The sequence below is a fragment of the Strix uralensis genome, chromosome 8 (assembly GCF_047716275.1).
Source record: "Strix uralensis isolate ZFMK-TIS-50842 chromosome 8, bStrUra1, whole genome shotgun sequence".
In the NCBI taxonomy this organism is placed as follows: Eukaryota; Metazoa; Chordata; class Aves; order Strigiformes; family Strigidae; genus Strix; species Strix uralensis.
The window spans coordinates 4770978-4915156 of record NC_133979.1 but is presented as its reverse complement, the minus strand read 5'-3'; the positions used below and the strand labels follow the sequence as shown (position 1 = coordinate 4915156).

The 144179-nt window shown below is 40.5% G+C and overlaps 5 protein-coding genes and 1 long non-coding RNA gene across 12 annotated transcripts; 1 reads left to right on the top strand and 5 right to left on the bottom strand.

Moving 5' to 3' along the window:
* Window positions 1-25219: 25219 nt before the first annotated feature.
* OMA1 (OMA1 zinc metallopeptidase) lies at window positions 25220-44558 on the bottom strand. 3 transcript variants are annotated; one of them, XM_074875910.1, is made up of 9 exons: window positions 44470-44558; window positions 43024-43549; window positions 42380-42608; window positions 41128-41301; window positions 40925-41032; window positions 39184-39312; window positions 34798-34872; window positions 32769-32918; window positions 25220-25536 (listed from the first exon to the last, which is right to left on the bottom strand). In XM_074875910.1, the coding sequence occupies exons 2-9, from the start codon at window positions 43527-43529 to the stop codon at window positions 25318-25320; spliced, it is 1590 nt and encodes a 529-aa protein (XP_074732011.1). In that variant the 5' UTR covers window positions 43530-43549; window positions 44470-44558; the 3' UTR covers window positions 25220-25317. The 3 variants fall into 3 exon arrangements, with proteins under 3 accessions (XP_074732011.1, XP_074732010.1, XP_074732012.1); XM_074875909.1 differs by lacking the exon at window positions 44470-44558 and adding an exon at window positions 44224-44410; XM_074875911.1 differs by lacking the exons at window positions 32769-32918; window positions 44470-44558 and adding an exon at window positions 44224-44410.
* LOC141946326 (uncharacterized) lies at window positions 44198-60992 on the top strand. Its single transcript, XR_012629813.1, has 3 exons — window positions 44198-44335; window positions 51165-51298; window positions 60677-60992. It is a non-coding gene; the product is annotated as an uncharacterized LOC141946326 (long non-coding RNA).
* On the bottom strand, window positions 51305-57508 carry TACSTD2 (tumor associated calcium signal transducer 2). The gene is given in 2 exon segments (XM_074875912.1): window positions 51305-53578; window positions 53581-57508. Coding segments are annotated over 2 exon segments (915 nt in total). The 5' UTR covers window positions 54065-57508; the 3' UTR covers window positions 51305-53147.
* Window positions 58397-78985, bottom strand: MYSM1 (Myb like, SWIRM and MPN domains 1). 5 transcript variants are annotated; one of them, XM_074875905.1, is made up of 22 exons: window positions 78897-78985; window positions 75998-76073; window positions 75728-75798; window positions 74639-74716; window positions 74481-74507; window positions 73885-73963; window positions 73095-73193; window positions 71737-72500; window positions 70403-70533; window positions 69119-69222; window positions 68089-68166; window positions 66895-66983; window positions 66522-66576; window positions 66386-66436; window positions 65619-65693; window positions 65146-65334; window positions 64762-64894; window positions 62718-62823; window positions 62538-62595; window positions 61622-61654; window positions 60623-60769; window positions 58397-59987 (listed from the first exon to the last, which is right to left on the bottom strand). In XM_074875905.1, exons 1-22 carry the CDS (start codon window positions 78971-78973, stop codon window positions 59961-59963), a joined length of 2547 nt encoding a protein of 848 aa, XP_074732006.1. In that variant the 5' UTR covers window positions 78974-78985; the 3' UTR covers window positions 58397-59960. The 5 variants fall into 5 exon arrangements, with proteins under 5 accessions (XP_074732006.1, XP_074732004.1, XP_074732005.1 ...); XM_074875903.1 differs by having other exon boundaries at window positions 58397-60769; XM_074875904.1 differs by having other exon boundaries at window positions 58397-60769; window positions 62538-62592.
* Window positions 78986-81005: 2020 nt separating this feature from the next.
* Window positions 81006-83267, bottom strand: LOC141946794 (CARD- and ANK-domain containing inflammasome adapter protein-like). Its single transcript, XM_074877161.1, has one exon. It carries the CDS (start codon window positions 83265-83267, stop codon window positions 81006-81008), a length of 2262 nt encoding a protein of 753 aa, XP_074733262.1.
* Window positions 83268-104079: 20812 nt separating this feature from the next.
* JUN (Jun proto-oncogene, AP-1 transcription factor subunit) lies at window positions 104080-106104 on the bottom strand. The gene has a single exon (XM_074875923.1). It carries the CDS (start codon window positions 105689-105691, stop codon window positions 104747-104749), a length of 945 nt encoding a protein of 314 aa, XP_074732024.1. The 5' UTR covers window positions 105692-106104; the 3' UTR covers window positions 104080-104746.
* Between the last annotated feature and the right edge of the window lie 38075 nt (window positions 106105-144179).

The window sequence follows — 144179 nt, the reverse complement described above, 5'->3', positions numbered from 1 at the left end:
ATGACTATAGATCACAGCTGAGGAGAAGAGGTAGACAAGTTGGATAGATTCGCCAGGAGGAGAGATCCAAAAGCGCTTTATAAAATAGTCAAAGTAATACAAATGCTTTTCCTAAATACCTCAGGAAGACAAAATACCTCAAGAAAGAAGCATGAAGCAAAAGGGCACTAGCAGCAAGCATGAAATGAAAGGGCATTATCAGCCCCAAAACTATTGGTATAAATCAGCCACCAGGAAAATTAGGAAGCTAGTTAGTTGGTTTCTAATCATGAGAAGACCAAGATTCTGGAACACTTCCAGTGGAGGCAAGACAACCTGACTATTTGTGAAAGGGATTATAGCACATGTTTGCTAAAGCCAGCAACAGGCAGGACTCGGGGATTCAGGAAATCTTTCCTAGCCCCGTTTTCCCAAGGAACACAGCACTCCATTAAAACCAGTCATCATAGTACTATTACAGAAGTGTAAGATATAAAAGCGTAAGATGTAAGTGATGTAAAAGCCTAAAATTCCTGCTCCTAGAAATTAAGAGAGGATATCTCAGGGTTACACAATGTTCTGTGTGACAGTACCTGCATCCTGGATGGAAGGCCCTGACCACAAAAAATGAAAACCACTGCATGTCTGTCATTATATGAACCTCTCATATAACAGTCTGCCTCCGTTTGCTTAAATCCTTGTTGTAAATGTTCTGTGTTGCAGAAGGTCAAAACAGCCAGCCAGCAACATTTGGATTCTTACTACTACTTACATTTTCACAATAGCCAGACAGAATCAGGTGGACCCTCTAAACAGGAATAAAATGTACAAGGTTTTTGATTTTCATCTACTAAGGTAATCTTTCCATTTCCAAATAAGTACAGACACACTGAAACTCTTAATAATGACTGCAGAGTGGGAAAGAGCAGTCAAGTATTCAGGTTTTTGTATTAATAATTATAATAATTAAAACTGTCACTGGTAAGCGCTGAAAACAGGATGGCCAAAATGTTCAGCCATGGATGTCTTAATCCAGACATCTAAATTCAAATCCAGCCAGATAAGCAGGGGACTCTTTTTATAGCTGAGCATCACTGGCTTGTAAGGGGCTGATCTACTCAAGAACTTTTATAATCACTGCATTTACAAACAACTGCAAAATCACTTGTCTTTTCAAGAAAACACTTCAGCACATGTTTAAGTGCTGATGTAAACTGGAGCATTATTTGGGAAATTAAGCAGATTTAGGTGCCTAGTTTAAGTGTACAAGTTAAAACACTTTGACATAAGTTATGCATTTCTGTAAAGATACTCTCTCACATAAACAACAAATCAGACATTTTTCTTACACTGTAAAACCTCTAGCCAAAGTGTGAAGATTAGAATATTTTCCTCAATTTTTAGAGAATATCTGAGGCACATTAACTGCCAGACTAGAAAGAATGCTCTGCCAAGAAAAAGCAAAAGATCTTCCAAATTTTATTCCTGGGGAAAAAGTTTGTCATTCTACCTGAAGCCATGAAAAGAAAACAGTAAATATAATGAAGCATTAACACCCATCAGGCAGCATGTTTATAGGCAACTGTCTGCTTCAAACACCTTGAATTGTATAATGAGTTTTACTACCTATGAAGTAATCATCCTCAAATGAGCTGCCTGGAAAGTATTATTGTTTTTATGAAATTGAATTTATATATAAAAACACATTGGAGTATTAAGTAGGTCCTTATTGACATGACTGGAAACAATGGAAGCCAACCAGAAATTGCATCTGATTTATCACAAAAGAGAGTAGGATCTAGGAAACCGTCTTCTACAGACCCTGAAACAAAATTTTTTTCACTTTTCTACAGAACCTGAAACAAATTTTTTTTAACTTGAACCTTCCTTGATTCATCACTCTTAGGGCACCATGAAGTTTCCACTAGTAGCTAATAGCAAATTTGTCCCTACCTCAAAATTAGCAAATTGCTCTTTGGTCTTAGCTCAAACTGAATTCTTAGAAGCCTTAAAACAGGGTTCATAAGGCAGACAGTGAATTGACTGCCAACTGGAGAGGCTCAGTCTCAAAAGAGTGCAGAAAGCTCAACTAATATCCCCATCTGGAGATCCAGAAGCAGGCCACAGACAGCAACTCAACACCAATCCAAAAATGGCAGCGTTACAGGATCATGAAAGAGTGTAAAACAGGCATCAGGATGAATATAAGACAGATTTTGGCTACAGAAGCAGGCATCACTGATACAGCTTTCTCCAGGAGGACTGTGATGCAGCGGTGAATAAATGAAGGGGTCTGTGTGAGACAAATCAGCAGCTCAGATGTTGAAACCACTCTCCTCCTCTCCCTTTTCCCTTGGTCTTTCTCTCCTGAGGCTTACCCAGTTCACTGTTCAACCAGCTGGCTCAACAAAACAAACCTTTCCATTTTATGGAGAGGCACAGATTTCTGAGCATGAAGATTTTCAAAGGTAGTAAAAAAAATTCAACATTATTGCTCACTGTAAAGATGGATGGTTGCAGCTCTGAGAAGAAGTGATGAATCTGGGTAAGTGACATACCCCTTATGATCCATGAGAAAGGAGGCTTTCCAGACCTAGGTCCTTCAACTCTAACACTAGTCACTTTCCCATCAGACTCTGGAAGATCTCTTGGCTTGCACTGCTGGAAAAAGACACTGCTAGGTTTACTCTACTGTAACAGAAAGCCCAGATGCAGATAACCATGAAATGATTAACCAGTGGTTAATTATGGTGTAAGCATGGTAAGTTATCTTCCTGCAAAATCTTCCCTTTGTAAGTGCAAAGAAATAAAATTTTACGTTGGACTGGATAATAGATGTCTGATTCCATCTCCTCTTTGGTGGGTGCACTCCAGAGAGCATAACTAAGAAGGGCATCTCTACATGGAGAGAACCAGGCTAGCAAATATGAAGAAGTGGGTAAATAATGACATTTTGCCCCACATGTGGAACTCTGCACAATTACAGATTCGCTTTATAGGAACAGAAAAAGAGGAACCTGACTGTTTTGTGAGTTGGGCCAGCTGTCATATGTAAAGATCTCATACAAGCAGCCCAGAGGATTTGTTTTCCTAAACAAACTTGCAGTCATCTGTCTTTTTAAATATAACTTCTGTGACATGCAGAGGAAAATCAGAAAGTGATGCTGAAAGCTTTCCATGCTCTATTAATTTTATTATGTAAATCCACTCCCCAATTGATATTTTCATTCAAAACTAGCACAAGATCCGTCATTATTCCTCGATGTAAAGGGAAGCAAAACAAGTAGTAGTCAAGCAAGTACTCTCATTTGGATTATTATTTTAATACAGCAGTATTGTCTGTAGGTAGTTTTTAAAGCATGTTTGCAAAGCAATTCTAGGCTGCTCCTTCCCAGAGGCTGTTTAGCTCTGTCAATATTTATTACTATAGCTTTTGTAAATACAATAGAAAGCAGAAATGTTTGACTTTAACCTAATAAGCAGATTTTGAGAAATGGACAACAAAATCACTTTTCTGCTTTTTGAAGTTATCTGTCTCCATATAATACAGCAACAAAGGGAAAGGAAAACTCACAAAGACTGGAAACCCATGGAAATCCATGCAAAGCATCCTCAATGTTTTAACATCAGTTCTACTGCCACAGGTGAGTATTAGATAGTTGGTTAAAAACTGCTTTTAAGGTAGTTTATGTAACACACACTCACCTAGTCCTACGGACATACAGAAAAATGTACGTATTTCATTTAACTGCTACGTTCCTTAAATACTCAGAAGAGGTGTTCCACAACAGCATGGTCCATGAATTGTGCTTGGTCTAAAGGCCAAACACAGGGTTTGACTCCACTGTGAATGCTGTAGCTCAATTACTCAGACTTAAACAAACATACAGAAGAATTTAATCGGAATAACCAATAAATCAAAGCAGAGAAACTCTTTTTTCCTACAGAAACATATTTGTCACGTTTTCCCCAAAATATTATCAAATTATGACTTAGAGTACAGAAGCACCTAGCATTTTTAGGTTAAAATTTTCACTAAACACTCCAAATAACAGCAAGAATTAATCCTCTAAGTAAATAACTTCCAAGCAAGACAACAACAGCGGTGAAATCAAAGCAACATAAAGGTGATGTGATTTGCTCTAACCAGGAATAGACCCACGCAGCAGTTCAGTGTGCTGTTTGTGACAACTTGGGGAATGAAAGGACAACTCCTGAATCACATTTGACAACTTAAAACTCTCAGAGATTTATTGAACCAAGATATGACACAACGTATAGGTTTGTCATTTCCTAGTGGAATTCACCACTACCCGGCAGAGACCGTATCATGTATCTGCCAGACTGTCAGGGCTCTAAAATCCTTAATGGCCCTGACTAGCCTCACCTGGGGCTTCCACCTACACCCATGAGACCACAAATTCTATTCAAGCTCCTTCCTGAGGTGTGCTGAAGGAGCACTGGTTTCCAGTATAACTCTTGCTATGTCTATTTGGCACTTCCTAATCCAGACATCAACCTGCAGACTAACTTCCTAGCTTGACCTTGGCCCTGCCTCACCAATATGGGCCCATGTGGCAGGTGCTGATCCTGACTTGTCTTGTCACCACAATGTCTCATGATCTGGACTCTTACTGGGACCTGGCCACCACCTTTGTGTCTGTCCTCTTTGCCTGGCATAGGTACTGTGGGATGTGGCTCTGGCTGGTGAAACCCCTGCTCTGCTGATTGATACTGCTCTTGGCTCCCCAGCCCTCGGGGAGCTGTTGGCTTTTGCTGTTCCCTGACAGAGAGAGTAAAGATGCTGTAATAAAGCATTAATGAAGATATTAATGATGCATGCTTAAGTGGAAGTATTTTTCTCATAAGACATCAGCTGAAACTAAGACAAGAGGGTTTTGTTAATAACCTCATAGGTAAGAGAAGTTTGAAAAATGGAGAACTTCAACTCCAGAGCCAAGCAAACAAAATACACTGCCTCCAGTATCGGCATTGCCATTTAGAAATCTTACAGGACAGGTATGCAGAGCTGCTGAACCAAACAGGAGGTGTTTGAGGCCAAACCTGAAAAACTTCCTATTGTATGTGGGAAGGGAAAGGTTGTTTCCCTACAGAACCTGTCAAGGCTGAATCAAACTGAACAGGAGCAAAAAAAGAGCCAGGATTCAGAAAAAGGCAAAAGCCTTTGACATTCACACTCCTGACATGGTCGTTCACTCTTCAAGGCCCACTACACGTTTTTCTGACACTGAACAAAATTCCAGTTGGGGGTGGAGGAAGAGTTTTTGAAAAATTGCCTGCAAAAGCATATGTCTCCATTTGGCACTGGCGAACTCAAGACTATCATATTTTTCACAGTTCTGTTTTCAGCCAGTTTTGAGTAGAGCTTAGTTGCTTATAGTTGCATTTTGCTTACCCTTAAATGCTATGAGAATGTTTTGGGTGTCTGGATTTTATGGCTCAATTATTTTACTATGGAACAACTACAACAGTGTCGATGTTTTACCAAAGGAAAAAGGCAAGTAAATTTTCCAATTATCAAGGCAATGTAGCACTTGGTGTATATCATTATGAAGCTGCTAACAAAAATGCTACATTTTCATTAACTAAAAGGCTATTTATCCCTAATGAGTTGTTGAAGACTAAGGGCAAAATTCTGCTTTCAGTTACACCAGCATAAATCTGTAATTCATTTGAGTGCCTCCAGATTTATATTGGTGTCATTGAAAGCAGAATTTGGCCAGAATGCTCTTGGATTTGACTTTGTAATCTGTTTCCACTTTAAGAAATTCGTTATTCACCAGTAAGGACCAATCAATAACAGTAATACTGGCGGGAAGGAGAAATCAAAGGGACTTCTTTTTTTCCCCCCCTATGGATTCTTTAGAACACAATACATCCATTGAAATATGAACTACAGCCTAAAATGTGTAAAGCAAGAACATATTTCAAGTCTGCTTTGCAGCCTAGATGCTGATGCACATCTACATCTGAACGACAAGCACAGAAATTGAAGCTGGCCAACTTCTAGGGCTTCCCTTTTGAAATAACAGTAACTGGTAAGCAGGCAGTTAACCAACAGCAGGAATGTGTTCTGGGACCAGTAAGAGCCTTTTGAATCGCAGCCTACCACAGCAAAACACCTTTGGCACAATAGTCAGTGTTATTAAACATTTGAGAGAATTTCTGAATCGTGGCCTTTAAATTGGAGAAAACTTACATTTGGTAAGTTTGCCACTGGCTTCAGTGAAGCAGGAATCCTGCCTTACAAGAGTTATACTGAACTGATTGTACGTGATAGATATATACAATACAACAAATTACAGGTGTGTAAGGGCCTTACAGGCCATAACATGTCCATTAAAGTCAAATATGTTGTAACAATGATGTTTATATGACTAATACACTTAAATATTTCAAGTTTCAAAATTTTGAAAAATGAAAAGAAATTATAAATTTGAAGAGCAAATGTACAACAACAGCAGAGAAGCTGTACAAATTATCTGAAACTAATTAACATGCTACCTCCTGTATGGGAACATAACTCTGCTAGCGGCTGACTACAGGAACCTTAACAACAAAGTATTTATTGATAGCTAGTGATACTGTACCATATTTGGTATGGACTAGTGATCTTCAGATCAAACATTCTGGTTTTATTTTTCACCAAATTTCTTTATGTTGCTTCATAACTGTAGCATATTGTACCTGATTGCACAAAGGCTACATCTGGTCCCCTAGATGAATTAATACACCTGACTGGTGAATGACCTTCCATAGCTATTAGTGGTACTTCTGCATCCTGTGTTTTTGCTGCAACTCTTTAAAATATTTGGAGTAATAGCAATGACTCCTTACTGATGCAATAAATTTTTCCCTAATTTAGCTTTACATAAAACCAATAAACATACTCTAACCTTTATAGCTGCAAAGGTAATACATGTGAAGGCACAACAGAAGTTCATATTAAGGACTCGGTAATAGCAGAGGTGGGCATGAGCTGTGAGATTGATCCCAATGTAACATTTTTACAAAGCCTAACAATTAGAATTAATAGGTGAAAGTATTAAAGAGAAGCTGCAATGGCCAAGATTTTCAAAATCTGTAAAAAGCTCAACTTTCTTATGGTGTGAACAACACCATATTTCACAACAACATTTGTTAGGAAGTCTGTTGATGCTACAGTTTACTTAAGCCAAGGATATTTGTCCACCCTAAGATTCCAGGTTGCATTTTTGGTCATCAGTGACTTTTGCAGAGGGCAACTTCAGCTAACCTAAGAGGTCTGTTCTTTCTATGAAGTTTTGGAGGCAAAGATAAATTCTGTTTGCTGTAGTAAGTGTAACCAGAAAGTATCAAGTCCTTGCTTGCCCCAGTTTTTAAAAAACAGTAGATTGTTGCTAATACACACTTTTCTTGTCTTCCATGATTGATTCATCTATTCCTTTTATCTACTTTCATCTATGAAAGTATTTGCCATCAGTAAACAAATAATATAAACATAATTAAATACAAAAGAGAAGGGAGATGCCTTGCATTGTAGGAATTATTACCCACGAAAATATTATAATAAGCATGAATAAAACAATGTTTACTGTAAAAGAAGTAGAAACATGCAGCTGTATCAACATTTCTCAGTATTAGTCAAAGTATGATTTCTCACTCTCCTCTTCTTTACTTAGTTGAATTCAACTCTATAATCCTATAAACGACTAAACCCTGGAGAGTATAAAATAAAAGTAGAGTCACTGAGGGCTAGCAGTAATGCACATTACGTGGCAGACAGCTACAGGTAAAATATTAATTTACAATGAAACACAGACTTTAGGAATCAGAGTCCAGTCTGAATATCTGCATGGGGGAAAAAAAAAAACCCTTTTCAAGTGTCAGTTAAAAGAGGAGGTTCCTATAGTGAAAATGACAGTATTTCAAGATGAAATGTCCCAGTATCTTCCTTCCAAAATATTCTTACCTTCTCTTGTTTTGATCAACAAGAACAAAAAGTTGCAAGCAAATAGCAAGGGAGTACTATCATGATACCACCAAACACACTTTGGTCCTTGACCACATCCATCAGCTCTGCAGTTTGTAACACATGTATTTTCACATTCTTATAACAGTGCTACTGCTGGACTGGAGCACAACTAAAGGAACTGATTTTGCTGGGTTACAGGGGAAGCCTAAGACAAAGCAATGAAATTAACCTGAGACTCTTAGGTACAGTCCCTGGTCTCTGAACTATTTATTCTTCCACTCTGGAGTTAAAGGGTGGGAAAACAGATCTGTTTCTTTTATAGTCTCTAAAGGAGAAAAGGGGAACCCAGTACATGGGTTCATGACGTTTTATTTTGTCATTTGTGTTACTGGACACTTTTTCCATTGCAACACATGTTAATCTGTAACATGTTTTCAATCTTAGTTGAAATTCTCCATTTCTTTTGTTTCCACTTGCTTGTTTCTCCACTTTTTACCCTCATTGTCTCTGCCATCTGGGGTACAGTCTCTTCCATTTATTCACTCTTCTCCCTTTTAGCATGTTTATCACATTTTTGTTTGGTGTCTCGCTGCAGCAGAAGTCAGTGGAGGAACTGTGCACCTACTGCTGATGTGTAATATACACAGAGGATAAGATGAATCCAACACTTCTTTGCATCTTGAGTATCTGAGGAAGGGATAATCAAGGAATCTAGTGATCCCTGGCCCTCACAGCTAGCCACCTGGTACTTGTGCATCAAGGTTTAAAGTCCTGGGAGAGTATCAGCCCCTGTAGAATACGCTTTTGAATTCAAAGTGGAAAAAAGCAGATTCGGTGTTCTGTCTATAGGGAGAATGATGATCTCAAAGCCATAGGGCATAAAGCTCAAGCCTTAACTGTTTCCAGGCTGTGATGAATATGAATCTCACAGCAAATCTGCAGATACTCTTTGGAGAGCATAAGTGAAAAGCCAGCCTTGAAAGACGGTCCATGAAAGTGTTACTGAGGACCTTGTGAGTGAGCAAAAGTACTTTAAAACCAATATAAAATGTCAGTCATAACAAACAGATTTCAAACTACGCTTGTACCTGATGTGAAAAATGAACCTTGGAATCAAACCACCAAACTAACTGTTATTTAAGACTTAGGAGAAGATTTGGCCCCAGGGCTCTCAAGTCAAAGCCTAATGCAACAAATACTCAGTTCCGTATATTGTTTTCTTCCTTTCCCGTTCAGTTTAACCTCCACGTCTCATCTGACCTTTAAAAAGCATTAATTTCTTTGTCTCTAACCTTACAGAACTTGCATCAGTTCTGCATGGGCTTCCAAACGCCATCACTACTTTATCAGTCAGAAAGACTTGTTCCAAAGCATCATCCCAACCCTTCTAGTTTGTGTCTTTTTACACTTACTTCCCCATTAGTCTATTGGTCAGATTAAAAAGCAGGCTCCACTGACAATACTCCTTGCAGAAGTCCATGAAATGAAACCTGCTATTTCCCACAAGGATCCTAGCACATTTACTTTAAAATTTCAGAGGGAAGCTGAATCCTATTATTGATATGCCACTGATTTATATCAGGAAGGCTCAACACCCAGATATAATTTATCTTGGCCTAGTGTTTGGAAAATGAAGCATTCAATATTGTGTTCTTTGACAAATGTATATAGGCACTGGATCCCAGAGGTAGCTCTAACAAATGGTTTTATTCTTGCATCCTTCTAGAAATGCCTAAAACCAGCAGCTTCACAGAATTGCTTTTGTAGGTTCACACTAAGTAGGCTCACTGCTTTTGGAGAGAATTAAAACTAAACCACTAACCCTCAAGCTCAAAAGCTGCAGAACTCATTTATTTTTAAACAAAATAATTAAAAGAAAAACACTAACCACAAAGACTTCACCTTTAGAGTCAAACAGCCTGATTGAATTTGTCCCTGAAAATCTTACAGCAGTAGGGAAAGAAATGCACATTAAAGCTTGGGTTTCCCTTCCAAGTGAACGCTCCACCAAGAAGCGAGAATCTCTTTATTTGCTTTGGATGCAGTCATGTATCTAACCTTACCATAAATACTGTATGACTGTGTCAGACTGATGTAATGGCAGCTCTATAAATAAAAAACCCCTTGACCTAAAGTACCAGCTCTGCTGCCACCATGAAGTCAAGATGCTTGCTGGAGCTGAGGGTGTGCGACAAATTCCCAGTGCTGCATCCTGGCCTAGGAGATGTGCTATGAACAGCTGAAACTCAGATCCCTCCTTCCCCGAGCGGCTCATGCTGAGCTGGAAGAGAGTGATTTAGCCCAAATTCTCATGTGGCAGGACACAACTTGTGAGTTGTTTATGAAATGCAGACAGATGTAGCACTAGGTACATCAGATTGCCACTAGGATGCTGACATTTAGAGTTGGAAGTGCTCAGGGTACTGGGGGCACTGCAGTTTCTCAGAGGGACTCTGGGCATCTGCTCATTAATGTCTAGTTGGTCTTGGCTCCAGAAGAGCCAGGTGGTAGGTTAGAGTCACCCACATTCCATGGCACCTGGGGGATGGATTCACCCTTCCTTGCCCCCCAAATGGGATTTTCCAGCCCACAGCTATAATCATCACTAGACTTTACAGAAAACTCTCCACTGGCTACAGCCATGAAGAAACACTGACATAAGAGAACCAGTCCTGTCTGTCTCCTTTCTCAGCTACTGCTGACCTGCACGTGACCAAAACTATTAGCTTTCCCAGACCTTATTTCCCACACACACATATGCTTCCTGCCAGTGAGAGAGTGAGTGGGGCTCAAAGGATATAAAAATACATTGCATTATCAGTCCAGAGAACAGGACTGGGCTCAGAAATTGAAGCTGAGCTTACTGTGCAGCACAGCAATGCATCTAGCCAACTGGCTAGCTTGGGTAGTGCTGCTTGACTCTGCCTTGGCATTATCACTAAATTCTCCAGACAGTCCCAATACGCCTCTGCGGAGATGACATCATGATATCAAAATGAAATGAGACTATTTAAATGCAAGACTATGGTGGTGCCAGTACAATGTGAAAATGAAACCAACTCAATGTAACCCCACGGGGAGCAAGTTACAGTTTGAGAGAGAAATAAAACAATGTAAATGCATGTTACACTGGACTTAAAGAGCCCGCTGAGGCCAGGGTCTGTCACTGAATTTGTTTGGGCGTTCAGTTTAATTTGTGCCATATATCTTGAGCTGGATGAATTGTTTTACTGAATAGCTATTAACTAAAATTAACATGCAGGAAAGTACGTTAGCGTTCATGCAGGGTTTGACCTAAGCTGTGAAAAGCAAAGACACTGTGGAAGTCTGGCATTTCCTTCCTAAGGGGGAAATGTCACTGAAATAACTCAGTGATACTGAATCACACAACTATGAGTATTCTAGCACAGTCAAAGAAAGATGTTGACAAACTCATTGGAAACTAAAATGTGAAAACATAAATGATATGGGAACGCGGGGATCCAGTCTGAATCGAGGCTAGTGGGATAGGGAGGGGAAATTGAAAGTGCAGCATCATCATCAAGTATTTAAAGGGTGTGGAAGAGCTAGTTTTGGTCCTTAGAGGAGCTATCTAGGTGTAATGGTGCGGAATTGAGAATAAGAACTATCAGTCTGATTACCAGAAACAGTCTTGCATTAGTGAGATCTGCTGGGTGGTGACAGGGTCTCCCTTGGAAACAGAAGGTTTCATCTGGATCTCTGCTAGGTGTGCTGGGCCTCCCAGTACAGAAATACATGTTCACGTGCTGGTTAGAATAACAGCAGTGACGCAGTCATGAAGCACACGCTGCAGCTGTCCTAAGCAATAGCAACAGAAATCTATGAAAAACTTGGCTTTTTGACAGTCATGCTGGAGGTGATGTTACAGACAGTTCACCAGACATCTTGAGGTCCCAAGGTCTGCCTAGGCAAAACTTCCAGGTGGAAAAAGGACATAAGGTAGGCCAGAGGCATGGTCATCCTCCCACTGCAATGCATCCATAGCTCACCTTTGTCATATATTTCAAAATAAGAAAAATGCAAGTAGATACCAACTTCCCAGATGATCACAAACCTTAAATGAATTCATGAGCAACAGGTCTACAAGACACAAAAAGATTTTATTACCATTTTTTGAAGAAGAACCTGAGACTCATCAGAAGTCTCACAGGAACAAGAAGGGACACCAAAATTTCCCCTCTACTGACTGGTGACAGAAGGAAGGGATGGAGCGATACGTGACTGAAATTACCTAGGTCACCCTAGTTCTTTTAATGACACGCACTTCTGCGGTGACAGAATACAGATGCTCCCAAAGAAGCAGTATAGTTCACAAGGCCCATAACGGCAACAATATTCAGGGAATCTATCATCCAAATAACCAGGGGTATTTCAATATGTCCCTAAAGAGACTTAATCTATGGCAAGTGGCCTTACTACAAAATCCCTGGGAAATTGTGGCTTAGAACTACATGTAGTCACTATACAATTCCTGCTCTGCTGAAGTTAAATGTATCAGCTACTCACTTAATAAAAATAATAATCTTAAAAAGAAAACAAAACAGAATGCAATTAGTCTAGATTAGGGATGAAAGACATGATACACGTTAGAGCAGGTTTTAGGATACAGGAGAGTAAATAACATTAAAACTGTGTTTGTTGTCCCCCATCATCATTATGAGACACCTTGACTCTCTGCAAAGAAGAAAAGTACAAGGAAACACAGCAGGAGCTGAAAGCACTGAACTGTGCAAAAAAAAAAAAATAATTAAAAAAAAAATGCCCTTTAAGATCCAAACCAGTTATGGTTGCAAATTGTCATCCTGGCCATATTTAAGGAACTTACTAAGGACTAGTAAACAACGCAACTAAAGGCATAAACAGACTCAGGAGAAGATATAAATTCTTAGCTTTTCAGAGAGCAGGAATATGAAAGAAAAGAACCAAACCAAACCAAAAAAACCCAACCACTAACAACAAATATGCACCCTGTAACTCACACGGTTCTTTGGTATCTGAAAGAGCTTAATAAAACATTCTGGAGGTGGGGCGGGGTTCAATTCAAGTAGTGCAGCTTTCTTAGCACTCATTTGTTGTGCCTAGCTTTTTGCCTAGACATTAGTCCAAGTTTGTAAGATGATTTCCACACCTTTCCTGCAGCTCTTCTAAAGAAACACAGCAAACTGTGATTCAAGAGAGAGAATTCCAAAAACAGTGAGTTGAAGTGATTGCCTGTGTTCTCAGACATGGATGGAAAATGAATACAAGCATTTAAAGCTGCAGGCTGGTGCCTACCATTGAACTTGAGAGACCCAAAGTTTCCAGTTCCACATCTTGGTTTCAGGTCCAGCAGCCTCCCTTCCACCCAGCAAGGCCCGTTATCCAGTACAGCCAGCCTATTTCCAAGCCATCAAAGGATCAGACTCTGGGAAGATTCTGATCTCTGGGTACGTGACAGTTACAAATGATCTGTGCTGGCCCTATGACAGGCTGCTCACTTGGTAACTGATGAGCTGGTGTCCCGGAGAGCAGAGCCCATGTATTTAGCAAATGACAGAACTGCTATGTTGATCGAATCTATGTGGATAGTAAAGAAAAGCAAATACAGGCTTTACACTAAATGCCCATGATGGATAGATTCATCTTGCTGTGTGCTACTCTGATTCCAATGTATTAATTCAAACTACACATGTAATTCAAAATTTTCCTTGAATTTATTTTTGTTTACAGGAACTCTGAAGCACTGTGCTTCCAAGTGTTTGCAAATGACAAAGTACTATACTCTGCTCCAGGGGAGGATTTGAGTCCATATCCTGAATTAAGTCTGTAGCACACTCTTGCTAGCTGCAATAAATAAAGGGTAGGCTTTGATTTGTCTATGTGACAGTGTAAATCAAAGAAAGTAGAGGGAACAAAACCCCAACCGCACGGCATCTATGAAATGAGGAGGGGTGGAGAAGGTGGTTCTGTTTCTCCCACAAAGCTTTGGTCAAAATCTAACTGGCTTTGAAAGAACAAAAAGTTCAAACCTCCCGCCCGGAGGGACCTCACACACTTCACCTTTGTGTTCCACAAACAGTGTGCAAATCCACATGCTTTACTGTCAAAATTAATCACAATAGTGAGGTTTTTAAAAAATTATTTATACTAAAGAAGAGAATTCTGCAAAATTTTCTTAGGTGACTAGTTTGGGGGTTTTGAAGCCCACCTGTGGGGCATGAGAGATACAGATATAGATTATCTTTTTTTTTTTTTTTTAAAACACTTCCCTTTCTACAAGTCACACACAGCTTTACAAGGTACATTTGCACCAGAATCTCTAAAGCCTGAGGAAGCCTGAGCAAGCTGTAGTTTTGTCAGCATTTTTTGGGGTTGGTTATTTTTGTGTTCTCTACTGAGGTACTTTTTTTAGAAGCAAAAAACGCTAATTAAATTGTCTCAGTATTGACGGTTTCTTTGTTGCATTTTTTCTATTACTTTTGCACTAGGTCAGCCTGATGGACTGAGCAGACACATAAAAACATGATGTCATTGCGTCCAGTGAGGTACTGCAGTCCAAACCTATCAGCATACTAATCTGAAAATGTTCTATTCCATATTCACTTTTATTTCAAAAGATGCAGGATTTCCTATGTTAGCCTTTTAAACTAACAAAGATAGTAGCCTTGTCTTACTGAAAAGATGAAATCACTCCTATCTGCTTCCAAGACTGGTTTCAGAATTCAGATTTGCACAGGCCAGCCTGCCCATCAGTCTCTGTGACCTGGCAAAGGTTGCTCTCTTGGTGGATGAGTTTTCTGACCTTCTAAAAATGGAGGAATCAAGTTCAATAAGCAGCTTCAACAGCAAGCCTTTCATCTCTGACCTCCAGGCTGGATTACTGCAACTCATTAGACTGTTAGAGTGAAACATGCTAATAGGTTGCACATTAAGAGTCATTGATATATCAGCACCTGGGGTGAAAGTCCCTACAGGAAGAGTTCAAGATGCCATGCATTACTTGCAGCCACTGCCATACTCCATGGGTTAAGCCACTTCATCTCGCCTAGGCTCTTAGCTGTCAAAGCTTTTCTCGTTATTTTAGAACAGAGGCAGAAAAGAGGAGTAGCTAGAGTAGCTATCTAGATTTATCCTTACGTTTTTCAGAAGCAACCGAGTTCAAAGCAGAAAAGCAGGGAAATAAGGAAAAAAGAAGGTTAGACGGACAAAGCCTTAGAGGAAGAGAGAGGTCACAAAGCAGCTCTGGCTAGTGTTAGAGAAGAAGAGCTGTGCTTATGGCTCCTGCAGGAGAGGCCTGCATGCATGTGTTCCTATTGTTCCAGGAGGCAGAATTGTGCACAGAGTCTATAAAAATTACACCAAGTCCAAATGACTGTAAGAAGTGTTTTACTGATATAGGGAAACTTGTAAACTATTACAGCAAAGTGCTTCTATGCAGGCAAAGTTATACATGGCAAAAATCTATTTTTATTAGTGTACTAAAGGAAAGCAAATTGGTATAAATGTTTGTGGGGTTTTTCTCCTCTACAAATATTTATGCTTTTATTATGGCATCTTGGTGTGAGCCCTCTGAGCATCAGCAACCGTATTCACGCCCACACCTGACAGATGCTGGCAGTGAGTTACAGCCTGATTCCACACCAATGGCAATAAAAGGAAAAGTTTAGACCCCCAAATCTGCTACTGCTCAGCAAACTGACCCATGTATCAGATATCAGGGCATGAGAACCTTCTGAACACTCTTCCTTGCTAATGCTGTGCTCATTTTATTAGCTGCCCTTGTTATCCCCATCAAAGTCAAGGTCCTCCTCCTGAAAGCCCTAGATGTATCAGCTCATGATAGCCATTAAGAAACATCCTCCAAGATGTGATGCCTCTTGACATATATGTCCCACAGGCACTATGAAACATTAAAATGATAAAACTGAAAGTCCAAAGTTAAGAGATGGAGATTTCTTCAGGGATAGCCTGATAGATTGGGACCTGCTCACAGAGAAAAATCAAGAATTCCATAGGTCTCAATGCCTTCCACAGTCACACAGAAAAGTCATTTCAGTGGACCCTCTCTCTTGCAATACTGACAACAAAGACAGAGAGGTCAGCATGTCAAAAGGAAGTTAGTATTAAAAACACTTTGCCTGAATGACAAGAAAGACCAAACAGTCATGAAGAACTGAAGTTGGGGCACATTTAAATACTACACCCTGAGACAGCCATAAGGAATTCTCTAATACATTCAGGGACATGTGCAATACGTAGGTTATGTTAGCTGTGCCCACAAACACCTCCAGTCATTAAAGCTGCAGCCAAGGCAGGCTGGAGCTGTAATGGAGGTGCAGGAGTAGAAGATGGAGAGGGATCAGCAGCATTCATGACAGCAATCACTACTAGAGATAGGGCAGCACTCTTGGCACAGCCCCAGGACACACTGCCCCTAGCTTCAGCTAAAATATAAGCATTTGCCCTTTCAATGCCAGAGGTCACAACCCACCATATTGTCCAAGACTGTGTCCATCACAGTTATTCACAATAATGAACATTTTAGAAAAGCACTAAACCCTTCCACAGACTTATCCGAACTCTGGCTTAAGGGTTAGGGGGTGTGATCCCATTGTGCCATCATGCACCACGCTCTGAACGAGCCTTGAGGAATACCTGGTATCTATGATCCTGACACACAGCAGCCACAGTGTGCAGTTACTTCATCTTGGTTTAAGAAAAAAAATACACACCATTTGGGGACAAGCTAGGTTCCTTGTCACCAAATCATCATAATTAATTTAACCACTATCATTACAGCTGAACTTTCCAGCCCAGTCAAATGAAGCAAGTCGATTCCTTCTGGGTACTTTTTTTGGATGTTTTCCTTCCTCTGTGGCTAATTATCGAACATTTTTTCTAAGCCCTAATTCATGCCTCCTTCCTGCTTACTGAAGATAAAATGTCATCTGTGCAGGAGCTCATAATCAGCTGATTCTGACAAGCAGAGGATAAAGCACAAAAGGAAGAATATTGTTTTAAGGAAGAAGAAATCCAGATCTAACTACTGGGACTTTTGCCAGGGATTTCAATGTGAACAGAATAGAGGCCTCATTGTTGACAGTGAAAATTGGACCCTGTTGCTTCTCAAGGGTTTTGTTTCCTTCTAGCTTGTTGGCTGAAGAAATGGTGAAACACAGACCAGTATAGCCTCATCTGTATTATCAAAGTAATGGGAGGGTGATACAGCTGAGGATATAGCAAAGAAGTGGGCAAAACCCCATCAAACACAGTGCTAGATGAGGTTCTGATTGCTTTGAGAATCATTTGCCATTTTGTTAAAGTGCTTACAGACAATATAGAAACTTTGTCCAAGCTCAGAATTTGAAGACACTCTTCGCATACCTGGTAGTTTCTGAAATTCAGCTGACACATGTTCAGCTCCTCCAAATACCAAGCTCAAGTATTTCCCCTCACCGTTTTAGTTCATGAAATACCTCACATAGAATGGGAGGAAGAGAAGGGGAGAGAGGGAGAGAACACCAAGCACTGAGACCACAGAACAAAGCCAGAGTGGTCTCATTGCACCCCCTCCTGAACAAGTAGGGCTGGCTGATGTTAAGGAATCCTTACCTCTTCCCCTCTCCATTACCCCTCATACTCTAAAAAATGAATTCTAGAGTAGAAAATAAAACCAGCCTATCTTAATATTTTCATTTTCTCCTCATCTCAGATACATATCCATCCTGATATATCCTTGACATCCTTGAATTTCTTCTATCATGTTTCTATTTTACAAAAGAGAAACTTAACACACTAAAAATCTATGTGATCCTTGCAAGATGGCGTAGGAAACTGAAATCCGGTCTCCGCTCCCTAGCTCAGAACTCCACCATTAGTCCATTCTTACATTATACAAACAGGCTCTGCTATCTCAGGACAGTTGTGTCAGGGCCCAAATGCACCAGCAGGCCTTAACTGCCCTGAGCAGCCTCAGCAGGGGCCTCTGCGCAGGCACCCAGCACCCAGGTCTCCATTCCAGCTCAGCCTCCAGGCCTTGAGGAGCTTCGCTGGAGGTAAGCCTGAACGCAGCCCTGTGCCCTGCTCATCCTGACATGTTGCCTGGGCGTCCTGCTCTGATCTTGGACCAGACCTGTCACCTAGAATGTGTCTGTCAGTGGGACCCAATTCTATCACCAACCCCACACTGCTCACCCTGCCTGTGAGGTGACTAGCCGGTACCGTGGCCACCCTCAGCTCCCAGCTCTTTCCCTCATGGAGCAGCCTCATTCTTGCTACTCCCTGACAGGTTGTAGAGGAATCAAAAAAAAAAGCCTCAGGACATCAGAAACACAGGTGGAAGCACATCTCTTATCTCCTTAGAGCACAGATCCTGCTTTAATCATTAGACAGAGAGAATCAAGCTGTCAGCACCAAAAGAAAATGTTCTGTCTTCATTTATTACCCTACAGTAGGAGGAAAGCAGACCGAATTTACAATAGGGGCTCAAAACTGGCTACTACAAATATAAATCCAATGGTGCATACTTCATTTTTGCATGTACAGTTTTTCAGTCAGTCAGTCACTCCTTTCTGATCATTTCTGCTAAAGGAAAGTAAAGCTTGCCAGACAGCAGCTTTCCATAAAGTTATCTGCTATCCAGATAGAGAAGAACTGAAAGCCTTCAACAGAACCACATGAGATTCACCAGCTCACAAGGATGATGTTTCCAGTTTACTCTAGGGAAGTCATTGCAGTTAACAGTGAAAGGGAAAATCACCTTGATAATTTATTAAAGCCAGACTAAAAATGCAGGTGTTGCAATGCATCAGTTTCAAGACCAGCTCAGGCAGCCCAACTGCCATCTCGTGGCTAACAAATCACACTGCTGCAACTTTGCTATGTTATTCCTTCATCATTTACTCCTTCATTATTTATTCCATACGTGTATGAAATAAACCTGACAACAACATACCCCAGCAGGAATAAGGAGCTCTGATTCTCTAGAGTCCAAATAGACAATAGAGATCAATGTTGCTAGAAGGGAAAAAGAGACAAATTTGATTAACTCAAGTCTTAGACTGCAGAGTGGCAGGAGGGGGAGCATCTGGGTTCGGGCAGGAATCATCTAAATTCAGGTACTATTCTGTACACGCTGACCTTACAAAAGAAAGCCACCTTCAATACCTACATGAAAAAACATCCTTTAAAAGTTTGGGGAAAATATTTCATTTTGCAACTGGGCCAAATACCCAATCCTCTATGCAATTCTAGAAATTAGGCAGTGATGGAGTTAAGAAACACCAATTTTCCAGCAGATTCTTGCACCTTTGGTGGCCCATTGGGTCATTGGGTTGACCTCAACAGCCATTTTAAAAGGTCAAAAGTGGTATTTGAGAGTATGAAGAACCTACAACAAAACCTGCACAAGAACTTTAGAGTTTCCTATAAGGTTTATCAAGTTTTCAGCCCATTTAGCACTTTTCAGTAGCTTCTGTTGCTTATGCCTGGATCACCTTACACTGTTTTCTCACATTGACTGATGTCGAAATGCTGGTTTGCTCACCCTACTTCTGTAGCACTTGATGAATTTTCTACATAGGATTGTGTAGAAAAGGCATGATAAGAACCGGACAGAAACTGAAGGGCCTTGACCACGACATCACTCATGAACAGGAAAAAAAAACTAACTTGTATCATTTTGATGGAACTCAGTTTGGAAAACAGTCTTTGTACTTGCTATTACAAACACAAGACAGAATGACCACAAGGCTGTCCACAATATGTCCAATACAGTTGCACATCTTTCCCATGAAAATCTACATACCAGTGAAAGCTGAAGGAAAAAGCAGGCAGGTCAGATCATACAGCATATACCACAAGCAAAATTTTTACTTCCACTTGTTAAATGAACAGTTTCTAAGATGAGCTATCAGTGCTTTTTCATACCTGTACTCCACTGACTTGTCACAGGAAGGCAGCAGTAGAATGACCAAAGACTTACAACCTTTCTCTTTGCCTGTTCCCTGCAGTTCCAACTGGAACCACTGTCCTGAACTGCTACACGGAGCTGTGTGCTCTGAAACAGGTGTCTTCAGCTAAAAGATTTGCAAGCTGAATGCTACAAAAAAAATGTTTAGCATAGATTTTGGTATCTATTACCAAAAAGCGCTGTCTGCCAGCAGTGTTTTTATGAAATTAAGATACAGAAGACAACCATATCAAATCAAAAGTTACTCTTCAAACTTGTATTTTCATATCCAGTTTGCTGGTCTCCAACAATATGAAAGTCTCTATTAAGGATATTATACAAGCGACTAAGTCACACATCAGGTTTCTATCAACTGTTGTCCCACCAAATGCTGCTTATGATTTGCTAATTAATCCACTATTGTCAGAATCCAATTTTAAACTGAAATATTTTAGTAAGCTGTAACAAAAGGTTTAGGAACATCATTTTTAGAAGGTGATAGATACCAATAAATAGAAGACTGCTTGAAAAATGTTTATGCTTAAAATATAATGACTACTGCACATATCCTTTTCAACTTTTATGCTCTAGTCAGTGTATTATAATTGAGCTCTACTGAATTACTTTTCTAGTGGATAAATACTGTACACGCTGTAGTGTGAACAGACATCATGTAATGTATACTAATTAAGCCATTATATCTGTAGTGAAGATCATATCTGAAATATCAAATTAGCAGGAATTAAACATCTCAAAGGATTAATGAAATGTTATGGAGCTATTCACTTCCAGGTCAACAGGTTCAATTTCAGCTTAGTTTAATAGTTATAATGAATTTATGTGCTGGAGATAACAAGTCTCTGCATCCATTCATAAATCAGGGTAGGAACCCCTGGCTCATACCAAGAATAGCAGCCTTTAACCAGCACAGTCAGAACAACATAGCCAGGAATACTACGCTAGGCCTGTATTTGGCATGGTGCCTCAGGCTCCCCGAGATCAAACAGCACAGTTAGTTGCTGATGGCTGCTGTATGCGCAGGCAGCAGAGAGGGACACCAGAGACACCCAGTCAGTTCTCTTTATGAATCTGCCAACATTTGCCAAGCCCAGCAATAAAGTTATCACAGGCAGAACACTCAGCTCCATCTTTTATTTGACTTAGCTAAGGGTCCACTCTGCTCAGCCAGGTTCCTCTCTCAGCAGCCCTTGCTGCTTCTAGCAGAGACACCCGCAGCACAAGGAGAAGATGGGGCAGGGGCACCAGAAAGGAAGAGTTGCAGTCAACTTTTATGTTGCATTATCTTAGAGCTAATGTGACAGTAAACACACAACAAACCCTGATTTTGTGGTGGAACCACAAATCTGAGATTAAACTTTTTTTTGAGATTAAATAACCATCATGTCAACAGATTTAGGCATCAGCTCCTTCGTGATGATGAGCAGTAAACAAACAATAACTGGTTTATGTATAAGAGAAAGTAGTTAAGAAAAATACATGAAGAACAAACTATCTTAGTCAAGTATGCATAAAGAGATACATCCAACCTCTGCAGATACACATGGAAAGGTGACAAGCTGTATAAATGTAACCATCACCCAAAGCCTATCACTTCAATTTGCTGTGAGGTTTAGACACTCGGACATTACACAGCGTGCCGTAGGAAGCTAAGGAATGGTTCAGAACACCAAAGTTCCAGCCCAGATTTTTTCACTGATCTTCTGCAAAGCTTTGCTAAAATCACTCTCACTGAGCTTCAGCATCTTCAATAGAGCTGTTACAAAGTTCACCCATGCAGGTATTATGCAAAAACTTAACTTGCATTTCTATATCACTTGAAGCACCTCATAAATACTAGTTACTGATATCAGTCCTTACTGCGGGTGACTAAACCACCTCTGCAATATGCACTGGAAACCTAAAGAAGCCACAGTGTACTGCTGACAGAAAAGTCTTACCCTGCTACCTCTACTACCAACCACACTTTGTGATCATCCTGCTCCCCCTTCAAAAGCTCCTAAGATCTGCAAAAACAAGGATTTTCAGCAGAGAGAATTTTGATGGCAGTAAAATAGCTTACAACAGACTATTATACTGAAAGAGTTTTTCAGCCAAAGGTATTGGGATACGACCACACTGAAAAAAAAAAAAGCTGTGGCAGCCTACATAATATATGAAAAAAGCATCAAGCTTGCTGGATTGTTCTCTTTTAGTGTCTACAAACAGAATTCAAGAACAAAGAGCATTCTAACCGCTGTTTGCTTTGCTTTCCTGGCACTTATGTATTTCAAGTTTAAAAAGGAGCCATTTTTATTACAGGACTGCCTTGAATGCGCATCCCCTGCTTATCACATCTCTCAACACTCCCACACAGGAAATGCATTAAGAGATTTAGTGAAATTTGTACTATGTATTTAGTTTTTCAACAGGAAGCTGGGAAGTAGAGCGTGCAGTATTGGTGGTGGAAACATAGATGCATTTTTACTGATCTATCTTACCTTTTTTCACTTATGCTCTCTCTCGTGTGTCATGCCTCTTAAGTACCGAATTCCTCCAACGCTTCTAGATCTACTTTTCCTGTGACATACTGTTACACAACTGCAATGAAAGTTTCTACAGTGAAAGTTTCTGCAATTAAAAGCTTGCAACCATAGCATTTTCCTAAGGGTTATATTTTGAAATTATAATTATTATGATAATAATATATTATAGTTTAAATATTAATATATTTTATATATTGAGTATCATATATACTATACATAATAATGTATTATTATATATACACACACAACTTTAAGTTATTATATGTTCTTTGATTTTAAAAGTGCAATTTTTACTATGACTTGTCCAACCTTTGGAAAGCAACATTTTTGTAATTTTTCTGTTCAAGAAAGAAAAATGAAAATACTTTAACAATATAGCCAGATGTAATGTATAGCATCCTGTAATAATTTAAGGAAAAAGTGCCCTCCAAGAGACAGATGAACACAAGGCATTTTCTGTGCTGGACGGTCAAGATAAGCAGAAAGAAGAACCCCCTCCCAAAGCACTTGAGAAAAATATTAAAGATAATTCAAGATGTAAATTTGAAATTTTCAACACATTATTTTGGACTTTAAAACTATAGTGTTTTAGTGCAGAGGCCTAACTCTTGCATAAGTGTGTGTGTGCATGCATACGTAAGGTTTGTAAGGAGAGAGGTATGTTTTATCAGACCAGCATAGTTGGAAGAAGTACATAAGCTCTTTGTCGGTCTAATATAAGCTATTACCTCTCCCTTGAAACCCTTCCTCTCACATCACCATGATCATGGTTACAAGACCATTTACATACAAATTTTTAAAAATCTCCCTTAGTAAACTTAAAAAATGCATCTCCAGCATTTCACTGTAATACTTAAGCCACTTAAAGCAGACAGCAAAATACAGAACTTGGTAGTTTCATACTTCATCTTGAATGCTATAAAAACTCTTTTATGTTCTCCTTAGTCCTAACAGACACAAGCATCAAGTTGCACGTCAGCCAGGAGCCCTGGATAACAAAACAAGCTCTGACACTGGAGCGAGAGAGAGGCAGGGTCTTGGTGTTGCAGTATAAACTATAAGGTCCGTAGGGAAATCTAAGTGGTGTATTTTTCTGTTTACCTTCAGGTGACAATGTCCAAATGCTTCAACGCATCACTGAACGTCTGTTACAAAAACTCCTGTCACTAAGAATAAAAATGAATGGATGAATAATGGTCAGGCTGGACCTTCTGCCTCTTGCCAGGAGTACTGAGCAGAGATTTAAGAACAGCTTGTAAGTAATAAGCAGCCAGTCTAGACCTATATAGTCAGACCTAGAATCATCAACATTAGAGATACATCAACTTACCTCTGAATAGAGATAAGTGAGGTAGTTGCTGGCGTTTCTCAAAGGACCCCGGTTCATCGACTGAAGTCAGTAAAGGAATTGCTTGTTTCACAATCTTTTTTTTTCCAACTATATTCACCAACAGCACTGAATAGGTTATTATTTCCTTTTTAAAAGCTTGCATTCTGCTTTAATTGAAGAAATATGATAAAGTCTGCCCCTCTCCATATATATAAAAATGTTTCAAAATACAATACACTGGAAATATTTTGAATGTCCCCTTCATGTAAAACCCTACCATACCTGAAACAGACTTTTGTTTTAATACAAGTGAGTAACAAAAAAAACCTAACAGCAAATACATCTTAACAGATAAAGGAATGGGATTTCCCTCTTTTGTTTTCATTCACTGCTGCCTCTTTCTGTATCTTCCTGCAAGATCGACCTTTCAATATTTTCATCAACTGCAAAGCAAGGGTAACTCAAACAATTGCAAATCATGATCAACATGCTGGCTATATTTGCTGGTCCATCAGGAAAGGCAGAGCTTTACCTCTATTGTGCCTACTGCTTTCCATGGTATAAAATGTGTGGCTTCAGGGGACTGGAGGGAGGAGGGGATGCTCAGCATTAGATGCCAGTTTTCTGAAGAGAAGTCACCTTTTAGGATAAGGTACAGCTGCAAAAGCTGTGCAGTCAAGAAACCTTGTTGTATTTGTCTACTGTGTAACATATTTTCACATCAGCAATCACTTCTATCCAATGGATATATCCAAATCAAACGTCATTGCAGTAAAACCGGCCTCTGACGAGGCCCTGATCATTTAAAAAAGACAACAGCCATCCTTGCAAAGCATTCTAGTGCTACAGTAGTTCTTATATAGTGTGGGTTTTTTCACAAGAAAGACTTCCTTGAAAATTATTTAACTCCTTTTTTAAATTGAACTTTGTGCAACCCTTTCAGGTTGCTTTGAAGAAAAATGTTGAATCAATCCATATTCTAAAATGCCTTAGAAAGAAGAAAAATCCCAGCAGTAAATCCACCTAATTAAGTGGGGGTGTATCTAGCCCATAGGCTATTACCGCATCTCAGATTAATATTTTTAAACATACTATATGTGGAACAGGCGGTAAGCTCTCCTCATTATTTTTCAAATAAAGCTGAACAGTTCTAACCCAAATTACAGCAAGATAAACCAGACAACTTAAGTGATGAAAACTACTTTGTCCTCTGCTTTAGGGATGCTGCTGGCTCATCTGTCCTCTGATCAAGGTGAGCCTGATAAAGCTGAAAATTACACTGTGTGACTGGATTGTATGAGATGATCTTTCCCCTGAGAAGTGATTTATTTTAGTAACTCTTGATGAATAAGAAACTTCTTGCTCCAACACGCTGCTCTTCTTGTGTGGGCATGGTTCCTTATTGCTTTGAGTGAGAGATCACATAAAAGAAACACAGAATATGAGTGGCTACATCTTCTTTATGGTTCAAAGACAGAATTGTGTTATAAGATAGACCTTCAGGGACCACAAGTTTCATAAAAATTGAAAATTATTATCATTAGTTTGTAGGTTTAACTGCAAAAGTTACTGGCATATCTTCCACTTTTTGAGTGTGGGGAAAATCCTGTTTTGGTTTTGAGAGCTCTCGCTTTGTAGAATTTGGGGTTTCTTGATCTTTAGACGATTCCAGGAGATGTTGCATGTTAAGTTTGAAAATGAGGCGAGGATCTGGTCCAGAAAGAGATGGGCAATTGCAGCTCTCTCTTATTTTAAGAGCCTGTGAATACATAGGAAAACAAATCAAGCTCATTTAAACAAGAAAAACAAAAAAAGGTTTCAGTCAGCGATTCAGCTTTCCAGTAAGGTCTGCATTTGCACATAAAGTGTAGGGAATATAATGAGTCTGAGTTGTTACTGAACAACTTTTCAACAGAAACCAAGAATTCCTGAGAAGAAATGTAGCAATATGATAAAACAATGGAAATAAATTAAGAATGAAAATAATTTTCTCATCGACAGCCTCTCAAAGAATGGATACTCTAAAAGGTACAGCATAAATAGTTAGGAAATTCTCCAACTATTTTATGTGATACTTGTCCATGTAAGTACCTTTTATCTTTTAGTTTACATTCACATGTAAATTAAAATGACTGCATCAAGAAAATAATTTACTTCATCAGATATGTTCTATTCTAGAAGTAACTATATATAGATGTCTGACAATAAAGAAGGGAAAAATCTCCAGTAACATAATGGACATTACAGTTGGTCAGCACAGAGATGCAGATGGTTGCTCAGTATAGTTAAGAACCAGTTACACAAGTGATCCCATCTCCAAGAAGCATTTGAATACACAGCTTCCAAGTATTCTGAGAAAATAACATCTCTAGAATGTAAAAATTTATCTGGATAAAAAGATTAGCATTAAGAGACCAAACTTTAAGTTGCTCCTGCTCGCTGAGTAAGTACCACTGCTTCCATTCTACAGAATAGAAAGCAGAGGCATGAAGGAGCCAAAGCATTTCCCAGTGACTCAAAATCCATTAGTGCAGGCACACTCCACCCCAGATCATTCTGCCTTGTGGGCAATCTGAAAAAGGTATGACAATGGATGAATCTCACGTCTCAAAGGCACCGTGGAGAAACTTATAAAGCAGTATAAAGTCAGCGGTTTTAAAGGATGCTTAATTGGTGTTCATTGTAACGAAGCTGAACATACTTTAATTAGTCCATAAAAACAGGCAGCTCATTTTAGTGCGAACAGGATACCACACAACTAAGTTCAACGTACTTTGCAAGTGGTTGTACACAGATCATGGATTCTCCTACAAGACCCATTTAAACTAATCAAGAAAAGCACATTCTTATGTATCATATAGCAAAATACTATATGTAGAATTTTAGAGGGTTCTACATCTCTGCCGAGAACTATTTTGTCAAGATTTTCAAAATGAAGCACCAAGTCAAAAACTAGCCTGATATTTAGCACTAAACAATGGTCACTTTTATGCAGTATGATCTGTATCTTAGCCTCGATTAACAGCATAAAACTATGGGCAGATTAACATCCAGCTTTATTTTTAATCCTTTCGGGCGAAAATAAATTCAAATGTATATTTGATTCCACTTCTCTTCATAACCATGGATTCTTGAAAAGTAATGGCCAGACCTATGCTGAGTTGTAGCCAGGTGCCTCCTGACCAGTACTAGGGACTGTTAGTGGAAGGCAAGGGTTGATTCATTTGTTCTAGATGGAGTAATGAGGAAGAAGGAAGTAACGCTGTTTTCACAGCAGTCCCACGCTTAAAAAACAGAGCAGAATTTTTAATCTGCTTTATATACACTAACTTTGGCTGAAACATCAAATCAAATATTCCAGTATACCTATGCACAAGTATTTGCCCACCATTTTGAAACAATTTGCTGTTCTTCCACAGGAGACACTGGAAACATCTTACTACAGCAGATTTAAAAATAGAAGAGCAGAACTCATTTTTTTTGTATAAGTAGGTACCAAAACATATTTCTTCCTAACTCTACTACAGTGAACTGATAGAGTTTGCTGTAAATGGCTAGAAACAAATACAATTTAAATTTAACAACTGGTTTTGAAAAAAGACACATTCCAGGAATGTAGCAAGAGTTTCTCCAGCTGTTTCTTGCTGAAATATAACATTCAAATTACTGCATACACAAGTTTGGATTAAGCATGCAAATATTCCTCTTGTCTAACTTTAAAAAAACATGAATAAAGCTTTCAGGATTTGTTTTTCTACAGCATGATCGTCCATGTAGCCACCCAATGTAACTGTACCGCTGAACACTCTTCTGCTTCAGTGACCAATTAATTTCTAAACTGACATTTATGACAAACCAAGAGTTTTCTCTTGTTCTCTTCCAGAACATAAGCTGCTGCACGACTGCATTAACGTCAAGCAGCATTATTCAAGGCAAATGGAAATATAAAGATTTAGGCTGTATCCTGGAAAGGGCAACATAATCCTCTTTTAAACTAATTTAGTGATTTTATATCTCTGGTTTTCGTGGCTATACAGTGCCTGGCCTATTTCCATGGTTTCACTTATCTAAAATACTAAAGTCACAAGAGCAAAGGTAAAAAACAATACTTCAGTGTTAACGTTTTTACCCTGTCGATGTCTTTGTGTTCTTGCTAGACATAAAGCTGTCCAAGGGGGTAGAAGGCATCTATTCAACACCACCAACTCACGTGCCATTAAAAGGACTACAGTTAGAGAATGGAAAGCTGTGCTGACATGTCATCTCACTGTTAGAGACCTGTGACTGCACACTCTAGCGAAAGTAGTCTTTATATGTACCTTTGTGACTGCCACGCAACATTCAACCCCAATTAGAAAGTGTTCTTACCCTGGCTCAGCTGACTGCTGCTATTTTGTTTTGTGCCAGTAGCTCTGTAACATCATTAAGATGCCAGTAACAGGCTGAGGAGCTTACAGTATAATTTTTCCTGAAAGATAAAACAGCCCAACACAGTTGGCTGTGCTGTACTTCCAAAAATCACTAGCAACTTCAAATCTGGTAATTTAATATTGCTCAAGTACACTGGTTTTTGACAGTCTGGGTAAGAGGACAAGTAAAAGCGTTCCTAATGAAGCACGTGCATATTGATATTATAGTAAGAACATGTTTCATTGACTGTTTTTACTGAAGAGTGTTCTCAATAAAGACGACAGACAGAACTGAGACAAGGTGAACTAGCTAGCGTGAGTATATAGATTCACCTGGGAACCAATAGTACTTTAATGCTGTTCTTTTCAGGTTAACCTTAAGAGAGAAGTACTGCTGTTCAGAATAAAGACCACCTGCACGCTTACTGCTTCAGGAGATCTCAAATAAAGTATCAAAACTATTGCTTGTAAGTAACAAAGGTGAAGCTGTTTTTCTTATCGATACAATTGCAGTCACCTCCTGCAATGTGGAGGGGGGAAGGCATAAGAATGAGGGAGGTCCGCCTCATCCTATCGCTTTCATACAAAGCCTACCAGCAGAGACAAATACAGAAACAAGTGGGTTTTAGCTCTCAGTATTAATCCTTCACCACTGCCACAGATGCCAGGCTAACTGCTGCATCTCAACCCCTTACAGTCTTTTGGAGGGCATCCCACCTCCCAGGCTGTCAGGGCTCTCAGCAGAAAAGCCACATCATTCTCTTGTCCGCAAATGGGGCCAAGGGTTACAGCCTCTTGTGTATTAACTGCGATTACCTCGGCTGGGTGGACTTGCGCTCTGACCTTGCAATTCTGACACAAACTAAGAAATAGCACAAACATGTAGGGAAAAAGAAGAAAAAAAATTTAAAAAGAAACTTTAAAATAAGAAACGCTGAGTTGCAAAATTAACTACAATTAGCAGGCACAGGGAAGACAACAGGTTCTACAAATGAAGTAGTAGCAAAACAATGATTAAAAGAATGGATAGATTTGTTACTTGATGGAGAAGAAAAGCAACTTATATATAATAACATATATAATAACTTTTATATAATACTTCAAATCTTCCACTGCTGCTGTTGGCACAGAAAAGAAAAATTGTGACAAAATATTTAACAGCTTTATGGGGAGGATAGAAACACAGGTCAGTATGTTTTACTCTCATTTTCCTTTAAGTCTTCACATTGATAGGGCTTAATTAATACCCTAGTACTAGAACTATCTGAAGTAATCTTCGCATCATAAACAAAGGGCAAATATACCAACCCATTTTTGAAAAGAAGGCGAAATAAATGTATCTTCAATATCCAAAAGGCAGCAGACTGAGGAATAAGCAAAAACTACCCAAACAGCAATAAAAATAATAAACAGCCAATGTGGATTTGACAAGAACAGGCCTTGCCAAAGGAAATTAATTAGCTTTGGTTTTGACAAGTTAATTGACCTAGCAAACAAAAGAGAAGCAATAGAGGTGACATATCCCAACTTAGTATTACTCTCAAAATAATCTCAACATGGCATTTCCACAAGAAGGAGTGGGAAACAGGAGTTACAGTGAATCAAAAACGGAATCTTGAGCCAACAACATGATGCCAAAAAAGCAAATGTCACGTCAAGATGAATTTCTGTGTCACAGGCAAAACTCAGTATATAACCTTCTGCTTTATTCAGTACAGCTGAGGCTTCTGCTGATGTACACGGCTCTATTTGGACAGCACACTAGGAAAAGGTAGACAAACTGTAGCAAGCCAGAAAGCATTAAAATAAAAGTTTCAGAGATGAACTAGAAGATCCCATAGCTTCTCTCTGACACTACACTTCCACAATTTTTCTCTCCAGAACAATGGTAAGCATCCTTTCCGCTACCACAAAATTATTTTAAGATTTCCTTTTCTGAAAATAAAATGCACAGACCTTCATCAAGCATCTCTCCACCTTCCACGCAGGAATTCTAGGAGACTTCAGTTTCCTATTTAACAGTATATTCTGTTTTCCTAGTTTACAATCCAAATCTCTCCCAGTCTGAGAGGGAAATCCTTTAAAAACATAGTAAATCTTTTAAATTTCCTTTATTTCCTTTCTAGGACAGCACCACTTTGTAACTGCTTATAGCTCTCTTATTTACCAATTCCTCAGCTTGGCTGTAGCTTCCAACTTGTTCAGAAAATCAGATGCAAGATCTTTAAAACTCATTTAATTTGCTCCCTGTCTTTTAATTATGTCAAAAGAGAGTCCCTGTGATATTCCTACCTTAATTTACATTTCCTGAGACTGTTAAGTCACCTCATTGAGACATGCCATTTCGTTAACTGAAGAAAAAGTCTCACTGTATATGATGCCATCTTATTGTGAACTTACCTAAGAAGTCTTTAGAAAAACATCTGCGTGGCCTAAGAAGTCAAAAAACTTGTCCCTATTTCCCCCAGCTACAGTAACTGCTCTAATAATAGATACTGTATTGTCCTGAAAACCATTTCAGCTTCAAAACCATCAGCATATGAAACACAACAATGCTCACAATGGATCTGATACCGAGTCTTAAGAAATACGTTTCTTCACAGAGACATACTAGAGAGATAAAAAGGTCCTTTACAAAATCTGGCTTCTTCCCCTGGGCTCTGAATATCTAATGGCCATTAATATATGGTAAACATACCGTTCTAAAGGCTTTAAGTATGTGAACAATGAAACAAAAATGCGTTGATACTGAACAACAAAGTCCTGGGATTCCCTTTAAATGCCTGAGATCCAGCTTCAAGAAGGCAGCTCTCAGATGAAGGGGAGTCAGCACTTCAGACAAGAAGCCTCCAACAGCACCTCTACATACCTTCTTTCATTTTTATTTTGCTTTCGTACTATCAACCTCACTTATCCAGTGAACTGTTAAAAACAGGAAGCCTTCAGTCCTTGCTTTCTCATCCTACTCCAAAGAATGTTTAAGATAAAAGGCAAATTAAAACATCTCCTCCTCAATTATCTTTTGGAAGAAAATTTCCTAGCCTCCACCACTCGACAGAACCAACATGACTGCCAGTTCTACAGTTGCTCAATTATTTAACTTATTTGCTCAGACCTGGGGTAGAAAAGAAGTAATAATTTATTTCATTACCACTTTATAAGCCAGTCAATAACTGTATGAAAGTAAAGGATCCTGAGCCCTTTATGTTCAATCTAACTAAAACTGAGGCTCCACAACAAGTATAATTTTCCATTCAGCTGCTCTAATGTGTTAGAAAATCCATCAAAATAGTCTCGCAACCTGTTTTTGCAAAGTATAGAATTTGTGTATATTAATTTAAAATATTCAGTCTCGCCAGTCTCCAACCTTCTACCCCTAATGTTGATTTTGATTTATGCCATCATTTAGAATATTTACTGCATTCATTCTCATCAAAGGATTCATGAAAATCTTTTTTTCTCTTTTGAAATCAGCAAACACCTCAACATTTTAGTGCTCCTTCTGCCAATAAATCTTCAACTCTTTACAGATTGGAATTGAGAAATACTTAAAGTGACTGAGAGTTTAAAAAAAAAAAAAGATGAAGAAGAAATTACCATTTGCTTATAAGAAAGGGAATCTCCAAACACAGTTTAGCTTGCTGAAAAACAGTGCTGTTGTGAAGTGTTTTAACACTATATTTTAAAAACAAAAAACTAGGCAAAAAACAATCCATTATTTTTCCGTAGTTAAAAAACCCACTATTTAAAGAAATAGTAAACAAACTAAGATTACTAGATGTGGAACAGTTCTCTGTTCTTAAACTATCAGCAAGTAGCACATCAAATTAAGAGAATCCCCAAGCAGCTATCCACTTGGCATTCCTCTGAGAGGAAATCTGAAAGAAAGAACAGAGAAAAGACTGCAGATTGATGGGCAATTGCATGAATTAGCTCAAGTTCCTTGGAGTGGGGTAAAATTTGCTCCCTAATGTGACAGCACAGAGATGTGAAGAAAAAAGCAGGCTGCAAAATCTACAGAGACCTATCATAACTAGGGCTATTAAGAAATCTTCTACTGGGGATCTGACATTCTTCTGAGGCACAGTTATTCAAGGTGTATTCAATCCCACGTCACAGAGAGACAGGAAAGGATGGAGCAATCTCTATTTGACAGCCTAGGGCTAGCTATCAAAGTAAGAGAAGTCAAGATAGTTTAGGGGTCTAACTTAAAAACCAGTTTCCAAAATGACAAAAAAGAAAAAAAAAAATGGATGAGACCTGTGACACTGTCACATCTACACCAAGAAGGCCATTCAAAAGCAAAAATACTACACTTCAATCAGAAATCAGAAAAGAAAAAAAACCAACCTAGAATAGAATTACATTTAACCTGTGCTATCTTAATTTTTCCTCATTTAATAAAACCTTTGAGGTTGAGAGTTTTAGAACAGAAAATTTCTGTAAGGGTAATGACAAAGATAAGCACAATGCTAAAAGAGTATGTAAGTGAATCAATACCAAAGTAGCTCATGAATAAATAGAAACTAATTCTGGCAACCTTCCTAAGCCGAAAAGACTCACTTCCTTTGACTCTGCTCACCTCCGGGATAAGCCGGTCTAAATGCTCAGCTCTGTTTTCATGAGACGGGTGTGTGGAGAGCCACTCTGGTAACTTGGGCTGCCCTTGAATGTTTTCTGCTAATTCCATTTGTTGCCAAAATACACTGCTTGCTCTTACATCCACACAAGCCTGAAAACAGAAAGGAATTGTATAGACCACTGTATTTTTAAAGTCATGCAATACACATTCTAATGGATATTGAATTACAAAAGACATCTGAAGTTTTACATTTCCAAAGCCTTTTTAGATAGGCCCCCCTCACACCTGACAGAAAAAGCATGTTCTAAAATATCTAAACACAGTAAAAACTCATCCATATAGACACTGGATTTGTTCCTTTGTTCCTATGTAATTCCACTGATCTTAAAAAACTTACAGCTGAATTAAACAATTCAGGAGAAAAAACAGATTCACTATTTGTGGTACATCCTTGTTCTTTAAAAAACTCAGCTGCTTATTCTTTTATATTTGCCAGACACAATACAGCAGAAGAACAAATTAATTGTCTCCACAGATTTAGGCAAATTTATAGAAGTTTAGAGTCCAAAATATAAAGTGATAATAATTCATACTTAAATATCTCTAAAAGTGAACTGCAAAGGCTTTTCTGTAAGTGATTACACTGACTTTTTCAAGGGTGATCTTTGTAATCTGCAACAGGTTAAAACAGTAATTCTGCAGAACTAGGACTCCTGTTGTTCTCCATAAAAGCATAAATTTAACCATAGGAACTCATGGAACAGTAACTTTAAGAAAGACGTTTGTGTATCACCAACAGACTCCTTTATATGTGCATTTAAGTGAAGGGGAAAAATAGAATGAGATTTCTTACATTAATTATTTGTTTAAGAGAAAAAGAGACAAATATTCAGAAGGTAAGAAAATTACTTTTTTTGTTTTCTTCTTTCCACAGAAATACAGAAGTGGTGATTTATCCCTTGAATTTATTTCTTAAAATTATTATTATAAAAATGTTATCTGCAGAAGCAGCAAAATGCTGAGATACTACTTTGCTTGTTCTTTCTGGTATGGCCCTACATCTTTGGTACTACAAAGCAGTGAGCACCCACACAGCAATTACAGTTTTTCATGGATTGTATTATTCCCTTAAATTACTTTAAACTACAAATGCAGTTTCAATCCCAAAGTCACGTTAATTTTAAAAACTCTTCCTTGAAGAAATTATTAAGAAAAGGAAATTTCCCTTACAAAATATTAACACTAGATGGTGCTGCTCTCATAGTTATCTAACACCTACCTCTATTGCACTTAGCTAGAAATGGAAAAAGTTAGTTTAGTTTCTTTAATTCAGAATTAAAATCCACAGGGACAAAAAAAAAAAGCGACTGAAAAAAATTATGAAAAAAAATGCTGAGTAGTTTCTGACCAAATTTTTGTCTCACTTTAGCGAAGCTGCATTATTTTTATGGTTCTATTTAGACTAAACCTTTAAGTACTAGAACAATACTGATATACTTTGTAAGTATCAGCAATCACAGAATATATAATCACATTATCAAAAAGTTCTTAAATTTTACTGAATTGTTATGAGAATAGATATTACAGATCAGAGTATTTTAGGTGCACTATAGGAAAGTGTTCCTCAGAACTTCTCACAATAGATGGAAACTAAGTGAAACAAAAATCTAAAGGGTAAGTTATATCCTTACATACAATTAAATACATCCTACTTACTGAAGCTCACTATTTGGCATTCTCCTCTTTATAAATACGTGTCTTTTTCTTCTAATTGCAATAAACTATATAGAAAGTATATTGGGCAGTTAATAATGCAAACTGTACAATATTATTACATACAATTTAGCCAGAATGACTTTGACATTCCCTGCAAACTTTTACTTCCCACTACTTCATCAATCTACATTTCTTTAAAAATCTGGAAGCCCTTCCCTCCCCCCTACCTCTATGAAGTGTGAAACTCCCTGATTATAATGGAAACTGAAAAATGGCTGGTAAAATGTTAATAAACCAAACAAGTTGCAGTTACCTTTGCTGCAAACTGAAGTCCCACTTTATCAGCTTCAGCCTCCAATGTTCTGCTGTATGGTCTATCAAACATAAACTGCAAAGAAGCACATCAAAGCTCTATTTCTTGGTTTTGAATGTGTACAAAGCTAGAGCAATGTAGCTATTTTTCTAACCTTCTCATAAGAAATGGTGTTTATCTGTCATGTTCACATTGCATGTGATCAGTATGAATTTTCTTAATGTAATCTTTAATTCCGTTATATGTAATTCATTGACCTGTATTCAGTGGAAATTAATTCACATTATACACATTTTCATGGCCCCTCTCATTAGCCAATCACAGCATTTTGCAGCAAAGGGTCAATGCCAACTTTAAACCAGAATTTTTTCACTTCACTCTTTTATTCGCATTAAGATCTTTGTTGTAGCAACTGTATGTAAAAAATTCCAGTGGCTCCCTTAAACTTTTATAACTGTCTTTAAACTTGGTATGAACTGTTTTGTATGGTAAATAGCCCACAGTATGGAATGCAGCCATAAACATTTTCCTGCAGAAACCACTCCTTTGTCATGATTATCCCCCAAGACAAGTTGCAAATTGCCCTTGAGAAATCAAACTGGAAGACATAAATCTGACCAACTCCTCTCCCTTTTTTCTAGGGTATGACATTTTATTAATACACACTAAGAGACAGGGGTAGTTTTCTCAAATGGTTATTTAGTCATATAACTCAGGATCTTCTGGCATCTATAATTCATGTAGATTTGGGCAGCCTTGCCCTAGTATATCAGGTTATAGTAAATGCAAATCAGGACTTGTTAAAACAGCCTGCTCCTGCAGAGATAAGGAACATGTCACAACATTCTGCTCTGGGCATCAATTAAGAAATAGCAGCTGAAGAATGGGGATGTGTAAGGTTAGCAAAGAGGAAAAGGTTTTATCAGCTCTTTATCTGGTTATAAAAATATGTCCTCCTTATAAATTCTGGGGAAAAAAAAAAAAAAAAAGACAAAACAGATAGAAATGAAGAGCACCAAAGAAGTGGTCCAGTCCCTGAGTACATAAAGGTATCTGTAACTTTTTGCTCCTTTCTAAAGTAGTACTGATAGTTTTTCTTTACTAGGCCAGAAATAAAAGCCAACCAAAGCTGATCCTCTACAGGCTTTTTAAAACAAAATATGCTGGTTTATAAGTAAGCATAGATGAGGTCACTTTCTAAATTCTTAGTTTCCTTACAGACCTTAAACATTGCAATTATAAATGTATTTTTTAAATCCTCTGAAGATAGTCATTACTTGAAGTGGAATATATACTGCCTTGAAAAGTGCTCTGGGTCTACTGGAGTGCGTGTATTCACTAAACAGCAAAGATACCCCTGGCTAGTCTGTCATATATTCCTGAAGAACCATTTCCCAGTTAGACAGATAAACTATTTGTTTAATTAGTAAACATTTCTCTGACGGGGAAATGAAACTGGTAACAGGCAACAGGACTACTCAAGGCACTAACTGGAACAGTGGCTTGCACAATCAGGCAATTACCTATTTCTTCAGTTAGAACAACGTGTGGTTTTCTTCTCTAGGAGGTTTACAACAATTTTAAATATGAAGGGGTAGCATCCATCTCAAAAATGATTTGCAGGAAACTGATGGTCTGAATTCATGTGTCTTAATAGACCATCTAGAAAGAGAGATCTGGGACAGCAAGAAGATGGTAATAAAAAGACAAGCATTTAAACAGTTTTATTTGCATTCACAGTTAAGCAGTAGGATATTACTATTTACCTGTATGTCTATCCCAATACTGCCAGCAAAAATACAGCTGTATTTTTAAAAATAAACACAACAGTAATTGCTAGTTCAGGACCTACACAGGCTGCCAACTGTGGAAGCAGGGATGACATCTGAAGAAACTATCATCCTGTAATTGCTGTTACTTCCCTTTTTCTCTGTATCTGCTCCTGGCCAGTTGCAGACAAGACACAAGCCTAAAGAGACTATGATATGATTCCACAGAAATTCTCATGACAGATATAGCTTACGACCAAGCAGGGTTCCAGATTTGTTATGTTCTGATCATTATCAAAATTTCATTAAGAGTCTTAAATGCTTCCTCTGCAACTTCTGAGAATTCTATGTGTTTCTTCTTCAGATCTAAAATTAAAACTATAAGGTAACCTGAATCTCTTGAGAAAACCTGGACTCTCTTTCATAGTGTGCTTCTAGCCAATAAAGTCTCAGCAGTGGTCACGTAAAAGGGTCTTGAGGCATCTAACACACACTACTACTCATCAGCTACTCAAAAATGAACTTGTTGGAAAAACCTTTTGGTAATGTGTTGAAATGAAAAATTAGATCTTCAAAATCTGATCTAAAATAGCTGTCAGAAATTGGGCATAATAAAGAAGACAAGATTTGATTTTCCAAATCATTACCAGAGCTGTCTGTATATGTGAAAGAAAAGGAAGTTCCAGGTAAGTCGACTATCCAAAATCACCAGTTTCTAAATGAAATACAAATCTGATGGTGTGAGATGGACAAGAAGGGGAATATGAAGTACTGTATCTGTATGTACTAGTGTGCAGGACATGAGTAAAGCTCAGGGTCATGCTTTGTACTATTCCAAACATAAATCCTAGGTTTTAGTTCCCATATAAAATAACTGCTGCTGTAAAAACAAAGCCAACATGTTTCAGGTCAGAAATACATGACTAAAGAACAACAATTAATGAATCACATAAGAGAAAAATTTCTTAAGGAAAGCAAACCCACTAGCTTTGGGGGAAAAAGCAGAACTGGAACTAACATGCCAAAAGGCCTACAAAGAGTCACTGGGAACTACTAATAGTCAATAATAAAAACTAAACAATAGTCAGTAGGTAAAAAAGTTAAGCCTCTGAGGACATAGAAGAAAAATGAATACTGAAACAGAAGCAAGGACTGCAATGTGGTACAAATTACCATTTCAAAATGTAGGATGCCAAAACTTGAAAAAGTAAAATAGAATTACAGAAGAAGAGGAAAAGAAAGACCCTGAGAAAACATGCAGAAAGATTCATTTTCACATAAGCACATTAGGGAAATGTTGAATGGAGGAAACAAACAGACATTGTACTCCTGGATGACTAACAGAAACCAAAATTTCTATTCAGCATCTTTTGTATACGGGTTGAAAGCTTTGCAAGTATTAATCACTTGTTTATTCTGCATTACATATGGATATGTTTAACGTCACTGAAGAGGAGTTTGATCAGTGTTTTAAACCAGGCCGCTACTGTACAGTATCTCATACAGGATAGATTTCTCCTGTAGCACACTGGGACTATGAGCTTAAACCCAGATTCAATTTGCAATCTAAAGCACAACTCCAATCCACGATGCCAAAATACCAGTTGCAGTTAGCCTAGAAGAGGAGAAAAGATGCTGACAGGGAGTTAAATCTTGCTGCCTAAATTATGAGCAGTCTCAGGATTGATTCACACTTTGTTTTTTCCACATTCAGCTCTTCAAAATGCTGGCTAGCATTCATCAATGTATTGGTTTCTTAGCTACTTGTACAAATATCCAAGCTCTTTAGAGATAATTTATGTTCAGAATCCACACATCTACCCATTAGCATAAGAACTACCAAAACAGATTGGTTATGTTTAATTTCATGTTTCTGAGGAAGCGGGGGAAATCTCAGGAGAAGCATCAGGAGAAGTCAAAGAAGCTGAAGAGCTCTTTCACTTAAATTCAGATTCAAGTTTTATGATCTAAGCAAAATTTATTTTAAAAAAACCTCACTTTTGAAAAAAGAAATGGATCAGTAACTGTCCGGAGGCAGAGAGTAAATTAGACTGCTGGAGAAAACTGGCACCGCAAAGCCTCTGAATTTTACTTTACTGGAATATATGCTGTCTGAAAAGATTATTTCAGTAAGTTTTATTATAGCATGGTTTATAGTTTAAGAGTGTTTAGATTCTCAATTTTCTAATCTGGGAAACCATTCTTACCACTAACAAGTATTTAAAAAATTCCATATATTTTATTTGGTTTAACAACTACTCAAAATAAAAACATGGCATTTCAACATATACAACTTTAAAGAGTGAGCTACATTTCAAAAAGACAATCATCTAACTTAATTGACAAGCAGGTACTTGAAGCCTGTCCAGCTAAATCCAGTCATTTAGGGAGATCTAAAGTTCTTCAAGATGACAAATGAAAGTATATATCAACCAAAGCAGATCCAGATTTATAAAAACGTATTTCATTCAAAAACATACTCAAATATTAATTTTTGCTTATAACATTTCTCCTCTAGCCTTCTTCCCCAAACATACTATTTAGTGGTACTATCTCCCAAGATTAAAAATGTTTTTCCATGGAACTTGGGAATGATAATACAAAATGTCAGTCTTACCTCCTGCAACTTGCTCTGAATCCACTGGCCAACAACTGCCAAACTATCACGAGGACAGATGGCCCAAATCACAGTGAGAAAGATGAGTGATAGAAAATCCAAGAAGTGAACTAGGCTGGCTTTCTCTGCCTGCAAACAGAAATTGTCCCGTTTTCATTCCTTACTGTCTGATGTTTCTTTAGAACACTTTAAAAAAAAAAAAAAAAAAAAAAATCACAATTTTTTTTTTTCTATGCACAGGAAGAGGGCAAGCACAAGTTCCCCTGCCTGCACACACAAAAAAAATCAGTTGGATACAAGGTTCTTTCAGTCTAGAATCCACCCAACTGCATAAATACAGCTGGAACAAATACATTTTGGCTATGTCCTGATTCAAGAGATCAACGCTTGAGATAAAATGACAGCAGCATGCAGACAAGAGTTCTTTAGTAAAAAGGCCATAAAATACCTCAGTTGGAAAAACAACAACAACAAAATCTATAAAAAGACCTAGAATACTGTTCTTTACATTAAATTGAGACAAGATACACATCATTTAGACAGGAACACGTAATGGGATAAAGGGACAGTAGGTATAATATATTTATTTTTTATTTTCAGTGCATTCCTTTAATTTCAGAAACAGAGATCTGAACAAAAAAAATGTAAATTCTTCTGGTTTTCAGAGTTCTATTTGATATGCAAGAAAGATTTGAAAGATTTGAGCACTTACAAGCTGGATCATGCAATACTTTGTGCCAGCTGGGTGACGCAGGTTCCATACGAACAAGGTAAGTTCTTTTTATTATTAGATATTTTTAGAAGTTTACCAAGTTAGTTGGCTCAGCTGAACCCAAGAAACTATGATGTGAACTCATCCAAAATCAAATTAAGATGCGGTAAACCAATTCTCCTGTATTTCCACTTCCTTTAAAATGTATTTACCCATTTCCAGATTAGTTTTGCCTTTTTAGCATGATCTTTATGTTTACAAGCTTCTCATTATGTCTTCTCAAACTGATAGATAGGTAACGAATACAAGTTTTTAAAATGACATGCACAGAAGGAAATCAGTTTGGAGGCAAAAAGCACTTTCTAGCAAATCACCTCAATCTAGAACAATATGAGCCATATTTCTATACCACCCTCTTTTTTCATAGTTATACCTACAAAGCACAACAAAATTATTACATCCATTCTGTTCAAATGGCAAAGAACTATCAATTTCAACACATCCACATCAGGATATGGAAAAATTAAGTCTGTGAAAGTGATCACCTGTAAATACAGAATCAAGCTCCAGGCATTCTACAATCTGGCATTATAAAACTGTGTGCTACTATAATAAAAATATCACGTATTTTAGAATAATGTATTAAAGTATATCCATTTCTGTAGATCTTAACAAGTGTAGGAGTAACAAAGTGTGAGTTGCCGAGTGCCCCTAGTTCCTTATGTTTGCACTATAGAAGAGGTGTCTGCAGACCAAGTTCTAAATGATTGTTAATAGTGAGCCATAATCCATCTGTGCACGTATGAAAAAAGCACTGGCAGACTCTGTGCTAACACTGACTGCTACAGGACTTCTGACAGTTGTTAAGTACTACAAGAGTAGTAAGGATATGTAGCAGAATACTCTCATTTCAAACTCAATTTTTCATGATTTAGAGTCACACTGAAACTTTGGTTGATAGTGACAGGAAAAATCTTAATTAATTAGAATTAATTTAAGAATTTTAGACAGCTTTCTTTAAATACTTACTGCATGTTCCAGCACAACATGAGCAATTTCATGGCCCAAAATGAAAGACAGCTGATGAATATCAGAAACTGCATCTAGCAATCCGGTGAAAACAAACACTTGACCATTCTATAAACAAAGAGACAGTGAAAATTAAGTAGAAGACACATAAACAAAATGTTGTTTCAATATTATTAATAATTCTTGTATTGGGTTCAACTTACTGGAAGCACAAAAGCATTTACACCTGGTTCATCTACCACATGGATAACCCACTTGAGCGCTGAGACCTGTGGGATGTCCTTATTGCTTTCAGATAAATGACCAACAACTCTCTCCACAACCTGATAGCGTGCATCTGCCTCAGGTAACATTTTACTTTTGAATTCCTCCATCCACTGGGAGGGTGAAAAAAAAAAAAAAAAAAATCATTGATTGCCATGCAGAACAAACACACAGTAAATGACTAATTGGTAAACTAATTTAGCAGCTATACACAACGTCATTAAATCTAAATCTTAATACATTTTTCTTTCATGTAGCCAAGGCCAATATATGAAGAGTTCAGGCTTTCATACCCACAAGTTAAGGATTAATAAACTTAAAAAGAAATAAACTGACCACAGATCAAAAATAAAATAATATAAATTTGGTCCTACAGCATCTTGTATCTGGCATTTTCCTAATACACAGTTAAGCTTGGCATCACAATTTGACAAACCTTTCTATACCTTCCTGAATCTCCATCTGAATTTGTAATTTTTCTGTATCTGTATATTTCTGTTCTGATTTGTAAGATGGACAAATTTATGCAAAAGATGTAATTTGAATATATCCTTGTACTTCTGTTCTGTCCTTATCTCACATTCTCTGTCAGACAGGAATACAGTGACATTTGTATATGGACTATCAAGTTTCACTGGCTTTAGAACAGAAAGTCACAGAACTCCGTTATAGAAATTAGTGCAATGGACAGTTTAAAAGAAACCAATTAAAGAAAAATGATCCAATGAAAAAAAAAAGTAGAATTGAATGCTGACAGAGAGTATTACCTTACAAAGTGACAGCTTAGAAGAGAGGACCTTAAACAAGTGCCAAAGAATGCTCAAATCAGCACAGAAAAATGAGACAGATCTCAGCATACACCCATTAGCTACACTTTTATCACTTCTACCTGATTTCTGTAGTTCTTGCTATATTACAATAACGCAGCTAGAAATGTTTGCTACATACGTGCTCTTTAACTACCATGTGCCCCTCAGCAGTTTGCTGATGGAAAGGGAACTCTTAAAAAGGATGGGGATGAGAGGAGGGGATAACTGATGGGGATGCTCTGCAGGGTTCTAAGCATGAGGTTCAAAACTTATCAAGGACACCACAAGGTTTGTTTGTTCATTTCATTAATTGGACTCTCTCATCGCTAAAATAAAGCATTAACAGTTTTAAAGTATTTTGACTTTTTCTTTAAAATCTTACCATATCATATTCCATCTGTGACAGCTCCCTAAAATGCTCTTTTCCAAACACCAACAGCCGAGCGCGCCCAGTGATGGGTGTCTCTTCCAAGTGAGTAAAGTAAAACACGACAAATAAAACTCCTAAGCTACCGGCACCCAGGAGTATCTTCCATTTATTTTTTCTTGCACTTTCTTTAAAAAGTTCCCGTTTATTAGGAGGAAGTGCCTTCCACCAATTTCTTATGCTCCTGTAAGGTACAAACAGTGTTAACTTAGGACAGTTAAAAAAGGAATCTGTTAGTATCTGCCCTTGCTGTATTCTCCGTTACAGTCTCACTGCACGTAAGAGCTTATGGACTGAATTGGCTTCTACTCCACCCCATTTCTTCCCTCCACAGAAGGAATATCCCTTAGTGTCTTGGTTCATCTCCCTCTACCACATAAATGAGAATAACAAGAGCAAAAGATGCATCTAAACACCTCTGAAAATGGAAACAACTTCTTGTTGAGCAAACTGTCAGTCTATCCCCCAGTCCTACAAAATTTTGCAGAGATATTAAAATGAAAATACTATAAATACACCTACCATTCTCCACAAACTTGTGCAAACATCTTTGCATAATGGGGTCTTACACAGAGAGAGGAAGTAAGATAGTATTTTACCTGCCAAGAATGATAGCAAGTAATTTCTGAGCTGGCTTAACAATAATCCAGAAAAGAGGAACTGGTGCAGCCTGAAATGTCAGTGATGTGCGAAAAGACCTGATGATCTGAATGTTCAAAGCAGAAAAATGACGTGGGAGTTGCCCTCCAGAACTGATCTGGAGGGATGCAGTCTTCTCTCCCAGTGGCCAAGAAGACTGAAGGCAAAACCTTCCCGAACTGCGGTGTGGATTCTTGTACGCTTCTGTATTTGAGACATTCAAACGACACCTTTGTCCTTTACTGATGAGGTTTCTATAGTAGTCAGGGCTTCCAGTCCAAAACCAGTTTCTGGTATTTCCACGCAAATCCAGCCTTTGGCATCTATCTTGTGTACAACTGACCTGAGTTCGGCAATATCCTGCGTAAGACCTATAGAAATTATTGCACTTCCCCTGCTTGGTCAAAGCCAAATGAAAGAAAATACATTTCTTGCCCAGCAACTTTAGACCACAGATGATAGTCATAACTTCTTTGGTTGGTTACCCTGAAAGAAAAAAAAAAATAGCAGAGGTATTATGAAAACCACCCAAACATGAAACTCTGAAACATTACTTCATCTCAACAGATACCATGTGTTTGTCAGCAGTAGTGCTGCACAAAGTATCAGCTACAACTGCATTCTGTTGGGAGTTTTAAGGTACCAATCTGCTTTCAGCTGTGAAAAAGCCACTGTCTGAGAACAAAACGTGATTTTTTTCTTTCACTTTTATTACCACCAGATCAGAATGACTGCAGGTGTCCCTTGTGGAAGACACGTCCCTGCCGTGCTGGGCTCTTTGCCACAGGTGCCGTTCATACATACTGAGGAAAACCACTATCTATTGAGCATTTTGCTAACACTTTGCACCTGAACGCAGGGTGCACATCTGCTGCACCCGGCCTAGAAACAAAACGACTCAACACAGCAAAACCAAGCGTGTCCCAGCCGGTCTTACTCACGAGGGATGAAAATGGCAAATTCTCCCCGCCGGGCAGGCCCCGGACACCGGCCACCCCCCGCCCGCGGGGGGCATTTTCACCCGCTGGCTCCAAACAGTGGCCTCCGCTTCCCTCCCCGCTCCCCTCAGAGAGGAACCGCACCACCAGCTCCTCCCGCCTTTTCCTCGTCCTCCCTCTCTGGCAGCGGCCTGACGTCCCGAGCCGCCCTTGGGTGCTGACCTGGGCTGACGGCCCTCAGCGCCCGGCATCCCGTACGCAAGCAACCCCCCGACCTCAGTGCTGGCGCGACTATCGTGATACAGGCAGACGTGAGGAGGCGGGGCGGGGGAAGGTGAGAGAGAGGGAGACGTGTCACTCTGAGGAGCCCGCGCGGGGCGGGGGGGGACAGCTCTAGCCGCCGTCACAGCTAGACACCCTTGGGATCCGCTCCGGGAGAGACCTCCTCCGCCGGGCTCCCCTACTCACCACCCCGGCAGGCGGAGGAGGAGGAGGAGTCAGACCAGGCCGACGCGGAGACGCTACCGGGCCGAGGCAGAGGGCGGGCGGCGGGACGGGACGGGACAGGCCGGGTCTGGCTCCGCGGCCCTTCCCTCAGGCGGCGGCCTCCGCCCCGCCCCCACTCGCGCCCCCTCGCCGCGGCCATGCGGAAGCTCCGCCCCCCGCCGCGAGCTCGGCCGGCCGGACCCGCCATTTTGTGGCAGCTTACCCCTGGCTTTACCCACAGTGTTGCTGTGAGGCCTGTGCACAGCCCTGCCTCACCTCACGGCTGAGCTTGGCCCTGACTCCTGTGTCCCCGGGCGTGGCTGTCCCAAGCCAGGCTTTAAGGCCCCTTCATCTTCCAGAACTCGTGGGTGTTATTCCTTGGGCTTGCTTGCTGCTGTTTTTGGAGACCTGGAGTGTTGAAGTGCTGCCTGATACCAGGGAGGGCTGGTAACGCTTGTGTGGAAGGGAGCAGTCAGCCCTACTGTGACAGTGGTAGGTGGGGAGGTGATGTTTAGCTTTTCCCAAATCCAAAAAAATGTCAAGCTGCTAACCTAATATGTGAGTTTTGGCCTACTCATTGAGCTGACAGAAGTACATCTTAAAATGATGTGATGTGAAAAACAGATTATTGATTGAATGAAAGGGTGAGGCCGGGATGTGTGTGGGAATGATGGGGCAGCCCAGGCTTAATACAAGCCCTGAGGCTTTGCATATAAACAAAGGTCCTCTCATTGCAAAAGGTAAAGAAACACAGATCTTTGCCTTCCACAGTCACATAGTCTGTGTATGAGCACAGCCAAGGATCGTTAAGTGTTTGCTGAGATACTCGTTAGTCTATGCCTTTTTATTACTGAGGCCCTCTCTTGTGACAGTTCTTAAGCACTGATTCCTGCTGCCAAGGAAAATACATAGTGACCAGATCGTGGAGTCCAGGCCAAGAGAAACCTTATATAGTGATATGTAGAAAGTCTGTTTTCATTAGACACAACTCTTCAAGTCCTGCCCAGCCACCATTATCATAAGAGGTATGAAAAGTAAAATCTGTCAGTCAATTAGCACAGCATTAATTCTTGAGACTGTCCAGCTCCAGTCACAAAAGCAGCTGAGCTGTAGCAGCAGCAAAGCCCTTTGTCTAACCTAAGGCCTGTGTGTGTCCCAGCTGTCAAGAAATGAAGAACTGACATGGAAGCTCTCATGAATGTCTCCTGCCGCTTAATGTCCTTATTTCTCAGACTTTGTATTTGCTTACTTTTCTTGTCTTCGTTATCTAGAATTCTCTATTCCTAAGCCAAGCATAAAGGCTTTCTACCATTTCTTCTGTGAAGCAAATGTCATTCTTCCACCTCAGAGAGTCTCCACTTGATTTCAAGTCTGCTGAAAATGCTGGGTTTTTTTCTTGGCATATTTATTTTTGCTATTATTTGTTTCTTCAATTGCATTATTTAACCCTGTCTGCATAGAGGTTATAGGAGCTATTTCTGCATTCCTGACTTGCCTGTTAAACTCAATGGATGTTTTGAGTGTAAAAGGATGGGGCTAGAAATTGTGTTCTACATTCAGCACTTCTAAAGTCTTCCCAAGTGGTGTCACTTATAATTAAAACTTCAAACAGACAAGCAGCAAATACAGCACTGGTAATTATAGGATCTCTCTATCAGATACCAACACTAAATATCTCTCCATATGAAAATCTGGTAAACAGTTGAGCAATTGAATAGTTATAAAGTGTTTAAATAGGCATACAGTGGAAGAAACATGCTAACTAGTAATTTACACCATGGCTCCTCTTGAATTTTAATGAGTATATATGCATATAATCACACGAGAGAAAGTTTGATGCTTTAGAGAGATAGGTTAAGACTTGTTTTGTAGCTGAGCTTTTCCTTACTAGCCTCATCTCTTCTTCAAAAAAAAAAGACTGTAATTCACATTTTTGAAGACCAGAAGGCAAGCTTTCATGCTTTAAGACTGCATAAGACCTACTTAGAGGTCGTAAGTGATGTATAGGTTTTCTGATGAACCTCAGCATAGCACTGAATTTCACTGCTGAAAAACTGAATCTGTAGAGTGAGCTCAAATCGTGAATCATTTTCACAGCTGTCTTTTTTTTTTTTTTTTTTCAAAGATGAAATGCATATGAAACACCTGTGAACTCAGTACATGGTAGGGTCATTTATCATTACCTGTCCCCCCATCTTTGCTTCAGGTTGTTGTGGAGGAAACCACTTAGTATTGAAACCCCTTGACTGACTAGATACAAGCTTATTAAAGCATTTGCTCTCCACATACGCTGTACAAATACACTGTGCAGTAGTCCTTAGTACAATTAACTAATTAACACTTCAACAGGTAGAATTTTCCTGTGTAGATGTGCCCATTAGTATTTGTGTGTCTCTCTATATAAGTAGTTGTACAAAACTGAATGAGATTTTGTATATATGTGAAATTATTCACACAAGAAAATGTCAGATCTAATAAAAGTAAGGAAAACAATTTAACTGTAAATATAAAAAATATTTTTCTCTATATTCAGGTGGAAACAATTTGGTACTCAGGTCTCCCTACTAACAATTTTGATCATCACAATTAAAAAGTCAGTTAAAATGTAGTGTCTTCAGCTTCAAATGAAAAAACTTATTATAAAACAATAAAATACTTGGCTTTTATATAAATCCAAGAAAAAATTAAGTATTAATTGATGATTTTGTCATTCAAGTTTCATTGTAATTCACTTCTGTTCATTAGTGTTGGGCTAAAATCTTGGCAGAAACAATATACTCCATCAGCCCTCCACAAGTCAGAAATTGGATTTAATGCCACTTTGCCTGTTTGGCCAGTTGAAGTCTCAGGAGTTCACATTCACTTAAAAGACTAGGAAACACTTTTCATAAATACCAAGACTTCCAAATCTTGTCAACTAGAATATCCTGTCTTGATCCACTGAGTGTATTGTATTGTGTGCTAACTGTCCATTGCCCTCCCTTGCCCCACTGATGTACCAGTTCATAGATGCTATTTAAGAATTTGTTAACAGGTAATAACTATTTCTGCTTATTATCTATGTTGTTGATGTTAAAAAAAAAAAAAAATAGATTCAAGATCCAGAAGATGAAGTTACTCAACCAAACAGAAGTTTACTGCAAAACTGTTCCTCTAAAAATTGTAAAATTCAATACAGTCCTTTCTTTCCAAAACATGTGAAGAGGTTGTAAGGAGTGGTCTTTTCCTTGATTCCTATTTTACAATATTGTAGTGAAAGACTCTCAGTAAAAGCCACAGAAGACTGGGAATCGCCTAGTGCTGCCAATCTTCCGTTGACTTGCGCTAACGTTGAATACCTCGCTGGCCCAGGACGCTAGTCAACCCAGAGTTAAGTGCGTTAGCTATTTTTCTTCTCTGAGTTAAAATAAATACAGACAAGATACTGTGAGTTAAGGAACCAGATGTACAGACATTCAGATTAAATACATTTTAGGAACGGATTTTGTGGGCCTTAAGATGCAGTAATGAAAATGAACTCCAACATTGCTTTCAGCTTGCCAGATCTGAAAACCATTGCACTTTAGAGGGCAACTTGGATGCCTAGTAGTTGCAAAACTGGCAGAAATTCTGAGAATCTATCAGTTACTAGTTTTTATTCTCCGAGCTTCTAATTTTGCACATAACTTGGAAACTGCTTTTGAAGCAGCTGACCTGCATAAAAATGTAAGTGAAAATAGTAAATATGACAGAATTCTTCTACTATTTCTCTAAAATGCAAAATTTATTTGGAGAGACTGAAAAAGGGGAGCATTAATTAACTTTCTATACTCGAGAGATTTTGCTTAAGTCCTTCAGCAGAATTGAGACAATTATGAAGTTATCTTATTTCAAACAACGGAAAAGAGCACATGAAGATAGGAAGAAGAAAGGAGAACTCAACAGACCTGTGCTAAAAATGAGTGTGTGTCTGCTCTGCACAGCGCAGTGGCTACAGCATAGCCACATCCAATTACTTTCTAGTTGTTCCACTTAGCTGTTCTGGGTGCAACCAGACTAGCAAAAATGCTGAGATTTCTCATTTCAAGCCTTACAGACATTTATTTAAAAAAAAAAAAAAAAAAAAAGCAAGCTGAAAAAGGTTGGGTACGTGTGCCACCAGTACTGTTGGGCCCAGATGTAAAAAGCTCAGTGGAAAATCAGAAATGCATTCTCATTTGGTCTTTCATTTAGGTAATACAAAGTCTCCCTAATTGTTTCTGTGGCGCTTGATTTGTGCTGGAGTAGGACTGTAAGAGTGTTATCCCTCAGGGAATAGGGATCGTCATGAAAATGAGATGTGAATCTTGTCAGGCTGCCTGGTGTGTATGAAATTTTAACTAGGTAAATCCTGGTACAAGGAATTTCGTTAGAACTGCTGAATAATAATTGTAAAAGTTCTGGAAGTTGATTTTTCCTGCTCTGATAGCAATTGTAATGACTTAAAATTAATTTTAGCATTGAAAAAAGAGGTAATTGCAGTACTTAAAAGCCTGAGGCGAATCAGTGGAAACACTTTGGAACGGATAATTATACCTGCACGAGGAAGACTATCTCTTTAATAGCATTAACTGGTCCAATTAAGGAGACGTGGAGGAAAGGCCAATTTGTTACTTCTTTAACCATTCTCCGAAAAAGGTTTCGATATGCAAGCAGTAGAAATTGGTTTGTTTTTTCTAAGGTGATTCCCTGTGTTTTAAACATTTTAAGGACTATTGTGGGGATCTTGTCTCTAGTTGTCCTTAAGTGCTTCATATCACAGACCTGCTGGGTTTTTTTGCCATCTAAACAAGAAGAGAGAGGATGGGTGCGTTTATGTGGCAGGCGTTTTGTTTCACATTGTTAACCTAATCTGGCCATAGTCCCAGTCTAAACATCCATAAAGAGATTATTCTTAATCGGGGGAAGATGGGACAAGAAGAGGATTGTTTGTTGTTCCAAAACAGCAGCAGGTTTGGGCTATTTTACCACTGATAAGAGCTCAAGCAGGCTGCAGGCTGGCTGAACGCAGCGTAGGATCTGCTGCCACAAAGATCTCCTTGGGCTTGCGGGCTCTAACATAAATAGTGATGTGTGTGTCTTTACGTATAGGTGTGGGAATGGACGTGTGTGTACACACACACACACCAGTCATTTGCAAACTAATGCAGGGATTTTGTGTCACTTCGTTCAAGAATACATACTTGCATATATAAGCAGGCATGGATTTTACCAGGGGGGATAGAGGGAACAGAGTTTAAGAGGGTTTTAATCCTTCCATGAATCCTTATCTTTCATTTCCTTGCTGTAGTGCTGGCATTGCTTCTGGCACTGCCCTCAGATCTTGAGTGGTTAAAAAAGTTTTACCTGAAAGTTAAAAGCAAAGGCCAAGACTCACTTTGTGCAGTTGCACAAAGATAGCAGCACTGTACAGAAAGGGCACCGCTATCCTCTTCGGAGTCGTAGCACAGAGACAGGATTTTCTTCTGTGCCAGGGGTTGTTTTGAGGTTTCTGTGGCAGCCCTTCATGAGCTGGAATTGCAGAACGTAATTTATGCAACAGACAGCTCTACCTTCGTTAAAGCAAGCATACCCTCTGTTACATAATCCAGGTAGGTAATAGCACAAACCCACGGATGGATGCATAAATATGTATAAATATGGATGTATTTATACCTACAGAGTATTAAAACAGCATTCCAAAACAAAGCAGTCCCCTGAATACATTTCTGCCTGAGCAGACCCCACAGAAACTGATACAAGATTGATTTTAATCACGTCGTTCAGGGCACTGCTTGAAAGCTGTCAGCCAGTGCCACCATCACTATCACTGTGCTGGCTGTACCCACAGAACACCCTGCAAAGAATATCAAGCCTAATTAACGAACAACGAACAAACCTGTCATTAAAACAGGATGATGTAATCAGGAAAAGGATAACTAAAAATTTCAGAGTTAAAAATTTCTAACTTAGAAAAATAAAAAGCATTTTCATTTTGGAAAATTTAAAGCTGACTGAGTTCATTTTCTCCTTTTCAGTAAGAACATCAGCAGTGGGCAGAAAGTCAAAGAAGCTGAACATCATGGACTGTTACAGTAAAATACTCGATCTACCATGTGCAAAAACAATATTAATATACAGCCCGAGAGGTGGTATGACTGGAGCTGCAGGAGAGAAATGAGTACTTAGCAGGAGCAATGGGTTGTTTGGTTTATTAAAGTCCAGATCCTACAGTCGCTTTACATAGCTTTAGTCAAGTAGAATGATCTAGTCCAAAGAGAGCTCTGCACTGCAATTAATCTTCCCATTCTTTTGATTAATTGCAGACACATACCTTATCACTCCTATTAAATGACCGTTGTGCATTTCCAGTCCCCTAGCAGCATGTCGTCTACTGGTAATAACTGGAAATAACTGACCACAACGCATGATTTTCAGGGGGCAGTCCTTTAATGATTCATAAAAATAAAAATGGCACCACAACAGCCTCTCTTCTCAATCTCAGCTCCTACAAAGAAAAGCAAGAGCCAAAGAAAGATGCTGAAACTGTTACCTGTTAAGATTTTTTCAACAACTAGTCACTTTTACCTTTCCTAATCAAAATTATGCCTACTTGTTTATATTATATTTTAATACAAAATCTTATCATTCAACTTGAAAATATCTTTTTCTTATGACAGAAATGAGACGAGTGCAGTGATTTTAAAAGAATGTTGAAAGCCACAGTAGATCCACAGAAAAGTCTCCACATCTCAGGATCTTGGATGGAAGGACAGCACCAGCCCCTGAAACACACAGCTTTTATCAGCTCTGTGTAAGTTAAGAAAGTGGTTAAGGAATGTACTTGGAAAATTTTTTCTTATCCTACCTTTCTTCAGCACTGAGGGCTACTTGGCTCCAGATTTTTAATGTAATCCGTATTATAAAAGCCTAATTGCAGAAGTGTGTGGAGTTAGGCTAAGTTCTGAATTTTCCTAGGACTTGGGAAAATTCAGCCTTGATATTAAATTCTCACTTCATCTTCTGTCAGTACTAATGTATACACTTGACTGAAGAACAACCAGCTTGGAGGTGTTGCTGTAAGGCACACAGTAAATTACAGACCCTGCTCCAAAACTTTTTGAATGTGTTAATACTGCTGATGCAATTGCAAAAAAATCTTATTTTGGGGAAGCATGATGTATCCGCCTCATTCTGTGTATCCAAAGCCCAATTTTTTTCCAGCAGGTAAGTGAACAAGAATGAGGTTAAATGGAAATGGTGTATGTTGAGCCAAAAAATATTAAACAAACACCCCCTCCCTCCAAACAGCAACTCTCCTCCTCGTCTGTATAAACAAAGGCAGAAACAGAATCAAAGCATCTTCACTTTTTTTCCTGGTATCCTATTCATTCAGTAGAATCAGGGATGCATATTTAATAGTTTGCCCTAGAAGTAGCGCACTACTGACTGTTATTAGAATTACAAACTAGTGATGTTGAAACTAATTAATAGAAGAAAGGAGCTGACCCTGCTGCAGTGCCTAGGTGTAGGGGTCTCATTTGGAACGTAAGCAGATTAGACTGATGGGACTTCAGGCATCTATATGCAGCACGGAGAATATAACTGCCAACAACATTTAAAAACTAGAATTATTTTCTTTAAAATGTCCTTCACGGTGGATATGACCTCCCAAACAAGGAATGCAGCAGATGAGTAGGTAGCAAAGAAGTCCAGTTCTAGTGTCTTGGCCAAATTCCAACTTCAGTAATTACACTCTGCTCTTAAATTCCCCCTGCAGCCCTCCTAGAATAAAGCTCTTTTTCAGCTTGTCCTGAAGCATTGTGTAGTAGTTCTGTGAAGCTGTACAACACTGAAAAATATCTCCTCCCATTAAAATTGCAAGGGGAATTTAGGTAGACAGAAAGCTATTACCAGAGTTTGAATTTGGGCAGAACACCAAGGTTAGCATACACTTGCATTGGGATCAAGGGATCTTTGCTGACTCGGAGTGTCAGACCCTTGTTAAAGAACACAAGTGGGAATAGCTCACTGTGCTGCCTGAATACAAACTCGGAAACTTGGGATCTCCGCACCTGGAAGTGACTGCAGGAATGTTTCCTAACAAATGGCTCTGGATAAAAGCCTCTGGTGCTGTAGAATATCTTATCAAAACCTTATTTGGTTATTTAGTAATATTTATGAAATTATTTGTTGATAAAAAAAGTTCCAGCAAGTTTAGAAAAAAAACACAAAACAACCAACCCACATTTAAAAAAAAGTCTTTACCAACAGAAAAGCAGCTACTTAACCCAATTATGCCAAGGCAAATATTTTAATTTCACTAAGTAGATATACCCAAGAACCACTCAGTATTTAAGCAAGCTGAGCCAGGCCTGCAGTAGTAAACTATTCTACATTATGCTAAATACACAGCTGTAACAGTTTTCTTAGCCTCTAAATTGGGACTCATTTAAAATATGTAGGTAACTGACTCTCAAATTAGATTATACCCAAAACAAAAACGTCATTCTTACTAAACTAGAATAACTTAGAACAATCACTGTACAAATTCCTGTAGAAAGGAAAAAAACCTCTCCAAATTGATCCACATACACTGAGCCTGTTTGCTATTTATATTTTGTTTGTTTTTTCCTTCCTGTTGCTTCCTTTCTTTTTCCAGATCAGGGCAGCTGTAAGCTTGGGGCTCTTATTTCATCCATTTCTGTAATCTCAGTTTTCTTATTTTTCCTTGTGCACAGCCACATAACCAGCACAGCAATGCCAAAGCCAGTCAGGGTCACTGCTGTCAGCACAGTACTGACATCGGCAACCAGTTGTCTCATGCAAAACACAGGTGGCTTTTCATCAACATAGTAAATCTGTAGTTCTTCAATATCCAGAGCATCTCCATTGACAGAGACAGTTAATGTACTGTTAGAATGAAATACCGAGTCATTTTTTGTATCTTTTTCAAAGTAATAGGCTACATCGGCTATATCTACATCACACCTCGATTTCTGTTTCTGGTTCAGGCAGATTTGGATAAAAGGGAAATCATACTTAATGGCTGCAACGTACTTGGAGTGCAGTTGGTATCGGCTCTCCAACAGATGAGGGCATTTGCTACGTCGGAACCACTGAAGGCACTGGGCCTTTTTTTGTGCTTCAGTTCAATGTAGATCCAGCTTATTCTAACCAGTTCACCACAGCTCAAGCTTTTGTCACCCTTTTCGGTTCTTCTTATTCCAGCAGTGTTCACGCACCAGCAGGTATTGGTGTGATTGCACTGCCTGGCTTTGAAGATACCACTGTCCTCGCAGACTGGATTGTAAATGCCATCGTTATCTAACAGCCCACAGGGATGGCCCCAGAAGTGCTTCTCCTTCAGGAGCACCATTTCAGCCTTCATCAGCAAGCACTTCGAAGTCAGCGTTGAGCAGTCTACCTTGTGATTTGAACCTACCAGCATGCAGGTGCAGTTCCCAGATCCATCCTGGGCACACACCGTCCACTTGTTGGTCACGCAGGTACAGTTGTTCAGCACTGACGAAGCTCCTGCCAGAATCAAAGCCAGGCAAAGCCCAAGCAGAGGCTCCATGTTGCAGGTGAAGAGCGTGGGTCAGGTCCCCAGTGACACCAGGCAGGATCTGAAGCTCTAAGCCATTCACCAAGTCTACTCCTTTCTACGCTGCTGTGCTGCTCCCTTGGTGGAGAATCAAATCAGACCCACCAAACAGGTTCTCCTTCCCAAACAACTGGCATCTCCTGCCCAAATCCTAGAGAAGGCAACGCACTGCAGCTTCATCTGTTACCTGCTGGGGAGTGGCACCACTGCCTGCCTCCAGCTGCCCACCAGCCCTCCTGCCTGAGGAGGCAACAACAGGGAAGAGACAAAAGCCAACCTGCAGCATAGCTCCTACCTTGGGCTTCCCCTATGCATTAAAGCACCAGCAGCTTGCCCTTTTCCTTCTTTAGACTTTTTATAGACTATGTAAATGCACATTTAAGGAATTTCTCCTAATTCTGTTAGAAGAAATCTTACTTCCAATCCACTTCTGTCATGGTTTTTCCTGTATCACACATCTTCTGTACCATTCCTCTGTCTAGCTTCTTATCAGCCATGGACTTCCTCTTTTCTACTTTCATATATTTATAAAATAAAGCCTTTTGGAGCTTTATGTACACTGCCTGGAGTAGCTGCCAATTCAGGATGAGTGACTGTTCATCAGTGTGACAGTTGCTTTCCTACTTACAGGGCCCAGGAGCGCAGTCGCACTTCCAGCATGGAAAGCCTCTCTCCCTGCTTTCCTCTGGCTCACGCTCATCCCAAGGCAGTACTAGGAATGATGATTTTCATGCTTGCATTACCCTTACAAAGTTGTTAGCCGTTTCTGAAGAAATTTTTCAATCTGAACTTTGAGTAATGCCTTTCGCAGTACACTCCAGTAGCTCCCAAGTGTCCTAATGATCTACAAAACATGAGTTACCATTTCCACGTGCTTTGGCAGCGGCTGAAAGATATTTTCCAGTTTGCATTAAGCAAGTCCCATTCATCTGATTTGTCAAACACTGTCAGACACTTTATACATCATTATTTTGGGACCAGTAACAACCACAGAAGAGCGTATACACCATTCTCCCCTCCAGACAACTTGCACCCTGCCTTGCAGTCGGCTCCTTTACCTGTGCTGCTGCTTTCCTGAGGGCCCGCCCTGCTTCAGGTCAGTGCAAGCTGGGCTCCCTGTGGTGTGGGACGTTACCCTGGCTGCCAGGGAGTATTTGTAACACAGTCTAGGTTTAAAACTAAGAGCTCCAGGTGTAAATACCCTCTGCCACGAGAGAAGGGCACAGTCTGGAGTTGGACTTTGCAGCTGGACCTGTTTCTAAATAAGCCACAGAAACACACGCTACTTGAGGGAGCAAAGATGAGACAAGTTCTTTAAATTATTCCTGGCTCCTTTATAGCACATTATCATCCTCTCTGCACTTCCGCTTCCTTCCAATAAAGGGTAACAGTAGTTACCTTTCTTAGAAAATAATTGAGATCTACAGCTAAAATTATTATTAAAATTGCTAGGTATTTCAAGTTGTCATATTCATGATTCTTTGATAATAGTTTAGTAACTCTTTTCCCATTTTTAATTTCTAAATCATTTACCTCTAATAATCTTTTTTTTTTTAAATTTCACACCTCTCCATCAAAGTCAAAATCCATTTAGCTGTCACCTACATGCTCATATCTTGTCTTTACTTTAGTTCACATTATGAGCTTTAAAGAGAGTAGGTTTTATCTTTTCTCTGGAGGACAGAGCCTCAACTGCTGTAAACTTACAGCTCCCAACTGGCTTCAGGGAAGGAATGGCAATTTCTGTACGGCCGAGAGCTGCGCTGCCTGTGTGCTGAGAAAGCCCCACATGGACGGGCAGTAACAGGACTTTTCAGTAAATAGTCGTTTGCTTGTGTGATGTTTACAGCTGTTCAGGCTTGGTCTCAGCCTCTTATCATTTGACAGTTTCACCTTCTTACAGACACTTGCAGTGAAGTAGAGAAAAAGGGGTTTGTTAAAATTAATATACGGAAGAAAACCCATAGGTAACTAAAGGAGATTTCCTACTGGTGGAAGATTCTCAGTGCTGTTACTTTAATTAAAAATTACCTTCATTGTCTTTTCCCTCAAAGGCGGCTAGAAGCACAGTGAGTTTTAAAATACACCCATTACCAAGCAAAAAGTGTAGAACAGTGGCCAGAGAAGGGCAAAGAAGAAATAATTTTAAGTTTCCCTGACAGAGTTGCATAAATTGTCAAATTAAAAGTGCACTTTTCCTTTGATTTTTTTTGTACTGGTGGATTTTCCCCTCTGTAACTAAGGAGAGAGCAGACTTATTTTAATGACAAAAGTAATTTTAAATATTTCTATATTTATATATATAAAAATACATATATAAATGCCTCTAACACTAAAAAATAAGAAGTATTATTTCCTTTAATCCATACTAAGCTGTAACAGCACTACAAGAGTTAATTATTTAGAACAGCGGGCTGTAAAAGAAATAATCCTGTAGGAAATGGGGAGTGCATTATTTCTTTGGTGATCTCCGCTTCCATGGAAACAATTTCTCGGCACAATTCTAAATCTCATAAAAATAGGGCACTAGGTCTATGTAAAACAGCAAGCCATTTCCAATTAAACAACCAGAATGCTTTTATCTAGGCCATTAAATACTTTGTTCAGTATCAAATATGATTACAGTGTTCACTGGGATGTTAACAACCAGCTACTTCCCCTATGCTGGCTCTGTGGGGCCGGCCGAGTCCTCCTGCACACATCCTGCCCTCCCCGGCCGCCTCAGCGGGGTGTGCAGCAGCAGCACAGCACCTTTTCTTCGCCTCGCAGGCACTGGGGTGCAGGGCTCTGCCACACGTGCCTTTTGGGGTGCACTGTACACCCCACCGCCTCCTTCCCCGGACACTGCGATGGCCTCCGCACTCAGTCATGCCCAGTGGAGCAGCATCCCCACTAGCACGGCTGGGAGGAGTTCATCTGGCTCCTGCTGCTGGCAGAAACAGAGCTGGAACCAGCACACTTGGACCACAGCTGGGTAACAAACAGAGCTGGCTGGCTGGTAATCTGATGATCATCCTCAGGATTCACTGCAGTTGCCCATGAAAACAAACCCATTGCTTACTGTCGTGACCCTACAGCAGGATTCTCTGCGAAAACAGCCTGGAAAATACCGACCTCCCGTCCTGGCATCCCTGCCACAACGTACCCACCGGAGTTTGCTGAAGGGGACTAAAGCAGAGGGCTTGTGGGAATGCAACAGGAGATTGCTGAGGACTGTAAACATGCTCAAGTGTTGAAAACCACAGAATCACAGAATGATCTAGGTTGGAAAAGACCTTGAAGATCCTCCAGTCCAACCATGAACCTCACACTGACCGTTCCCAACTCCACCAGATCCCTCAGCGCTGGGTCAACCCGACTCTTCAACCCCTCCAGGGATGGAGACTCCCCCCCTGCCCTGGGCAGCCCATTCCAACGCCCAACAACCCCTTCTGGAAAGAAACACTTCCTAAGAGCCAGTCTGACCCTGCCCTGACGCAGCTTGAGGCCGTTCCCTCTTGTCCTGGCACTTGTTCCTTGGGTCAAGAGACTCATCCCCCCTCTCTGCACCCTCCTCTCAGGAAGTTGTAGAGGGCGATGAGGTCTCCCCTCAGCCTCCTCTTCTCCAGACTAAACCCCCCCAGTTCCCTCAGCTGCTCCCCATCAGACCTGTGCTCCAGACCCTGCACCAGCTTCACTGCCCTTCTCTGGACAAACCACAGCTTTCAACCTAACTGTTGTCTAGCTCTGCGTGCTCGAGGGGTAGAATGTCTGCACATAGGTAACACAGGCCTGTGAGAGACACGGAAGCACCTTATCGAATATCCATGAGGTTCCTGCCCTGCTGGGGGAAAGCAAACTGCGCCTGAAAAAATCCCTGGGATCTACAGGCGAAAGCAGCAGGTTCGAGATCTTTTCCTTGTCTTTCTGAGCTTGGCAGTGCCTGCGTCCTGTGTGCGTGCCTCTGCAGAGAGCCCCCAGGACACAAGGCAATGAGAATAAATTTACTCTTTGCATTTCATCCGTGGTTTTGGGGTTGTTCCTGCGTCCTGCCTGGGCTGGCTCACGCAGGGTTTGTAAGTACAAATGAAGAAACAAATCTGTACCAAAGTATACGGCTCCTGCCCATAAATGTAATCACTAGCCCGAAGTTTACAGGCATTAGTAAGCACAGTTTTGCGCTTAGTTCCAAACCTTTTCTGTATCAGCTGTGACAACGCTCCCTCTAGTGGTGTTACACTTCCTTGAATCACTTTGTCATTGTTCCTGACTTGGAGTAACTGCCAGAGCTGAGACCAGAACATGTTACAAAACGGGAACACATCGTTCAAGGTACGGCACGTACGGTCTTTATTAGTAGACTCCTCTATACCATCAGTCAGGAATATCAAAGCAGCAAGCAAAAGGAAAAAAAGTACTTAACAGCAATGGCAACAGTGTGAACTTTTTTTGTTTGGCTGGTTTTGGGTTTGGATTTTGGTTTCTTTGTTTTCCTCACCAGTTCTTGGAAAGTTACTTATTTAAAAAAAACCCTGGGCATTCCCCTCCCCTGGACCCCAAGGCGCACATCCCTGTGAAGAAGCATGGCTGATAACTGCAACAGCAAAACGTGGCTCAGCCAACAAGTGCCCACAAAGGATATTTGCCAAAAGTTACATTTCAGGGATTTGGGGTTTTTTTCTTTGTTTTTTAAACTGTTGACTCTTCCAGTTTAAATTGTATCGTTCTACTTGCTACTCAACCATTTCCCACCTCCTGAGCAACAACTTGGCAAGGCCTAACAGCTGGTCTTACAGAAAGAAATAGTGTATTAGTCCACAACAGGTACACGAAAACTAAGCTGGCATAAAAAGAATTGCTGGAAGGAGGAAAAAAAAAAAAAAAGTTTTCCAATAAAAATATTTAATGCCTTATATGTGCTTGGTAGCAGAACGGGTAGTATTAGTAAAACAGATTTTTATCTTAGAAGCATGCAACTTCCAAACTCATATTATTAGCCACACAAATTATGAAAAGTAGGTTAGTTATTTTCTTACCATGGCTCCTGCCAACAAAATATTACTTAGCATCACGAATTTCCAATTCACATACGGTATCGTGCGATAATACTGGATTAGGATGGTACTAGCAGTTGTATTTCTTCCCACAGCACCCTGCTAACCAACTCTGAGAACATCGGGAGGCTTTGCGCATATCAAAGGCTCAATACTGCACTGTCTCCTCTTTTCAAGAGACAAACTGCTTCAAAATATGTTTTACTCAAAACTTTTCTAATGTAACATCACTGTTAAATCCAATTAATACAACTGTATTACTTTAACTCATGTTAATCATTAAACAGAGAAGCAGCTGGGACGTTGTTACCACTACTCGGGTGATGCTGACACCCACCGTTAAATGGCTGGAAATAGACTCTATGTGGACAACAAACATGATCTACTTCATAGTGCTGTTACACAAGAGGCTCAAAATTCTCTTCCTACAAATCAGAACTAATTACAGCTTTTAGTACGTACACTGATATTGTGTGGGTTTTCTAGAGAGTAACCTATGAGAAGAATACCTTACAATGCAGACCACTCCACAACTAAGTGGGGAAGGAATGCTTTCTCACCAGAGCGTAGTTTAAACTAGAAATACAGACAGCCATGCAATATTTTTAATTAAGAAGTCCCAAAGATGACATTTTAGAATATATGCAGACTGAGTCAACATGCCTTATATAGCTGGATACACCAAGTTTGTAAATTACACATAGTTAGTGGGATCTAAAGCTGCACACCAGCAGATCTGAACAGAGGAGAGAGGGTAGAACATTCACCAGTATTTTTAAGTCCATAGTTCTTGCATCTGCACTGGGAGAGTCACCGAGTATCAAGGGCTCACATTTTCATACGATCAGGTTCTGCACCTTCCACTTAGTAACAGAAAGAGACGAACATTTTATGAGGCATGAATAAAAAAAGTGATGTTAACTCCCTGTAAAGGAGTTCCCTCCTTGGGATGCACCTCTACAATTTTAAAGCTTTTCAAACTCTTTATACAAATGAAAAGCCAAACTTAAAAATGTAAACATAGAAAATCTTAAAATTCCATTTATGTTATGTAGAACTAGATATACACACACATTTTTTTTAAAATAAGAACTGAGTCCATTGTCACCCCTCTAGATATAAACTCAAGGTTTTGCTTGCTTCATGTTTTCAAATATATTTTAGATCTCTTTGCGAAACTTCGCCCAAGATAAATCTGTGTAAATAGTAATAACTGTACACAAGGTTGTTTCCTTATGATTTAGAAAGCAAATTTAAAGCACATTTTTTCTATAAAGATTCACAGTGATATAGCTCATGAAACATTTCCAAGTTGCAATCCAGAAACTTCTCAATCATGACCAATCTGCTTATGACTAATCTATCTGAATATATACTTGTATGAAATCATAACTGAAGAACTGATACAAAACAGTATGTTTTCTTACTGAACTGCACATTATAGAGAAGACTCTGAATATAAAAGTTAGTGGGTTTTTTTCTTTAAAAAGACAAATACTTTTCTGCTTGTTGCACTCAGTTTGCCGTCAATCAAGATCTCTTGTTTCCACAGGAAACAGTGGCAATTAGAAGCGGACAAATCACAATGATCTGGCAGAACAACATAGTATCTCCCCACAGAATGGAAGACCAGAAAGACTGCAACCTGTAATAAGACAGGAGTTATCATTTCCACTGGAAACAAGCACAACCACTACTGAGAAGTCATGAAAACTTGCCAGCTTTTCCTCCCCAATATAGAAGCAAGATGGCAAAGAATGTGCCAAAAACCTACTTGATCATAGGGATCAATGGGGGTTAACAAAAAAAAAAAAAAAAAAAAATCAGATCATGTGTTAAATTACAACTGAATAAAACTTCAGACCGGATACCAGGAAAGTTTGAAATCAGTGAGCTACAAAATTTTCATTGCAGTTAAGTTTCTCTTTGTGAATTCCTTCAAACTTACAATCTCTAAAGTATTAAGGAACAAATTCATTCCAAGTTAGATGTGTACCTGTAGATAAATAATAAGAGAAAATTCCCAAACTGAAAGACTTGAGAGAGGACAAACCATCCTTGAAGACTGAAGCACAGTATTCTTGCCAGGTTGTCCTCCTTCCCAACTGGCAGACTGTTGGTCAATCAATTAACTCTGTGGCTCGTTTTTCACTAAATGTTAGCATTAAGCATTCCTCATGTAGTCAGGTCACACACATCAGGAGTTTTTCAAAGTATTTAAACCGTAACAGTAAGATGACACCGGATTCTGTAACAGTTACTATTAAAATGGGTAATAAACCTGAAAGAATAGACATAACGGGGAGGAAGGGAAGAAAATGAAAAAATAAAACCAAAGTTCTATAATTCTGTTTTGTTAAAGCCGTCACATTGGCAATTCATTTGCACATTCATTCTCCTTTTCTTCGGCATTACTCTTTTTCTCACTCTTGTATGTGGAAAGGAATAAGTTTTCTATCTGAGTCAAGAACTCTTCAGCAATGAAGCAGTTTGTTACCTTGCCCAAAGTCTTCCTCATGCACTCCAAAAGCTAGTCAAAAGAAAAAGAGATTTTTTCTAAATTGTGATTTTTGTTGATTTTTTTCCCCCCGTCTATACCTGATAAGTATTCCAAAGGGATTTTTATTTATTTATTTAGGATTAACACTACAGAAAGTGTTCAACTGCACAATATAAATTTCAGAAAGGAACAGTCACACAGGAACACATGGGTGATTTAAAACCAATTCTTTAAAACCAATTACACAACAGCTAAATTCAAGAGCATTCTACCAACTCAATTTTAGATTGAAGCTGTTCATAAGCAAAGTCATGTTGAGAGAAAAAAAAAAAAAAATCAGATGTGGGTAATCATTGTGTACATGTTTTCTCTTTATGCCTTTTGCTTTGGGCACATTTTCTGTCTTGTTCGTGCAATTAATGTTACAGCTGTAGTTATTTAGAACTTCTGAGCAATGACTACTCTGACTGGAAAATTAAAGTTCTCACTTATGCGTGACAAACACGGCACAGCACTACTTTACAGATGGAACAAAGGACTAGGAAGTCCAAATCTGCTCTTGAAACACATGCAGCTCTCGACACTGAAAGCCTACAACACGCTGCAAAGAGACGCGATTCATTCACCATTCATTCTGCTCCAAACTGAAGTTAAAACCTGGGGTCTGCAGGTAACCGTTGTCCCCAACTCTCACAAATGAGTATCCTTATTTACTTACAATCCTTATTTACTTACAAAGACAATCCGAAATTGTCTTTGTAAGTAAATAAGCTGCACCACAAAAGTCATTTACTGTGATTAGTTTACATCTCTGATATGTAAAAATGTAACTTCAGGTGACTCCTGATGATACGAAACAGACTTGTATTTAAAAAGCATTTAAAATTTAAAAAGCTAAAAGAAGAAAACTTACTTTCTGTAAACAAGTCAGGTCAGAATCTCTATGAAAAATTTTATCCATGGGGACACTGCTGTTGAAAGAAAAACAAATAGCAGTGCTGTAGAAAGCAGACCACATCTTTATTGAAACATCAATAATAAACACGCAAAAAGTCTAAACTGGCGATTCTTTATAGTAGAAGTAGACACATACCTATGGCAGAATCTGTATTTTTCAATTATCCATCTTGTTTTTTCAAATATTAATTCCCACTGAGGTTCCTCCAACATCTGCTGTACTTCAAATTTGTAGGGCAGGCCTGTAATCAATGGAACATCATTATTCAGTGTTCCTAGTACACTCAACTTTTTTTCTTCTTCTTTTTTAGTTTTAGGTGCAATCTCTTCCTTCCCCATAACTGTTCATAATTTATTACTGACTGCAGGAGCTTGCAGTCCTGTTACTTGCCAACATTAAGGAGGTTAAAGTCAAAGTTGGATTCCAAATGTAATTTTGGTGGGAGTAGGGAGCAAACCTGTTCTCCTGCCTGCCCTCACCAATTCCTCATGCCATAAGGAAGCACACAAAAATCTACAACGTAACAGGAAAATGGCAAAGTGAATTGAGTTTTTATAACCTAGTACCTCTTTTGTAGTCTCTCTAAGATCGATGGGGTTATTTAGCAAATAAAAAATGTTTTGTTTTTTAGGTATGAACTGGCTGACTTGTTCTAGATTTCAGAGGAATTTTGCTCCCAAAGGAAGAAATTCTAGTTTATTGCAGGTGGGGGAAGGGAATTTAGAAAGTATTCTAAAGGAACACCAGAAAATTACTTGCAGAAAGAGTTCACTTACCAAAAATCAGAAAGCCATTAAAAAAAAGAAAAAAAAGCCTTTCCAAGATGGTAAGAATTTAATGAGATAAAACACGTGCTTTCCAACTAGACCTCAGAATAAGTGAAACGCAATAAATACTTGAACGTGAGAACTGTTCAGTGCAAAACACATTTCCAAGAGTAAGAATTAATCTATAGAAGTATTTATGGCTCATAGAAAATACTAATTTTTCTTCATTTGCACAGTACTGTAGCGCTACTGCCACGGCGTAACTTTTCTGAAGAGTTAGAGGAGATACCATTTTGTAAAAAGTTGATTTCAGGAGCCCTCTCATAAAGAAAAGGGATGCGACCAAAAAATATGTCTATTTCTAAGGGCAGATAAAGTTTCTAAGTATTTTAAGCCCTCACCCCAAGCGTGGGATGCATAGGAAATGAGGATAAAATGACAGTACTATCAGTTTGGTAAACAGGAATCACTGCACAGATGTGGCCGCCACTTCACTTCCCCCAGGATGGTGAAGCAAGTCTCCCGGCAGATGGTCTCCCCTGCTTACTTCCACAGGAAAAAACAGAGGGGGAACTGCCAGCTCCCACGGCCTCTGCTACTGCCTGGCCAAGAAAACGGGAAACCTTGGAGTCTGGGTGCAAAAATCAGGGCTTAAACAGGGGAAGGGAGGAGGAGAGGGAAGAGGCAGCTACCATAACCATACGCTGTTATCATGGGAATTCTCTAATTAATGCCAGGGAATGAGCAGAAGATCTGATCATCGCTTGAAATACCATAAATTTTATAGGATCTGTTCTTAACTGTTCAAGAAAGGAAAACATCCCGTTTTCATGAAATGCCAATGACATTTTTAATCAAGAATTTGTTCCCTTAGGTTGGGATTCATGCCAGCACAGCATTTCATCTTTCATAGCTGCTGTTTTCCTGGACAGCTGGCAAGTTTGATCCTTTGACCTTCTGAATGCTAAGTTACTCAAATCAGGATTTCTGGCCGCTATAGCAGCCAATTCTTTGCTATTATACTTCTGTCTCCTCGATCAGCGAATCTGTTCAGAATTTTGTAACACAGCAAAGTATAAGTAATACATGTGAAGCAGTTTCTCAGCTGTTCATGTGGATGCTGTAATGTAAATAACAGTGACCCTTGTCCCAACCCTTTAATTTCTTTCACAGATTGTTCTTCTGTATTAGTATTTCCCACAATCTTCTATCTGTTTAGACCTGTATGTTCTTGTCATGACAGCACAGACTACTTGCAGGGTTACTCTTGAAGTGAAATTCTGGTTTTGTATAGCACAAGTTACTGACATAAAAATGTAAGTATCTATTTCTCGAGTTCAAGAACAGACATTTTTCCCCTTAGTATCCACCAAAGATAAAAATCAGACAATGAATAAAATACCAGTACTTACGGTAGGAACCATCCGCACTGATCTCATCGCTAATTACTAGACAAGTAATTTGAGAATATGGAAGAGGATTATTCCGATTGTAAGGACTTATAATCATTCCAATGAACATGGCACCACCCCTGGAGAAATAACTCTGAAAAAAACAAAGACACACACACAAAAAACCCACATACAAGAAATATAACCTTTTTCAGAACAGCATTCTGAAATTTAAAAAAAAAAACCAAACACAACAACAGATTTTATGTTAATTTATGAATGAACTGATTTAAAGATGCATTAGAGCAGTAATGTGTTTTATCACTGTAAATGCCAGGGAGGCTTTAGGGTTGTTGGGGTATTTTTTGCTATTTATTTATTTTTAACGTACAGAGCAGCGAGTACCTGGTATTTCGCTTGAGTGTCAATATCTCGGATGGAGGGGTTGGGGTCGAAGGCCGGGTGGGAATGGTACCACCCGATAACCCGGTATCCCCTGGCAGCCAGCGTTTCCGAGGCCTGCGTCTGAGATACGGGATCCATCTCGCACTGCAGTCCTGTGCTGAGGCTGTTGCACGGCTCCGCGGCACAAACCTGTCAAAAAAGTCTCCGGATGGATAAATGCAAGAAATCTCCATCAGTTAAATAAAATCTAAAGAATTTTAAGAGTCATGTACCAGATCTTCCTCACAATGGGAGTTGACAGGCCAACACTTGCACATAAGCATAACTCTAATGTTTCAAGACTACAGTAATGAGCTTCAACTTTAATATATTAAAATATCTGCCCTTCAGTAATAACATTTAGATCTATTTAAATTATATGTATTATCATAACAGTTCTAATGTTTTAGAGAAAAATGTAAAAAACCACTTACTTCTACAATTTTATCAGCTTCAGAGTATCTTCCACCTAGCAGCCCTATAACTTCTGCCATAGACACATGAGAGTGCTAAAATGATATTAAACAATTATTAAAATTCCAGTTGTACAATTTCTCCTCATTTTGATCTGCACATGACAGACTCGTAGCTGTGAAGCCAATAACTCCTCAACGACATTTAGAAAGAAAAATTAGGACAGCTAAAGATTCTCAAATATCCAGTGCTTCAATTTAAACCAGAAGAGATTATGTTTGCTTATCATATATATGCACGTATATATAGTGTGTTTGTATAACACCATGCATGAAGCCTGTGCAGGGCTGAACAACTGCACCAATTTTGGTACAACCTGTTATTATTAGAAAAACCCCACACATTGCTTTATAAATGCAAAAAACAATTCCCAGACTAGTAGAAAATGAACCCCTAAGACCTCAAAACACCACTCTATTTTAGAAAGTAGCCTTAGGGAGATTATATTTAATGTGTGACAGAGACTACTAAGTAGTAATACTCTTATTAGTGTACAACCATTTACCTTCTAGAAAAACTAAGCACAATACCAAAAAAAATTTCATCTTTAGGGGCTTTATTTAAGACTAAGAGTCCATTTAGACGTAGAAGTGAGAAAGAAGTTAACCTAAGTACTGTATTTCTCAATCTTCTTATGATGCCCGTTAAAAAAAAAAAACCAACAAAGAAACCAAAAAACCACAACATACACATCATCGCTTTTTGAGAAATAAAACTTAATCCTCACCAAATCCATTATTAGAAGTGCTTCAGAAGACACTTTCACCTGAAAAGGTTCCTGAAAATGATAAACACAATAATGAGTATAAGAAACGTAACGTAAGTAATAAAGCAGTCCTGATTATTCACTCATAGGTACATACCTGTTTTTCTTCAGTGAATAAACAGCACGGTATCAGCTGAAAGGGATCAAAGGAACTACAAAAAGAAAGAAAATTTCTCTGAAGATGTAGAACACTCAGGAAACTTTTCAAGTTTCCCTCTGTGTCCTTGGCAGAGGAAAAATAACTTGTTTTCTTTACTGGATTTTCTCATCCCACACCAGGATGACTTCCACCAAATACAGAAACTTCACTACCACACTCGTGAACTGCAACACGAAACATCTGAAATACATACACGTTATTCCAGACCATAATACACATAAACGATTTGCAGCGTTCCAGCCTGACACTATGCAAGACATTTGTTTAATTTCTAGATCTATGCTTGAACATGATGTACATCAAATAATACCTTTTTACTTGTCTTGAACCTTTAGAACATTTTGCAGGTTTCAGTTTTTCTTCCTCTCTTCTTCTTGCTAACTCTTCAGCAGAGAGATGCTAAAAAAATTTTAACAAATTAAAAGTCTTAATGTCTTAAGTGCTCTTTCAGTAGTGATTCCAAACCCAGCCCAGAATAAATTGTTGACATCAGCGTCCTCCCAACATTCTATCAATTTGTGCATGTTACAGGACTACTCAAGATAGAGGGCAACAGCCATAGCAGAGTCAAGCAGTGTGAAAGCAATGACAATCAGATCTAGTACACAAGATGCCTGATGAGAGGATTCTTACATTCCCAAAGTCAATCAAATTCAGCAGAATCACAGCCCATATCACAAACCATGCGTAAATGCAAGTGTGAGAACTACAGAGAAAATCTGCCATTACAGTCTGTGGCCAGAATTTATCATGACACCTCTTTAGGGATGAGCGTTTCCAAACTTTATTTCCATCCAAATATGTGTTTTGCAGAAAGTGTTGGAATTATTAACCACAGTTACTCAAAAATTATAACTTTATGAAGTTATTGTTACAGATACTTATTACTGAAGGTTGCAAATTTAAATGGCTTTCTATACAAGAAAAATAGGATGTTTACAGTTCTTCACTTTTTGTATATTTTGAAACTGTAGCAATGGACAAGTGGGTGTTTTCTTTCCAAATCTTCTATAAAATATTTAAACTTGTATGACTTTTTCTAAGCACTTTGTAAACCACAGTATTTCTGGGGGTATTGCTAGGAGCGGAATTAATATTAGGAACTCTTATCCCTTGCATTATAAGCACAAAGAAACCATATAAGACTGAAAAAAATAACATTTAAATCTTATTCTCCTAGCCCCTACTGTCAGCTTTAGTAAGGGAGTTAACTGAAAACAAAGGGTCATGAAATCTCCTACAAGACAAGACAAAGAGCTTTACAGGCATGAAACAGTGTAGGGCGATTCGTGCCCACACCATTGTAAACACCCAAGTACAGTTGTATTTATCAGCAGCATAAAGATGTAACAGCTGCTACATTATTTTCAAATTACTGCTTCCACAAAGAGAGGTTAAGTACCCATTACACAACTGTTCCCCTTGTACACTTGATGCAACACCACCTGCTAGCAATTAGCAAGAATGAATTATTTAAGGAAACTTTAAAACACAGAAGGGTTACCTCAAACGTCTGTCCTTCCAAGTCCTTGGCATCACACCAGTTTCCCCAAGGGTCTCGCACTCGCCGCCGTCTTGTACGCTGCAGCAAGCAAATCAACATGAGTCAAGGATCTTACTCCTGAAAAAGCTGCATTTACTGCACTGAATCAGCCCAAGAACATTGTCCAGAAGGTTCCTGCCACATGAATGTTACTGACACTACAACACCTTCCCAGGAAAGAAAGAACACCCTGGAGTTGTGTAGAATTAAGTAGTTCACAATCTGTTATGAAATATCATCAGTGAAGCTTTCGGTTTTTAAGGCTGTAAAGCGTATCACCTGGTTGATGTTCCACGGATCATCAACATCACTGACAGCAACAGTGCATCCAGCTCTGAATTATAGCTCAGACATGCAAAAAGCTATAAAACCAGTATGTTTACATCTAGTGTATGCTACAGTTCTTCATATTTCAATTTTTTTTTTAAGTGGGATTGATTTAGTTTTCCTCTCATCAACTGATTTATTTTGCTGTGAAGTGCTTAAAAAATGCCACATTAAACATGAATACAAAAATCTGGCAAGGCTTTGTAATTCACATAGTTATAAATGAGTTACTACTGTACTTAACGGTGTGCATAAGGCTCTCAGTAAGCCATTATCACATACCTCTTACACTTAAGTTAAAATGCAAGCAACTTAATCACATGCTACTAATACACTCCACTATTTTCTGGCTAATTCAGGCTAGTAAGTTATGGAGAGGTGGGAGGAAGGGGTTGGGGCTGGAGGGAAAAGACTGAAACACAACTGTAGATAAGTACCTGGACATAAATCAATGGTGTAAGATAGCAGAAGTTAGAGCAGACCCCTGTCAGAGAGCAGAACCTGCGCTCAGACTGACACTCAAACTACAGGGCCTTCTAACGAAAATGCCAGCTGAACACGAGGAGAAGTTTCCTGAGATGCCCTGGCTGGAAAATGAAAATTGAAAAGACTTTCTCCATGTTGAATGTCTTTTGCTGTCCCCATCTCCCTCACCAAAGCGTACCATGGACTGCAAGCGCTGAGCCAGCTGGTACGCTTCCACTGTGTCTTTGCCTTCTCGGGACCGTGTTTTGTCAGCGGGCTGGGGTCTGTTATAGACAGCCTGTTCTGCAGGGCACACAGAAGAGAGACACACACAACTTCAGTAAAGCGTGAGGCCACTTATTACTGGTACAGAGCCAAGAACGACACAGGTAAGTGGGAACAACAAATGCCGTAAAGAAAAAAAAACAACAAAAAGACGCACAGTGAAAAGACATCTCTCGATGGTCATACTACTGACTGATTCTATAGCCCTCTCCCACTACCACAGCATTTTTAAGACAGGGAAACCTCCTTCCTTACTGTTAATTTATTTTTAATAATCTTTACTTCAGACAAAATGTATTTGCAGGGCATTCCTCCTCTCCTAAGCGACCATCCTTCAGCTTTGGACCAAAATCAATCCAGAGAGACCAAACCAACAGTAACTTATAAGTGTATGTACACTTTTAACATGTCACCTAATTCTGAATCTTTTAACAACTAGCCCTGAGGATGAACACATTGCTTTTTTATTTAGGAAATAATTGTAATTCAGTATGGGAAAAGAAATAATAACTTGAATTCTGTCTTACGCGGAGGGAGGGCAAAATTTCAGATATAGCAGGTCTCAGAAAAAAAACCTCCAACACTAGCCACACAGAAAAGCACAAAACAAAAAACCACCCCACCAGCTGGTGTGCAGTAGACATGAGGAAAGAGTAAAAAAAAAAAAAAACAAAAAACGAAAAGGTCTTGTGTAAAATCCATAATCCTGTAAGCAGGTTACAAACTACTCTAGAATTTCAAAGGTCGTGAGAGACAATCTGCTCAGAAGGTCCCTCCTAGCGAGGCTTAACGTGTACCCTTCCGTGGGAGCAGCACACCTAACATTAAGTCCTTCAACATTCATACCAAACCAGGCCACAGCCATGTAGGCAGGAACATGACTATACTGAACACAGTCCAAACAAAGATTCTCTTCTACAGAACTTAAATGTAACAACAATTACTATTTAGACCATTAAGAGTACAGAGAGGTTGGAAGATTATCCACATGGATGCTTGATTCCGATTAAGTGCAGTCATCCATGCTTCAATGAAGTGAACTTGGAACTTTTCTTTTAAAGACACACCTACTAACTTAATGTTTAGCCTCCACATGAAAACATTCAGTTAATAGGAAAAGCTGACAGTCAACAGAGGTGTTCAGCATGTCCTGATTACAATTTAAGTTCTGAATTGATTCCACTAAAAATATCTTTACCACAGCCGAAGTTAATCGCTCCTATTAACTCCAGGTATGTGTGGATCCGTCCAATGCAGTTAACATCACCGCAGTTCTTCAGGCCTGGACGTACTGAAGTCTTATTCAGGTATTTGGGTTTACACCTCTCCCTAAAATAAAGTACAGCATATTGTCAGACAGTGAAACAAGTCACAGGGGGAGGAAGGCATTGTGGGACTTAAGCTGAGGTTAAAAACAAGCCACTAAAGTGTTTTTTCCCCCCCGCAATGCACACACTGCACACTACGCAGGGCAATCATAGCAAAAATACAAATTTCACAAAACACGTACAATTTATTTTAGGGTTATTCATACTTATGCAGAGTGAAACTTACGTTCCATCCTCTTCAACGTGACTGGTGCCAGGAAGCAATGAACTACTCAGAAGTTAAGTTACTGTTAAACTGATAGAAGAACGTCTACACTGGATTAGTCTAAATAGCTCACATAATCATAGGCTTCCTTGGAGCAGTAAATAAGCCTGTTTTCACTCTCTGTGCACTTATTCTTGCTTTTAAACTGATACTGAAACGTTTCAGCTCACCACTTCTCTGGTATGGAATTTTAGAGCTTCTTTGCAACTAGAATAAGCTGTTCATACACAAGACAACTGAATGAGAACAGTTAAACTCAGCAACTACTACTCAACAGCAGGCTAAGCAACACAACAAGGACACAAACCAAAACTGCTAACAGAACAAACTGTGTATTCAGCCTGCGACCACAAATCACTAAGGCTCCTTAAACTGATTCTTTGGAGACAAAATATAAAATATTCAAGTGTACAAGCACTACACCAAATTGATTCTTAATCTGAAGTATCTTTTTGGTCGACATTATTTGCTCTAGCAGAGACTATTTCTTCCAGCTGCCCTTCTGTAAAGGCAGTACTACAATGCTACAGACCTCATTAGGGAATTAATTTAATTAGTTATTTTGAGGAACCATTTATTAAAACTGTATATGTATTCTTACGTATAGGATGACAAAAATTGGAAGAAAATAATGTATCCAAAATGGATGCAGCTTGTACTGATAGAGGACTCTCATTTTCAGAATGCTTCAAAGTATTTTCATTGCTTAGCTTCCAGAATGACAGGAAAAAAAGAAAACAAACACCAAAAACTGGGAAGATGCAGAAGAAGCATTAATAATCAGTGCTGTTCACTGGTAATCTTTATAATGCTACCATAAAATTAATTTTACTCTTTTTAAAGCAAGCTATTAGTACTAAGTAGTGTTTTAACTACAACAAAGCAGGACATGAGTCATCTTAATCACTTATTTCAGTAAAGGAAATTAATGCATCTTACCATTGGTCCAAAATATAATTCCTAATTTTCAAATAACGCTCAGGTGTTTTGGCCTGGCGCCCTTCAAAAAATTCAGGAATAGCTTGCTTTTCTTCTTCCAGAATGGTGCTTCTGTCAACCTCCACTTCTTGATCAGGTGGCTTAAGCTCCTCTGCTTCTTCTTGATGATCTTCATCCACTTGGCAGGGAGAAGGAAAAAGCAATCCATTATCAGCCAGGTCTCTCTGTTCCTCAGGAAGCTCCCGATCCGTTACTTGCCTCATACCACGAGAGGTGACTACTTGGCCTTGTTCCACTTTCTCAATGAAATTATTGTATTGCTGGTAGTCTAAATTCACAGACTTATCACCATTCAGGTGCTGAGAACATGTTGCTGCAACACCTGGAAATACTAATGCATCCACTGTATCTTGCTTGGTATGTTGAGGATCTTCTTTAGGTAAAGAAATTGCAGAACTGTGTCTGACAGATGAAAACACACATTCCATTCCTTTTGTTTCTTCAACTGGACTTTTTGAAATAACAGATAATTCAGATTTTCCAGTTTCTTGCTGGAAGGCAGGAGAAAGTAGTTCATCCATGTCATCAGTTATGTCTACTTCTTCATCATCTGACAGCTTTTCAATTTTCACTGCATTCAGATTGGGGTCTGCACGTCCTCTCAAGTTTCCAGACGACCACGCTTCTACCTTTATCCCATCTTCAAGGGGAAGACTGCTACCGCACTGACTTTGCTCTTCTTTTTCAGAATCACCATTTTTTGCCTTGGGAAAATATAAAATACTTTTAGGAGGGAAAAAAACCCACAATCCTCTCTGCCTCCCAAATAGTCAGAACTATCTTACTTGAAGAGCAGACATTCTGAAGTGTTTCTTCCTCATCTTACCCTTTTAATACATCTTAATCTGCTGCAATTGGCTTTTACACAGCATTCTAGGTATACCTCTAGCCCAAGTGTAAATTAATAAGTATTTCCATTTAAAAATAAACAAAAACAAAAAACAAAAACCAGACAGTAGTAATTTCTTCTTAAATGCCCCTGAGGTCTAAAATGAGGCTAAAGCAGCTGTGTAGTGGAAAACAAGTATTTTCAGACCAACAACCAACAGTATAAGAGAGTACAATTCTACTATATTTATTGTTTAGTTATATCAGCAATAAAAGTACTGAAGTCATTCTAGGAATTTGAAATCAGGTCTGACTTCATGTTTCAATCTGCAAATAAGCATATTCCACTTGTCTGAATATGGGAACGAAGAGAGTACTTTAACAACAGGACCCTGAAAAGACAGATTAAAATCAAGAGACATGTACTTGTCAAACAGCCTTTTTGCTAACTACAGAGATACTCTGTTTACCTTGTTCTTAAAGTACTGCCGAGCATAGCTCTTCACTTGTAGAACAGTACGACTTCCAATCAACTTGGCAATTTTTGTCCACCGGCGGCCAAACTTCACCTAGTACAACAAAGCACATTTAAGTTACCCAAACTCAAACATTCCAGACATTGCACTTTATGGGCCAAAAGAATTTAAAAACTCAATTATTCATTACAAATGCACAAACAGTACAGCAAGCCTATGGCAAAGTACCTCACTACTCATATTTTACCAAGAAGAAAATTGCATCCAATGGTAAGTTATTACTATTCTTAACTAGAGGATCCTCTTCACCCAGTTCAGGCACACTGTAAATTATGCTGCCTACTAACCTGAGGAATCCTACTGGAATGAATTTGTACTTGGCAAAGCAAAACCTATTACATTCAGCAGTGTACAAAAGACCTTACAACAGTAGTGAAAGAATTTCACTTTATTAGCTCATTTGCCTTAAGCACACACTAAAGTTCCTGTAGTTACCTACTGCATGACTGTACAATTCATAAAGCTGTATAGTTGAGATATTTTGAGATCTCAAATTGTCATCAGCCTCACATCAACAAAATCTGGTAAACAAAGCCATTTGGGAGGATTAATCAATATAAATCTGATTTATCATTAAACTCTTAGTAGGTAACAATTATTTTTAACAGATTAGAAGTACAAAAGCAGATGCAGATAAATGTAACATGCTTTTTTATATTATTATTCTGTTATTTAAGATAACAATGACTTCTATTAAAAATATTACATATATAAACAAACTTACCAGTCCTTGTTCAAACAGTTCTTTTTCTTCTGATGTCCACTTTAATGGGTAGCTAGCTGATTTTGTAGGTGATCGCACCCTAGAGAAATAGGAAACAGAAGTTAGTGCTTGCTTAAAAATATATATTCTCAAATCCCAGTAACTGAAGGCTACATCTGACCAGAGGACTACTCCCCATCTTCTGTAAAGCTCAAGGTATTGTTTTAAACATGAGTGCGACTCATAAATAAAATATTGAGAATCATGTCAGCTTCTCCATCACAAAGGAAGATTCAAGACAACATTCACCAGCAACTAATGGTACAGAAATACACAGAAAAGTAACAAACTGAAAAGTTCAGGCAAGAATGTCAACTAGAATTAATGAGTGTTTTTTTCATAAGGACCACTGGGCTACAGAACTCAAACTAGTTTACTACAGGCCTATTATTACACACAATAATATTTTTTTGCATTGAAAGGTCTCTTAAATAATTTTGTACAGCCAAAGAAAAAGAACTAAGGAACTGTAACTTTTTTTTCTTGAAGTGTCCAGTAACTTAACAAAAATCAGATGCCACACTTAAAAATACACTTAATGATTAAAATGTACATACATGACTTTTCCAGTTTTCTTATGCGGGCTGCAAATAAAAAACAAAGTAAAAATAAAAATTAATAATTGTGATGCTGTTGTATATCTCAGCAAGTAACTTAGATGAGAAGAAATAAAAAGTCCTTTCAAACTGAGAATTTTTCCCAGAACACAGCTTACCTTTTCATAGATCTTTTCTCCACTTCCTTGTGATTGAGCCATATTTTTTCAGAAAGTGATTTATTAGATAAATAATATCTGAAATAGTTACTAAGTAAGTTTTTGAAGCATCAGAGATATTGGTACACATGATAATTCTAATAAATTATGTAGAAGCAAATACTGCACTGCTTTCAAAACTGAAAATTTCACACACTCCTACTAGTTCAATGCATAAGAAAGTGACATTTGACTTCTGAAGCCCCATGCTCACTTTACTTGCAGCAAACTAGGTATGCTGTTTCTACAACAGCATTTTTCTTTTTTGACTTAGAAAACATATTAAAATAATTCTCATTATACTGATACTTTCGTATACTTTCAAATTTAGCCTCAATAATTCTACTAGGAAAACTTTAATTGCTTTATTTTCTTGTTCCTCTATTACTGTATATTATTACACTCAATTACAAAAAGAACATGGAAATAAATTAGCCCATGATTACTACTGCTATAACCTACCTAGTCTGTGAGGTCAATTTATGCCAGAAACGCTACTAGTGGCAAGACTATTTAAACCAACACTGCTTTAAAAAAAAAAAAAAGAAAAAGAAGAAGAAAAAAAGCAGCAGCTGTTCCTTCCTGTTTTCATCTTGCATGCTGGCAGAAGTATGAATGTAGCCAGACAAAACCAGACAGTAAACCAGCCCAAGTGAAGAACAATTCAGCAAAAAGAACTAGCTATTTTTAGCCAGATCAGCTGTTTGATCAGGTTCGGTATGAAGCCACACAAACAGCTGCATCAGCACAACGCTGGATGTGGCACTGAACAAGCAGCTGAAGTGGGGATGAATATTGCTATTTTTGGTGCCAATGCCAGCTTAAATCCGGCAAGCTTTGGAGTAATTTTCTGAAGAATCAGAAACATCAGAGGAAGCTGCAGGTAGCTAGATGATTAATTCAGGGGTCCTCTCTGATTTTTGCAATCTACCTACAAGATGACAGTGCTTCAGTCATCTTCCTAAGAACAGATTTATCCAGTTCCTTTGGAAACAGGAAGTTTTCTGTTGTTCTGCGGGAAAACATCCAAGCAAATCAGCAAAAGGATACTCTTCTTCCAGCAGCATTTTCTCAATGACAGCCCTGTTTTCTTCACTAATGCTGCTGTCCAGCGTCCATGGCTGCAAACAATACAAGTATGTTTTAATATTTGAATTCTGTTACAGTGTTACCTGAATATCAAGAATCAATATATAAGTTTCTAAAAGTCAGCAAAAAGCATGGGTTAAAAACCTAAAAGAACATGTACATGAACAGAAGAGAATGCAGAAAACAGAAGATAACCTTGCTAAAAGTACCATTCATTTAAAAAATACTTACGAGACTGTTATCAGTTCTCCAAGATGAATCAAGATAGTGATCCTGCAGCAAGCTTGAAGCTGTGTTCTCATGATCTCTGAAAAAGATTCCAGTGTTCAAAACAACGAAAACATATTCAAACAAAATGAATGCTGTCAGAGTTAAAATAATGGTGCGGTAAGTAACAAAAACATTAACAGAAGGTGACGGAATTAGACACTAAAACTAAAAACATATCTTGTAGACCATTATATAATGTTACTCTCTCATAATATACCATTAGACATAGCATAAATCCCCCTCAGTAAGTCATCTTTTTTAGTAAATCTCAGTAGCAATTCCTCACCTATCTCATTGCAGACAGTATGAGATACTAGTGGAACCCCAAATAGCAAAAATTCTCATCCAGAATGACTGAAAGAAGGAAGGACCACGTAAAATATTCAGAAATGAAAGAAGTCAGGTTTTTACAGACAAATAAAGAACTGTATTTTTAATATTAAAAGTATCATTGAGTTGTACTATCTCCACTTAGCATTTCTACATCTCTCCCCCAATAAGGCAGAAACACCCTCTTGTAAAGAAAAATCTGTTTTCCGCCTGAGGAAAGCTCATACTTACACAAGGTTTAATAGAATCCTATCACACTGGGTTGTTAGTGCTCCTACGGACTTCATCCAGATTATGTTTGATCTTTTCTGTAAATAACTAATTATCACTTTTAGAAATCTATCACTGATTAACATCATTGATCAACTTTCTTCTATTTCAATGCAGCACAAAATCTCCTCAGTAATTCAAGTAATTATTTTCAAAATCTCTGCTTCTAGAACATTCGGATTCTAAAGACTAATTAGCCCTATACCCCCTGCAGTGTACTAAATTAAATTCACCTACTATTCAGAACTGCTTTGTGCCATCAGTTCAATTATCTCTTTATAGGTAAGGATGGTGCTTAGGGACATGGTTTAGTGGTAGACTTGGCATTGTTACATTTATGGTTGGACTCAATGATCTTAAAGGTCTTTTCCAACCTAAATGATTCTATGATAAATCCCCATGTACAGCCAGAAACCAATACAACTCCTGCTTCTTTTTGAGTATATCAAGAAATGTAGCAGATCAGTAGCCCCCTTTGCCCAGTATTCTGTCTCCAGCAGTGGCAGGTGCTACTCTAGGACAGCATATGAGTCCAGCCACTGTCTCTGGTACAATCCTCTCATATTCTCCCAGCATCTGCAACTGCTAGATTTGCAGTGTTACAATTGCTGCTCGTTCACTTCATAGAATCACAGACTGGTTTGAGTTGGAAGGGACCTTAAAGATCATCCAGTTCACCCCCCTACCATGGGCAGGGACACCTTCCACTAGACCAAGTTGCTCAAAGCCCTGTCCAACCTGGTCTTGAACCCTTCCAGGGAGGGGGCAGCCACAGCTTCTCTGGGCAACCTGTGCCAGTGTCTCACTACCCTCACAGGGAAGAAGTTCTTCCTTAGATCTAATCTAAATCTGCCCTCTTGCAGTTTAAAACCATTACTCCTTATCTGTCCCTACACCCCCTGATCAAGAGTCCCTCCCCTCTTTCCTGTAGCCCCTTTAAGTACTGGGAGGCCACTCTAAGGTCTCCCCAGAGCCTTCTCTTCTTCAGGCTGAACACCCCCAACTCTCTCAGCCTATTCTCACAGGGGAAGTGCTCCAGCCCCCGAGCATCTTCGTGGTCTCATCTGGCCCCGCTCGAGCGGGTCTGTGTCCTTCTGATGTTGGTGCCCCCAGAGCTGGAGCCAGCACTGCAGGGGGGGTCTCACGAGAGCGGAGCAGAGGGTGAGAATCCCCTCCCTCGCCCTGCTGCCCACACTGCTCTGGATGCAGCACAGCACACTGGTGACTTTCTGGGCTGCGAGTGCACATTGTCGGCTCATGTTGAGCTTCTTGTCAACCAACACCCCCAAGTCCTTCTCCTCATGCTCTCAATCCACTCCTCTGCCAGCCTGTATTTGTGTTTGGGATTGCCCCAACTCACGTGCGGGACCTTGCACTTGGCCTTGTTGAGCTTCATGAGGTTTGCATAGGCCACCTCTCCAGCCTGTCCAGGTCCCTCTGGATGCCATCCCTTCCCTCCAGCGTGTCAACTCCACCACTCAGCTTGGTGTCGTCGGTGAACTTGCCAAGGGTGCACTCGATCCCACTGTCCACATCGCCACAAAGATGTTAAACAGCACCAGTCCCAACACCCACCCTGAGGAACACCACTCGTCACTGCTCTGCACTTGGACATCGAGCTGTTGACCACAACTCTGAGTGCAACCATCCAGACAATCCCTTATCCACCATTTCAGCATCTGTTTACAGATCACTTACCTGTGAAGTTGTTGAATCAGTTTTCTGACCCTCCCTATGTTCAGTTTTCTGCACCTATTCACCTCAGCAAGTTCACTAACAGTTATGTAACACAGTACTTTCTGCCATGTGTTTTAAAGGAGTGTCCCAGCAGTCTCAGCACCGAGTGTCCCTAGTTCACGTACTGCTGGATCCGATGACAGCAGTTCTGCATTCACCTCGCTTTAACGATTCCACAGGCCCCATTCTCAGTCCCCGGCCCGATGATGCTCTACCTTGGCGCTTCCCGCCCTGGGCCCTCAATGAGACTCCAAGGTCTCTCCCCTGAGGCGCCCAGCGGCAGGAAGCAGCGGCGGGAAGCAGCAGCGGCGGCAGCGGCGGCGGCGGCAGGGGCGGCGGCGCCGGGGGCCCCGGGCGAGCGCGGCCCCGCGGGGTAGCCCCCTCAGCAAGCGGCAGCGCGGGGACAGCACCGTGGGGGGCTCCGCCGACGCTCCCCCCCTCACGCAAACCCCGCGCGCCGCGGGGCAGGGACGCGCTCCCCAGAGCGGCAGAGCTACCAGCCCGCCGTAGGACCCTCACTCACCCCGACGCCGCCTCTCCGGGCACGGCCGCCGAGTCCCCTTCGATATCCACCTCCAGGTCCTCCGCCGCCGCCGCCATGACACCGGCCGCGCCGATCTCGCGAGAAAGGGCGGGAACACCGCCCGGCGCCGGCCACTGGGCATGCGCAGGGCGCGGCGCGTGCGCGGCGGCCCTCAGTGAAGCTGCGCCCTGAGGAGAGGCCGGGGTGGAGGCGGAGAGATGGCGCTGGGGTAGGCGGGGCGCGCAGGGGGCAGCTGAGGGCGGGCCGGGCGCGCAGGGGAGACTTCCAGGGAACGAGCGGAGGGAGAGGGGTGAACGGATGGCAGGGCGCGGGGGCTGAGGAGGGGGAAAGCGGCAGACTGAGGGGGAAGGGCGAGCCGCGGCAGGGGGAGGCTGGAGCCCGCCCAGGCCGCGCTCCCCGGGGCCTCAGGCTTCGCCGGGCTGTCCCGCTCGCTTTGGGGTGGGAGTGCTGAGAGGGGGAAGCCGTCCCTCGGCGTGGAGGGAAATCCGCCTGGCGATTCGCCTTTCGTCGGTTGAGGCTGCTGGGGCAGCGGTGGTGTGCGGGTGAACCCGGGCCTCCTGAAGGGTGTGAGATGCGCTGGCCGTAGAGGCACAGTATTTCGGTGCATCGTGCTGCAGATGTCGGTTTTGCTGGCCTCTGTCTGTGTACTTCCAAGCATTCGGTCATGTCTTTTCACTCGTCTAGGAGATGACAGCATCAGGGTGTTGTGTGGGTCAAGTTAAAGTGTTGTAATATGGCTATAAAAATCACAGTTTTATTCCCATACGTTCTTAAATCTGTGTTTCATTTCCCGAGAAGTATTTGGCCCTTCGTGGTAATTGGGCTTTTAATCATATACTGAAGGGGAGTGTGAAGAACTGTGGGGGTTGATTATCATTATATAGAAAATGACCACAGAGAACCATCCGTGGACTCAATGAAGTGTTTATGTTTTAAGAGATGATAGTACAAATATTTTGAACCAATAAACTCTGTTGCAACCTTTTTATTCTGAACATTTCATCTTTGTGCTGGAATAGATTTGAAAGTGAAATTAATAAACGGCAAATATGATTGTTGTCATTACATCTACTTAAAAATGCAAAATCTAGACAAGTGGTATGATGAAAGATAGAAAAATAACTGTTAAAGTTTGGGATCTGTCAATGCCATGTGATAGGGTATAATACAGATATAGCTGAAGAGGGTCCAGCACAATATTGAATGTCAGTGTAGCACATAATAGCGTCCTGAAAACAACATCGTTGTGTCAGCAAAGTTTTGGGCACACAGTACTCCTCTGGTTGGTTTATACCAAGCCTCTTGATAGGATTTATTAGCACGGGGTCTAGTAAATCTGGAGTAGAGCAACCCCACACTAGTCAATTTGCAGGGAGATGCCCTCTGATCTCCATTTAGCTCAGAGAGCAATACCAGAATCAGCATAAACCAAGCGGATAGCATGTTACCCTCAGGACAGCCAGTGCTCTTCAGCTCTTTACTACCCTGCTTCTCCCCTTTGTTCAGTTCCAGCTGCGGAGTGAGTTGTATCAGCTCACACATACAACCTAGAGCAGGCACGCGTGGCTGGGCTGAAGGGAGGGCAGAGCAATCTCTTTTGGCAGCACCCTGCAGTTAGGTCTGCCTAAACTAAACGAAACTAGTGTTATCTACTCCAACATCTCTCTGCTCTATATGCTTCAGGATACAGATGTCTCCTTATTCATAACAGATGGCTTTTTAAAAATGTGATTTTACCAAACAATGCTTAACTAAGCTATCCATACAGAATAATAGTCACAGATATATGAAAAGTTATTATCTTTTTTTTTTTTTTTTACAGTCTTGATTTATACTAGAGGAGGTTATACACAGTGTGTTTAAAACTGGTGCTTTTTAAATAGGTTCCAAGTATGGGATTTGTGAGAGAAGCAAGAGACTAGTCAATACTTAGAAGTTTACCAGTGTCTTTTTCCATCACCATCTTTGATTGCTAACTGAATTCTGCCTGCCCTAACATAATTCTCAGTCATACTGGACAACAGTATTATCCAAATTGCATTAAAAGAGGATTCTGCATTTAAATTTATGAGTTTTTGCTTTACATCTTCATTTTGTTATTAACATTTTCTTTTTCAAAAGTGTTACAATTTGAGCCTGATTTTCTGTTTTATTAGATTCTGCTACTTGCAGTGGGGTCTTTTTGAGACTATTAGCAGCTAGTAAATTTGCTTTTTCTCCTTGTGACCAGTTTACGAGGGAATTGGCAGCATTAAAATGTCCAGCCTTGCATGCACAATGCAGTGGGGTGTCCTTGCTGCTGTCTAAGGCGTTAATGGCTGCTCCGTGGCTCAGTAAGAGATTTATCAAGTCGCTGTGTCCATGTTCCGCTGAGATATGCAGTGCGGTCTTTCTCCAAATGTTTCTATCATCAGTATTTTTATTTTTCCCTGATGTGAGAAGAATTTTTACGATCTCTGTGTTTCCTTTGATGGCTGCATAGTGCATCGGAGTACATCCATCCATGTCCTTAGCTCCAAATCTTCCTTTCTTAGCTAACAGAACTTTGACGATACTGAGATGTCCTCTCACAGCTGCAGTGTGCAGGGGAGTCTTTTTCTCCTTGTCTTGTGCGTTGGGGTCAGCATTAGCATTCAGAAGAATCTCAACCATTGTTTTGTCTCCCCTTTCAGCAGCAAAATGTAAAGGTGATTTTGACTGCTTATCCTTAACATTAACATCAGCTTTGTGGTGTAGCAGCTGTTGGGCAACATCAGTGTTACCTCTTTGACTTGCAATATGCAGGGGAGTAACCAGCTCCTTAGTGACAGCGTTAATTTGGGCCCCTGCATTAACTAAAAGGCCAACTAATGCTCCTTGATTATGAAGTGCAGCAACGTGGAGCGGGGTTTCATCGGCTTGGTTTCTGAGGTTAATTCCCATCCCTTTGTGCAGAAGCAGATTTGTGAGGGAAGCAGCCCCGGCTTGAACTGCCAAATGCAAAGCTGTGTCAGAAGCAGGAGTCTTTATTCCGAAGCTTGCTCCCTTTTTGATTAGAACTTCTGCTGATTCAGCTTTGCCTGTTCCACACGCCAGGAGTAAAGGCGTGTACTGTATTTCATTGCAGGCGTTTATATCTGCACCTCTGTCAATTAAAGCTGCTACAATACCATGCAGATTTTTCTGTACAGCTCTAAAAAGAGCTGACTCCATTATGTCAGATGGCAAATCTTTAGAATATTCTAGCAGTATTTTGAAGATGGAGGGGTGGTTGCTGTTGAAGGCTCTTTCGGCCATGTTGGAATCAACACTGGCTCCAGCTTCTAGCAGTACTTTTGCAGTATTTTCAGACCCCTGAGAAACCGCATAACTGAGAGCAGTCTGTCCTCTTTCATCCTTTCCCTCAGTGGAGGCCCCAGCCTTTAAAAGCATTTTTGCCAGACTGCTCTCATCTTTAAGAGCTGCCATGTGCAAAAAGTTGTGCTTGTTCCTGTAGCTTCTCGCCTCTTCTTTCAGGATCATCTTCACTATGTGACCGTGGTTATTCTGTGCCGCCAAATGAAGGGGTGTCTTGCCTTCCGTGTCCAAACTATACATGTAAGCACCGTGTCGGAGAAGCACTTTCACTGCGTCACCATGGCCTTTCTCAGCAGCCCTGTGCAGTGGTGTTCTTCCTTTCCTGTCCTTCACATCTGTCTTTGCACCTCTGCTGATCAAATACTCCATTATCGTTAGATGTCCATTAGTGGCTGCAACATGCAGTAGTGTCTCACTTGAAGAGTTTAGTGCATCGATATCATTATCTCTCCATGTTTTCTCTAACTCAGAAAGATAGCCTTTAGCGACTGCATCAAAGATGTCAACATCAGCATGATCTTTTCTCGGTTTTGCTGTCCTTGAAAGTTGAGGGTTTTTTCCTTTCTTCTTCCATTCTTGCTTCTCTCTTCTAGGACTCTCTTTTTTTTCCTGGTGCCATTCACTGCTATTTTCAAACCAGACCTTGTCTTTTTCCAGTAAATATCCTACCAATTGTCTTCTAGCATCTCCAATGCTTTCATTTACTTCACTCACATATTTTCTTATCTTGCTGTAAAGTTTTGGCTCCACTTGCTTTAAACATGGGTAAAAAAAGAGCCTGCAGGCTCGTTCACCTTGAGAAATTAGCAGGTCTAGAACTCGAGAGTTCTTTTCTGTTTGTGTCCTGTAGAAACTCATGACTATCTTTTTTTCTGGGGTAAAAATACCATTGTCTATCAGCCAGTTCAGAAGATGGTCTGGGTTGTTTATGCCTTCTACTAGCTCTTCTTTTTTAGTCCATAGGACTTCAATAGCATATGGATTTGTAAACAGGCTAGTTGAATGCATGATCATGTTGCTAATCAAAAAGTGAATTGAGCTATTGTTTGAAGTTAAATATGAAATAGCAAAGCAGGCTCACATCATTTCACACATTCTTTTCATAGAACTATGAACCAACAACCGTTGTAGTTCAGTGATAAATCTTTAAAGAATGAGAAAGAAATCAAAACTCCCTCACCTTTGGTTTTCTAATTGTTAGAAGTCCTTTGATCTTCTCTGTTCTTCCGTAGCAACAAGTGAAGTTTAGTAACAAAACAAAAATCTTTGATATCTAAAGATATTCCACTTGGAAGATTTCTTCCAGATTTTTCATGCATAATTAGGGAGGAAAAAATGCTTTTGTGAATCTGATATTTGAATAGAAGATACTTGTTTACTGAGTTTCTCTGTTCCTCTGGCCAAGCTGTTTTTTGTAGGTGGCTGAATGACCAGTCTATTAAACATGACAAAAGAAAACTCATGGCATAGTTACTGTTGCCGTGATTACGTACCTTGTATGATCTTAAATGAAAGAGTACACATTGCCAGCTACATAGGTGAAAGCCCTATAATGTAAATGAAATAAAAATATAAAGACCTAGATAAAAATAAACTGTATAAGCAGCTACTTATAAAAAGTGATCCAGCCTTTCTAATATGAGTTACAACTTCAGTTTATGAGGTATATTTAACTTAAAGGCTATTTAGCTTGTCATTCCTTCTGTAACCTGGAGTCTGTCTGGAACTTAATTCTTTTACATGAGGTAGATCAAGGCGTGTGATTCAGGATGCAACATTAAAAGTATAATTAAATAGAGCTTCGAATCTGTGAATATGTATAGTCTTCAATATGGGTGTAGGACCTTTGAATCTAGCTGTAATTAATTTAACTTATTGGTGTTAAAATTCCTTATGGAGAGAAGGAAATAAAATAATAATTATATATACATTTTGCAACCAATTGAGAGAGAACTTGAGATTACAGAGTTCTGTGAGAGCTAGAAGTAAAATGAGCTGAAGAGCTGAAAGCTTGACCTTATTTAAGCAAATGGGGAATTTTGCCGTCTGTTTCTTAGTTCAGTGCCCTTTCTGTTGGGTCCTGCTGCCTATGCATATATTTTCTTTAATAGTATGTACAATGTGGCTGATAAGATTTTTAATTTTTTCTGTTGACTTTAGTTTTATAAGTAAGATTGCAAAGCTTGTTCTATTAAAAAAAAAAAAAAAAAAAAAAAGATTTATTGAATAAATAGCCGGGAAAGGCAAGACTTTTAATATACATTTTGAAAGCCAGCCAGTTACCAAGTCAGCAAATTTGACAGCCAATTTAAGAGCCCAATAATTCCTCTGAAATGCAAAGAAGGGCACTACACCAAGAATAGCAAAACCTTTGTCACTTAGTTAATGATTGTTAACGCATAACATGGGAAAAGATGGTTTATTGTAGGGAGTCAGGAGGTCTGAATTGTGTTCCCAAATCTGCTAATGACTCAGTCTGATGATCTGCAAATGATTTAGTCTTCAGAATTGACTTAACAAAGTACTGAAGATCTATCCCAGTCTTGAGTAAATTAACAGTCCTTACTTAAAGTTTGGTGAAATGGGATCTTTATGTCATCATTATTATCGTTCCCATGCAATACAGAGATAGCAATACTTGATTGCCTTCACAGGAAAGTTTTGAGTTCTGACAATGGAAAATGTTACCTGAGTGCTGAGCAGTATTGTTAATATAGACAACACTAGAATTTTTCAAACTCCTGAAAAATTTAAAAGCAGAAATTGTAATATTCTTTAAATGTCTGTTAGTATGGCAGTAATTTCCCAGTGTTCTGAATACAGAAATTTTACTGGTAAACAGTATAAATGAAAGGGTGCAGTACTCCTAACTGGCCTTGAGGAGGAACATTTGAACAATACATGCAGGCAGCATCTCTTTCAGAGCCACTGTGGGACTTTATTTTGGGAAGATAATGTGCAGCAAATTACTTGTTACTAGATGCAAAGCACTTCAAAATATAGTTAAGCAGTTTTTTAAAGAAGATTTTTGTTATAAATATGTGACTTAGGAGGAAATTCTGTCTTAAAACAAGAATCACACTTGACAAGAAAATTTTGGAAGCTTGTTGAATGGATTAATTTTTAGAAATTGTGTTTTAAAAGCCTTTGTTTTTTGATTAGTATTTATACTACTTTTAGAATTAAGCCTCTGTTCCAACAGTGACTTCACATAAAGATTAAAAACCCAAACAGTTGAGAAGAGATTCAGAATTGGCTATTTGAAGCATGCTTTTTGTTTGTATCTTGATAACTTACTAACTCTTTATTTGTTTGGCATATAAATGTTTTAGAGAAGGGAAAACTATTAAGATGCAACACCTCTTCTCCTTTAATTAAGTGCATGAGACCACAAACACGTGGGATCACCAGGAAGCTCTTCATTAAAAATAAGAATGGCAAAATTTAAGATTACTAGAGATCTAAGAAAATAAGTGAGTTGGAGAGAGGAAGAGGCAAATCTTTGTCCTTCTTTGTTACCTTTTACATTTATTTGTTGTCTGAGGGGCACAAGGTGATTTATTTTTTTTTTTCTTGCTAAGTACTTCACAGGCCACTTTTATTTCTGCTGGCTTCTTTAGCTCCACGTATTCAAGGACTGTTCCTGATTAGATTATTTTGAAAAGAAAACGATGGGTTTTGCTTCTGTCTTCTTTGTCAGATAGCATTTAGGGATCTTTGTGTTCGTCAGTATGGGTATATAGCAGGGATATATAGCAGTTCAGCTTATATGCATTGAAGAAATGTTATGTTTTTCTCAAGATGGGCATAGGAAAAAATTCTGATTGGTACTAGTGCAGGTTCAGCTTCAATAGCGTCATCAAAGAAACTTCACGCTGTAGGTGTGCTGATTATATTTTAATCCAGTGTGTTGTCAGGAAGCCTGTAGTGAGTAGATTCTCATGACATAGAAATACTGAAAATCTTCACATAGACCACATGGCTCCAATATCACTGTTAAATGCAGAAGTAAAGCTGTGTATATGTAAGATTACCTTAATTCAGATAGATCTATACTCGACACTGACTTTGTGGGAGGATATTCAGCTGAAAACAACATGGCAGAGTTTAGAGCAGGCCTTAAAAAGGGTAGTTGATGCTATTGATAGGAAATATAAGTGTTCGGAACTGTTTGAACCCAGCTGTAGCTGGGAGGCTTCAGACAGTTATTTCTGACGTGCAATCTCAGTTTTGCTCCTAACTTGTGTCCTTGGGCGAATCACTTAATCTCTGTGCCCTGTTTACACAAGCATTAAAAAAGGAAATTTTTTTCCTACCTCACAGACATGTCCTAAGTGTTTATTAATGTTGGTGCAGTGCTTTGAAGTTATAGGGTGCTTTGAAGTTTTTGTCCTTTGAAGTATTGTTTTCTGACTTCTCAAAGATGAACATTTCTTTCTTAAATTAACACGTGCCCGTGTTTTCTAGCTTATTTTATGTTGCTATGTCATCATGAAATATACATTTAATTTTCTCTATTTTAATTTCTCAAAGATGAAAGCGATCCAAACTACCCCTTCATACCGGTGAGTGAACACGGGAGGTGCGGAGCCCGCGGCGGGAGGAACCTGTAGAGGTCACCGTTTCTCCACCGAGGGCTTCCCCCCTGCACCGCCCGCCGCGGCCCTTCCTGGCTGCTGCTGGGACGGCGTGTAAGGCAGCTCAAGGACTTCCAGTAACTTCTTATGTTCTCTAGGGCATTTTCTTGATAAAATCGATGAAAAGCCAAACATTAATAACACGGTTTCACTCACCGTGGTATTTTTATGTTTCCCAATGTGTACTTCAATTTCATTTAAGACAATAGTTTGCAGTAATGCCAGCTGGTTATTTGGAATGTATCTCGCTGTAGAATAACTAGCCTGTAAGAGATAATAAAGCTAACATCAGTCTCTAAACATCATGAGGGGATGGAGAAATATATCTGGGTAATCAAGGCGTTCTCATTAATGAACATGGCTCAGGAATAAAGCTTTGTTTTGGATAACCAGAAATCTAAGCGTGGCCTAGCTGGTTGAGATTGAACTATATTTAGGTGTAGCTAGATTGAGGAACAGCAGTGTTAGAAGTGTTCATGATGATGATTAGAGTGTACTTGACTGATTATAACACTGGAAGAGAAGCTGACTAGTCAGAACGTCTGCAAGAGAGACAAAATATACTGCTTAGTTTTGCCTAAAGATTAACTGCAGTAGATTAGGGAAGGCAAAAGGGGAGCCTTGGCACTGAGTGATCTTGTTTGTGTTAGTCATATTTCTGTAGAGAGCAGGCTCCGAGCCTTCCTGGTGCTGAGAAATCTCTGCCTGGGCTGGTATTTAAATGGGAGGTGTTCCCTAGAGCAGTGCCCTTCCGCTGAGTGGTACTGGCACACACAGGACACGTGGATCATCAGGGGCCTGAGCGGGGCCTGCTGGAGGGAGGGGAAAGCTGATCTCTCCAGTCTCATGTTTTGCATCTCAGACTTGCCCACTGGGCTCCCATCTCACCCTCCCTGCGACTCCAGCGCTGGCAGGGCACGACCGCCCCTGCAGAGGCCTGTGCCAGGCCCTATGCTTGAAAGAGGTACCTCGCAGAAGGCACAGCTTCCCGGCTTTGTCCACTAGTCATGGATGCTTTCAAAATACTAATACAGCTGATATAATTATTCAGGTATTTTATTCCATTTCTAATACAAGTCACAATGTTGTCCCAACACTATGGCACTATCTCCGCAAATATGAACAAATGAAGATCGTGTTAAGTGCTGCACCCGTGCAATGCAAAATGTTCTTTTTTCTGAAGATAAGCATGTACTTTTATGAAGTTCCCAACCTGGGGTAGTTGTAAGTGGATAATGCACATCTGCAAAATGCCACTGATAGCTGTAAATGCTGACAGAGCAGGCTGTCTGCCTGGATCGAACGGTAGGAACAAGGTTTAACGTATGTAACCTCAGCCAAAGTGAGGATTAGGATTGTTTTTCAGTTTACTGTGCATATATTAGTGAAGTTTAAGAAGAGTGACCAAACTACTTAGAAACCATTTTTTGCCATTCAGGTTTCTGAATAATTACATTTAAGTATTTTTCCAAAGTTCTTCATGAAATTACTTGCCAGGTACTTTTCTGAGAAGCTATTTAGTGGAGCTAGAAAGAAAAAAAGCTTTCTAATTTAGCTTCACAGAGCTAAAGGAAAGCAATGTTCTTGTTTCAGAACATAAATAAAAGTTGATTTGAAACAAACAAAAAATGTTAGTGGTGAGGTGATGAAATATATATTTAGTTACTGCAATTTTCATGATGCAAAGTAAAAAAAAATAAATATTTTTGTTTCTAAGTGGTGAGTATTACTAGTTATTTGTTTCTATATATATTTATTCTGCAGAAGTCTTTACTGTCACAAACTTAATTTAAATTTAAGAACTAATTTGTGTGTTAATCTGTTGACTAAACCTGGACACTAATTCTGATTTTACTAGTCAGGGATACCATTTTCCAATTCATTGGCTTACAGTTGTACCAGTGTCATGATTTTTATGTTACAGTTTTAGAGGTTTAAATGTGTCCTTTCAGACCAACGCTAATAGAAAGCAGTTATGGCAAAATGCTAGCCCTCATATCATTAGCATAAAAAGTAAATGATGAAAAAGTATTAAGTTACTAAATGCTGAGGCAGCTTCAAAGATCAGCAAAACCAAACGGAGAGAGGGCCAGGGTTTTTCTCCAAAATGGGCAGATTTTTTTTCCATTTTAAACCAAACAAGCCCTTGTGGTTTTGAGTCAGGAACATACACGTTGTCAGTGAAAGCTTACAGAAGGAGATACTTTATAGAAAGTTCTTTAACTGTCAAAGACCAAGATCCTCCTTACACCCCCTGTACTCATCAGGCTAACCTTGCTGGCAGCATTACTCCCAGGAGGTGAATACAGCTGTGCCACTAGATCTCCCACAGAAACCTTTTGGCCAAATTTGCTTTGTAGATGTAGAGTAATTTGTGAAAAACTGTTCTGAATTTGCACCACTTCACAAGCAGAATTTTATTTTTACTGATTATAAAATGCTGCAGATATGACTAGAGACTAATGCGACTTTGAAAGGAAATAATGTTTTGCTACATCATAAACCAGTTTTAATTGGTTATTTATTCAGTTATTACAGTTAGATGTCAAGCATTAGACATAGTGCAGACATTTACCTAAACAATGTCTTGCTATTGAAGTCTACACACACACTCTTTGAAATTTTGTCCTCTCTGAGGAATCTATTTACAGTAAAATGTATATAAATTGTATTTATTATGTCAAAAGAATTTTCAAATCCACTTATTTTAGTTCCACAGCTGGTTTTGTTCTGAATTTGAAGAAATCTAAAACTTATTACATTTCAGCATAGAAAACAATATAAATATTTTTTTATTCCAGTAAGACAAATTATGTTATAATTACTCTGTAAAAAAATGCAGTATGTCTTCTGAGTTAACAATGGTAAGCTTTAGTCTCTAGCAATACCACCAGCAAAAAGATACTGTAGTCTTGCAAGTGGCTCAGTTAATTCCCCCTTTAAACTTATTAGAGGGCAATTGAAACAGTTGGGCCTGGCTGAGTCTAATTGATCTTCCTGATAGGCTTCTTGTAATACATCAGAGAAGATTCCCTGCATCTGTTGCCTTCTCCACAGCTATCATTTCAGGCCTCTGTAAGTTGTTGGTTTGGGGTTTTTTTCCCCCCCTTAATACTGTATCTTTGTTTCTTGTTTCTCTGTCTGTTTACCTTGAAAATGGTTCCTGTACTCCCTGCTCTCTGAGCTTGGGAAGGTGGATATTACATTGTGAGTCCTTTAAGTTTTTCTTATTGCCATAGTTTTACAGAAGACTGATAATAATTAGCACCACTTAAAAAAATCCTGTGCAAGCTTATTTGTGACCCTTGAGTGACTGTTATTCCTACCTTACTTCTTTGCTTCTCAATTTTTCAATAGCATTGTTCACTGCAATGTAGAAAAGCAAGGCAACTCAGGATTAAGAAAGATTCCCTGACAGTGCTGGTTTAGCTTGTCTTCATTACTTTTTCTTTGACTGGAATTCTGTATTTAGACATGTAAGTTGATTTTAGTTATTTCATATTAAATGGCTAAAATATAACTCTCATTTAAATACTACTTATCTTACTGTTCAGTTACCTATCACCAGTACATATTCACTATTCTATCTAATCTTTCTATCTATAGGACTTCCCTAGTCTTTAGACAACTCAAATTACTCAAGAGGTTTGCTTGTAACCATATTTTTTTTAATTGGTATTTTTTCCTTTCTTCTGCTAGAAAAAGATATGGAAGCATTATATTTTTTTTTTTTTCTGATTAACTTTATTATCATTCATTTGTACTCCATCCTGATCAACTTGTTCAAATCATCTTGGATTTTTAGTTGCATTCAGTTTATGTTTGTTGTACATCAAAAAGAAGTTTAACTTCCCTGGTATAGCAATGCTGGAAAATCAGGCAAGTAATTGTTTCTTTCTTATTAGTGTTTTAATCTGTTCACAATTCTGTAATTTGGGAGTACCTTTTGTTCAGTTCCACAGTATTTCTCACTGCTCGAGGGTTTTCTGAGGCATATAGATTTGATTCTTTCACATGTTATCTCCTCTTTGCAGTTCTGACAGCTTCCCCTGTCTTCTGTTTGAATCCTCTGGCTTTGATGGACTATTTTGGTTACCCCAGAATGTATGTGTCTTCTGTGTCAGTATCTGGATTCCTGCACCTAACATTAGTTCCAGTTCAACAAAGTATATAATCGTACAAGGACATTAACACCTCCTATCTTGCTCTGAATTACGCTTTAGCGTTAAGGAATTGATTAATTGGAGCACTGAATCAGGACCTCAGCTATACTCCTGTTTGACTCTGTGAAAAATACTCTTGTTGATTTGGATAGCTCCCTAAATCACAAAGTCCTGACAACTCCTCCAGATTCATGGTGTTTGCTTTCCTTGGCATATCCCAAAACATCCTTCTCTGTTCAGCTGCACCTGTGATATTCCAGCAGCTCTCTTTGTTCCCAAGCCATTATGTCTTCCTACTCAAATTTCCATTCAAAGAGTGATTCATGCAGCAGGGGAAAGGCATGACCTAGCTGCCCCCTCAGTTTCCATCGCTTTGCAAATCATGTGCAGTCTCATCTGAACCGGAGCTTTCATTTCAGACTTCTCTATTCCCATTCCTGGAACTAATTCTTTTATTCCTTACTCCTGTAGTCTGCTCTGTGAGCAGAGAAACGTTTGCTGCATAAAGAGGGTTTTTTTGAAAAACTAGCTTTGGTCACAGGAGCAGTGAAAACACATCAACATGGATTTTCTTTCCTCTAGGAATGCCTTTTCTCACAGCACATGAAAACATATGGTTGTTACCTGTGTCGTAGTTACTCTGTAGACAAAGGACAAGCTTGACTCATTATGCTGGCATCCTTTTTTTTTAATAATAGCTTTCATACTCTGAATGTTTGGTTGGGATGTCCAGCTGGAGAGAATTGCATACCTCCCCCAACAGTCTCTACAAGAGCCGCACGCTCTTCAGTCATTCTTTCTAATGCTTTTGATGTCTTCCATTGTCCCCTGCACTACTTTCCTCTTCATCTTTTTAATATTATTACTACCTTATGCCTTTTTGAGTCCCTTCTTACACCATTATTCCTCTATCGTCAAACCTACTCATTTACAACTTCTGTCTCTTTTACTGTGCAGTAGAAGCATTCCCTATTTGAGAAAGTTTTTAAAGTTTGGTTTTGGTTTTTTTCCCCTGTGCCCAAATAGAAGTTCTGGGTTTACGAGACTCTCAGGATTAAATTGTGTTCTCTGAGACTTCTGGGACTCCTGCCAGGTGATGTGGAAGATGCTGAAGAGGCATCTAGACCCGTTGTAGCCTACCTGTAGGTATATTTTCTGCTGTTACAGTTCCCAGTGAAGCAAACTCTCGTTCAATATGTATAGCGTAATAGTACACAGAATAGTAATATGTCTACTAGGGATTTTAGAAGATCCAGATTAAGGAAAGAATAGTGACTTTTAACAAGTACTTGTGCAGTGAATTAGCTACAGTAAGTAAAGAGATGAGCTAGAGAATCAACCTTTTTCCCTTGTGTGAGAAGAGGCAGGGAAAGCTTAGTTTCAACTAAAAGTTAATATAGCATCATGAAAATGGGATCAACATGACATTAAGAAATGAAAGAAGGGATATTGTAGTGACAGCTCAAGCTATATTAGTAACTTCATGTTTAATTCAATAAAATATCACTATTTAAAATTTATCTGAAGCAGCCAGAGCTTGCAGTAGAATTCAGAGCAAGCCTACTAGACAGTATACATGGCCATGGCACGCTTGCGAGGAATATTGACAAATTTAGCTTAATTGCAGCAGATTACATCTCAGATTTGCACTTCCCATACTGTTTGATATCTGTATTAGTTTCTTTTTGAATCTTTTAAATCAAAAACTAGTAAATATCTTTTGGGCTCTGTAGGCTTGCTTTTTATTAGTTTATTTTACAACAGGTTGCATTAATGTGATCTGGATGTGACTTTCAGTTTTGCATGGATTGGCACCAAAACCACCAGGATGGTAGATTGTTCCCCCTTCCCCTCTTTTACTCACTGGCATAATTTCCATCCAACAAAGCTTTTCAAAAATAAGGAAGGAAAAGGCCTTCCTGTACAAGCTTCCTGTGAATCCTATCCAGATATAAAAGACTTGTGTAAAAGCTTGGCAGGCAATCCCAGCATATGCCACTTAGTGACTTCCTTACTTTATGCTAGCACTCCACGTACAGCAAATGAATCTGAAAATCAGTAATTTCCATTCATTTTCGAATAAGAAATTTTAAATGGTAAATTTCCTATCTGTGTATAACGCCCACATTTTAAATTAAAAGTTCTGAATGCTGACAGCATTAGTCATAGGAAATCCTGTATGAACATCCAGCACTTAAGTTGGACCTTCCCTTAGATCACACCATAGAAGGAGTTTGCAGGAAAACATTCTGTTACTCTTAAATACTGCATTGATTTGTAACCCTTTATATGCCATTGCCTCTGGTATGACTGCTTTTTTTCTAGAGCCCATTTCCCATTTTCTTGTGATCAAAATGGTATTGAAAAACTATATGTTTCAATGCTAAAATTTTCTTTATTTTCATAATACACCAGTAGCATTCTATAGATACATATGTATACGTATACACCTTCCCTCATGAACACCAATAGTCTTCAGTGAAGTATTCAGAATTAATTGGAATTAAAAATATTGTTTTAGAATATTATATTGGATATAAGGAAACCAAGTGCTTCTAATAGCAGGATGTAGAATTTCTTTATAGTTGCATATATAGGGTTCATTCTCATACCAATATATTGCATAAAATACTATATACAATATAAGTATTTTAAAATATTTGATGAAAAAAAAAATTGGTGTTCACAGCAGCACAGTAGGAGCTTTGATAGTTTTGCTGGTTAACCCCTTCCCTTTCCCACCCTTCCACCCCTCCCACTCCCAGAGGCAGGGCAGCAGGCGGTGGGGTACGTGCATCTGACGCAGCCGGTCCACAGCCCAGTGTCCCAGCACAGGACACTGCCATCAGTGTGGGACTGTATGGAGGGGGTAGGAGAGACCTGTCCCCCACCCTCTTCTGCAGCTGTCATTCGAAAGGAGGCCATTGCTGTGGAGCAGTGTAATAAGCGATTGGCGGAGGTAAAACTTTAAGTGAGGTGTATCAGCTTGCATTCATTCTCAGTTCTGATACAAACTGGCTTGGATAAAAGTGAGACAAACCAGCAGGTTACCACAGACAGCAATTCCCACGCACCTAAGGCACTGTGGTAGTGGTCTGGGGGTAGTAGTAGTGGGACTACCACTGTGCTCAGAGCAGGATTAACTGGACATGAACTTCAGTGACAGCAGTACATTACTACCTTAAAGAACAGACTCGTACCATGATGAGAGGGCAAATATGTTAACACATGTTAATTATTAGCATCAAACAAACTGTATAGCTCAGTAAAAATGGAAAGCTAAAAAAGCCAATGTAACTTTGTAAATTAATCCATAACATGGTCAAGGCATGAAAGTAACATATACAGCTATGTTGCACAGGATCATTTTCATATTACATGGGTGAACCAACTTTGATAGTTTGTTTGCCTTTATTTAGAAGGAGCCATCCCACAATGGACATTATATCTCTTAAAAAAAAAAAAATAAAAATCCTAGTTATCATTTTCATTTAGTGGGAAAATCCCACACATGTTGAGTTATTGTGGAACAGCTGGCTTAAATTAGGGCTTCAGGCTTAAGGAAGGAATCCCAGAGCATAAAGTATCAAATAATAGCTAAATTCAAGATTAGGATGAGGTTTGTGATGTTGCATGGCAAGCATATATTAGGCAAATGAACTTAAAGAATCATAGGTTTTTTGTAATGCTGTGAATCATAGTACTCCAGTTTTAGTTCAAAATACAGCAATGTTAAATATAGTTTAATATAGTTTAATAAATCAATCAAAATACATTTTAATATATTGTTCATAGGTGGGAGGCTTTAGATTATGCAAATACTGATGGATGACAGTAAAAGAAATAGAAAGCCATTAAAAATTCTCAGTATTTGAGAGGTCAACTTTTATTCTGACTCTTCTCATGAATTTCAAGAGCCTTTCATATCTTTTTAGAGCTTTGTCATTATGAATAATCATTTTTGGTGGTGTAGGCAAAAGTGATAATTTTTACTGGCTACATGGAGAGTTTCTGTTTGTTTTCAATCTATACTTATAAGATTTCTCTTTTGTAACTTACAGACTCAGGGAGTCATAGAGTCATTTAAACCAGAGTGTAGATCTCCATGAAGTCAGTATTATTCTGAAGATCCAAACCAGAGGGAGGATTTAGGCCAAGACATAGTTCCTTGATTTGGGGCTTTTTGGTTTTCTTTTTTAAGCCAAGATGTGGACTGCCTGGAAAAAGGAGAATTAAGTTCAGTACTTCTCTTCCACGCTATAGATCTCCCTTGTGCTTCTGACAGCCAGCAGTTATGGAAAATTGTGTGGGGGACTATGAAGTACCTCCTCATGTAAAGCTGTAGGTGGAATTTGAACTCAAATTCATTACTTATTGTGCTGTTGTCTGATGTGGTATCAGCTGAACCCCAGAAACACTGAGGAATCTGGTTTTGTTTTCATATGTTAATTGCTAGGTCTTGCTTGTTCCTGGTTTTATGCAATTGTACAAGACAGGGAGTTTTATTTCTTCATAATGCCCTTATATTACTACTGCCACCATAGACGTTAGACCCTCCTAAAGAGTCAGGGAAAGGGTGAGATCATTAGTAGCGTGCTTTCACAGATTGCTGGGCCTGCACTTCTGTGCTAGGATGGGCCGTGTATTCCCAAATGGAATGTTAGCTTTTCCTTCTTAAGTTGGACTGTGGACATGTCAAAACACTTCAAACTAAATTTCAGGAGAGAATACCATTGGAAAAGCTACAGAAAATCAGGCGGCACTATTCTTCAGCTGAATTGTTAGTGTTCCTAATTTGCAACAGATTTGGGAATTGAGCTGTTTCTAACAGTAAAAGAAGAACTTTGTAAGATCTTCCCTGAGCTCATTGCTTTGTTGCTTTTGTCACCATACTTTGTCACTGTTATCTTCAGAGTTTGGAACTGTAACCGGCTTTGCTAGTAGCAAATAGATATTCATGGTACTAACTGTGAGAGCATTTCATTAACCAAGTTGCCATGTTCAACCCACAAGCACATAACCATGGAAGCGACAACAATTAACATTAAGTTAAAACCCAAGCCTGTCTCTTATTGCCAGTCTGGCATTTCCTGTCCACTGGAAAACACAGAAGCAATTTCTGCACATAAGAATGATAACGCAGTGAACAGAGGGGGCCATGGAAATAGCTTGAAATTAATTTTGGGTGTGCTGGAATATTTTGTAAGTAAATTCAAAACAGACATGGAAGCCAATATCAGGAACATGTGCGAGAAATTCCATTTATAAGACTTTGAATAATAACCTCACTGCCCTCTTAAATAATTTGAAATATATATGCATAAAGTTAGTCATCTAACAAAAACAGTTTCATAAGGAGGTATACTAAGGACTCACAGTTCTTGTTCAAGTTAATGGGTGCATGAAAAATGTTCACTGTGAAAGTCAAACCACGTTTTATAGGTTTGTCCATATGGGAAGTTGAGCTTGTTTAACCAAAAGTGTGAATTCAAATTAAGTTAGTAAAACTGGTACAAAATCTGCCTGGGCATTTTGGTAGGGTAATTTAAATTGGGAAAAATGAATGTAAGAGTTCTGACTCAATCTCTGGTAATTTGAAGATTGCTGGTGAGCATTTCTTTCAGAAGATGCCTCATCCCTACTGCTTGTACCTGCATTTATGTTCCACCTATTGCCCCCCCATCATTTCAGGTGTTTGTAGGGCTGCGTGGTTAACAGAATAAGGGAAGCAATGCAGATTAAGGTAAGTATCCTGCAATATTCCAAAAAACACTACCAGCACAAATGAGGGAGTGGGAAAAAAAAACAGACAAAGGAGGAGGGAAAAGGTGGCTGCTCAGGCTGGCACCGATGTGAAAAAAATGCTTCCACACATCAAAGCTGAAGCTCCCTAAGGCCAGGAGGTGGATCTGTCAGTGCTCGCCTGGCAGCAGCAGCCCTTGTAGCAGTTGTGGCCAACTTTTCAGCTATTGCAGTCCACAAAGTGGCATATAAACCTAAACTGCTTTATTGGTAGCTTCTTAAAGCACCACAGCTAAAGCTCCTTGAGGTCATGCAGCAAGACCCCAAGTTATATCAAAAAAGTAAGACTGTGCATAGTTGTCTACTGGTTTGAAACAATCAGTTTTAAAGAGCTAGTGCTGTGTAACTTGCATATGAAATAAAAACTTAGTCTGAGGCTAAGCAAATTCCTGATAAGAAAAAAAGTCTCTTGGGACAAAATGTTTTGCTCTTGATCATTTTCTTTCTTTCTTCTCTGGAAATTCTGACATCCCTGTTTCCCAACATAAGATACTATGATTTTTAAACATGTTTTCTTTCTAATATTTATCAGTGGCCTGATTTCCAAAACTGGTATATCCAGCATCTTTAGGACTTGTGCTACTTTTTGGTGACTGTGAGTCAGTATTTGGAGAAAGAATCAAATTTGTCAACTTTATTGTTACTTTTGCAAAATTACACAGAAGCAAAAGCTGTCGGTAGTTGTGAAGCTTAGTCAGGGGCACTTCCCTAAATATACTAAGCTTGGGTGGTTTTGGGAGTGCAGAAGTGGGAAATAACATTCAGAAGTCTCTAACCAAGCTAATGTATAAAAACATAGATTCATCTGCATAGAGAAAAGCAGCCTTCTCACAGGTCACAGCCCTGAAAACTGGTGTAGTTAAACAAAGGTAGTGCTGCTACCTGCAGTGCTGCACTGGAAAGAAATCTCTGCTTCAAGGAGAAGGAACCTGGGCAAAGACCACTAAATTCTGCTTACATCCCATCATTTAAAGAAGGAAACTTTGCTGTTAACTTTTCAAGGGTTAGCTTTGGTCAGTAACCTTGTTGCAGACTGACTGTAAACTCTTGTACTGTCAGTCCTGAAGTCAGCTACACTTACTGTATCGCTTAACATAGTTTTTATGTAATTTTACATATAAAAGCACTTTTTTAACTGATTAGAATATATATATATTTAGAAGTACTTTATCTGGTTCAGTCAGGGAGCAGGGAGAACGGACAATCAATATGGTAACAAAGCCAAACAAGTGAACTAGAGAAGGATTTTGCCTTGAGAATTTGGGTTCTTTTTCTCCCCTTTAGGTATTTGGGTCAGACACTTGGTGGTTATTTAGCATGATAAGGATCGTATCTTGACTGGGGCCCTGAGACACCACTGGAGGGTTCATAGTAAGTCTTGTTTTTAATGACTTCTTGTAAGGAGTTTTGAACAGCTGATGTCTGGCGATACCTTATATATAGGGGGGGAAAAAAAAGTGTACATTATGTATATGATGCAGTAGAGTAAAACTTTGCATACAGAAATTTGTTCATCACTAACACGTGGTGGATGTTTGCAGAACTTTTCTGTTTAGTAAAAGGAAGTGTCTCCTGATTCTAATCAGGTAATCATTACACCCTAGTTTCATCCTATATGACTAGAGGCTCCTAAGTTAAAAAAAAGTAGACTGCTGAGGCATACATAGGCACTTCCAATTAGCAATTTAGTTTACCCAAATCACTCTCTGATGAGGCCTGCGCTTTTCTGTTAACTGAAAAGAGAACCAGCAGTGCTCCTAACCTAGAGACCTTAGTTAGGTGTCAGAAGTTAAACTGAATAAATCCTGAGCTGTATCTTATGGCTTCATTTAAAAAGGAACTTTTTGCATTTGACTTCTCAAGGTGAAAATAAAACAACAACCAGAGCTTGCAAGGTGGGTGCAGCCGCTCACAATTTTTACTACTGTTAAAAGTTCTAAAACTACTTTTGGACACAAATTAGGATGAACTTTTCATAGTTGCCAAGGTCCTTTGATTTGCAGTCACACAGAGGTCAGCAGCTTTGAGGATCGCATCCCTTGAAGTAGGTAGGCTCCAATTTTGGCAGTCCTAGGCCATGCTTTTAAACCTACCAGTAATACATTCAATGGAGATTCAAAACTTCTTAAGTTATCTCTTTTCAATATGAGCGCTATGTGAATGGCTTTGTGAGTTTGAATAGCAACGTTCACTGGATTATGCCCGCATCATGCATCTTTTCATGACTTGTTCTCCTGCCTTTTATGTCTCAGGTAACAGTAGACATCTAAAAGTCGTGCCCACTAATTCATCATCGTGGATGAGAACTCGGAAAAATAGCTATGGATGCTCGGTTTTGAACCTTAGTGTCCTCTGAAATAACTGTGGTTATTCTATGATTAAAATGATGCAGAATGTCCCTACTCATTGCAGTGATTATTTTAAGAATTCAGGGAAGCTGATAAAATTGATTTTTTTTTAGTATGTTTGCATGATAGCAGGTTTCGTCTGAAGACTTTTCTGGCTACTACACCATTCTGAGCAAAGGCTCCTGTTGCAGGCAGCTGTGCAGCTTGTTCCAGGACTGTTTGCTTTTGAGCTCCATCTGCTGGAATTGCCTCCTGTTTCCCACATCTTTGGTGTTATTATGCTGTCAGGTTTCACAGGAATTGGTTTTAATTTAAAAGAGAATAAGGAACAAAGTTCACAGTTCAGAGGAATTTCGAGAAGTCGCTGGTCCTTTTGTTTAAGGAATCAACCTAAAGATTGCTTGGAGAATACAAGGCTCAAAACACAAAATAATTGTGAGACTGAGGAAAAGAAATAATAGTTCTTCCTCCACTGTTGTTTACAGAGTTAGTTTCTAGGGATTTTATAGAGATTTGAATTAATCAGGTCAGTCATAACCTATCAAGTTCTGTATGAGATTTCAAAAATAGGTTACTCACTTTACTCGTTCTTCTGAATTAGGTTTTTGTTTTGTTTTCCCCTAATGTCTGTTGTTACTCTATAACTAGGAAAATTAGCAGTGTTTTCAATATTTAATTAACTTTTTAAAAAGCCATTCTTCCCCATTGTAACTGTGTTTCTAGTATTTCAGAATATTTAAGGACAGAAGGGACCGTGATGAACATCTAATTTGATTTTTGTAGTTCCATTGTTCCTTAACAAAAATGTACTGCAAAGAATAACGTGCAAAATTGGAAAAGAGGGCCCTGCTGTGCAAAACCACTCTAAAACTGTTTAAGTAGTCAGAGGCTTTCACGGTAAATTATATGATGACTTTCTACAAGTTTTCTTTGTAAGAAGCACCATTCTCTGTTCAGAGGGTATATTATAATGTTCATGTCAACAATAATGTATACGTGCAGAATTAGGATTGCCACCAGTCCTTGGGTGCAGACGCTGGTCTCGGCAGCACGTGTAATTCCATAGAACAAGCACTTCTCTGGAAGAATTACCTTCTCAAAAAGCAAACCACCTACATTTTGAATTTTCCTTTTCTGTAGTTGGAAGGCTGATACTACGTTCCTTCCCTGTCCCTAATGCTAGGTGTTACTAAGGTATATTCTGTTTCATAATGGGTTTGTGTATATGGTAATTTCAATTATTATTTCCTTGCTGTCCATCTGCCTGTTAGCAATATTTTGTGTTCGCTTATGATGTTTGCAACTTGTTTTTTTCTACACAGCAAACTTTGCCTGAACTGGTTTTAGTTTCTTGATGTGGGTAACTATACGCTGTTATACCTGAGTCTTGGGAGCAGGAGTAGAGAGGAAGACATGCAGAACAGAGAAAGCACTAGACTTGATATTAAAGATAAGTGTTCTTTTTTTGTTGTTTCAGTTCTGCCTTGCACGTCTCATGGACACGGCACACTGTGCGCTGTGGTGTTCTCCGGTGCCCGAGCTTGTTCCAGCCTGAGCTGGTCCATCTGCCTCTGCAGTCTATTCAGTAACGCTGCCCGGGCTAATAACCCCAGAGCCTCAGTCGGGGTTGTTCACTCGGGCAGAGCACTGTGCTGATCCAGCTGTATAAATTCCAATTTTGCTGCTGGTTTAGGCTCCACACTGCGCCGTGCAGTGTCTGTACGTGCTGTGTGATACTAGATAAGTGATGTAAGGCTGCTCTGCAGTAACCTGGGCTCCTGGAAGTTAGATTCTTTGCTTCCTGAAGTTGTGGGGATAGGATCATTAATGTGTATGCAGCAATGTACTTCACTGAAAAACAAATTTTTTTCAGAAAGTAATTATTATAATGGATTTCTTAGGCTTCTGCATGGGACAAAACTGTCAGCCATTTTTCACATAGGTTTGGAGAGATATTGTCTGTATTTCCTGACAGCTTCCTATAAAATGGAAAGATAGCTAAGGTGTCTCTTGGTCAGCAGGCTTCATCACTAAAAGGGTACGCGCTGCCTTATGCTGGTATTTAAAGTGCCATGTTTTGAGGTCAGTATTTTTTAGACCTACAGAGACGTAGGCGATTGGAGGATGGGGACTTTTCATAACTGCTACTGTGTTCTGAGGTTGAAAGTGGCTGGTATGTAACTCTTTCCCACCGTAGAATAAATTAGATTGTTACTGTTACTTCTGCACTGACAAGTACTTTGGATTTAAAGTTATTCAGTAAGTAATCATGGCCAAACCTCCCTTGTAGCTCACTTCTGTTCATGGGATAGAAGCGTGAGGGTTTTGTTGGTTTTAGTACAGACCCAAATTCTAATTAATATTCCTGTGTCCCAAACATGTTGTTCTGATTAGAGGCTCTTTGCCTAGGCATTTCTGTGTAGCCTGCCCTGTTTGAAACCCTGCCTTTTTCTGACTTCACTTCCTGAATCCGTTGACAACACTCACAGCCAAACAAAATACATGTTCACAATGCTGTTATTTGCAAAATATTCCCTTGTGAGTACAGCTGGGGCAACAAAAAGAGAGTTTCTCTCTGAATCTCAGAGAGAACTGACTATTTCTATAGAAGTAAGGCACATCATGCATTGGGCAATTTTAATCTCGGCAGTTAAGTAAGTGTTAAAACTTTGCGTTTCACCACATACAAATGCACGCACGCCTTTCATCACAGTTGTGCGTATTGATCACTGAGTGATCTAGTAATACACCAAGCGTGCTGAATTTTAATCTGTGCTGAAGTGAACCAGATAGCAACAGGCTCATAGCCCACCACACTGTTTACAAAACAGATGGAGGGAATATAAACTTACTTTGCCCTGTCTTAGGCCTGATCCTCAAACAAGGTGTGGGGCTGAAGAAAGGGTTCATCTAAGTCACCCCTCTTCTCCTTGTGAAATTGCAGAACTGGCACTAAAACCCACTTTGGTTGGCAGTAGATTCTCTGACAGGACACCAAGTACCTCCTGAGCTGGACTGAGTAACTCATGTCACAGAAACCAACCCCTCAGACCATGCCCACTTAATGAGCAGTGCTAGTACTCAGTAACTTTTTTGCCTGTGCTACAGAATGTTGCACTTGAGACAGAAGACACAGAACTGCAATGCTAAATGTCTGTGTGTGTGTATTAGGATAGGGTGGAGCGGACTGTCACTCAGCTGTATTTAATTAACATAGTATTTTATATAATGTATTTATTTTTTACGTAATTAGGTGATTAAGCAAAATGCTTGCTAGTAACATCTATTCCATAACCCAGCACTGTTGAGAGTTAAACATGCACCTTTGCAGGTAATTAATCTCCTTGCCCTGCTTATTTTGCTAGTTGGCACTTGCTAAATCCCTGTAAAACCACACCCAGCAGTGCTGTGTATTATCCCTCTGCTGTCTATTCCTACATATGGTCAAAATCAACTTACCTTCCGGGTTGCTGACATCAGCAAAATGTACTCTTGGCAAACTCCAGTATCCTCCTAGTAACCCTTTGTTTGGTTGGTGTTATTACAATTGTATTCCTCTGACAGCAGCAAACACCATCTAAACAGTGCCTACCTTGACACTTGGGTTATGATGTGGAAGGAGATTACCATATTATCACGTTTTAAACATTAAAACAACCCCTCATATGATAAAACATGTATAATATGGGGGGGGGAGTTAGAGGAAAGATACTTTTATGCTTCCTGTAAGGAACTGACCCACAGTAGTTGCAAGTTTCCGGGTATCATTTTGATAACAGTAAAGGTATACATATCCAATTATCCAGTCACCTTGTGACCTTAAACAAGACTGTCTACCTCTGTTAAAATTATGCTTATTCCTATTTTAAGGAAAAAAAGACATCCTGAAGCCTGACTACTCTAAAAAGTTAGCATTCACTAATAATGAATTTCTAATATTTTCTGGCTGTCTTTTGATAGCATCCTCTTTTGATATTTCCTCTTAGCCATTTGGCTCTAAAGAGCAAGCAGGAAAACATCTGGTCTCCCTTCAAATATACATTTCTGAAACTAAATGAATTGGGTACAGTGTTGAAAATCCTGATGTAATAATTGGTCCCATCCCTCTCCCCCATAAGTTAAGTATCATGTTTCTAAGGCATATATTTATATTGTCATTGTAGTAAAACCCAAGATTATTTTATAAAAAGTACAGGGGGAGTGCCAGAGAAGTTGCTGTTTTCAGCAACAGGAGATGCTGTTTTTCAGCAAGTTGCTCTTTTCATTTCCCACTAGGTTGAGTTTTCCCAGCTTTTCTATTGCTAAAAAGTTTAGAACCCATAGTAACACACAAAAGGGAAAGGCTTTCAGGATAGGGAAAGGGTTATGAAATTATTTTCCTGTTGACAGCAGCATTGTCATAAATGTTAACAAACAAGGCTCACCTCCTGTCTAGGAAGGAACACATGAATAAAGGTGAATGTTTCTATTTTAAGTCTATAGCATGTTTTGTTTCTTTAAATACAACCACTTGCCTTATCTTCTTGAGGGCATTAGTTTAATAAAAAAGCATTCCAGGTCAAGTAGCCAGGTGCTTCAGTTATGGAGCAGTTTCATACACTGGCTTTCTACCCCTCTACCACCCCTTTAAACTGTGCCACTAGAATACAACAGGCAAGCGAGTCAGGTTACAATTGGGAGCTACAACTTCAGGACAACTCAAAAAGTTGCTAAATTAATATAATCAGGATCTAGCTTCTCCCTCTCCTCCTCCTCACACATTCTCCAGGACATGCCTGTAGTTACTGAGTAAGTTTAACATAAACCCTAGAGTTCAGCACAAAGGGCATTTTCCCAGCTCAGGTACTAGCAAAAAAAATAAAGTGTGAGGGGGAAATGCATTTTAATTATTTTATTTTTCTTAAATATAATAGAACCTTCTAGAATTTTTCCAGAAACAGAAACATTAAAAAATTATACTTTATTACAAATGGTAAACTCAGAGTGCTAAAAAAAAGCCTCTTATTTACAAACAATACTGGGCAGCGCCCAAATAAACAACATAAAAATAACTTACAAAGTCATGAAGTAGTTTATTGACATTAATCAACTTTCATAAAATAAAATAAAAAAAGATATGTACATACACAATTTACTTGAAGGCAGGCAGAATAGTTCTTTTTTGTTTATCAGCCTCCCACAAACCTCCCTCCCACTTTTTTTTTTTCTTAAGTAATACTACATAAAGCAATCTACAGTTTCTATTGCAGTTTAACCTTTAATACTGAATGATCATCGAATGTTAGGTCCATGCAGGTCTTGGTCAATGTTAAACAAAGATCTGACATCTCATCTGAGCAGGAACAGCACTTCTCGGCACGGTGCTGGCCGCTTCACTACTAACTCAAGCTGAAGGCTTGCCAGTCTTTCCACACATGCGCTTTGCAGAGCACAGGCAGGACTCAGCCTTCCAGCTTTTCCCATTAGCTTTATGCATCTGCCACTTTTGGTTTTTTTGTTTTAGTTATACCACAAGATCACAGTTCTCGTTTAAGACAGTCTCTTCAAAACGTTTGCAACTGTTGTGTTAGCATTAGCTGGCACCCGCTGTTGACATGGTTCATGACCTTCTGCTTAAGCTGTGCAACCTGTTCTCTGAGCATGTTGGCAGTGGATGCCAGCTCTGAGTTCTGGGCTTTCAAAGTTTTCACTTTTTCTTCCAACCTGGCAATCCTTTCCAACTTCCTTTTCCGGCATTTGGATGCCGCAATTCTGTTTCTCATGCGTTTTCTCTCGGCTTTGATTCTCTCCTGTGACTCCATGTCAATAGGGGACAGGGGAGGAGTTTCCCCTGGCATTTCAGGTACAGTCTGAGGCTCTTCTTTCAGAGCCTGAAGCCTGGGATGCTGCACCGGCATCTGGGGGTTGATGTGGTGCTGAGGCGCATAGCCCATGTTGTTTGCGTTGTAGTTCGGCGCGGAGTTGAGCGCGTTGGGGTTGAAGTTGCTGAGATTGGCGTACACCGGGGGCTCGCTGTGCAAATTCGTGTTGAAGCTGCTGCCGCCGGCCATGGAGGACACAGGTGCCATGCCGCTGCTGACGGGCTGGGCGGCGGAGGTAACGCTGGGCAGGGTGTTCTGGTTGTGCAGTTCCGCCAGGGCTCTCACAAAGCCTTCCGCGAACCCCTCTTGCTCGTCGGTAACGTTTTTGGGGCAGAGGAACTGCGTCGGGGTCGGCGTAGTGGTGATTAGCCCGTTGCTGGACTGGATGATGAGCCGCTCCAGCTCAGGCGAGGCCAGTTTCAGGAGTCCCACGTCGGGGGAGGTGAGGATGTCGGCGTTCTTGTTCCTCAGGTGCGGCTTCAGGTTGCTGGATGGGTCGGACAGGTTCAGCGTCATGTTCTGCTTCAGCACTTTGGCGTTATTATATCCATACCCGCCGCTCTCCGGCGGCACGAAGCTGGCGTTCAGGGCATCCTCGTAGAAAGTAGGCTCCATCTTTGCACTCATAGAACAGAGTCCGCGGAGTGGCGCCGGGAGCTGCGGCAGCGCGGAGGAGAAGCTGCCCGGCCGCCGCTTGCGCCCCGCTCCGCGCTGCCGCCCCAACCCTCCCGGCCGCGCAGGGAGGGGAGAAGGAGAAAGCCGAGCCTTACTTCTCACCGGGGCGCGGAGAGTCCTCCCGGCGCGGGCCGGGCCCGCGGTCCCTGGCGCTGGGAGCCCGCCTGGCCTGGCGGGGCTTCGGTGGGGCGCCTCGCCGCCCTCCTCCTGCTACTGCTGCCGTGGGGCCGGGACGCTGCTCCACCGCCACAAGTTGCCGCTCGTACTTTATATTTTTTTTTTTTTTTTCCCTCTCTCCTCTTTTCCCCGCCTTCCTGCGCGCCCTCCCCGGCTCCGCGCTGTGCCTGCTCCGCTCGCCTCCACCCGGAGCCGCGCTGCCGCCTGCCCCGCGCTCTGAGCCCGCTCCCGGCGTGGAGCCCTTCACTTATCAGCGACCGGGAGCCCGCTAAAAATAGCCCATGATGTCACCCCGCGGGCTCCCCATTGGCTGCCGCCGCCTCTCCCGGGGGAGGCGGGCCGCTGGCCCGGCCCGGTGCATATCAGCCGGTCGCCATGGCCACCCCCCCCTAGAAGCTTCTCAGGGCCGGCGCGGGGCCTTGTGGGATGAGGTAATGCTGGCGGCGGCTCGGGGCATTGTGGGCTGACGTCTTGTTTTTGAATATCTGGTTACCGCGTCCAGCGCGCGAGCGGGGTTGGCCGCCGCCGGCGCCTCCTTTAACGGCCACGTACCAACCGCCCGCCGGAGGGGCGGGGGCGACGATCAGCCCCCCCGCCCCCCCTCTCTCGCCCCCCAAACCGTCGCCTCTCCCTCTTTGTTTTCGTGTCCGGTGGTTCGGTTTTAACGGCCGGGCCTTACGGCGGGCAGGAGGCGGGCCGCGCTCCAGCCGTGCGCCGGCGGGTTTCGGCCTGTCGTGTCTGTATCTGTGTGTCCGTGTCCCCCCCGCCCCTCTCCCCCCCCCCCCCCCCCCCTCCGCCGGTGGTACGGCCCTTCAGGTGGCGCTTTGGGGGAGGCGTCACGTGATTTCCCCTCCCCGCCGCCGTCCCGCCGCCCGTGCGGTTTCCAGGCAGGGCCGGGGGTGGGGCTCTGCCCGCGGCGGCCGCGCGCGGGGCCAGGGCGGGCACCAACCGCCGCGGGGCGGCCCCCGCCTACGCGCCCGCGGCGCTCCCCGCCGGGGCCGCGCCCGCCCCGCCGAGGGGCCCGGCCCCTCCTCCCCTCCCCTCCCCTCCCCTCCCCTCCCCTCCCCTCCCCGCCGGGCGGGGCTGGGGCTGGCGGCGGCGGCAGAGGCCTCGCCCTCGCCCGCCTTCGGCTCCGGGCCGGTGGCTCTCGGGAGAGCCCCGCTGTGCGGGAAGGGCGATCCGGCTCCCGGAGCGTCGCCAACGCCGTGCGGAGGGCGCTCGGCCGCCCTCCTGCAGCGCTGAGGACCCCCCGGGGCCCTGGGGGCCGCCCCCACCCCCCCCCGCCTCCCTGGGTGATTCGGGTTCCTCCGGTACCGCCTGGTCGCTGCGTACGCAAGGGCACGGCTTTGCCGTTACCGTGATCGGGGATGTTAGTTCCCGGTCTCAACGTGCCAGGATAACAGCGGGGGGAAGTAAAACCTGACAGGAAAAAGCCGGGTTCCGGATGGGTTTCTCTAAACTCGTCCTCCCAAGGGGAGGGGACAGCGAAGGCCTAATTTTAGAAAGAGTGCCCTAGTATTACTGTGGAAGTACAGGTTAGTCGGGAGGGAGGATAAAGGCTGGAGTTGAAGGATCCAAGCTGAGGAGCAAAGGCTGTGCTGGCATGTTCACCTCGGAGCAACAGACGGGGGATCTCTAGTTCACCCCAGCTGCTCTGTGATGAACGTGGGGTGCGTACCTCTAATAAAAGGGTATGCCCTCCTGCTGGGCTCTTTTTTGTAACCTTCCCCTCTTCCTCTTGCCCTGCACGCACCCGTCTCTCTGGGAAGTGGGCAGCTACCTCTGGAATAAAGTGCAGGAGCTATTTAAGGACAAGTGGTGACAATAAGGGGTAGGACAGGGACTGGAGGGGTGCACTGTTGTATCATGTTGCCAACAGTGCAACAAGTGCTCCTTACGCTTGCAACACAAAGCTGTTACCTGCCCTTGTAGGGTGGTCCAGCTTTTTATGTCAGTGAAGAACTTGGTCTGTCAGGTTCAATCACTTTTTACGATACATGAAGCTGACAAACTTATGTCTAGGTTTGAAAATACACTTTCAAATTCTCCAGTGCTATTTTTTCCTAGACATAATGACATAATTACCAGCTACAATATAGGAAGCAACAATGAAGCAAACATCAACACAAGCAGCTGTGAAAGAAAAGTGAAGGTCTAGCTCCCCGCTTTGAAGTTGTTGGTTTTTTTTTTTTTTTTCTTCTCTGTTTTCCCCTGGTGTTCCCACCTGACTTCAGCCACTCCGTTCATTTGACCACGCAGTGGGCACTGGTGTTGCTCTGTGTGCTAACTGGAATTATGCAAATACATGCACTTCTTTGTACGTTTGTGTGAGCAGTCTGTGGCACGAAATACAGAGTTTTGGCCGGGAACGGGGGGCTCGCCGTGTGCTGTTGGCATACACACAACCTTCACGTAGGCAGCATCTGTCTGTGGTGCAGGTCACTCAAGCTATTCAACTGCTGCTGTAGCTTCAGCTGCAGTTTAGTCAAACAGCAGTAAGTTACTGCATGCACATATGAAAATCTCTGAAACTCATTAATGCAGGGAATGCTAGAAGCAGTTAACTCCTTTTAATCTTTACATACAAGATAAACAGAGGCCAGTGGCTGACTCTTCTGGCACAAGAGCCAAGGGGCATCAAATGAAACTGACAGGTTCAGAATCAACCAGAGAAATGCCTTCACAGAATTGTAGTTAAGCTGTGGAACTCCTTGGCAAGAGTGCTCTGTGGACTGAGTGATTTTAAAGTGATTAGATGAATTCGCAGAAGAGAAATCACTTAAGGGCTATCGAACACAGTGAGTGCATCTCTGGTTCTGGAAATCCCAAAGCTGCAAATGGCTTGTGCCTGGGAGAGCATCCCGAGGCAAAACTGCTGTGTGCTGCCCTGGTTTTGTGTGCCCCCCCCCAGGTACCTGCGCTGGGCTCCTGTCAGAGATAGGGTATCTAGTCGGACCTGATGTGGCGGTCCTTGCTGCGTTAAAACTCCCCCGAGACAGCCCATAAATGATCTGTCTCTGTTGTGTCAGCGTGCACTTTTGATGTTTAGAAAGGGCTTGTCTATGCAAGGAAGAAATTCTGGAGAGAAATGCAAGACATGAATTTTAAGTAGTTTGCTGTGTGGAAGTTTTTATTGTGAAATAAGAATTACTTTAAAATTAAGCTAAAAAGGTGGGTTTTTTTCCCTGGTTTCTGTTACATAGGAAGCCATGCAAATAATTTGCTTTAGTTGATTTTCTGTATATACACATAATACTAATTCAGTTTGTTCTGATTAATTGGTGACATATTTAATTTGTTAGAGTTTTGCTGGTTTGTTTTATCTTCTTAGCTTTTTTCTGCATGTTTCATCCTAGAAAGCCAAGTTCAGACTACAAGGAACATGGTCAGTGTAGCTTTAACCACTATATTTAATACATATTTGTATAACCTGAAAAACTGTGCTTTTATACTCTGTCCAGTTCAGCCCCACTGATATCAATGCAAGTTTTCATTAGCTTCAGCCAGTGTTGGATCAGGCTGGAGGGATTAATTTAAAGTCATGTAATTTTTTTTTTTTTTTTTTTTACCCTCCACCCATTTTAGTTTTCTACTTCCTTCCTTTTACAGAGGTGGAGTTTCAGGACTAGACATTCCAGTTTGCCAGAGACGTGTTGCTACTGAGGCCTGTAGCTATAGGGGACACCCCTCAGTCCACTCATTATGTTAATTGCTACTCACTTAGAGGTTATTTGGTCGAGGCTGGCAGTAGACAGTCAAGCTGGTCAGAAAGGTTGTGCATAGCAGGGGAGCTCTGAAATCAAAGACAAATGCTCTTTGCTTCTCTGAGGGGATTTTCTACCTAATTCAGGACAGACTGGTGAGCGGAGTGGGCGCTTACGAAGGTCTCATCTTAGGTTTCATCTGACAGTGCCCCGAGTTTACCACCTGAGACTCGCTGAGTGCCGCACATCAGAAGTGGGCCCTGTCAATAGAGAGACAGGGATTCTTTGTGGCCATTAGCCAAGGAGCTGGGAATTTTGGTGACTGTGCCCTGATTTATTAAACAGCTATTACTTTAGGGCTTTTTTTCCCCCTTTCCTGATGTCCTTAAGTAAATATTCCTTTAGTAGAGTGCAAGAACACTTACCGACCCATTTATAAACCATAGCCATTTACATGTCTCAATAAACTAACTTGTGGGTAGGGATTGGAAATGAACTCTATATCTCTGTTGCTGAGAGGGGCAGATGCTTCAAGCAGCAGTAATGCAGATTTTGATTTATAAAGTTCTCTAATCAATCAATACAAGATTGACTGAGGCAATCAGATAATCTGAATAATTAAATGGCTTTTCAGGGACAAATTAAAATTTCTTATACATACCACATCCGTCTAAATTATATTTGGTGTCCAGGAATAAATGGGTTCGTTGTTCTGTTTCACTCCTATATCACAAATACTTCTGGCTTATTTCTAGACCATTTGAAAAAAAAAGAAAAAAGGGTAAATGACAGTTTATGCTCTTTTATATTGGAAACATTGCTCACAGAAAGAAAATGCTTGTTTCCATACAGTTCTTTTTCTTTAAACTGAGATGTATTACACCATCTAGCTTTTTGCTGTCAACAGTGATGTTTCCACAATATTTTTATTATATAGACTTTTTTTTTTTTACTCATTTTGTGCTTTCTAATGTGATATCCTGCTTCACTTTTCCATGAAGTGAATAAGAGTGTGGATTACTGGATCTTCTCATACTACTTTTCGCTTGCTTAAGGAATTACTATAGAGCAGGTTTCCCCAACTGAGGGAGACAAGAGTTTGAAAAGTCAGAAGGAGCAAGTATTTTTCTTTTATTTACTACATCAGAGCATAGTAAAAGAAGCTGGGAGTGAGAGGGCACAAAGAACAGAATTTCCTTAGGCTAAGTGGAAGTAAAATAATTCATAGGTGCTCCTGCTCCTAATTCCTCCCCGGTTCCTCAAGGTGTGTTTTCGTAGTCGGTTCAAGTCCACCTAAGTCTGCAGCACAGCAGAGGCGTGGCAAAGTGGTGCCACCTCATCCACCCCCAGCTCCCATGGCGTCTCCTTTTGCTCTTTGCTCCCAGCAGGGCTCGTGGCTGGGTAGAGATCCAGGAACTCAATCTGGCTGAAAGCTGAGCTGAAATTAAAAAAAAAAAAAAGCAAACCAGATTTGAGGATACAAGGGAGGGGTGGGAATGCATCGGCTGCAGGAAGAATGGGACTCACAGCTTGTAGTGAAGGACCCTGGAACCAGATCTGTACTAGAAGACAGAAAGCTAGTCTTGAGCTAGTCTTCAGTTTGCACATGAAAAATGCTTCTCAGAACTACAGGCACTTGTAAACGAATATCATGTCCATCTCCTCCACCCTCAATTAGTCATCGCATAACCAAGCTATACGCATTTAGTCCTTTTCATCTTTCTTCTTGTCAAGCCCTTTAGCTGTCCCCCTCACCTACTCATCCCACCAATCATTTTAATTAATCTCTGAATTTCTTTGAAACTAATAGTTTGTGGAATGGAGGAAAATGAGTAGGTTAGAGAGACAAGATTGTGAATGATGGAGGTGGGGCAAAGTTAGGAGACTTTGCAAGACCTGTTGGGTTACCTCTGGGGCAGGACAGCAACACTTGACTATAAACACAGAGAAAGACTGCCGAAGTAAGGGAGGAACCACTAAAAACATTTTCCATTTTCTTAAGAATGCCGCCTGAGCAATTCAAACCCTGGATGTTTATGTGCGGCAACCTAGGAATGAAAGATTTGATATGATTGTCTCTAAAGTGGATAGGATGATCTCCTCTTTACCCAATAGTTAGTTGTACTAGATTTCTCACTACTTTTTTTCCCATTCCCGGCTAGCTTTATAGAGGATTTCAGTGGTCACTGCAAGTGCTCAGAAATTTATTTTCAAAGAAGTAATGAACTTTATTTTTTTTTTTGTTCAAATGACTGTATGTATTTTATAATTTTTGATCAAAGAACTGACCAAATAGACGTTAACTACATTTTCTAGAGATGAGTCTGAAAGGAAACCCGGAGCCTTGCTCCCCATGCTTTTTGGGATGTTACAAATCTAAATGTCACACCATTAATGTCTCTGTGTTCATTATTTCTATACCACAGCGTAGCCGGTGCTCTGAGAAGTAGAGAGTTGGGCAAAGTTTCTGTCCTGTGGAGCTTACAGTCGGAAAAATCCTCTACACACAAAGAAGGCTGGCAAAATAGGAGTTGGTCCACAGTGGGAGCCCAAAGAGTGAAGGTAAGCAGTAGAGGAGGCACTGGAGGATGGGTGGCATATGGGAAGCAGACGGCTGCGCTCAGCATTGTGAGCTGGCAGCATGAAAAAATTTACCGTACAAATAAAAGCATGCTAATGCTGAGTGGTGGGGAGGCAGATGAACCCCTTTGGAAAGATATGTACCGTGTTTGGAGACAGAGATCCCACTGGAAGCGTGTGTTTATTCGGATATTACCGAGGCGTGGTTTCACTGTGGAGAACTGGAGTTAGCTTTCTGGCATTTTGATATTTCAACAAACACATATTCATGTAAGTAGTGGCAACAAAGTGCATTGATTCCTGGTTGTCAATTGTGACTGAAAGCCACAGAATAACTGGATTTAACCATTCAGAGCCCTTGGTAAAATAGCTCAGTTTTGATTAGGGTCTGAGAACGGATACAAAATGCTTGGATTTTTAATTAATAAGCAATCTGGCATCCTGTCAAAGCTGACATCTCACTCTGTCTTAGCAGCTGTTGGAACAGTAGGCTCCTGGCAACCTGGAATAAAGCAGTGCTTGCAACAGGAGAAGGAAAGGAAGCGAGTCTGCATGAGACCAGAAATGCCTCACGTAAAGCACCACAGAGCTTAGGGATTTCCAGTGATCGAACAAGCTTTCCTTCTCTGTGCTGTGGGTTCAGGCTTGGACATGGACAGGGAGTTTCTGTTGCTGAATGTCACCAGTGGCTGGTGGCTGACAGATGTAAGGACACCTGTCTGAATTTGAGTAATGTTTCTGACAGGAGTAGCAATAAACAGAGAAAGCGTTGAACAGTGAAAGTAGGTCCTGCAGGTTGCTCCTTCCCAGGGATTATAGTGGCGGAGCCTGTGGGGAAGTTTACAGAGCGCCTGCTCACGTAATTCAAATGGAAACAGTCACTCTGGGTGACAGTCATTTGTGTTGGAGTCATGGTGTGGGAGCAGTCAGGGTTGCCAAATAGCCAAGGGAAGGGAGGAAAGGGCATGGCCTGGGTAGGACGATACCTGAAAGAACAAGCAGTGTTCAAGACTTCAGTTTTGGAGATGTTACTAAACTGCTACTCTTCCTCAATCCCATCTGATTAATAACAACCAACCTGATCTCTGATCACAGCTGACGTACCACACAGGGACTGCGGAGCGGCTCCCCGCTGGTCCGGGCAGCCCTGTCCCTGTCTTGTCCAGAGCAGCCCCTTAGGACATCCGCAGGAGAAGAACCAGGACACTCGAAACCCTCAAAATTGTTGTTCCTTCCTCTTTTCTTCGATAAAAACTATATGCAGTTGCCAACACTGCAGTGTCTATATGTTCCCTTGTTTCAGAAGGAAGCAGAGATGGAAAATTTAGTCCAGAATCAGTACTGATCCCTACCTGGGATCTTGGTTTTTCACAAGGGGTTCAGGAGCAGTGCTCATGTGTGTGCCAGAGGAGTTGCTACGTGAACGGCTGGCAGCTCATTTGGCAGAGGCGTTGGTCAGCTCACAGGCCTGTTTACACAGTCTGTTGAGAACATACGAAACATATAAAAAGCCATAACGTTTGAATATATTAGAAACAAGTTCATGAGATCAAGGAGAATTTTTAGGATAAAAGGATAAAGCAAAGGCCTGAGGGCTGTGATGGCTGCTAATTGAAATTCAGATTTTTTTAAATTTTACTTTTTTTTTTTTTTTTTTTAGGGAGCACAAGTAGAGAGACATTCCAAAAATGGCTGTATGGTATTTAGAGATCTGGGTACCAGCTGCACTGTGCACATATTTGCAGAGTCTTCTGTTCAGTTAAGAATGGGCTGTGGACTCAGGTAAGTCATGTGAGAGAGGTTAAGCACGCGTGTTGTAAGAGCTAATGGTACAACGTAGCCTTGTTCTATATAAGCATGTTTTGTGCTGATGTTTTCCAGTTTGTGTTCCTTACAGTCAGTATAGGAAAAGGTGTGTGGTTGGCAAAACTGCAAGCCCAGACAAAGCAGTTCTGGGTGTGGATGCTTACAGCCCATTGCCAGGTGCTTCAAATAGGCATTTATGTCAGAGATCTGAGGTCAATTCAATGATAGCCAATTTCAGCCCTAGATTGTTACATAAATATTAATAAGAACAGTGGTATATTTCACATTTGTATTATTGGTCTGAGTATTCACCTAACCCTGTAGCAGGGGGAATATATATCCCTTCAAGACAACCAAGAGAATTTACAAAGTGAAGCAAAAATTTGTTCACCTCTTTACTTCTCATTAAACTCACGAGGTTACATTAATCTTATTTTCTGTATACCAGTAAAGAAAAACAGGAGAACAGAATATACTCAAATGGGATAGAACTGCAGTCTTCCCTGGTTTTGCCTCCCTGCTGAATGACCCTTAATCCCTTTTTGTATCTCTGTTGCTTGGTCTCCCTGCCCGTAAAATGGGCATAGTGAGACTGAAGTTCTAGTAAAGCATGCAGATCTGTGGGGAATGAATGCCATATGAGTGGTGTGAACTATTTTTATTTTAAAAAATGCATTAAGGAAAAAGGTACAGAAAAGGAATGGAATTTCATCTGTAAGAAGATCTAGGATTAACTTATTGGTATAAAATACTTGTTACTGGCTTTTAGGATATCAACCATTGACATTTTTATTGGTTCATCAGCCTTGCAATGCGTTTTGAATCTGACCCAGGACTGTGTAGAGCATATACTGGCACTTAGATTTATGCCATTTTCGCTCCCTGGTCAGTCTCTGACATTTTGACCAAATATCTTCCAGTTGCTATGGGCCTGCTTTTTTGGAGGGGTTTTGTTGGGTTTTTTCTTTACATTTAGAGTCTCTGCTGTGAGTGGCTCTGACAATGATTTGGAGTTGTTAATGTCAAAAATGCTGTGTAGGAGGAAGTATTACATGTCAGCTTCTCCAGATTCACACAGATAGTTTCTTTAAAGACAAAGCCTTGATACTTAGTCCAAAACTTTGACAAGAAGATGATCACGTGAGACACAGGAACTCTTCTGCATTATACACCCCTTAGGGAAGAGGGTGAGTGCAACAACCACTCCCTCCTCACAGGAGTGGGTATTGCCAGTCCTGGGGAGGTGAAGCCTACGGACCCCCCTTAGACACTTCCACTCAATTAATCTGCACCTAAGATTTCTTGCCTTTTTTTACACGTATGCCAAAGTTTAAAATGCTCTACATAATAGCAATCATTTTTAAGGAAACCGAAGGAGCGCTTTTTAGCAGATGTAAATCAGCACAATTTACAACGTCGCTGGTTCCCCAAGTGCTTTCGGCCGGCACTGCTGACAAAAGAGGCAGTCCTGCCCTCTTCCTGCTCCCACGCTGTCCCCTCCCTGGCGCTGACACAGCCATGAGGTGAAGTGTGTTGGGAAATACACCCCGTTCAAATCTATCCCAGCAAAAAACCTGAATGGCGGGGGGAGAGAGGGATTTACTTTGTTTCGGGGTGTCACCAGCATATCTCGGATTAAAGTCCGTGTGGAACCACCGTTACAGCTCAATTCACTGGTCTCCGTGAAAGCCAGGAGCTTCGCTGGTTTGTCCCAACAGCTTCTGGCTAAAAGAGAATTGCGCTGCAGCTGGAAACTCAATCAAGCGAATTTCAAAACATTTCATTCATACGTGGTCCTCAGTTGATTCTTAATGCACCTTTACTATCGTTGGTAGTGTTTCATAAGCCTTGTCAACATTGCAGTCGAACAAAGGCTGGTCTCAAGACTTTGTGTTGTGTAAATAAACCTTGTGCCTAGCAGGGTGTCACTGAGTTAAATGTAAAGCCTGAAAAGGGGAGGGCGTGGGAGCAGCATGCCAGTGTTAACATTCTGTTTTCTGCACAGGATTGCAACAGGATTGCAACAGCCCAGCCTATCTGAGCTGCTGCACGTACCATAAACATGTCTCTGCGCTTGATATGGGTGGTGATAGAACAATATACCTTTCTGGGAAAGGGTAATGGACAGCAAGGTTTCGTTTTAAGGAAATTCTGGATAAACAATAGCAGTTTTCTTCTTAGAGTGCTGATGCTTTCCAGGTGGCCCACCAGACAGCCAAACAAAGGAAATATATATGGCAGCATTCACTCCAGGGTTAAAGTTTCAGGATAAGGAGGGTGAATGTCAAAAATCCCATGAACTTCAATAGTTATGCTTGTATCTTTGTGGTAGTTCTGACTCATTTTTTTGCTTCTTATAGATCAGTAACCGGGACAATTGACAGGAATAACCCCCCTGGTAAAAATATACAACTGTTTTTGAAACAAACAGTATTTCATATGCAAAGCTGTCTGGTAAAGTACATGCTCAGGGTGCTTTTTCAGGCCTCATGGGAAGTTCTACAAAGAGCAAGCTACCTTTTAGCAAGTGTTTTTCTGTTAGTTTCAAAATCCTCTGTTGCTTTTTTCTAGAATGATTTTCCCACAAAAGGTGATACAAACCATAAGAAAAGTCTCAGTAGAGCTTACTGCTCCCCCTACCCCCTTTTCTCCCTCCCTCCACCCCCAAACACTGGGAGCTCTCAAAAATATTTTAGTATCCTGGAGATTAAAAACAGTGTCTTTAATTTGTATTTGTCTTGTAATAGCTCTGACTTTCACCGCCTTGTCCTCCCCTTTATTGGGAGTACATGTGTGAGCACTCCCTCTAATGTTGTTTATACGCTCGCTGTCAGGTTCAATAAGCAGTTTCTTAGCAGGGCACCTTCCCACGTGAAGGAAATGTTTCCAGTTCTTGTCTTAGCTCCTGCTTCCTCCATTGCAGTGTCTTGAAGAGCATAGCAGAGAACAACAGAAATATCAGCGGTATCAGTAAATCTTGGCTGATAAATGGAAATTAACTCTAGAACCTCATGAATCTACTGGCAGTTTAGACGTAGGGCAAGTGTTTACAGGGCATTTTATAGGTGTTCCAGTTATGCGAGTTTTATGTAGGGCCTATATTAAGTTTAGGCATTTTATTAATAGTGGAGCTGGAAAATTTTAGAACTGTAGTAGACCAGTGCACTCTTAGGTAACATTGAAAAGAATGTGGTAATCCATTTAAGGATTCTCTGTGTAAACAGGGATATTGTTAAAGAGAATCAAGATAAAATATAAGTGTGAATAATTGCTTCTAAGACAAATTGGCAGGCAGTCATATAGAAATTAGAAATTTAACTAGTTTTATACCATGGGTACTAAATCGTACTCGTGGAGTCTCAAGTCTAGTCAAGTGAATGGCAAACCCACGGCTAACTTGTAGGGCCAAGGATTTCCCCTTCATGAATGAGTAGAGATAAGTAAAATTTCCCAGAGCAGAAAAACGTGTTATAGAAGTGGCCAGATTTTCAGCTTTGAAGTAGAAGAGATACTTTCATTTTCAGTATCTCCATTAGAGCTTCTTTTTGCAAGACCAAGAGTGTTAACTGTTGTGTCTGAGCCAAAATTCCAACCTAAGCAGAATGTACTCATCTAAATTTCCCTTTTGGTTTCATTTGGACAAGGTATTCTTTGGTGTAGTGTTGCTGTGTACTGTTACAGCAGTTGCTGTGTTGGGAGCTTGGGAAGGCTTACATAAAAAGGTTACATAAAAACTAGACCATTATAAACTCAGAGAAACCCCTGAGTGTGATGATTAAAAAGAGAAAACGATTAGGGAAAACACATCAAAGAGTCTCAGTGAGAGTCCTAAAAGGAAAAATACTGATTATATTTGTTTTGATTTTGTCTTACATGAAGTAAAAGATGTGTGGTGTGTCCTGGGTCGCCACCCTAAGGGGTGTGTGCTTAAAGACAACAGAATCAGACTCCAAGACTTCGATGTGGTTTATTTTGGTTGCAGGGCTGGGAAGATAAGATATGATTGTACCATATACATAGTGGTGCTATCAATCTGATAGATTAGACTTCCCATACACCCCTGACCACCTTGCCTACCCTCTGCCTGCTAATCTGTTTCTAGCAGGATAACTCCTACCTTTCTGACCTTTCAAGAAACTTTCAACTACGATTTTTAAAACAGTCACAAAAATGTTTTTCTTTCTCCAAATGTGCAATTATTCTCTCTGATGAAAGCAGTCAGAGGCATGAGATGGGTAACATTGATTACTAAAGCTGGTGTGCAAGTTCAGGTTCAATAAATAGTGAATCTTAAGGGCTAAAAATTGTTTAGCATTCCATTCTGGGTCTGGGAATAAGAGTAGACATTTATTGATTGTCCTGTTGTTCACACTCCACCAGATTCTAATACTGTTATTTTAGAACAATGTTCAATTCATTTTAAAAAGTTTGTTAGACTTGGCCTGCCCTGGGAACCATGTTAGAAAAGGTTTGAACTAATAAAATATGCAAAATGTGGTTTTAGGGCTCTCCTTTAATGTGGAAAGGGGAAGAAAGGTTTTAGTCGGTTATAGCAAATCCAGTAAGGGAACTGTTTACTTAATGCTCTCACAGTTATTTTCTTTAATGTGCCTTTTCAGACCTTTTCAGCTGGGTTTAGTTCATGTGAACTAGCATATTAAATAACATTTTCTACTGATATGTGGTTTTCAATTGTTACTCTGACTTCAGTAGTTACAGTCGTTTTCTTTCTGGCCCACTGGTGTAGTACATCCCCAAAACCTAAAGGAAAATAACTGAACAGGACTTTGGAAATGGGGGAATATAAAATATAATCCCTACAGACTTAAAATTTAGGTAGGAAGATTGCATCTGAGTTTATTTTTCCATGAATATATTTAGCCTATATAAATTGATGCAGCACTAAGAATATTACAGATTCTTCTTTATTATGGCTTGTATACCTTGTATGACTTTTTTACTTGAGCCATCCTAAGAAGAAGGAAGGCAACAAAGTATTTATACTGTCCTACTGAGAATGTCATCTCTCTTCCCAAGTCCATGTAGTACTTGTGTGGAACAAAAACACATCCAATAGGTATGTGTATCTGAAAATGGCAGTAAAAGTGCCACTTTCCATCTCAGGAGTTCCAGTGTTTCCCTGGCTGCCACATATTGATCGTTTTAGGACTTTTTTCACATGGGGAAAGACACTGGCAGTAGTGCATATTATATTCCTACATCAGCAAAAATAATTGTAAAATATGCAAGGTATAGGAACATACTCTGTGCCAGTTAGGTGATCCATTGACTTTGCTGATTATGCACATTCACCTTTGGCCTTTTTAGAGCCTTCCAAAGTTTGCATCCAAGCTGCTGAAGAAATTGTCTTGTACTTTAAGCTTTTGCCTATAAACAAGAGGTTGCTTGGAAGAAAACATTCTAAGCAAAAGGTCCTTGCATTTTCCTTCTATCCTTCTGCCATCTTGATTTGGTGACATGCTGTAAAATCCACCTGTTCTCCAGGTTCAGCTTGGACTCTGGAGAGCAGTAGATGAATGAGCCAGACATGAGAAACAGAATGGAGAATGGGTGCAGACAGCAACACTTTCCTTCAGGACTTAAAGGCTAGGAGAATTTTTTCTATGTCTGGGATGTCCTGCTCTTCTGCATTAGGTAGATTGACTTTTTGTTCAGATCAGGAATCTAATCTTTTTTCCCTGCTTAAAAGAAATTTTAAATGTCACTCTGTTTATATCAACAGTGGACCTAGATTCATTTAGTTTTGATCTGATCCTCATAAAACATCGGATCTATTTGCAAAGCTAATAGAGGTGTAATGGCAAGAGCAGCAGTGGCAAATACCCTTTCCCCCCCTTTTTTTCTCCTTAATATCAAAGCTAAAAATGTGTTCTTGATTTATATGCAGGATTACTGATTCATATACTGTTAAAGCTATATAATAATACATCTAAAGCCTAGCACAGTTTATAAACACACAAAATGTGTAATTTAATAGTTACTTGTGCTGAATCTTTTTTTTTTCCCCTGCATACTCTGTCCTACCTTTGTTACTCAGGGCATTAATGCTGCATTATTGTAAGCAGCAAACAGCTGCATTTATCTTCATTTTATTCTTCCAAGTCACAGCAACATGCTGGAACAAAAGCCATTGTCCATAGCAAACCTTCTTAAGTCTTTTAAGGGCATCCATCTGAATAGACTTTGTGGTTATAGAAGGGCTGATGCTGTAAGTATTCATTCCACTAATGGTCTCATTGATTTTTATTTATGCTCTTTACAGGTTGCATGGAGTCTCAGTTTCAGTAAGAATTGCAGCATATATGCTGAATTCCAGAATTACAGGCGTATGTTAAACTAAAACAATGTTTCTATATCTGTCTTTAGGATGCTTTATCAAAGCAGTGGCTCAGAAGTAGACTGTTGAATCTCCAGCGAAGCAGGTGAGAAGTGCAATTGGTAAGCACTGTTAAAAACCAGGCGCATAAGTTTGAAAATGTTGATCCAAATCACATTATTATAAGTAGTAGGGAAATGTCATGACTTACTGAGATTAAACAAAGACCTGCTTAGAATCTTGTGACTTCAGCTCATAAATGGATTTCATCACTCATTACAGCTGCATAAACAAATGCATGTGGTATATATGCATGTTTTGTTTTGGAAGTTGTTGTTTTTAAAATCCCCTCAGAGTTTTTTTAATTGCTCCTAATGAGCCAACGTTCCCTGGTTCTGGAGCGATGCCTCATGTACCTGAGCAGCATAGCACAGTCATTGCTTTTAAGGGAATAGTGTGCCTGCTTTTCTCCCTTTCTGGCAGCTGAACTGCTTTGGCAAGCACATTATTTTAAAGGAGAAATTTACAATATGAAACCTGGTGTCAAAACTTTTCTTCCTTTTATGAAAGTAACCTTACCCTCCTGCTCCTTTGGAGCTATAGAAATGTAATCCCAGCCCAATCAACAATTGGAGAAAGTCCTATGCAATGTCTGAGCTCATAATGAGTAAGTTTGTCACATATCTAGATATTTTTCAGTTGTTTAATGTAATTTTTCATATTGTCTGTGGCCTCATTTCCCCTGATGGGCTTCTCATAAGGAATCCTAGAAATGATGCCCTGTGATTATCCATGCGTAATTAGTACTTCCCCCATGTTTTCTTGCCAATATGTTGCAAGTGGGATGTGGCAAGATTAATCAAAGTTTTGGTCTTCCTGCTGTGCTTATTACCTGAAGGCACTAATGATGGCAGTAGTTTGTGATGTAGAGCAGACACTTGTCTGCAGATTTAAAAAGAAGTACAGATCAAAACTATTGAGCCATTCTTGTATCTCTAAGTTAAAAGTTGCTGCTTTCAGTTAATTCTATACTATTCAGCATCTCAAGGCAGGCTGTTATCAAAGTTTAACCTCAAGAAACTAAGATGGCAAAATGTGTGGGTAATTCTTTGAATTTCAATATGACATTTCATATTCAGAACTGGGATGCTGTATTATTCCTGGATTGGTAATGTCTCATTTAATGCTACTCTGTAAATTATTTTTTTTAACCATATCTAAAGGAAAATGACTTCTTTTTTTTTTGGCCAAAGAAAAATATTCAAGGACACTCCATTTTTGTTGCCATTTTCTGAGAAAGATTTAAAAAGCAAGTTTAAAAATGGCTATTGTTGGTGAAAACCAGTACTTTTTTCTTATTTTACTCACAGCCTTCTCTTTTTACTTATAAAAACTAGAGTCAGGAAAGTAAAAAGAACAACAATATGGGACAATTCATGGTCAGTGGGTGCTTACACACATATCCTATATAGATGGATTTGGCCTGAAGCGGTTTAGGGTTTTTTTTCTCCCTAGAAAAATAAAACAGGTAAGAAAGAAATGTAACTTAAATGGAATGAAGCTAAGATCTTCTTGCTTTCCTGTTACGCAGCCTTAATTTTTAGGCAACCGGGGAGGAGTCTTAATTATGTATGTTCCTAAAGCTTGCTTAAAAAAATTGCTGAGTGTCTGAGGCTTCGAGTGTCCTGCCCCTTCTGTTAAAGTCTTCAGAAAATCCAGTTGCTCGTCACCTCTGAAAACCTGCCCTCTTATGTAGGTAGCTAAAAAGATGTCTGACATTAGAGACTCGCGCTCCAAAATGTTGCCTTGAATACCTTAAAATGTCACATTAAAATCAAGTACGGTTCACCCACAAACCATCTGGCTTTACAGATCTGAAAACGATCTTTCAATTAATTAAACTTCTCTGCTTCCTAATAAGGCCTATTTGAAATTCTCGGAGGCTGGAGACACCAGGGCTGTAGATCTGCTCCGAGCAGGAGTGCGGCTGTGGCCCAGTGTCTCCTGGGCAGTGGTGGTGGCGGGCCAGGCCTCGCTGGGGTGCCCTGCCTTGCCTTACCTTAGTTCACGGGCTGTACAGCTCCTGATTACAGGGCTGGGGAAATACCTGGCTTTCTCCTTATAAGGCCAGCGAGCTGCTGCGGGAGCCCTGGTCCTGCCCCAGCACTTCCCAGCTCTGCTCAGCCACAGTCCTAAAAAGGCAGTTCCTTGCTCCCGCTTCCCACAGCTGAGCTCCCCAGGGAGGACAGCCCTCCCAAGTCAGGCTTTTACTTACAAGGAGAGCCGTACTTATGGATTTTTGCTGTTGCTTCTCAAGGAAGCCGTTGTGTTTACAAGCACTGCTGGGGGGTTATCCTCTCGTTTAGTGAATAAGCAGTGAATAATGAAAAGTATAATAGAGTGCAGTGTCTGAGCCTGCAAGCCTCTCCGCGCAGGCACATTTCTGCGATGGTATAGATCCCTGTAGGGTCCCGCGGAGGGAAGGAGGTGCACCGTGTGAAGCAGGTCAGAGCTGTAGTCTTGAAAGCATATTAGGTTATGGTTTTATAATAGAAAGTACTCAGCAGCAATATGAGCTCAAAGCAATTCATGTCCTTTTTCCTCCCTCCCCTGGCTGCCATTCCCGCGCTGCCTCTTTGCTTGTGCTCACGCAGTTCTTTGTGGGGGCCATGCTGTGTTCTTGGTTTGATTCCTTCTGAAAGCCAGAAGAGAGTTTTCTGCTCAGATTTACAGTGTGGCTTCACACAAAGTTGTGCTAGTGTAACTGAGTGAGTGGCGGACAGAAAAGAGGGGAAAAAAACCCTTAGTTATTAATGCCCCATGCTCTTCCTAACTTGAAACTGAAGCTGCTGTACTCTCCTGAATAAAAACTCTTCAAATGCTGAATATTTTATTAGATATTTTTACAGGTTTAATTGGAAATTTCTGAAGGATCTGATTATTGGCTTATTTATTTCACATGCCAAGTTACAAGCTTAGTTACAGTCTGATAGATTTTTAAGGACAAGTTCTTTACTGGAGCCAGATTTTGGAAACGCTTGATTATGCTAATTCAGAAGGGGTTTTACATGGGGTTTTTTCTTTTTTATTAAATCAACAAATCATCCTAGCTTAATTTGAAAAAATAAAGAGGAGTGTTTTTCAAATTTAAGATCTGTGAAATTCTGGCATGTGCAGTGCACCGAGCGGTCACATACTCCTTTCAGAAAGGGGCTTAAAATAATTCTTTTTCAAGGGGGCTGCTTGGGAAAAGCCCCTAGATAGTGTGTTCTTCCGAGCGTGCGAGACATTGGGGTGCAGCTCGTGGAGTTTGAACATATTGTGCTTGGGCACAGCAGTTTGTCTCTTCAGAGCCACATACTTCCTTAGTTTATCAGACTGCTCCTGGCAATTCTGGTCAACCTTTGGACTTTATGGCCTCTCTCAGGATGTAGCATTGGTTCCCTAATATCTCTTCTCTTGTCTTTTGCCAAGTTTCCAGCAGGCAATGAGGCTGTCACAAGCAGGGTCACAGGTGTTGAAGGAAGTCAGCAGCACAAACAATTATTATTACAAAACCAGATTCCATGGTTACAAGGATGAAATACTGCTTTTCTTTATGAGTCTGTGATACCATCCTCATCATCTTTTTTTCTGAGATTATAAGGTGTTTTCTAGCTCGTTTTCCTTTTCTACCAGTGCTAGGTGTGTGCCTGTAGATTTAGTAGGTGGGGTTAACAGTACTGATGGTGTAGATTAAAAAAAAAAAAAAAGGAGAATGCCATACACTCATTTAATGCTCATTGTTAGCTGAGATCTGTTATGTATTTTCTAATGTTGTTTGTATAGTGCTGGTTCCTTAAATGTCTGTCATGTAAAACATGTTAAAACAAGCTATTCACATATTTGCTAGTAAAGGAGATATTTAGAAAGAAACAGAGATCAGACAATAAGGAGGAGGGTGATTAGAGAGAAACGTTGATTGGGCAATAAGGAAGAAGGTGATAGCAGCTCTGGTATGATGAGGCAGGAGATGGTGTGTCTCACCAACGGCTATGAAATTTGATAATTTAGGAGGAAAACTCATTTACAGGTATTGGGTTTGGACACTAAATACAGCAGAGGAATATTTAACAAAACCCTGGTTGGCAAAGGGATGTTCCTGCCTCTGTCTAACAACGTAGGAGCTAATCAGAAAAGTTTGTGTTGGAATGTGGGAAATACCGCTCATTAAAGAAATTCTTCCCCTTAGCATTTTTGGCTGGCTGCTGGTAGTGGTCCCAACATCCACCGTGTGTCACGTTCTGTGAGCCAGAGCTTTGGAGGATGTATGCTGTGGGGAAGACACACATGTGGAATGATAACGGGAGGACTGCCCACTAAGCACAATAGCTACTAACTACTAAGAATAACTACTAAGCACACTAGTTATTCTGCATTCAGAAAGTGTCCACATGTAGTTTTTAAATTGAAAAGCAGCTTTGCTGCAAAGTGTCCTGTGTCACTAAAGCAGACTGAACTGTCAAGGTCTTTTAGAAATTTTAGAAAAATTTAGGATTTTTTTGAGTGTTAGAACTGAACTGAAGTTCAACAAGGCCAAGTGCAAGGTCCCGCACGTGAGTTGGGGCAATCCCAAGCACAAATACAGGGCGAGGAGTAGATTGAGAGCAGCCCTGCAGAGGACTTGGGGGTGTTGGTCAACGAGGAGCTCAACATGAGCCGGCAGTGTGTACTCGCAGCCCAGAAAGCCAACTGTACTCTGGGCTGCATCCAGAGCAGTGTGGGCAGCAGGTCGAGGGAGGGGATTCTCACCCTCTGCTCCGCTCTCGTGAGACCCCCCCTGCAGTGCTGGCTCCAGCTCTGGGGGCACCAACATCAGAAGGACACGGACCTGCTCGAGCGGGGCCAGAGGAGGCCACGAAGATGCTTGGGGGGCTGGAGCACTTTCCCTGTGAGGACAGGCTGAGAGAGTTGGGGGGGTTCAGCTGGAGAAGAGAAGGCTCTGGGGAGACCTTAGAGTGGCCTCCCAGTACTTAAAGGGGCTACAGGAAAGAGGGGAGGGACTCTTGATCAGGGGTGTGGTGATAGGACAAGGGGTAATGGTTTTAAACTGCAAGAGGGCAGATTTAGATTAGATCTAAGGAAGAACTTCTTCCCTGTGAGGGTGGTGAGACACTGGCACACAGGTTGCCCAGAGAAGCTGTGGCTGCCCCCTCCCTGGAAGGGTTCAAGGCCAGGTGGGATGGGGCTTTGAGCAACCTGGGCTAGTGGAAGGTGTCCCTGCCCATGGCAGGGAGCTTGGAACTGGATGGTCTTTTAAGGTCCCTTCCAACCCAAACCATTCTGTGATTCTATGAAAAGTTCTCTATGTACACAAAGCACTTGAATGCACCCGAACTACAGTCAATCTCAATTAACAACCCCCATCTCATGCTTAGTAGTGCCATTCTCAACCTGTGACTGTGTTGCTTTTCTTAGTCCAAAATGAAGCAGCTCTGCATGGGGCTCTCACTAGTCCTTGTTTATGTACAAATTTGTAGCAGAACAACTCGGTCAGCTTTAGTGATGTTAGTATTTTTTTATAGACTATTCCAACTGTGTTCCTTTGTCTGAGCACAGTTACAGCGAAATCAAGGACATATTCTCCTGCCAGTGAATTAAGCTGAATTGTAGAATCACATTTTGGAAAATCAAATCTACCTATCTCAGAAGGTTTCACTGCTTTAACCATACCGATAAAACAGTGAAAACTTGTGCATGTTTTGAAGGTGAAATTTAGAAAACCTGGGGCCCTTTGAATCCCAGAGATGGTCTGGAGTCCCACTGTCTAATGGTAACCCTCATATTAGCCCTGTGTGCAGTCTCAGCCCTTTGTTCATTCTCTAATCATCAATCTCCAGTTAATTCAGTGAGATGACTTATTGAAAAAGGTGACTAAAGGTATCTAAATTTGCCCTTTAACCATATGAGGAATTCAACTGCAATTCTGATAACGCAGGTTAAAGCACACTTTAGAACAAGCTAATGTTGTTAAAACTGTGCATGTTAAATATAATCTCTGTTTATAAGTGGGACTATTATCAGAAAACGTCACTAAGTATCTAAGGAATCTTTAACGAATAGCTTATTACTTCCAGGGATGGGCTCTGTAGTAGTTTATATAAAGCTTAACATTTTAGTGTTAGTGTATTTGGTCAGTAAGCAAATACACCTTCATATTAACTGTATTTTGATGTCATATGTTCTAAGCTGTCAATGTCATTGCCACTTGTGAAGATCAAACTTACAGAATTTAGAGAATCAACCATCACAGCTCAGCTTACTTCTTGTTGCTTTAACATATTATGTTGGAAATCTGAACAGAGGAGTTAGTACTGGGAAAACATTTATTATTAATTGACTCCTGGTAGCCTGTGGATCATATTCATTGATATTTCTAAGGCTGTTATAATTTCTTTTTCAGGAACTGTAAATCCTTATGTTTTAATACAAAAAACCAAACTCTTTGATGCTTGCAATAGACATCCTGAAGGCAAATGGACTAGTTAAAGCACTGAGTAACCTGGTCTGACCTCATAGCTGACCCTGCTTTGAGCAGGAGGTTGAAGTAATTGTCCTTCTGAGGTCCCTTACGATTATCCCATGATCTTGTGATTTGTAAAAACGATTAGCATTTTGTATCTCCTTTTGGGGTGTTATATTTTGAACCTTTTTGAGATGGTTGCTTTTCAGAAAAGGCTGTAACACTGAGCACTCTCACCTGCTTAACTCTAATCACACGGTCAGTCCCACTGAAGTGAAATGGTAAGCAGATGTCATGTTATCCTCTGAACACAGTTACTCAACAAGAAATGATCATGCCACTTTGCACACAAGATAGTGCTAGCCACAGGTCTACATGGTCGGTGTGTCACAGGAGCTAGACCATGTGTGTATTATCCACTGTTTAAAAAGATTTAATTAAGACTATTTGATCTGGCCTGCCAAAAACTTAGCAAAGTATAATTAGGCTTTTTTAAATATCATGGTTTCAGGATTCATTTGGGCTGGAAGGCAAAATATAATATGTCATCTCCAGGCATGTGAGATGTCTTCTCTGTATTCTCCAGGTTGTGCAGTTTATATGCCATTTGCACCGCAAAAGGCAAAGTAGTAAAATAGTGTCAGGGTGCTTAATACAATTCATGGGGCCTAGTTTTTTTCATGGGCCCTAAGAGCAATGTATGGTGATACTAAAGGAGTTTACCAAAAGGAAGGTGGCATTTTCTAAGGCTCTCATCACAAGTGGGTACAGCCCAGCTTTTAAAGGTACTAACTAAAGGTACTAACTAAAGAAACACGTTGAAGTGCTGGGCTCTAAACTACAGCAGACCAGCAGCTGTTGTGCAAGCTGTTTGATTCTTGTGGTGAGGATGGGAACCTTAAAAATTGGGTAGGGTAGAGAGCAGGAAATGGGAGCCATTACAGCTGTCCCAAGGGAAGTGGTTCCACGCGTGAATCACAGTCCTGGTTTCGCCGTGCTCTGTGGGAGTGGCGTCCTGTCCCGGGCGGATGTTGCCAGCTCCTGGGGCCTGGCAGGTCTAACTGCTGCGAGGAGACTCTCAGTCCCCCCAGCACGGCTGCTCTGCAGCCTGCTAACCACCCTTTGGGCAGCTGGAGCAGGGGAGAATCAGGACATGTCAAGCCCTGTTTGCCACATGAATTAAGTGATATGGTCCATTGCTGTTAAGAAGATGACCGGAGTGACAAGAAGAGTTTGGCCACATGCCACATAGGCCTTGGGTTATCCATGAAGAACAAAATCTACTACCGTGTGAGACACCCCAGGTTGCCAAGTCTTGCCTTTCCCCCCCTGCCATGAGTCACACGGCTCTGGCAGAGGCTGGAGCCTGTCTCACGGTGGCACAGGAACCTCCTGCCCTGGCTCGTACTCCAGCTTATCCTAGAGCAAACCTTCTGTGTAGGCTTCTGGGCCCTCTCTTGCTGTGCCAAAGAGCTGCCACACCCCAGTTTGTTCAGGCCTTCTTGTCAGGGCGCCTGTGACTTACTCATAACGGATACAGACATCGAAACCAAGCAGTCCCTCCTCTGCTCTGCGCACTCCCAGAGGCTTTTTCAGTGCTGGAAGGAATGTTCACCTTCTTCCATCTAGTCCAAAGCCTCCTGCAGGAGCCGTTTCCATTCATTCTCAGGAAGAAAAGACAGAAATGAGACAGGTCCTGGCAGTTGAGTGTTGCTGTTATTTATCCTTCCTAAGCCCAATAAGGAGATAAGTCCCCAAACCACTGTTCATCCACAGCTTGTGTGTGTTTTCTGTAGCAGTACTTGCAATGACTCTATGTTGGTAGCATAGGTCTGCTGTTTGCAGTTTGAGAGACAGTGAGAGTGCACAAGTGGCTGATGTGGAGGAGGGACAGAGCTGCATCTTCCACTTCTGTATCTTTCTGCACGGATTAAGTGCATCTTCTTCCATCTCTGATGCAAAGGTGCACAGAGCTGTACCACAGCTCCCTCACCGATGAGCAGATCATTTAGAGGTTTCTATTGTTCATAAATCATGGCAGAGAGAAAGCTCATATCTGAGTCCCCAAGGCTTCTGGTAATGTTGTGGCTCACCAAAGATCTTTCATCTCAGCCCTTATTTCTTGCTTAATCATGGAGCTAGAGGTACAGCAGCACCAATAATTTTGGGAACTTAGGTCTTTGATATAAATTTGAGTTAGTTTTATGATATTAGGAAGCTGATGCAATGGAATTTTTGTATCATGAGATGTCTTTGCAGCAATATTAAATCTTAAGGGCAATCCAGGAAAGTGCTTGCGGTTTGGGACAAAAGGTGGCACTTACCTAGTAAAGCTAACAAGGGAGTAAAAGTCTCTACACCTGATAGGAGTGACCTAGGGCAGGTCTATTGGTCTCTTGTGGATGGACTTCAGCTTTGTCTGCTCATATGTCAAGATAGCCAGGTGTAAACTCTTTCTATTAGAGAAGTTGAGTGTTCTTGTTAAAGTAGCTTGTGGCCTGAAACAATAACCCTTGCTAAGGGCTTGTGTTTATTAGGCCAATAATTAGCTTACTAGCATACAGCTGTGTCTGTAGGTTTTTGAATTTCACATTCCATCTGACTTGCATCCAGTGAGTTCAGTTCAATTTGTAAAAGACAGTTCATGTATACCATGAAGGGGTTATAAAAAGATTTGTTGAAGAAACAAAGTGGGAAACCTCACATGGGAAGTCTCAGGCTATGTGGGAGGGGAGAAGTAATGAAAGTACCTTTTCCACAAAAGTTAGGTTTGGAGAAGGGCTGGTCTAATTCATAGAAAGCAAGCTGGTCTGAAGGAGCTGTGTGGTTCAGGAGAAAGTCCTTGCATCTGCCTGGATCCTGTACCTTCACAGAGAACCCAGGAGAATCTGCTGGAGCTGTAAGGAAGCTGAGACAAGGTAATCTGCACACAGTTAACTTCTGGGTTTTCAAGAGAAGCTTTGCACATACTTCTGAACTCATGGTTGATCTGCTTTGCTGTGTTTTCACTATCATACAGCCTACCAGCATTATAGAGTGAGCTGGGCTCCTCCAGCTGGGGTTACAGGGAAGAGTGTGTGCAAATTACAGGGGAATCATCAGGGTCAACAGAAGGCCCCTGGATGAAACAATTAGACTCATTTTCAGGAAGGGGCACTGGACTGAGGATTCACCCTGTGTGCTTAGAAAAGCCAAATGAGGCTGATGCTTGGACTTTGCTCACTCTGCAGAGGTTCACCCCACATTGTACCATGTGGGTTCAGAAGTCGATTACATGTTCAAATAGGGAAGGATGATCAGATCTTGTCTAGAGACAGTGGTCATCTCTGCTTTCACTAGCATCTCAAGAACAGTGCTTTCAGGTGAATTCCCCACCTGCCTACAAGCTTAAGTCAGAGAAAACAGGCACATAGTAGGGTCTTAATGATAGGAAGATTAAAAGAAGAATCTTATGGAGAACTGGAAAGCACGGAAGGGATTTTAGGTGTGATGTGCAATATCTTCTGAAAGGTAGAAGAATACTTGCAAAAATTGGATCTATTAAATGGAGACATTTAGGGACATCTGATAATAATTTCTAGTCAAATACAATTTTTACTTTAAATAAAGTGTGAATAGATTCTTCTGCTTTAGGGTAGACTGAAAGCAACTCAAAACCTTGACTATCCCTCAATAACTGCCATTTTCTTAGGTAGCTATAGCATCTTGGAAGTTTGTCCTTTGTGATAAAAGGGGGACACACCTTTTAATTTCCATATAATAAAACAGTCTTCTCAAAGTCATGGTAGGGTTGGACAGTATGTTGAATCAAACTATGTACCTGAACACAAAACTCACCAATCTTACAAGTTATTCTGTATTTGTTATTTTGTGAGTTTTTTTCAAGACAAAATAGCCAGTAAAGTCAGGATGGGAAGTGAAATTGCTTGCTACCAAGTTTGAGTTGTTATTTTTAATGTAACAGTAGCCCGTTGCTGGATGGGGAATACGCATGAGGTGGATGCAGATGGAGCACTAGGAAACTGGGAGGTTAGGTCAGGAATTGAACAAGAGCTAAGATTCCTAGTAAACCTTCAATTAGATGTTCAAGCTAATGAAAGAGTGGCTCAACCTTAAAGACATCCTCTTCCTGGTGGTTTCTTGTACTCCTGGGTGCCAAGACTTGTGGTATTACGAGCACAAATCTGCAACAGCAGCTTTAATGAAAGTAGTATATACAGCTCAGCTATCTATCCAATACCACTGGAGCTTTAGAGTGCACATGGGCTGAATTAGCATTTCTGATTAACCTCTGCTTTTTGTGCGAATGTTCCAAGGTGTTAATCTTTATGTTGGTGTAATGAGCTGGAAAAGCTTTTGGTTGAAATCCAAGCAGCATCTTGAAAAACAACTCAGGTTTTTGTCATTGTCTTGACTGGTAGACTGAACCCAATGTGGTCTGATTATTTTGTAAGTATGAAATGACAGCTTGTGCATTGTGTTTTATCTTCCAAAAGAATTTTTATAGTCTCTAGTTATAAGCTTCAACAATAGTCTAGGTTTATAACTGAAAGACTGGCAGATGTTTAGCTGTTGTGGATAGAAGCAAGGTTTAAGTACAGCTGTAATTTCATGTGCTGATATCCTGTAAAGCAGTGCTGAAGACCAATGCATTATCGTTGGCTTTTAAGGATACTAGCACCCAGAGAAATTGTTTATCTCTCCTGCCTATTCTGTGTAACTCTCTGTAATGCTTCCAGTTACTACAATGATGTACTTAGATAGAAGAGATGATCTTCTGAAGCCTTACCCTAGGAATGAACTCCACTAATCAACTGCTCATGACTCCAACAGATGTTTCTGGTTTTCAGACAATTGGAACCTCATGTTCTACTATATTTTTTTAATTTTTTTTTTCTTCTTTTCGTACTAGCAGCGAATGCCCCATTACACATGTGAGCTTCAAAAACTTGTCACATGATACCAGGAACAAATTGTTAAGTAAGTCAGCAAAGTTAAGGTTTGAAGTGGTGGTCCACTAAAGGCAACTGGGTCTTAGAAGCCAGAGGAGTGCTTTAGGGAACTACTAGGCTGTGGTTTTGTTGTAAATGCCAATACTCTATTTCAGCCTCTTGTATGAAATTTGGAAATGTCAGATGAACTCAGATCACAACTCTTTTTTCAAAGACTGAATCACTTTAGGATGTGGAGATAAAGTTAAGCGATCCTTTTGAGGATATGAGTATTATACTCTTGAAACCACAGAAACGGGATGAGAATTGTTTATATGATGTTGTTATATAAGGACTTATCCCCTGCAGCAGGTCAAAATTGGTGAATTTTCAGACATAGTGGAAATACAGATGGGAAGAATTTACTTTTTACTTCCATTTGTTTAGTCTGTTGCATTTAATTTACCATTCCAGGTTTTTCTGGTTGATAAGTGACTGATGGATCCTTGATCAGTCAATATCTTTGTATGATTTAGGCAGAAGGAAAAATAATGTGGGTAGAAAGGATGATATATTGTCATTCCACACAGATGCAGCATACTTCCTTGTCCACAAAATCAGAACTACTTAGTGGAAATGAAACACCTGTTAAAAGAGTACAATGGAACTGTTACAAATTGTAGGCACTGGAGACACATGTCTTTGGGATTAAAGCAACTCATTTGCAAACCATTCTTCTGTTAGCAGTGAGCAATTAACCGTGAACTTTCCCCTCCCCGCAGCTGACCCATGCTGGATTGATTCAGGAGCAGAGGCAGAGCATGGCTCAGTAGGCACGACCAGGAAGTTTATCAATATTCACACTTCATTAGCCAAGCAGGATCCTGACCAAATGTGGGATACCATAACTAGAACTTGTTCCTTTTGCCCTTTCCTAGAGTAAATATATTAACTTGCTGCTGTTGCTGGGCTTGATTGTCGTGATAAACACAAATACAAGGAGCAGTGTGAGTTGGAAGCTGTTTCATTAAGTGCATGGAAAAAGGTGAGAGTGAGGGTCGAGAGGGCCATTGACTGCCTCTGCAGCCACTCTTAGGATACAATGTACTTCTGAAACATTTCTCAACTGATGAAGATTTGATCAGTTAAGAATATGGCCGATAATATGCATTGGGCATGTTCACAGTTGTTTTCAAGCTGGTGATACGCTCTCTTCTTTAACATCACATTCCTTCCTGTTGTTCTAAAGCCAAACTCTGACCTCCTGGTGCTGTTCCCATGTATTTGATGGAACTTGAACTTGGGTTGAAGGTCTGCAGTGTGGAAGGATTTCTGTCTGCATAGAGATGCTCTATTTTTTTAATGGCTGTGGATGAGATTTCTTCTTTGCTTGATGCACTCTCTGTGTAGAGAAGGAAACTGAGAAGCCCATAAAAGATGAGTAACAGAAAGCCAGTGGATGATCCTCATTAGACCATGCATACAGAGTGATGGAGTGGGAAAAGAGGAATCGTTAGAGGAAAGAATCATCTAAGCCAAGGGATGAAAGGACTTCCAGAAGAGCTTGATTAGAAGTGCTGAACCTGACTGGCAAGCTATGGAGAGAAAAGATAAGAGTATTGATTTGAAACTTTGGCAAGTGCCTTTTGAAACTGAGAAAAGAATTATTTTGGTGGAATGAAGGAGCAGGAGGTGGACTGAGCAGAGTCTGGCATGGACCCGGAGGAGGAGAAATCCAGATGTTGTGGCAAATGGTGAGCCCAGTGATCTTAGGAATAAAAGGGAGAGGTGAGAGATGAGGTACACAGAGTGGGCAGTACTCAAAAAGGCAAAGCTGGGCAAAGAATAGATTTGGGTTCTTTTAAGTTAGCAGAAATTTAAATGAGCATAAGAGAGAAAGAAAATAAGCACTGGAGCAGAAGAAAAGATGTCAGGGTGAACAAAAGAAAACAAGGTTGATTTGTGGATCAGTGGAAAGGCTAGAGGGAAAGCAGATAAGAGGTTTCTTTATGGGATGTAAGAGGGCCTTTTTGGCAGAGAAGAAGAACACATTGTGCATTATCAGTTTATCTCTTGGAAGTGATAAGCCAGGTTGTTCCAATGCGGAGAGAAGTGGGGACAGAAGAAAGGGAGTATTTGGGCAGCAACAGTTTCGAGGGCTGGTCAAAGGAGCTAAGATCATGAATATGAGTTACAGCTAAATTAGAGGTGAATTTCTCATGGTGGAAAGGTGGCAGGACAGAAAGGGATGGAAATCAGTCTTCGGGGGTAGACTTTCACCAGAAAATTTCCTTTGCAAAAGCAGAAGCAGAAAGCAGGGGAAAGAAAGACAAGAATTAGTGGAAAAGAATAAAACATGGAGAGAATCAAGCTTGTTGATGGGAGAAAGGGAAGATAAAAGTAGGGAGAAAGATTGAAGCCAGGCAAGATGCCACTAGTGCTAATGGGAAAGACCCGATGCAAGATCACTGTCAAGCAATGCTGGAAGAGACTTAGGCAATGACTGAGCTCAGCAGCAGAGCAGTGGAAGGTACAAAAGCTTTCCTGAAGCCAGGTCAGGGTGTCAGAGTGCTGCTGCGGCTCCTTCTGATGTGAGCAGAGATGCACATCACTGTCACCCTTGTCAAGCCATCGTATCTGGCTGAGGTGTGGCCTTCTTCCTCTTTGAATGCCAGGTGCCAACTTGACCAGACCCTCTCTCTTGCATTGCCTTTTTTGGTGGGTTTAGCCTCATTTCTTCTCTCCATATAGGCAGTCCTGTAGCACACATAAGAGACTACCTTTTCAGACAGCTGCTTCTCAGAGTAGCCTCTCAGTGATAGAGCTGATGTAGAGCCTGCTGAAATAAATGCAAAGACTCCAACTGATGTCAGTAGTATTGGATCAGTATATATCTAATTAAAAATCCCTTTTCTTTTGGCTATGTTTTCAATCTCTCTCTCTCACGTGTTTGGGAGAGTTACACCATGAAAAGCACAAATCAAAATGTGTCTAAAGGAACATGTCCAGAGGTGATAGCACTGTGTAGAGTTGAAATGCTGAGTCAGTCTTGGGACTTAACAACTTCCACAGTGATTATCTTGTATCTGGAGACTGTGATCGATGTTCTTCTACCTTTCTAGAGAAATAGCTTGTTAGCACGTTAACCTTACCTTTGAAAACACACCTGGGGTGTATAGAGAGGCCAGAGAATGGTTTCAAGTGGTTTCCCAGACTCAAGATAACTTGGTTCAAATAGTTCCCCGACATACAGAGAGGAGAGTGAAGATACATGGGGTCAGCCTAACAGAAGCATTTCCCCTCCCCATTCTGGGGCAAGTGGAGTCAGTAAACCACAGCCAGCGTTACCTGTACCCTAATTAAGGAGCTCCTGTAGATTTTTGGAGGGGTGTGAGAAAACTCTGTTACCCTCTGCCCTGCTTTCAGCCTTGTAGCCAGGGAGACGGAGACATTCCTCCTTCCGGGAAGGGTTTCTGAAAGTCTTAAATCTGCTGTAGGGTTGACTTGTAGTAATCTTGTGTGCATACATGTGTGTCTCTAAAGCACATGACCTGGGTGAACGGGTTCCCTTGAGAGGGCGATGCTGGGAGATGGGCTCTGTTAGTAAGCCGGCCAAAGGAGTGGCTGTGGGGGCTCCCTGGGAGAGTTCAGTCCCTGGGGGTTTTCGATCTGGCCCCTCTCAGTACCGCGTTCATGCACTTGCTCACATACACACAGTGCCATCAGTGAGGAGTCATCTGCCGGTTGCACGCCCACAGAGCACATCAGGAAGGAAACGGCTGGTCTCTCAAAGCCAGGAGTATTAAAAAAAAAAAAAAGGCAGCAAACAGCAGGCAGCCTGTGTATTGTACCGATTCCTCCCGGACTGAAGGAATCCTTTGCCCCATGATTCATGCTGAGCTGTCCGCTCCATCCGGCAGCCGCCGTGTCAGGCAGCCACCCACTTTTAACTGGGTGCTGCCTCTGCCGCTGCTGGCACCGGAGCCTGCAGCGCTTCAGGATTCTTTTGTTAGTCAGGGCACTGGCACTTCCTTTGGCATTTGTCAGTCTCCAGGAAGGCTTGTGTGTGAGTAGGGGCTTTTTTTTTTTTTAGTTTTGTTTTGTTATTATTTTGTTCGTTTACACATTTGGAACCTGAAGGTTTGATTCAGACGTCTTCCTTGCTCTCCGCTTCCTGTAGGTTGAAGTCTCTGTTTTCTGATGATTAGCCAATACCGGCTGCTCTGGCAATGAAGATGTCTCAAATCAATCCTATCCTGTCTGGCTTTCCAGGAAGAGAGCCGCCCCTCCCCTCGCTCTCCACAGCCCCTGTCATCCGCGATTGAAATTTATCAGAGCTGCTGCGAGCAGGAAATTAGCTCCTTTACAACTTGTTCTCTACTGCTTCTCATTCATTTTATTGTTTTAACATTTTCCAGAAAATAAGGCAGAAAACAAACCTGCTTCCTCTTTAGAAGAGTTGTGCTGTTAACCTGTGAAATGCTTATTTCCCTGGCAGGCTACTTCTTATCTTTATAGCAGAACCACAAGATTAAAATCAGTTAGTTGAACTGAGATAATGAATAAACCACTGGAAAACAGTTAGTCATCCTTTAGCATCCTGAAGATAAGGATTTCTCCATATAGGCATCAAAGCTGTAATGAGCACCAAGGGAGGGATAGGCGCAGGGAAAATGGAGTGAAGGGTGCTGCCTACAGACTTAGGAATGTGCCTGTGAGGAGCTTATTTGGGGGCCTGGGTCTTAAACACCTGTATTAAGCTGGCTTGACTTTCCCAAAGAGCTGAGTGTCTGCTACTTCCATGCATGTGAAACTCACCTTAGAATTGCAGGCAGGTAACATAAAAGTGTTTTTTGCTTATTTTATGTCAGACTTTAACTATGGATATATTCATGTTTTCTGTGTGTCTTTCCAACAGCGTCATTGGAAGATTTTTTTTTTGAGATATGCAGAAGGAAGACACTCTCTTAATTAATATCAGACATTTTTGGTGTTATTCAGCATTAAAAATAAACCTCTGCCTTTGCCAGAAGTAAATTTGGCAATTGTGTGCTCCCTGCTGCAGGAAAACAATGTCTCTCTTTAGAGCACAGAACCAAGCTTTGGCAATGAAATGAGGCCCAATGTCCATTGATCTCAATGGAAAACCTATTATTAGAAAGATCACTGTGACCACATCCTGCCATCATTTTGTACTGAGAACCACCACTGAGGTCAGCAGGATTTTTGTGCAAATATTTATGGCAGGATATGGCCCACTTCAGGGCATTCTGAGGGTTGACAAGCCTTCAACTGAATTGTTCCTTCTTCATGTTGATCCTATCAGCCCACTAAAATCTGATCCATGAACAATTCGAAATCCCACCATCCAAGTTGGTGTTGACTGAAACCAAGTAACTCAGTTCGTGCAATTTGAACGCAGACATGAGGCAAGACTCTGGCATTACACAATGTCCTAACTGATTATGCTGTGCCTTGGACACTGAATGGGTTGTATCCTTCTAACTTCTCAAGAAAGCAGACAGGAGTAAATTGCTGCTGTGCTAGATAGACCTGTGGCTTCGGCAAGTGAAAACTGTTGTTAATTGAGTAACTCAAGATTTTTCTTTTTGAGCAAATGCTTTGCATATGTCACTAGTGCAGCTAATTTCCTGCTTGCCAAATTCAGTTCTATCAACACTTATTGGAACCACGAGCTCGGATAGCAGAGGGAATGCTCTCTCCTTTATCCTTTTGATATGGGGAATAAATGAATTCTTTTCAGCTTACTGTACATCCGTGTTTTAACTGGACAGCAGAAAACTGTGTCACTGACTCATTGTTTGATCTTGGGTAAATCATCTAATCCTGCCTATCCCAGTACCCTTGCGTGCATAAATAATGTAATGACTCTCATCTGTCTTTACAAGCTGTTAGAATAACATTGGTTTATATAGTTTTAGCTTTACTTTAGTCTTTTCCACAATGTTTTATTGGTGAAAGAAGGAGGCTCTTACCCAAGTAAAGCCAAAAGGTTTCTTATACCTGTCTGGGTGCTGAAATAATCAGTATTCACAGGTTTTTATAATCTGCATAAATGATAGCATTTTAGCTAAAGTGTTTCTCATACCTGCAAGGCCAGGCTTTAGGTTTATACAGATTTGACACTGCAGAAATTTCTCTGATATGAAGTGACAACTTGGCATTTTCAGCAACAGCTGTTGGAGCCCAACTGGGCTTTTGGAACGTGGGAACATACCTGTGCTGTGAACCTAAGTTAGATTCTTCCAAACTCTGTACACGGATTCCCTGTGAAAGGTGAAATAGGCACAACAACAAATTGATACTCACCTGAAAGAGGAGTTACACTATTGCCTGTTCATACAAAGAGTGTATTTTAGGTTGAAGACTAAAAACTTACGAAGCAGATTAAAAGCTTAATCATTTCCCCGTGTATCAACAGCTATAAAGAGAAAAAAAAATAAACCCAATCCAAACCAAAACAAACTCCCAAAAAACAAACCCAAAACATGACCTGAAAAGATAATTGGGCCATTCCACAATAACAAGCCTGCAAGACATCTTCAACTATAGACTGTGCAAAATGATGCATCTTGAGGCCCAGGACTGACATGTGGTTTATGGTCTCCTCTTCCTCCTCTTCCTGTAGTTATATGCCTAAAAAAATGTCACTCTAATGCTGGGAAAAAATGCCTTGCTAATAACAGAACTTGTGGTAGAAATGTATTAGTTTCAAAGAAACTGGTCTCTTGGAAACCTTCTTCACTCAAAGGTTAAGCTTCTGGAGGGAAGAGACTGCAGGATATGAGGGCCTGAGAGTACAGGGGATGGGTGATATTCTCAATACCACCTCCATACCACATCCTAAGGGAGGTGGGAGAGAAAGGTTTGCATCTCCGCTTTTTTTTTTTTTTTTAACCTGACTTTTCTCTTTGGGTTTGGTGGAAGAAAGATCTACTTTTCAATTTCAGTATTATCCCAATGCAAGAATAAAACTAAATGCTAAAACCTCAGAAATGGTTGCAAAATGGAATTCTTGTTTTCCAGCCAGTTCTGGGCTAGAACAATTCTATGTTTGTGGAGGGCTGGAGAGAGAGGTTTCCTCTTAAACAGGAAAAGTGTAATCCTGCTACCGCACCTTACTCAGAGATGCCTGGTTCTGCGATAGAGCTCGCCGGGAAGCCGTTTGCATTTGATCCCACACAGCTGCCATAGCACAGGCAGTAAGTGCACTAATGGAGACAGCTTTGTGGTTAATGTGCTGAATCGGGACTCAGACTAGGTTCAGTTCTGGCTTGCCCAGAGATTTCTTATTTAATCTTGAGCAATGCATTTAATCTGTCTGTGCTTCAGTTCCCTATCCGTGAGAGTTTGCCTGCATGAGGCATCAGTGAACTGCTCTAAGTACAGATGTGATATTAATTTAGTAAAACCTGTTAAGCAAGCTAATAATTTTAAGGTTAGTTTAAGCTTTTTTGGAATAGGTTTAAGCTAAACTGAAGTAGCTAATTTTCAACTCAGAGTACATATTTTGCACAGGTGCATGTAAAATTCTGATTGAATCAAGATAATGATGCTGAAAAGTCCATGTGCACATGTTCTTGCAGCTAAAAAAATACTTTTTTCTCTAAACCTTGTCCGGAGGGACAGAAACTACCTTTTGTCCAGCTTCTTACACAAATGATCAAATAATTTTTAGGCAATTCTGGAGGAGTGAGTCTATCAACAACTCTACTAGTTGGGGCCCTTATCCTGTGGGTTCCCCCATCTGAAAAGGCCCTATATTCATATATGTTTTTTAGGGAAGATGCGATACTTAGACGTCAGGAGGGGCATAAGACCTTATGGTCGAGGTTTCTTACAAGGCTTTAATAGAAAGTGAAGGAAATTTGTGGTGAGAGAAGTCTCCATCATTGCAGAGGCTAAAACAGTAGGAGGCTCTGAATTCAGTGATTTTATTGCTGCCCTTTGAATGAAAATGTGCAGGTTCAGTCTGCACAAAGAAGTCGCATCACTGAAACGAAAGGGAATCTTTTAACTGCTTCCTTCTATTGTCTTGTCTTACTATCTGCTTTGCCACCACCGGTGTTCTTTTTTGTTGGAATTAACACCACGTTTTTTTGTTCCCAGGAATAATAATAGCAATAATAGAAAATTACTGCTTTGCAAATAATTTTGGAAAGTACGTACGGAAATCTTTAGGAGTGAAAATAGCTGCAATGGATGATAGTTGCTACTAGCAATGATAATGTTTGGCTTAAGGTATTAAAAAAAAAGTATGTCAGAGATGCTGAAATTTCATCTGGATGGATATATGTGTAGACTGAGCACATGATCTTCTCAGGCACTGGGAGGATAGAGGGGAGATTGTGAATACCCCCAAGTCCTGACCTGCCTTTGTAAAGTTCTCCTGACCACAGGCACTAAGTGTTCTTTAATGCAAGTCAAGCACTCCAAACGAGGAAAGAGAGAGAAATTAGTCTGAACAGGAAGCTTCAAATATTCTAAGACTAATTGAGTTTAGATAATTAAGGGGTTTTAGAGCAGTAATTCAGAGGAGAATGGGAGGGGAGGACAGTTTAATTGAGATTGCCTGTCCATCTGTGAATTCTCCATGCAGCCTTCTGTGGCATGTCCCGCTTGTCATTCGTTCTGACCTAAAGGAGTTGATGTCGTTTGTATTGACCTTATTAGTTAGCAACACTGCAGGCTTCCCCTCGCGTTTCGTAGCTATTTGCGTGCTGCCTCTGGTGCAGCGCAAGTGTGACAGTTGTCTGTGTTGTCCTTGACTGGAGGAAATGCCCTGCCCTGGCGCGTCTGCCCTTTTGAGACCTCATAGGATGCTCTGGGGTCACGCCAGGAGTTGGGGGGATGAGGAGCAGCATTTGAATGCTGCTTTGTAGTTCAGTAGAGGCTGTTCCATGCACATCAGAGCTAAGTCTTCATCTCTGCTACAGCAAGGCAGCCAAAATTGGAGTCAAACCCTAAACCTCTGCTGCTAGGAGCAGGTTGATGGTGATGATAAGCCTGGCTGGTTCAGCAGGTGAGAGGAGATGGCAGCCAGGCCTCAAAACTTGCCAAGGGAAGAGGTTCCCAATAGCTTTGCACTGACTGCTACTAAGAAAACAACTTTTCTGAAGGATGTGTTCACACATTCTGCACCTCAGGAGTGAACATGTCTATGCTAGCTGCAGTGCAGCACCATGGCTCCCCTCCTGCTCTGCAACTCCCTGTGCAGATGCAGCTGGTTGCCTGCTGCCTTTAACAGGCAGGGAGCACGACAGAGAGAGACCCCAGTGTGGCACTGTGGGTGTGAGAGATTTGGACACAACAGACATGAAGCAGATGAGTGAGACAGACCTGCAGTGCAGGAGATGCACTCATTGTTGAGGATGGTGCCAAAGAGCTCACAGCCCTTCACTCACCTACTGACAGTGTGGGCAAACCCAGAGTGCTGCAGGAGCAGTGTTGACATCTGAATTTTGATTTAGTATTGAATAAATGAGAAATATGATGCTAGAGTTGTGTCTTGCTCGACCATCCCTCTCTTAGACCGTGTCCACCCCATGGACAAGTGGCACGAATTCCAATTTTATGCTGACTGGTGCCTGTAGACACTCCAGTGATTTAAACGGGGCTGGCCCAGCACCATGCCAAATGTAATCGCAATCAAAATACTGTTAAAACTGCAGCAGATCATGTTTCTTAATTTAGAAAGAAGCTAGCAGATAATGAGAGGAGAGGCCTTGAAGCCTCTGCGAGCACTGACAAGTGGTAATGTGCTGCTTGTGCTGTGTTTGTAAATACAAGCAACTTGACTCGGCGCTCTGCAGGCTGTTCTCTCACCATAAGGACCTCTGAGAAAATAATAAAGGCATCTGGAAGTGGATTGTCTGGGGTTTTCTCCTCATCTCTTTCTGCTCTTTTACAAGTGTTGCAGCGAAGCATGAGGGGCCCTTTTCTGACAGACTGTCCCGCTTGCCCCAGGAATCTGCTCATAAAAAATGAGGAAACAAACTCTAGGATGTTTTCATGGGGAGAGCAGGGCAAATGCTCTGTACTAACCTGCTATCATCAGGTATTTTCCTAGTGATTGTCATTGTTACTACCCCTCTGGGGCTATTCGGATATGGGAAAGTGGAATAAATAATCAAAGAGGATGTTCCTAGCTGCTAATTTTCAGTCAGATTTGATACTGGTCCAAGATTTAACACTTCCTTTCTCTGCCAACCACATACTAAAAATAACATATTTTCAGGATATTGGAGACCACTAGAAACTTGTGGTATTTGGCACTTGAATATCACCTTTTGTCTGGTGATCTCAAAGCAAAAAGTTGGAGCCTCACCGTGCCTCCTTGGAATTGGGAGAATTTGAGACATTTTTGGAGCTGTTTGAGATGTAGACAAACAGGAGACAAAATCTCAGAATGGCTTGAAAGGTCCAAATTTCCTTGTTGAGTGACATCTATTTAAAAAAAAAAAAGCATCTTTACCTTGGCAGTCTCATGGGTCTTCTGTCTGTGACTCAGAGCATGGATAGTCCTTCGTGGGCCAGGGGAGATGCATGTGGTGCCTGTAATGGGGATACATTAACCAAGAGGACAGTTCCCTCTGCAGAAATATTACAGCCCTCAATAAAGGCTGGGGAGGAGTTAATTTACATGTTGTTGTTAGGGTTTGTTTGGTTTTTTCTAGTTAAGCAGGGCTTTAGACTGCCTTCTAGTAATCAGACTTGTGAACTAATACTTCTGACTTCGGGAATGTTTTTTTGACAGAGGGTTTCCTTTTTTGTTTGTTTTTTGTTTTCCTTCTCTGTACTTTATTTTTCTCTTTGGTCTTAGTCATTGGTAACATAGAGATGGTGGAAGCAACTGTTTGGCTGGAAGAAAACCAGAAGATTAGGTCTGTTTGTGTAGGTTGGTTGTAATGTCACCGAGAGTCAGGAGGGTTCCCTGCCTGCTTTGTAGGCTGCCTGTTCTGCCCTGAGCATAGCGTGTCAGACGGGTCTTCTCAGGCCTTGGGAAAGCAGCTGCTTTTTCTCTGTTGGGAAAACAACACATAGGTGGTGGGTTTCAGCCAAAAGTTCAGAGAAAGAGCTTAAATAGAGACTGATCTGAAAGGCAGGCTGCGAGCAAGATGTAAGTTCCCCAAGGAAATGGGATTTATTTGGATTCTCTCGCCAAGTAGTCGAGCACTTTTCTCTCAAGACTCAAAGTAGTTGCAGAGCCTCTTCCCTCCTGAGCTGAAGGACAACTAATGATTGCTCTGCTCATTTTGATAATTTGCTTAAGTCTCTCAAAGCATCTGTAATTTAATCAAACTGGCAGTGATAGTCACTTGCCATTCATCCCATGGTGCTGTTGCTGGGAGCAAAGCAGATTCTGTTGGGAATCACTGTCTCTAGCAGCTCGCACATCGTTGTTCATGTTGTGTCACCTCTCACAAAATGGGAAGTGGATCAGGCCTTGGATTACCACAGGGAAGGGGGTGTTCTTACTCTTTGATGTTGGTGATGTGATGGCACGGAGATAACTACAAGAGCCTCCTTATGGTGAGCAAGTGTTGGATTGTTTATTTGGCATAAAGAATGAAGTCACCTGCCTGATGAAAGATTTAAATGTTAGGGAAATGTCAAAACTGCCCACAACTGTTTGATCTGCCAAATCTCAGGGAAGTTATCATTTCCACCCTGCTTGGGGAAGTTGTTTTTGTTATGTTTTAGCAGGGTGGCTGTACTGTATTGTCTACCTGACTGTTCACTGTTAGCTTCTGCTTGCCTTATCTCGCCTCATCCTGACAGACGTGAAGGAGCGCAGGTGGATCATAGATTTCCCTCCCCCCCCCCCCCCCCCCCGTATTGATGATAAGGTACAAGTACCAGGTCTGGTTAGAGATATTTCATGCCTGACTGTTGCATCATGCTTAGCGACCTTCAAACTCTTGCTTGTGTGGAGACTGTGGGGACCTTTTGATTTACAGCACTGCTATTTAAGTGGTTGTACACCTTGGCAAGGGCCAAATTACTATTTCAGTTCAAGTCTGTGGGTGATGAGTGAAGAGACACATTTTGCACTCCTGTTACACTGCTGAGAGATTTATTTATTTTTGAATGTTACAGATTTCATTTGAAGTAAAAACAGACTTTTTTTTTCCTAAAGAAGAAAACGCCTTGTTGAAACATTTCTGTGTCTCTTACTTTACTTCTCACCCCTCAGAGGTTGCTTCCTCAAGGAATCTCTATCTCAGCTTTTCCTCCATCTTCTGATTGTTCTGGGCCTTTCTCTCCATGTTAGTAATTTCTGACTCTTGCCTGGGTTCCTTCCAATACCCTTCTCTTCATCTCCACTTGGAAAAAAAAAAAAATCTTTCCTTTGCATCTTGACTTTCTTTTCCCTTGGCAG

What these genes read in the sequence shown, in the direction of transcription:
- LOC141946794 (XM_074877161.1), bottom strand. Translation starts at nt 83,267, where the DNA reads ATGATCATGCATTCAACTAGCCTGTTTACAAATCCATATGCTATTGAA.
- OMA1 (XM_074875910.1), bottom strand. Translation starts at nt 43,529, where the DNA reads ATGACTATCATCTGTGGTCTAAAGTTGCTGGGCAAGAAATGTATTTTC. An exon ending in ATGTTGTGCTGGAACATGCA is followed by an intron (nt 39,313 to 40,924) that starts GTAAGTATTTAA and finishes TTCTGTTTGCAG; the next exon opens with GCAGAGAAAGCCAGCCTAGT. An exon ending in TTCAGAGCAAGTTGCAGGAG is followed by an intron (nt 34,873 to 39,183) that starts GTAAGACTGACA and finishes GCTTCTTTGCAG; the next exon opens with TTTATGTTTGATAGACCATA.
- MYSM1 (XM_074875903.1), bottom strand. Translation starts at nt 78,973, where the DNA reads ATGGCGGCGGCGGCGGAGGACCTGGAGGTGGATATCGAAGGGGACTCG. An exon ending in GAGAAAAGATCTATGAAAAG is followed by an intron (nt 74,508 to 74,638) that starts GTAAGCTGTGTT and finishes TTTTATTTGCAG; the next exon opens with CCCGCATAAGAAAACTGGAA. An exon ending in AATTATATTTTGGACCAATG is followed by an intron (nt 70,534 to 71,736) that starts GTAAGATGCATT and finishes ACTTTATTTTAG; the next exon opens with GGAGAGGTGTAAACCCAAAT.
- JUN (XM_074875923.1), bottom strand. Translation starts at nt 105,691, where the DNA reads ATGAGTGCAAAGATGGAGCCTACTTTCTACGAGGATGCCCTGAACGCC.